This window comes from Rhinichthys klamathensis, unplaced genomic scaffold (genome assembly GCF_029890125.1).
Source record: "Rhinichthys klamathensis goyatoka isolate OS25496 unplaced genomic scaffold, OSU_Roscu_1.1 h1tg000133l_1, whole genome shotgun sequence".
In the NCBI taxonomy this organism is placed as follows: domain Eukaryota; kingdom Metazoa; phylum Chordata; class Actinopteri; order Cypriniformes; family Leuciscidae; genus Rhinichthys; species Rhinichthys klamathensis.
This window is the reverse complement of record NW_026606668.1, coordinates 1,374,312-1,518,490: the sequence shown is the minus strand read 5'-3', so window position 1 is coordinate 1,518,490 and position 144,179 is coordinate 1,374,312. Positions and strand designations below refer to the sequence as shown.

Below are 144,179 nucleotides of genomic sequence, written 5' to 3'. Positions count from 1 at the left end.
GTCTAACTTTGACATGCTTTATGTGTCAGCTTACAGCAGGTGGCTGTCTTGGTTTTCACTCTGTTCTATGTATTCAGTTTTTCATTGTGTGCTATGTATGTTGTTTCCCATTTAAAGTCAACATGCATGCGCAATGTGACGTTTTAAATTGAAACAGAATGTAAAAAGTGTAGGGTGGATTTTATCCATCTGGAATTGAAAAGTGGGAGTCCATGGTAGAATGAAATTAGTTATTAATATGAACAAAAACCTATTACTGCTGTACTATTGATTTTTTTTATTCTAATTTGCATTTATTTAATGTGAAATATTACAATATCAAATATTACATTTGTATTAAAGATTACAAACTTTTTTTTTTTGAGTAATGTGCACTGATTAATTGTCCAGGGATGTGTATTAAGAAAGTTTAAGGTTCATATGATGACCTCTGATTCTCCATGTGACCTTTCATGACGTTTGTTTGATTAACATAATTCTCGTCTTTATATTGTCACCGTTGACTGAAGACTCGAACATCAATGGATTATGATTGTATAATGGAGCTATATTCCAGTGTTGTTAACACTCTTTTTTACATAAATTGTCCTGCACTCATTATCTACTAAAGGTTGTTTTAATGTTGGTTTGTTGTCATGTGGTCTAACAGTTTTTAAGTTACCTTTATATTTGTCGTCCATCATTTCTCTCATGTTACTACAGAAGCACCAACATCTGACCACAACCTTTGTCTTTTTTATAACAGCATTTTCCCCATTAATGACATCTCTCAAATACATTTGTTATACAGTATGTAATATTTTAACATTTGTCTTTTGAAGTGTGTACTCTAAAGTCTTGCATTTCTCATTTGTCTAACTACTTATTGTCTCATAGCTTTCACCCACTCATACTTGTTTGACTTAAAGTGACTCTATAAATGACATTACCCACAGTTCCATCTCTTATGTTCCCCAGGGTCAGATGGCAGTGAATGGAAGATCTCAGTCTCAGAGGCCGTTCTCTCCACCTGTGTACCCCCCTCCACCCCCAAACCTCAGTCCAGGCCTGGTAAAGATTCTGCAGGGTCGTTGTTCAGGTGAGTGTACCTCCGGCTAGTATCGCAGGGCAGAGTTTTGACTATCGGCAAAATGTTGCTTATTTAGGCAAGAACCGTCCACTTAGACTGGAATAGGATGTCTGAAGCACATGTAAAACGTCTCAGGTTACGACTGTAACCATGGTTTCCTGAGAAAGGGAACGAGACGATGCGTCAACGACGCTTTGGGAACGCCCCCAGCGTGAATGCGTCTGAGCATCAATGTCAACTAGTCCAATGGAAAGAATGAGCGTCACGGGCGGGTGACGTCATGACCAGGAAGGGATAAAAGCACATACGGTGCAAACCGGCATTAGGTTCGAAATCGCCGAAGCAAGCCGATCACAGGGATGCAGGAAGTATGGCAGAGTGACGCATCGTCTCATTCCCTTTCTCAGGGAACTATGGTTACAGTCGTAATCTGAGACGTTCCCTTTCGAGGGAACTCGCGATGCGTCAACGACGCTTTGGGAACGAGAATACCCAAAACACCAGAATTCCAAGTACCTGAGTGTTAGTCTGTTGTAACTAAGCACTAAGCACCTGAGAACCTGGGGCAGCATCCAGGTCTAAGCTGTAAAACCTAACAAATGTGAGCGGTGAGGACCAGCCTGCCGCATCACAAACGTCTTGAAGAGAAACCCCAAATAGTAAGGCTTTAGAGGCCGCCATACCCCTCGTAGAATGAGCTCTGACCACCAAAGGACACGGCTGGTCAGAGTACTCGTATGCAAGTGTAATAGCCTCAACTATCCACTTACTAACCGTCTGTTTAGAAGCAGGAAGACCTTTCTTAGGTGATCCAAAGCAAATAAATAACTGATCGGACTTCCTCCATGAAGATGTCCGATGAACATAAGTATCCAGTGCTCGCACTGGACACAAGAGTTTCAGCCTTTCCTGGTCCGCAGATGTAAAAGGAGGAGGACAGAAAGCCTGCAGCACAATAGGCCTCGGAATCAAGGTCGGCACCTTAGGGACGTATCCCTGTTTTGGATATAAGAATGCCTTGACCATCCCCGGTGCAAACTCAAGGCAAGTGGGGGAAACCGAAAGGGCCTGAAGGTCTCCAACTCTCTTAAGGGACGAAATAGCTAGCAGAAAGATAGTCTTAAGGGTAAGAAATTTCTCTGAAACCAAATCTAAGGGCTCGAACGGAGCCCTGGAAAGGCCTTCTAGTACTATAACAAGATCCCAAGCCGGCACCCTAGTACGAGTTGCAGGCCTCAGCCTCAATGTGCCACGAAGGAAACGTGTAATCAGGGGGTCTCGACCCAACGATGTACCCCCCACCAGGGCGTGGTAAGCCGCAATGGCCGCCACGTAGACCTTGAGCGTGGAAGGACATAGACCTGACATAAAGCGCTCCTGCAGGAACTCAAGTACTGTGTTCACAGAACAGTTAAGCGGATCCCACTGATGTCGGTGACACCATACAGAAAAAACTCTCCATTTAAGCGCATATAATTTCCTAGTAGCTGGAGCTCTGGAGCTTAGAATGGTCTCAACAACCTCAGTTGAGAGACCACTCTCTATGAGTTGGGCCCCCTCAGAAGCCAAACCCACAGGTTCCAAATCTCTGGTCGGGGGTGAAATATTGTGCCCCCGGCCTGAGACAGAAGGTCTCTCCTGATCGGGATCTCCAAGGGAGGACCGTCTAAGAGATGGATCAGGTCCGCAAACCAGATCCGACTTGGCCAGCGTGGTGCTACTAGCAGTAGGCTTATTCCGTACTGGCGGACTCGCTCCAGAACTCCTTGGAGCAGAGCAACAGTCTGCACCATAGCATCCAGCCCCAGGGGGGCTGGGTGAGTAAGGGAGAACCAAAGTGGACAGTGCGTCGTATGCTGAGACGCAAACAGATCCACCTCTGCTTGGCCGTAAAACTCCCAAATTTTCTCCACCGCCTCGGGGTGGAGTCTCCAGTCCCCTGGCCTCAGCTCCTGCCTCGACAGGATGTCTGCTCCAATATTCTGGTCCCCAGTAATATACACTGCCCTCAGGGAGAGTACCTTCCCCAGAGACAACAGGAGGATCTGGTGCGCCAGCTTGCACAGCGGACGCGAACGCAGACCCCCCTGACGGTTCAGATAAGAGACCACCGATGTGTTGTCTGTACGGACGAGCACATGATGGCCCCTCAGGTCTGGGAGGAATTGCCTCAACGCATTGAAGACAGCCATCATCTCCAGGCAATTTATGTGCCAAGAAAGATGATGACTCCTCCACAGACCCTGAACCGAGCGGCCTTCCATTACCGCTCCCCAGCCGGTGAGGGAAGCATCTGTCGAGATTGCAACTCGATGGCAAAGAGCTCCCAACACCGGACCCTGGGTTAAGAACCAGTGTTTCCTCCATATAACCAAGGCGCGGAGGCGTGATGATCTTGATTACACGAAGTGGGTTTCCCCTCGGGGAGAACCCTCTGGTCCTGAGCCACCACTGTAAAGGTCTCATGTACAGCAGGCCAAAAGGAATCACGTTGGACGCTGCTGCCAAGAGACCCAACAGTCTCTCGAACTGTTTTACAGTGCGTGACTGGCCTAGCCTCAGCTCTTCTGTGGCTGTCAGGATAGCAGCTACACGAAGGGGCGATAGAGCGGCCCGCATCGTCACTGAATCCTATACCACACCAAGGAAAGTGGTTCTCTGTACTGGAGAAAGCACACTCTTCTTGGCATTGAGCCTCAACCCCAACATCTGCATATGAGCGAGAACGACACCTCGGTGCCGAACCGCCAACTCCTCTGATTCCGCTAGAATCAGCCAGTCGTCGATGTAGTTCAGAATATGTATGCCCTGCAGCCTGAGCGGGGCTAGAGGTGCATCTACCCATTTCGTGAACGTGTGGGGTGATAGAGCTAGGCCGAAAGGAAGTACCCGATACTGGTATTCTTTGCCCCCGAAAGAAAACCTTAGGAACTTCCTGTGCTGAGGGAGGATGGAGACATGGAAGTAAGCGTCCTTCAGATCTATTGTGACAAACCAGTCCTCGGATCTGATTTGAGTCACGATCTGTTTGAGTGTCAGCATCTTGAACTTGAGTTTCTGTACTGAACGATTTAACAGACGAAGATCTAAAATGGGACGCAATCCTCCATCCTTTTTCGGAACAATGAAATAACGGCTGTAAAAACCCGACTCTCTGTCGGGTGAGTACACCTGTTCTATAGCTTCCTTTGCTAACAGGGCCTTTACCTCTTGCTCCATTACCAGAGCCTGCTCGGGATGCACTACTGTGAGCAACACCCCGTTGTAGCGAGGAGGACGAGAACCGAACTGGATTCTGTATCCTTTCTCTACAATCCGCAGGACCCAACGAGAAATATTTGGCAGAAGCTTCCACGCTGCCAGAAAATCTACTAAGGGAACCAGCCTCTCGAGGCTGGTCTCTGGTGTTAACTCTAAAACCCCCCTCAGAGGGCGCGAAACCGATGCAGTGCCGCAGCATAGCATCAGCGACTCGCTGGAGACCGCTGCGCCCCGAAGCACCAAGGGTGGCGGGGTTGGCAGAACGGTCCCTTGAGGACCCCGAAGTGGAACGGACACCGTATTCTGAGGTGTACACCGCTCCACTTCGGTCGGGGCTGTCCTCACAGGTCTGACGCCAGTGACGTGAGGACCTCTTTTTTTGAGCCGAAGTCTCCTTCGCCTGAAGAACGGTCCTCAGATCCGGCTTCGACTTAGAAGACTTTGACTGAGAGTGTTGCGCCTGTTTCCAGTGTTTATGTGGAGGTGCACGAGACGAAACACTCTCTTTTTGTTGTGCACGAAATGAGGAGCTTGACGGCTGGGGCTGCTCACGCCCAGCAGCCCCAGGGGGCTGGACACGGCGAGGGAGAAACTTTTTAAACGCCTCCGCTTGCTTCTTCGACTCTTGAAATCTCTCGACGACCGCGTTGACTGCGTCGCCGAAGAGACCAGAAGGCTCAAGCGGAGCATCCAATAAAAAAGCCCGGTCTTTTTCTCTTATTTCGGCCAGATTTAACCAAAGGTGCCTCTCAGTAGCTACAAGGGCTGCCATAGACCACCCAATTGCTCTGGCGGTCTCCTTCGTTGCTCTGAGAGACAGATCGGTGGCCCGGCGAAGTTCTCGAACCTCGTCAGGACCAACTCCCTCACTCCTATCCAGATCCCCCAGCAGGTCAGCTTGGTAAGCCTGGAGCACTGCCATAGTGTGCAGACATGCTCCAGCTTGACCTGCTGCCGTATACGCTTTACCCACTAAACCCGAAGTTGCTTTAAGAGGTCTAGTGGGCAAAGCTGAGGCCTTCAGAGACGATGCTGGGCCAGGTGACAGATAGCTCGCGAGCGTCTGTTCAGCCTGGGGCATCGCCTCATATCCGGCTCTTTCAGCCCTCTTATACCTGCATATATATTAACCTGAGGGCTGAAAAGACGTGACGAGTACGGCTTATTCCATGATCTAGATAACTCATTATGAAGATCGGGAAAAAAGGGAAGGCCTCGTGGTGGAGATAATGTAGCTGAAGAAAGGAAGCGCTCATCTAGTTTACTTTTAGGACGAGCGCCCCTTTTCTCAGCTGGCCATTCAATATTTAATTTTTCTACAGCCCTAGACATCACCTCCACCAGCTCCTCATATGCTGGGGAAACAGTTGGCGAATCTCTTTCCCCAGTGTGTGTGCTTTCACTCTCCATACTCATCACATCAACCTCCTCAGAGGAAGAGCAACGAAGTAATGGAGGGCTCTCTCCCCGGGTGGAAGAAGCCGCAGAGCGGGCTTCCGACACCGGGGGGAGAGCACTGGATCCTCCGGGTAGGGAAGGAGAAAAGGCCCTCGGACCCGTCTCCAACCCCTCCGAAAGATCCTTTTGCGATCCCCAGGAATGCATTCTCCGTGCTGTCTCGGCAACAGCGGGTCTTGCACCCTGAGGATCGCGAGCCTGACCACTCTCGTCAAAGAGTGACAGGCGAGAGCGGAGCATGCGAAGCAGAAGCATCTCGCAATCCTGGCACTCAGCCCCCTCGAAGGCTGAGACTGCATGCTCCACTCCCAAACAAACAACACAAAGCTCGTGTGTTTCCCCACCCGTTAAATAACGCGGGCAGGGAGAAGCACACTGTTTGTACATTTGTTTCGCCATAACTCTTTCCAAATATATACAACAGACAACAATAAATAGACAGAGACAGAGTAACACAGATCGCTTGCTGAGGCACAGAAGCTAATGCCGTTTTGCACCGGATGTTCTTTTATCCCTTCCTGGTCATGACGTCACCCGCCCGTGACGCTCATTCTTTCCATTGGACTAGTTGACATTGATGCTCAGACGCATTCACGCTGGGGGCGTTCCCAAAGCGTCGTTGACACATCGCGAGTTCCTTCGAAAGGGAACAAGTTTTTGTATGTGATGTAAAAAAAACATAAAAAGAGAGACTATCTGCATCTATCTGCAAAATCTGAATTTAAAAACAGCTGTGTCACAAATTACATAGTCTAGCAGGTACTACTTTTTGTTGAAACTTTGTGGCCATTAAAAGGTATGTTGCATTCAGTATGAATATGGGTGGTATTAAGCTTGGATGTACTGCGTTTGCCATGTTGTCACTGTTATGTGACCAACCGGCAACAGTTGCATCGCCTCACTGCCATATAGTACATTAGTGCCTGCCCACACTTTTTTAGTTGCATTGGTTCCAAGTATTTTTGAATTCATTTTCCCATAAGGATTTTTTTTTAAAAAGGCTTGTTAAAGTGTTAGAAGATATAAACCAAGCCAACCAGCTATGAGGTGAATCACAACATTAAATACTTTTATTTGATGTAAAAAAGTATAAGGTACAAGACTGTGTAGTAAACGGCTTTAGTGTGGGAAAGAACTACTATCCCATGAAGCAATGCAAATGACATAGTCAAATTAAAAACAACAGATACATATAAAACTATTGATTTAAAGCTGTTGATAATATCTATACAAACAACATATATCAAGTTTCCATATATATATATATATATATATAAGTATTTTGACAGCATAACTCGATTACATCATTTGTGGTTCTTCATGAGAGAGGGCATTCCCTGCAAGCTCCTTTGCTATTGGCTCATTATGACTCTATGATTGGTGGAATTTTCCATATGGAGAAAATGAATGGAGTTTTTAATTTCAGAATCCAATTATTGCACTCTATACACAACTCCTCTCCCGTGGCTTCATATGATAGTAAAGTGACCACTGAATGTGTACTCTAGAATGTCGGCAGAAGCAGTAGGTCATCTGGGTACTTTTTACCTACTATTTTTCAAATACTGTATACATTTTTTTTTCCAGAATACTATGCAGTATGGAAGTAGGCATATTCATACACAGCTAAACTTTTAAGCTTTCCTCAATTGTCTTTTTGTCCTTTTATTGATTGATTCCTAGTTTTGGCATTCTAAAATAATGGATTTGTAACGCACAGTTCTTGTTAGTGGATGCCGGTTTTGGCAGTTAACAGTGCAATCCAGTCCTCAGGATATGATGCATTTGCATCCATTAGACCAGACCAGAGCAATCAATACCTGAACAAAGGGAAACTGAGGAGAGGAAAAGCTCTGACTCTTTGGAGGGGATTTGCTTAGGATGGCAAATTCATACAATTGTTGTAGTAGTTTAAAGAAAGATGCTGACAAAAAGTTTGCTGTAGTATTTCCTCATGCCATTGCCTTTTTGCTACTGCAAACCTATAGATGTGAAGGAATAAATGTAGCTGTCTCATTTATGCTGTATCATACAAATTTCATAGTTCAGGGTGCTGTTACGGGAAGTGAACAGAGGAGACAAGTGCAAGTAAAACTGGGCTTTATTGAACAAACAGATAAGCCAGCCTCAGAACGTGGAGAAATAAGACAGGAACAAAGTCTCAGTCCGATGAAGTCGATCTCACGAACTCACAGACCCAAAAGGATTCAGTGCAGGAACAGATGCGTTGGCAGCGCAGGCTTGCGTGGACAACTCAGCGAAGCACGGTCAGTGTGTGTGGCAAATCCTCCGTGAAGACGAGACATGAGACGATGAGACGAACCGGACATCCACGAAGAACAGACTGGGACCCAAGGAACAGGAACAGGCAATACACATCCACAAAACAACGATCTGACAAACACAAGACGCATGAGGTGAGTATAAATAGGCACTGGAAATGAGTATCACCTGTCGCTGATCTCCAGGAGGATAATCAGCGACCACGCCCACACACGTGCACACACACAAACATAAACACAGCGCAAGGAACAGTCAGTGAATTCCTCAACCGTGACAGTACCCCTCCCCCTAGGAGCGCCTCCTGGAGCTCCCAGGAGAACCTACCCGTTGATTGTAATCATCAATAAGGGACTGATCCAGGATGTCCCTAGCAGGGACCCAACTTCTCTCCTCCGGACCGTAACCTTCCCAGTCCACCAGATACTGAAATCCGCGTCCCCTCCGCCTTGAGTCCAGAATACGATTTACCGAATAAGTAGGTTCCCCATCTACGAGTCGCGGCGGTGGGGGAACCGGGACCGGCGGATTAATGGGAGAATAAAATACGGGCTTTAATTTGGACACATGGAACACGGGATGAATTCTCCTGTACGCAGGATGCAGTTTGAGTCGAACTGTCACCGGACTAATGACTTTGGTGACAGGAAACGGGCCAATGAATTTAGGAGCTAATTTATTCGACACGGAACGGAGAGGAATATTCTTAGTAGAAAGCCACACTTTGGAACCGACGACGTAGACGGGAGGTCTTGACCGGTGGCGATCGGCCTTAACCTTGGTGCGCGCCCTTACCTGGAGCAGAGTCTCACGGGCTCTGTTCCATGTACGGTGACACCTCTGGACGAAGGCGTGAGCGGAGGGGACCGCGACTTCGGATTCCAGGCTGGGAAAAATAGGTGGCTGGTACCCTAAACTACACTCAAACGGTGATAGGCCCGTAGATGACACTGGTAACGAGTTGTGTGCGTACTCCACCATGGAAAGCTGTTGACCCCAGGAGGAAGGATTCTTGGATACCACACATCGCAACATTCTCTCCAAATCTTGGTTGGCTCTCTCGGTCTGACCATTGCTCTGGGGGTGGTAACCCGAGGACAGACTAACAGTGGCCCCCAGTAATTTACAAAATTCTTGCCAGAATTTGGACACAAATTGAGACCCCCTGTCAGAGACCACGTCCGTCGGGAGGCCATGTAGACGAAAGACGTGATCAATGACAGTCACCGCTGTCTCCTTGGCAGAAGGTAATTTGGCCAAGGGAATGAAATGAGCCGCCTTCGAGAACCGGTCCACTACGGTCAAAACAACCGTCTTACCTTGAGAGGGCGGGAGGGCGGTGATAAAATCTAGCGAAATGTGGGACCAGGGTCTCGAAGGGACAGACAGCGGTTGGAGTAACCCATCTGGGGGTCGATTGGAAGTCTTACCAATGGCACAGATCGAACAAGCCAAAACAAAATCTCGAATGTCGCGAGCCATCAATGGCCACCAAAATCGTTGCTTGACCAAAAAACTAGTGCGGTTTACTCCTGGGTGGCATGCCACGTTGGAACAATGACCCCACTGGATAACGTCGGACCGCAACCCCTCCGGCACAAATAAACGATTCGGTGGACCTCCGGGCGGAGGCGTTACCCCTTCTAAGGCCGTCTTGACCTTCGATTCGACCTCCCATGTGAGTGTGGAGATGAATAGAGTCTCGGGTAAAATGCACTCGGGAGTAGACGGGCGTGCGGATGGGTCAAAAATACGAGATAAAGAGTCGGGTTTGATGTTTTTGGAACCCGGGCGGTACGAGAGAGTAAAATCAAAACGACCGAAAAAAAGGGCCCACCGAGCCTGCCTGGAGTTGAGTCTTTTAGCAGATTGAATGTATTCCAGATTCTTGTGGTCAGTCCAGACTATAAAAGGTACCCCCGACCCTTCTAACCAATGTCGCCATTCCTCCAACGCTAGCTTGACCGCCAACAACTCCCTGTTACCAATGTCATAGTTGCGTTCGGAAGGCGATAAGCGATGAGAAAAAAACGCGCAAGGGTGCATCTTGTCGTCTGAGGAAGAGCGTTGGGAGAGTACCGCACCTACCCCCACCTCTGACGCATCGACCTCCACCACGAACTGACGTGAAGGATCAGGGGCTATCAAAATGGGAGCGGAAACAAAGCGGCTCTTGAGGTTAGCGAATGCAGTCTCGGCTACATCGGACCACCTGAACGTCGTTCTGGAGGAGGTCAAGGCTGTCAGAGGCGCGGCTAGTTGGCCGAAATTACGAATGAAACGTCGGTAAAAATTGGCAAACCCCAGAAACCTCAGTAGGGCCTTACGGGAATCTGGACTTGGCCAATCCACCACGGCCTTAATCTTGTCGGGATCCATACGCATTCCCTCAGACGAGACGATGTGACCTAAGAAAGGAACAGACTGTGCATGAAACGCGCATTTCTCCGCCTTGACAAAAAGCCCATTCTCTAACAGCCTCTGAAGCACTCGTCTGACGTGCTGAACGTGTTCCTGGAGAGACGAAGAAAAAATCAATATGTCATCCAGGTAGACATATATGAACTGGTCTACCATGTCTCTCAGCACATCATTGACGAGTGCCTGAAAAACCGCTGGGGAGTTGGACAGCCCGAACGGCATGACCAAATATTCAAAATGCCCCCTGGGGGTGTTAAAAGCGGTTTTCCATTCATCTCCCTTCCTGATGCGGACCAAATGATAAGCATTACGTAGATCCAATTTAGTGAAGACCGAGGCTCCCTGCAACCGCTCGAAGGCTGAAGACATCAACGGCAAAGGATAGGTATTCTTTACCGTGATGTTGTTCAGCCCCCGGTAATCAATACACGGTCGCAGGGAACCGTCCTTCTTCCCCACAAAAAAGAACCCCGCCCCCGCAGGAGAAGAGGAAGGTCGAATGAACCTGGATGTCAGAGAATCAGAAATGTATTTCTCCATGGCCTCCCTCTCGGGAATGGAAAGAGAGTATAACTTGCCCTTAGGCGGAGACGTACCTGGCAGAAGATCTATAGCACAGTCATAGGGACGATGCGGAGGAAGAGAAGCAGCTCTGGACTTACTGAACACTTCCTTCAGGTCGAGGTACTCAGCGGGCACGTTTGACAAATTCACCGGCTCCTCCTGCAAGACAGAACTGGACAGAGACGAACCAGCAGACATTAAACAAGACGCATAACATTCAGTACTCCAGGCGGAAATGGAGTTATGTCCCCAGTTAACCCTGGGGTTATGCTGCACGAGCCAGGGATGACCGAGGACAATAGGGATGGTAGGGGAGTCAAGAAGCAGAAAAGATAGATCTTCGGAATGATTGCCAGAAGTGATGAGTGTTATCTGAACCGTGGAGTGAGATATAGTGGGTAATTCTTGTCCATTGAGTGCGTTGACAGAAATCTTATTGGTGAGGGGTATGGTGGGTATCTGAAGTCTGTGTGCTAAGGTGTAGTCCATAAAGTTACCTTCCGCTCCGGAGTCGATAAGGGCTTGGCAGTGATGAGTCTGAGTTGCCCACTGCAATCTCACCGGAAGGAGGGTGGAAGAGGGTTTCTGGATGGAGACCCCGCCCGACAGAATCCTCTTCTCTACTGCCGGGCTCGCTCTTTTACGGGGCAGTTATTGATGAAGTGCCCAGAACCTCCGCAATAGAGGCATAATCCCCGGGATCTCCTTCTCTCCCTCTCCTCCCGGGAGAGCCGGGCTCGACCCACCTGCATGGGCTCCGGATCGTTGGCGGGGCTGACCGCATCACGACCACTAGTTTGGTGGAAACCATAATCTCTGGGAATCGGAATGGAACGATTGCGCTGCTCCAGACGATGCAGGCGAGCGTCCACTTGCAGGGCCAAGTCAATCAATCCGTTGAGACTTACGGGAAGATCCAGGGAGTAAATCTCGCGTTGGATGCGGTCAGCCAGCCCATGCAGGAAGACATCCCACTGCGCCTCCTCGTTCCAGCGGCACTCTGCGGCAAGGGTACGAAACTGGATGGAATAATCAGCAACAGATCCTTCTCCCTGAGTGAGGTCCACGAGCCGACGAGACGCTTCTCTCCCTGTGACAGCTCGGTCGAATACCCTCCTCATCTCTTCCGAGAGTGCCGCGAACGAGGAACAGCATGTTCGTTGGTTCTCCCACACCGCCGTCCCCCACAAAGCCGCACGTCCAGACAGCAGAGTGAGTACGAACGCCACTCTAGACTGTTCTGTACTAAATGTCTGAGGCTGTAGGGCAAAAAACATGGAGCATTTAGTCAAAAAGGCTCTGCAGTGGTTAGGCTCACCCGAATAATTCTCCGGCGTCGGTAAACGGGGCTCGTGTGGACGGTTAGGTGCGGGAGGAGCGGGGGGTGGGGGCGGCGGTGGGTTGGGCGCAGTGGGTATGGCCAGTTGTTGAATTTGCTGGGTGAGCCCAGACACCTGCGCTACCAACGCCTGGACAGCCCGGCTTGTGGTGGTGAGATTCTCCTCCTGCCGATCCATCCGGGCCGTGTTGTGAGCGAGATAATCCGTGAGTTCGGACGTACCTGCTGCCTCCATAGCGGTCAGATCGTTCTGTTACGGGAAGTGAACAGAGGAGACAAGTGCAAGTAAAACTGGGCTTTATTGAACAAACAGATAAGCCAGCCTCAGAACGTGGAGAAATAAGACAGGAACAAAGTCTCAGTCCGATGAAGTCGATCTCACGAACTCACAGACCCAAAAGGATTCAGTGCAGGAACAGATGCGTTGGCAGCGCAGGCTTGCGTGGACAACTCAGCGAAGCACGGTCAGTGTGTGTGGCAAATCCTCCGTGAAGACGAGACATGAGACGATGAGACGAACCGGACATCCACGAAGAACAGACTGGGACCCAAGGAACAGGAACAGGCAATACACATCCACAAAACAACGATCTGACAAACACAAGACGCATGAGGTGAGTATAAATAGGCACTGGAAATGAGTATCACCTGTCGCTGATCTCCAGGAGGATAATCAGCGACCACGCCCACACACGTGCACACACACAAACATAAACACAGCGCAAGGAACAGTCAGTGAATTCCTCAACCGTGACAGGTGCTTAGTCAGAGTGAGAGCTTGTGCCATGTCAGTGTTCCTGCTCAATTAGATTAGATTTGACTGACAGTCAAGCTCAGCCACGCCATTTAGTTTCTATTCCCAATTTCTGTCACGGTAGTGTAGTGTTTTTTGTGGGGTTTTTTGGGCGGACTCGGTGTGATATTTGGCATGATTTTGCCATCTGAGACACATTTTTGGGGAATATTCCAGATTTATTTTGCCCAAGGCAGTCTTTGTTCGCTTAGTGTGACATGCTCATGGACAACCAATTAATTGCCTCTGACAAAGTCCTGACAGTTACAAATTTTGAGTCCTGCACTGTGACCGTATCTATGGAAGCAGTTTAATGAAGAGCCAATAGCAGCACAGAAATCAATGATGTGTGTGTGAGAGAGAGTGACAGAGAGGGAGAGACGTTCCGTTAAAAAGGTTGATTCTAGGTTGTTGCACTGTCTGCATTGCTGTTACCCAGGATCTCACTGGGGTCATATACAATTTGACAAGAAACAATTGTCAATGACAGAAAAAATTGCACAGCAGTTCTAATCTGTATCCAAACTCTCTCTCTCTCTCTCTCTCTCTCTCTCTCTCTCTCAGAGGGTTCAGAGACGGTGAAGAGAGAGACCATTGTCTCTGGTCAGACAGTGGTCAGTAGCTCTGTGCCGATCGCTCGTTTCTCGGAGGAAGAGAAGAAGGTGTCTGTGATAAAAGCACCCCATTACGAAGGCATTGGACCAGTGGATGAGTCAGGCATTCCCATCGCCATCCGTACGGTAAGTGATATGCAGGCATTTTTAAGGGAACTGACAAAAATGACAATGGTAATTCATTGGTTAATTGATTCACCTCACCTGTTCCTTCTGTTCACTTAAGCCTCTTTCAGACTGTCAGTTCAAATCTGATTTTTGTGCATATCCGATTGGAATCCGATCATATTTACCTAGGGTGAACGGCAAAAAAATCATGAAATGTAATTTTTACAAATCTTTTTTGAGCTACATTCATGTGTGGTTTTAGCCTGGTAATACCAAACTCTGCTACTTCGCTTTGCTTCATAGACAGAGTCTGGCATGTCATCATTGAAAAGTGTTTTCTTTATCGCGGGGCAGGGGGGCTTGTCTGAAGTATAAAATCATTGGTTACCCGTATGCCAATCACATAAAGTTTGGTTATGAAACTTTGGTTATGAAATGTATGATGCGAAAACGAAACCATCGAGCGAAATACCGGAGTGAACATGGCTGACCGAGTTTTGCTGCCTCCTTAACCTGATCCTCCATGAGTGCAACCAAGGGGGACACAATCACAACTATCGCCTTGCCGGCCTTTGGCCTGCCCAGTTTCTCGCTGACGATCGGTAATATTTGATAAATTAAACTTTTACCAAAAACCTATCGGGAGTAGGGCCACGACATCACCTCCATTCAAAATGTTTAACAAACACTCTTCTTGTTCAGGCTTCAGTTTGGAAATGCCAGGAATATTCTCCATAGCAGAGCGAATTGCATCCCGTGTCTCCATATCCGCGGTCGTTTTCGATTTCCCCAATCGGCGCTTAGCGTCTACGTCACGGCTCTCAGCCCGCCCTCTGTTCGTTGATTGGCCGGCTGTTTTCAGGCCGGAGGAAAACTGAGAGACATGTCGATGTCTCAGACTAAGTACAGAAGCGAAATGAAATTGAGCGGAAGTACGAAGTCTGACGTAGTCAGGCTAGTGTGGTTTGAAATCCTATTCAAATTGCATTTCTGTAAATCCATTTCAGTCTGACCACTCTAATCACATTTTGCGTTGTTTACGTCACTTTCTCACGTGACGTAAAATGTAAACATATCAGACGTTGTTACAGTATAGGAAATAATGCTGAAAGTCACTATCAAACAAGGTTGTGTTGTTGAGCAGTCAAGCAGAAAATTACATTACAATGAAGACATGTTTTGAGACCGGCAGAGACGACAGCACAGACTAAAGCTGTGCATACCAGCCTCCTACGTTTCTGCATCTGCCTCTGAAGACGTAGTAGTCCAGTGCGGCTACATATTGTCATGTTGTAAATAAGACAACATCTGGATTGCAAAATCCTCCAATTGCACATTGTTGTTTTTGCCTTATGCCTACCAACGCAACATCATTGCCATAGAAACCAATGCAGATATTTCGGAAAAACAAATCAGATCTGAACAGTTGCGATACACAGTGTGGACAGTCAATAATTTATATCAAATTCCAATCATATACACAAATAATCGGATTTGAACTGACAGGGTGAACATAGCCTTAATCTGTGTATAAATAGCCCTCAGTTTTAGTTGATATTTGTCCGTTCTCGTCTATGTTATGTTGGTTGCTGTTCTCTTGAGTTTCTCTGATTCGCTTGTCCTCCTGCTTGTTTGTTGTTTTGATTATATTGTTAATAAATGTGACTTATGCAAGTAGATCCTTAATGTCCACAATGAACTGCAGCATGTGATATGATCAGGACTCTCTTGAGGAGCGAGTCATTGAACCATTTATTGAACCAATTCATTCAAAACACTGATTCGTTCCAGAGAGAAGCAACTGTTGCTCGGAGATGCGAGTGGTTGAGTCTGTTTTGAATTTCTTTAGTACTATTTTTGATGGCAAAATACACAAAGTAACTGCCAATATTTTCTAAAATGCAAGTTACTCCATATTAATTGTGTTTCTTGAACTGTTTATATAAATATAGTGTTATGAAGCAGGTTTTTGAACCAGTTTAGAGTACACGGTGCTAAATAACCTAAATAATACACCAATAATCAACAGAATGTTCTTGTCACGGTTGTGGTTGGTTAGTAAAAAACTGAGATTTATGATCTTTTATTATTTGTTGCAATATCACAGTGCATATTGTTAGTAACAGAACAAAAACAAACACTCATCCTCTTTTTCAAGTCGCATGAAACGGAAGTTGCAATAGTCTTTTCTTCCCTATTGTAACATTTATCCGAGTGAAACGTCTTCTTGAACAAGAAAAAATGTAGTGCTGGTCATGATTTTGTCCATCAGGAATTGATAGGATCATTGGATCATTGTCGTTTGCTGTTGCTATAATCTTATGTGAGTAGGTTGCCCCTACTATACCAGTAAACACATCATCACAGAAGAGAAGAGATGTTGCTGCAAGAGAGAGAAGTTATTTTGATTAAAGATTATGAAGGCACAAGAATTTCGAAGTAAGTAAGTAAGAAAAAGAAAGACGTGCACGGATAAATCATTTATAATAAATACTGCAATATTCCATAAAAAATAAGAATTGTCCATTTTGATTTGATGGAGAGTTTAAACAGTATGACATCTGCTTACTGTCACTGATTGTTTAAAACAACGAATAGCTGTTAATGATCTGTTTTGAGGGCATTTTTCTTGATTTGTGTCCGAGTTGTTTTGACATTTGATCCTCTTATTGTGGTTAGAGGAATGCTTTTGAGCTCACAGCAGTTCAGACTGTCTATGAATGTGTGTGTTTGTGAGCAGAAGAGAACATTCCTGGCTCTTTGCTGGCAGGTTACTATGATACTCCCTGTCTGTTTCTCTCTCTGTGCTCTGGTGATTTTGTTGGTTGTCAGGTAATGACAAATGCTGTTAGCTTTTTGTGCGCTTAACCAACAAACTGACAAGGCTGCTCGTTTCTGTGTGTGTATGTGTGTGCTTCTGTTTAGACTGTGGACAGACCCAAGGACTGGTACAAGACCATGTTCAAACAGATTCACATGGTTCATAAAGCAGGTGTGTATGATGGAGTGAGTGGGAGGATAATAGAACATATCCTGGAGTATTCATTTAAACTGACAAACACATACTGTATTTTTAGACTTTTTTTGCTTAACTGTGTAATTCTGTTTTAACAGACGATGACTATGCAGACACATATAATGCAACATATACTGTCATAAACAATGGTAAGATCTGAAATCTGAAGAGCTGATGTAAACTTCCATCTTCCATCTGCTTGCTTAAAATCTAACAGTGTAATAGTGTGATAAAAGTCTCAATCATCTCTCTGTGTTTCTGCGTTGCATATACGAAGTGTTTTTTAGTTTTTAGGGTATTAAATTGTACAATATAACTATTTAGATGTAATTCTTTTTTTATATGCATATACAGTACATACCTACCACATTAACAAAAATGGAAATTCAATTTGAGTTACAATCGTGTTAAAAATAGAATAAAGAGTTGGCATCTAGAAAGTGCCAAATTGTATTGTTTGTGAACAATAAATATATTATTTTATAATATTATATATTTAGTTTTTTTTAAAACCTAAAAAGCTATTTTGTGATATTTGCTGATATTTCTTTAAAATAAACCCCTTTTTATTTTTATTTTTTTATAATTTATCATATAACATACACTACCTTTTAAAGGTTTGAGGTCAGTAAGATTTGTTTTTTGAAATAAATTATTACTTTTATTCAGCCAAGAATGCATTGATCAAATTGATCAAATTTGTCAGTAGAAACGTTTCAAATGTTTCAAAATATTTTTCAAATAAACGCAGTTCTTTTGAACTTTCAATTCATCAAAGAATCCTGAAAAAAAATGTATTGCTGTTTCCACAAAATATTAAGCAGCACAACCTTTTTCAACATTGATAATAAGTAATGTTTCTTGAGCACCAAATCATAATATTACAATGATTTCTTCAGGATCATGTGACTGGAGACTGGAGTAATGGCTGATGAAAATTCAGCTTTACTATCATAGGAATAAATTACATTTTGAAATATATTCAAATAGAAAATAGGTATTTTGAATTGTAGTCATATTTCACAATACTACTGTTTTTACTGTATTTTTGATCATGTAACTGGCGTTGGCATAATATACTTCTTTTAAAAAATCTACCCCCAAACTTTTGAATAGTAGTGTACGTTCATATATTTTATGTTTTGCTCTAATTTAGCCACTTTACATTTGTTTTGTTGATCTGTCATATCACTGTGATATTCGTGCCTCTTTCTTAGACAACTACCCTCCTGTCCATGCACACCCACCCCCTCGAACACACACGTACCGGCCTCTCTCTAGAAATACCTCAGACACGCCAGGCGGTGCCACCCATCGGGAGCTCTCACAGTCACCTGTGCCCCCACCACCCCCTCCCATGCCTTCACTCCTTCAGCTCCGCTCGCGGGACATGGACAGAGAGAGGGAGTTTTCACACGACCCGTAAGACACCCAAACTCATGCAATGAGCTCCGTTTCAAAGGTGCCCGACCACTCTGATTGGTTCTTATTGCCATTATTATCTGCAGAAATGAGTGGGGTCCTCCAGATCGTAAAGTGGACACTCGTAAATATCGGGCGGAACCACGGAGCATCTTTGAGTATGAGCCTGGAAAATCCTCCATCCTCGAGCAAGAAAGGCCTGTGAGTGATCATACTTATTGTTGTTCATTTAATTTAAACTGGCATAAACATCCCCACATAACATGGACTCATGGTTTCAAAGGTCTAAAGGAAATTCTGTTCTTGGGTTCTCCTTCATTTTAGAGTAATTCAGTGCTGTTCCAGTCTATTTAATCACAAAATCAAATAGACAGGGTCAGTCTCCTACACGGATTAGGCCTTGTCCTGGATTAAATTGCTCTGTCAGCAGAGACTGAATAACGAAAAAAATTGTGGTCTGTTCCTCAAAGTTATCATAACCTCAGTGCACACATCATATGGACCACTTTTATGGTGCTTTTTGTGTCAACTTTTTTGTTAAGTGTGTAAAACTAACACCCTAAACATTTTTCTACAATATGTTGTTTGAAATAAATTAAATTATATTTAGATTTAAGTATAAGTGAGTGAACTAATCATTTGGGACAATTTAGTTTTCAGTTAACTTTTCCTTTGATTTCTGTATGTTGAATTGTTTTTAATAATTTAATAATTTAATTATTTTTTAATCAGATTTTTTTTTCCTATTCTTTGCCCAAATGACATTTTATAATATATTAAAATAGATACCAGTTATTTTAAATTGTAATAATATTTCATGTAAAAAAAAAAAAAATATATATATATATATATATATATATATATATATATATAATTTATTTATTTATTTATTATTTTATTTATTTATTTTAAAATAAATGCAGCCTTGGTGAGCATAAAAGACTTCTTTCAAAAACATAATAAAAAATAAATCACAAAGCAAACATTGAGGAAAATCTCAATTTCATTGATTTTTTCATTGTTTGTGCTTGAATTCACCTTTATAAAATTGACGCTCACAGGCCTATCTGACAATGTCGAACTGCAGTTTTCCAGCCAGATGATTGGACATGTGTTAAGGCTGGGTTTTCATGGATTATTTGACCAAATATTGGACCATCAGCCATGAGTTTGCTTATCAAGAGCAATGTGGTGCTATAGCAAGCTTTTTTTTGCTTTGTCTATTAGTTCATGTAGTAGGTAAAATATTGGTAAAGGTTTGCAATAAAAACAATCAATTGGAGCTATATTGTGCTGTGGTTAACATTAAGTCGGTATTCATGTGAACGATGCAGGTTTGAATTTTGCCAGCAATGTAGCATGTCCTAATTCCATTCTTCCCTTAATAATGTCTCTTTCTTTCTACTGTATTTGTCAACAGTGAAAAAAGGCACAAACAAAATGGCTCAGTTGAGGATTTTCCTCAGTTGTTATATGTCTCATTTGAGAGCAGTTGAACTTTTGTTTAGCATTGCAGATGTAAAAAGCTGGAAGGGTGTCAGACAAAGCGGCGCAGATGTAGCCAGCGGCTCGGTTCACACGGAACAATGGGATAGAAATGTCAGGAGGTTGAATCACAGCACTGCCCTCAGCACAAATGCTGTGGATGTGGCAGTGGGAGATGTCCCAGGTGGCAAAATGAGTGGGCAGCTTTCTCAGCATGGTCTGACATAGCTCGAGGATGAGAGAAAAAGACTTTAGAGAGAGAGACGAGAGGAAAAAGCATGATGTCTCCCCCTTCTGGACAGTACTGAGAGGCACAATTCCAACCGATAATGAAAAGTCTGTCATCATTTACTCACCCTAATGTTGTTCCAAATGAAATACTTTTTTTTGTGGAATGTTGACAACTAAACACTTTTGGTTCCCATTGACTTCCGTTGTTAGTTTGTTTTTTGCCCATATGGAAGTCGAGGGGAACCAAAACTGTTTGGTTATCAACATTCATCAAATTATATTATTTTGTGTTGCACAGAAGAAAGTATGTCATACAGGTTTGGAATGACATGAGGGTGAGTAAATGATGGCAGAATTTTCTTTTTTGTGGTGGACTATACCTTTACGTCCTAAGTATTGTTATGATTTGATGTTGCATATTTTATGTGTGAAAGAAAATGTGTTGATGACCCACAACATCATCCTCTTCTGTTCTTTACCCAACATGCCTTGCAGCATATTTTGGTCCTAATGCTGATTGCATCTCTCTTTTCCTCTCATTGTTTTCCTCTCTGTTTACCTCTATTCTTCCATGTTGCTTCTTGCTCCAGACGTTTGATTTAAACCCAGATGACATAGATTTAGAGAACGAGCCTTGGTTTAAATTCTTTTCCGAATTGGAGTTTGGACGGCCGGTAAGTTGAATGAGGGTGCGGCAGGTTGGCATGCTGTAGGCTTTAATCCGGCACAAATGCTGTTGTGTCATGACAAGCGTCTGTGTGTGTGTGTGTGTGTGTGTGTGTGTGTGTGTGTGTGTGTTGTAGTTAAATTTCTGACTTGTGGCTTTAAAAACACTTATTTGACCAATGAATCTGTGTTTGCACACTGAAAACAGTCAAATGGCATTTAACATCACCACAATAACAATTAGCACAATAACATGCTAGAGGCAGCAGGTCAGACATCATATGTCTGATGTTAAACCCCAAGGCTAGTGTCCCAAGACAAGTAAATAATCATGCTCTGTTCTCAAAACACTCACAGAAAGAGCAACATTGTCTGTACTTGTGCTCTGTTTATGGGGTACCGTGTTGTTTTAAGAGGAATTTGATTAGTTTTTAATCACTTTTAACTTTTAGTGTGAAACACTGTGTTTTTGCTTTGGCTCTGTTTGCTGTATCACACACATGCTCTTATTATACAGCTTACAGCTCTTATAGCTGCAGAACCTGTGCAGAAAACACTCTTGACATGTCTAACTCTTTTCATGAGAAAGATGAACAGATACAGTGGCCCTAAAAATGATTTTTACACTTAATCCACATATAAACGTTGTACTTTTCAAGCTGAACAATATCACATCAAGAAGTTCTAAATGTTAAAACAATAGATACACTGTACAAAATTGTAAAACGTATTCAGACACTCAAAACCTGGCGTTCTCTAATATACTTGACCATGCACTATACTAGGATGTAACCAAATTAACCTTTTTTTAAGTATAATGGTAGTGCACATCCACTAGTTGCAAATGCCATTGCAAAAATAATGTCATTAGGTATTGTCATTATTATATGTTATCTAATGCAATGAAATGCATAAAAATGTGTGATGTGTGGCTCAAGTGTCCATATATCTTGGAGGCCACTGTATGGTAATAAATGAGATATTATGCACAGTTCCTCCAGCTTCTAGAACACAATTTCTGGCGTGAAAAAATATGTGTGAAGCCTTTTGTAGTTTCATCGTTGCGTGTATTATATGTGTACACACAATCGTCAGTGTGTGTAAGGTACTGTAGGTGGAGCATGTGTGGGCACTGTAGTCGATTTTCGAAAGAAAAACACTAGTATTCACCCTTTGTTTGTTTACGTGTTTTGTGTGATCTCTGTTCTCTTACGAGAGGTTCTCTCGTACTGTGTAATATCTTACGCTTAGGGGAAAACCTCTTTTCCACGAGATATTGAAGCCAAAAATGATCCTTAATTTTGAATTAATGTAAAACGCATTGCGGCAGCATGCAGACATAGGCAAGACGGCTCACGTGCCTATTGGCTGTCCTGCGGCAACTGCAGCAGCCTATCGAGAGAGGCCCTTGGTGACGTCAGATCCAATGGGGGCGCTTCGCGTCACCACTACGCGAAGTAGTGTCACCACTACGTCACCATTACGTCACCTCCCGCCAAAGCGGGGGTGGCCTGGGCCTATAAATATAGCTCGATGGGCTGATATAATCTGATTTTTCATCTCTTCAGCGAAGCTCACGCATCGCTGGATCCGGAGTGAAGAAGCCGCGCCGTCTGAGAAAAGCTTTCTGCGGCATCTTTTCTTTTTAAAGATGCCTCGTTCCCGTGGCTTGTGCCGAGCCGCACTCAGCGACGGGGACCGCCATTTCACCTGCCTGGGTAAGGATCATGCAGCTCTCGTGCTCGCTGATGGCGGCTGCCATCATTGCAAGCTATTGCCCATGGTGACTCTGGGGACTCGCCTGGCATTTTTTCTCAGAGTCTGCTCTTCCGCCCTCTATAGTGCCGCGCCGTAAAAAGCGCCGTACTCAGCGGGTTCCCAAGCCTTCTCCAGCCCGTGAAAGCTCACCGGTTCGCCCGCCAGCTTCACCAGCTTCACTCAAGTCGCTCACCAACGGACAAACGGCCGCCGTCCGCCGCCGCTTCCGCCATTAATGATGACGAGATAGCTGCATCTGTAGAGGAGGCCAGCTGCTCTATCCTGGCGTCGGACAGTGAGGATTGGGCGAGCTCTGTGGACCTTCCCCCCTCTGCCCGCGAGTCGTCAGGGAAACGGGCCAGCATCGAATCCGAGCTGATGCGTCTGCTCTCAAAGGCCGTGGCGAGCCGACTGGATGGATGTTTTCCTGCAAAGGGACCGCGTACCTCTGTCTCAGCAGCATTCTCCGTGGTGGACGGTGCTAAAGAGAAGAAGTTGAAGAAGCTGGCCATGGGGCAGTGCTTGTCAGCTGCATCAGAACTGGGAACCAAGCCTGGTTTTTCCAGAGCGGAGCCACAAGTAGCACTGAGCATCCGTTTTCCCTGATTCGAGAAAGACCTCCTCTCTCAGGCCAAGGGCTCTATTTGGCATCCTCGCCCGGAGCTGTGGTCCCTGCACGCATGGGCCATCAACGGGTACCCGCAAACCTTCCGGAGGGAGTGTTAAACACGATCACGCAGGCCAGAGCGCCGTCTACAAGACGACTCTATTTTTCAAAATGGTCTGTGTTTTCTGGCTGGTGCAAAGCTCGAGGCTTTTCACCACTAGACTGCAGGGTTACGGAAGTTCTCTCCTTCCTTCAAGAGCTACTGGATAAGGGCAGAACCCCATCCACGCTCAAAGTTTATGTGGCGGCCATAGCAGCGTTTACAAAACCCTCGACTGGCCAGTCACTGGGGAAGAACGATCTGGTCAGCCGCTCCCTTAAGGGAGCTAAGAGGCTGAATCCTCCCAGACCCCCTTCAGTCCCCATGTGGGACCGTTCGACGGTTTTGGAAGCCATGAAAGGTGCCCCGTTCTAGGCAATCCATTTGTCAGACATGAAACATCTGTCGTTCAAGACAGTGTTTCTTATGGCTCTTGCTTCAGTGAAGCGCATAGGGGATTTACAAGCGCTCTCAGTAAGCGTGACGTGTCTGGAATTTGGGCCAAATGACTCGAAAGTCATACTCAAAGCAAGACACGGATAGGTGCCTAAATCCCTCAACACACCGTTCAGGGCTCCGGTTATTTACCTGTCTGCCCTGCCGGTTTACAACGAGGAAAAGGACGCAAGCTTCCTTTGCCCAGTCAGGGCATTAAGAGCTTATGTGTCTCGCTCGTCTGTTTTCAGACAGACTGAGCAGCTCTTCGTTTCATTCAGCGGACGTGCTAAGGGACTAGCCGCATTGAAACAGAGCCTATCCAGATGTATAGTTGATGCCATAGCGCTGGCATACACGTCTAAAGGCTTGAAGTGTCCTTTAGGTGTTAGAGCGCACTCCACAAGAGGCATGGCCTCATCGTGGGCTTGGTCTAGCTTGATTACCTTGCAGGATATCTGTATGGCGGCAGGCTGGGCCTCCCCGTCTACATTTATAAGGTTTTATAACCTAGAGGTTCCCGCCTTACAGGCTAAACTACTTTCGGTCTAAAAATCAGTATTGTCTGCCCCGTTGCTTCGGTTCAGAATACTACAACCACTTGAGCACCGCTCGCTGATCGATAAAATAACTCCATGGGCAAAAGTAAGACCCATACCGTTACCCAGTTCAGGCCGAACATTTTCACCCTGACTGTGTGGAACACTGTTGATGTGATTAGCTCCCTTAGGACGCTAACTTATTGGGAATGACGCTTCTAGCCTCTCTTCTCAGACTCTTTGTGAGTCCCTGGTGATTTTGCACTATATGAGCCCCGGGCACCTGCCCTTGGGACTTTGGTGTTGGATCCCAGCACGCACGGCGTTTTACACTGTGTTCCCCTAGCGTAAGATATTACGCAGTACGAGAGAACCTCTCGTAAGAGAACATACTCGATTACTAACGTAACCTCGGTTCTCTCTAGAAGAGGGAACGAGGCATCTTTAAAAAGACGCTGCTCTTTTAGATAGAGAGAGCGTGAGTCGCAGCGGCGAACACACACTCCTCAGAGTAAAAGGATATAAACGCCGGAAAGCGTAGCAGGTACGGCGACTGAAGGTGGCAAGATGAAGGCCAGCGGCTTCAGATGCAAAGGCTCGTCCCGCAGAAAGCTTTTCTCAGACGGTGCGGCTTCTTCACTCCTGATCCAGCGATGGGTGAGCTTCGCTTCGGCGATGAAAAATCAGATTATATCAGCCCATCGAGCTATATTTTTAGGCCCAGGCCACGCCCGCTTTGGCGGGAGGTGACGTAGTGGGCGGGAAGCACCCCCATTGGATCTGACGTCACCAAGGGCCTCTCTCGATAGGCTGCTGCAGTTGCCGCAGGACAGCCAATAGGCACGCAAGCCGTCTTGCCTATGTCTGCATGCTGCCGCAACGCGTTTTACATTAATTCAAAATTAAGGATAATTTTTGGCTTCAATATCTTGTGGAAAAGAGGTTTTCCCCCTAGCGTAAGATATTACGCAGTACTCGTTCCCTCTTCTAGAGAGAACCGAGGTTACGTCAGTAACCGAGTACGTTTCTCCATGTCCTAATGTTCTCACTCTCTCCACATGTGTCTTTTTCCCATGATGCACCTGGTTCTCCACCTCATCTTCACCTCTTCACCTCTGTGCTGTGCTGTTCGTTCGTTCGTTTGGGTGGCGGGGTATTCAGCCTCCTAAAAAGAGGTTGGATTATAATCCTGACTACTCCACACATGCTGTGGCACAGGTAAATCTACCTTCCTGTCCATCCATTCATCCTTCCTTTGCTGGTTTCTTTGCTCGTCCTACAATTTGCTGTTCTGCTTTTCACTTTGTCATCTATTATCTATATCTTCATCTTTCTCATTTCCTTTCACTTTTACTCCTGCCCCATCATTTATTTTCCAGATGGCAACTGAAAATCAGTTTGACCCACATATGTGGATTCTTATGTAAACTATACAAATAAAACAAATGTAAAATTAAATGTGAAATAATTAGTTAACATGATAAAGGTCACTTTAATTGAGGCTATCTCAGATGAAAACACTACTGAAAAATATGAGAAAATATGCCGAAACTTTAACACTCACATATGCATTTTGTGGTTTAAAATGTTTTTTCATAACTTTTTTTATTAGAATGTCCTTTTGTATTATTTTGTTACTTGCTGTCAGGTTTACTTCCTCTTCCCCCAGTTTTAAGATTTTAGTCTTAAAGGGATAGTTCACCCAAAAAGAAGATATTTAGAAAAAATGTTGGTAACCAAACAGTTTTGGTGATGATTGACTGCCATTGTATGAACAATAGTTCTCAAAGTATCTTAATTTATATTCTACAGAAGAAAGTAAATCACAGGTTTAGACCAACATGAGGGTGAGTAAATGATGACAGAATTTTAATTTTTGGGTGAACTATCCCCATAATTTCTTTGGAAATTTGCGGGGTCTTCTTAGAATTTCCTCTGATAAATGAATGTGTTCATGTGCATGAGGTAATGTTTGTGTTGTAAGGTTTTTCTTTCTTTCTTTCTTTCTTTCTTTCTTTCAAAATATGTTGTTTGAGAAGAGTTACATGCTCACAAGTGAAATGCGCCTTTGGTTTGGCTTTTTATTTATTTTCCTATCTGGCTTGGATCAGCATTGGTGTAAAAAAGCGGTGTTATGATTTGCTTTCCTTTCTTTTCTCTGATCCAAGTCGCATGGCTAAGCCAGAATGAACAGCAGAGACTGCTGTATTGTGCTCAGATTTGTTGTAATTCACCCCAGGCTGTGTCAAAGGAAAGGAGGCGTGGCGATCTTGGATAACATAATAGACTGGGCTTCTTGTGACCTGGTGCCACGTGCAGCCTCTAGATCTGTACTGCTTTTTTAGCTGGCTTTTGTTGGGCTCTGGTTTCTGTGGGGCCCTGTCCCCTTTTTTATTCTTACAGGAGGTCACAGTTCATTTACACAGTCCTTCAAGGTGGGATAGAGAGATGTGGAACCCTTGTCAGTCTTCGTTTTCTTTGCGCATGCGGGGGGAAGGTTGTGAGCGAGGCACAGGACGGGTGCGTTACACTTCTTTGTTCCCATGGATCTCACTCTTCCCTTTTATTGTCTGCTCTCTTTCAGTCATCCCTCTATCTCTCGCCTTCCGAACAGCCTGATGGGCCTTCAAGGTAAGCTCCCCTTTCATTCATATATCTTATTTTCTCACTCAGGTTCTTTCATTTCGCAGAGAGATGCTTATTGGATATCCATTGGAGGATAGAAACTGAGCATCCTCTGTCTAATTTTATTTGTTCATCATGTTTTAAAAGCTCTGCCACTCTTTATTTTAGTCACTTTAGTGTGTACAGTATATATGAATGCGACATACAATAATGGTATGTGCATTGGAGTGTTAAGCATTCTTTATACCTCCTACTGCTCTCAGATGATCTCTAGCTCAGTGACACATGCTGTTGTTCATATGGCGCATCTATAGAGTACATGATATGAGAACCCTGTTTTAGAATTGTTTAATGCATAGAAAACCCTGTAATCAGACTGTCATCGTCAATATTTGTACTAGAGTATGTTGTCCACTTTCTGACTAATTCTGGGTGGTGTTTACATTTTTCAAAATAGCATAAACAGTTTATTCATTTGGTTTATGCACTGTTTTTTAAGAATCATTGCAATTACACAGTTATTCCCTTAATTGTGAGTTTTTTAGGCATAAGAATAAATTATTTCTCTGTAATCTTGTTTACATACTATGTAACAAGTTTAGTGTCATTTTTGATCTTTGAATTTTAGTTTTGCAAGTGACTACAGGAAAAGGCGAAAGTCAGAACCATCTGTCACTCAAGCCAACACAGGAAGTGAGCAGAATGCCAGTCAAGTATCTTCCCGCCCTCTGGATTCCCATAAAGCACAGACATTGAAGAAGCCTACCATACGTTCCTCCCCCTCCTCACCATCCAGAGCCAAAGGTAATTTCCGACACTCTCACACAACTACACATGTGAATAGAAGGTGTTAGACTAAACGAATCTTGTTGATCATGCATCAATGCCTTAAGCCCAAAGTATACTTTAGCCGTCTATGTTCTGCGACGGTCCGCACACTGTCCGTGTGACGTATTTACCATCATCAGGAGGGTCTGCGGATGTCTGCGCACACCGTCCTAATTTGTGTGACTGTGCGAACAGTGCGTGTACAACAGCACATATGCAAGTGACTTGAGCACTTGAAAACAAAGTACACTAGATAGTGTGCACGCGCCATATAGTGTCTTTCCACACACACGGTCAAAGGAGTCTACTTTGAAAGGCTCTTGCTCTCGACTGTGCACGAGACAGAGCGGAACGCTGAAAATGAATTATACCTGGGCCTTCATGGGATATTAAATTATTGCAACATTTTTTTCGGCAGAATAACTGTTTAATGGATTTGTTCTATTACAATTTCTTGGTTGAATAGTTTATAAACAATTCCTAATGTATTTTTTGTTTGATTTATGTTAAAAATCCAAAAATACTCCTTTCTCTTGTTCTGTCATCATTAGATGGTCACATTTGTGGTTAGATAGACCTATTCTGTAAAATGTTTGAATCTTTGTAGAAAATCATAATTACGTGAGACTGCATGTTGTCCTCTTTCTCATATAACTATACTGACACTTTCTCACTGATACCTGTTTTATCTCGCTTTATCAATCTCTGTCTGCTGAGCTAACTAACCAGCTTTCCTGTCTCCTCTTTGTCATGCTGCGTTGGATGTTATTTTAATTCACAGCTGGAGACGCTAGTGAGTCACTCTCCTCCTGTATGAGCTCTCCAGGTATGGAGCATCCTTCCTCTCATCTCTCCTCAGACTCCCTCACTATCTCCACACCAACCTGGCGTGGCTCCAAGCGCTCCATCTGCTTCAAGAACGGTTGGCAGACAGGCCAACATGAAGCTGCAGAGACTTGGAGTAGCGTTGATGATGAATCTGCCATGACCCCTACATCACCACGGCTCAAATCACGCAGCTGTGATGACTTGTTGTCTGATGGACATGGTGCTAGTGATGACGGGAGAGCATCCACTTCTGTGACTACCACTCGCTCGGAAAGTGCTGGTTCGTTGCTCGATGAAGACGCTCCACAGAAGCCTCAAGTAAAAAGTCTTACCTCATCTCCCAGGGGGCGCCGACATCACCGCCGTAAGATGGCACATGATGCTCCAGGTTTCCTTCAGCTCTACAAGAAGATGCACCACATAGACCGTGAGCAACTGTTGCCGTCAGAGGTGATTCGTTCTGTACGTGCACGAATCCTCGAGTTGGAACGACTACAGCAACAACAGAGGCACAACCTCCACGGTTGGGCACCTTTTGGTCATGAGGTGCCGCAACACATGGTCCCAAACCGTATATCGGAATATGAACAGCTGATCCAGAAATCAAAGTCCATGCCAGACCTTGGTGACGAAAATGCCCCTTCGGGCACCACCACACCAGGGTCTTCAAGGGCCAGCAGCTGTCCCAAACGACGCTTTTCTGTTGAATCACTTTTGGAGGAGGAAGATCCTCCAGTAAGAGCTCGAAGTCCCCCTGAGGGACAACCAAGACCGGGACCAGAAATCAATAGCCTGGTGCCAATCCATGGGAAAACCCAGAGGCAGCATCAAGACTACTCGGACAGTGAACAGGACGCCTGTGCCTCCGAAATGAGCGACATCCACATAGAAGGGTCTTCACTATGTAGCGAGAGCGACCTGGATCATTGCTCGCTCACGTCATCGGAGAGCTTCTATGGTTCTGGGCAACATCACCATCATGGACACCATCACCATGGACACCATCACCACCGCCACCATCACATGCACCAGAGTGTGGGTCAGAGTCAAGGTTACCAACACCGCCACCTCATCAGCTCCTGTAAGGGTCGCTGTCCGGCGTCCTATACGCGTTTCACCACCATGCTAAAACATGAGCGACAACAGGAAAGGGCTCGGCAGGAATCCCACCCTGCTGTTACATCTCCACAAGCCCAACAGTCACCCAGTGAGTCAGGCCTTTCCAAACTGGCCTTCCTGGTCAGCCCTGTGCCTTTCCGCCGGAAACGAGGCTCCCCGCCGACCCAACGACGACATTGCAGAAGCGGACGACCGAAATCCAAAACTGCGATTTATGAGGCCTTAGATGCTGCTTTGCAGGACATTTATGACCACATAAGAGCGGAAAAGGGACAAGGACCAGCAAGGATGCCAGATGATAGCATATTACGGCGGTTATTGGAAGAGTTGCTACCAGACGTGCCCAAGCGTAGCTCCTCCTTGCGGGCTCAAAGAGGGTCCGGCTCACCCTCCTCGCCCCACGTCCACCAGCCTTACCATGGAGCCCACCAATGTGCCTCCTACCAGCAGCAACATCATGCAGACGCCTCCAACAACAACCAGCATAATGTTAATGCTAATGTGCACTGCTACTCAGGTGCAGCTAGTTCTTTATCCTTAGTTTTTATCCTTCCGTATCATTATTGCAGAATCCAACCGAAAACATGCAAACGCTTTCACTTCTTTTCTACATAATCAGCATGCTTCTTCAGCATGGCACCTAGTGTCGGATGTGAATGTATTAGGTAACTCGGTTGCCAGTGGTTTACTTTTAGGAGGAGGGACATTCTCATTCTAAAACATATTTTATTAGACAATAGTCAATATTTTGTACTTTTTTAGTACATTAGCTAATAGTTAGATTTAATGCTAACACATAAACTCCCATTATGAATGCATGGAGAATTTAACAGTGTTGTTTTTAAGCCTGTCTCATCCCTGCAGTTCATACTGTTTGTGCAATTATACAAGTGGAAAAGAAGTATTGGCAGTTCATGGTGCAATTCGTGTCTGGCTAGCTATATGCATGGTGTGTTTACTGAGTTTAATTTTATGATTTGATTTTGTGCCCTTGCCCGTCATTGATTTTTTATTTATTTTTATTTGCTGATGTATGGAATACCGTTGTTAAGCCGCTTTTTTATTTCCTATTTTATGTACTTTCTATGTTAAGTTTTGGTTAAATACAGTGTTCTGTGATGATTGTAGTATTTAGGCCCTTTTTATGTCAAGCGCATGCCATTTTATGTCATACTGTGCTGTTCTAGATCATCCCTTACTTTTTGTTCGACCCCAAATGTGAAATAAATATTTGTACATTTTTAAATTGTCTCATTTTCCTTTTGACAGCACTAGAATGCATGTGGTGCCACCATGGACACTACACAAGTGTGTTTTCTTTCGTTTGACTTTTTCTCTGTGCTTCCACAGATCAGGGCTCTGATACAGGACGTATCACACCACAAAGCAGAAGACCCACTCCAGAAAGAGAGGTAGATATGTTGCTATCCCTCATATCTATTTTTACATGAACTAGTTTTTATTTAATTAGAACCATGATTTGAAACCTGCAGGGAAAACATAATTGATTAAAGAGTAAATGTATGGTGATGGGAACCAATCAGAGCAAATCCTGAATCCTTATTGTGCAATGCCATAAATCCCATCATCTTGTAACCTTTATTTTGGTTAAGGTCTCAGAAAATATGGTTTAGGCGTACATATGTTGGATAGCTGATGGTCTTTTTGCTTGCCTCGTAGGTCTCCTCTAAGCAGATGACCTATCTTATATTGTCTTCTCTTCTCCATCAGAAACAGTCTGCCAGGGCTATTTATGATTTTAATGCTCAGTCTGCCAAGTGAGTATATATATAAAACTATGAGACTATAACATCACAGCATCTCACTGAATTTGAATCTGCAAAATTGGCTGTGCCAGCTTTTTTGTGAAAATTCATTTAATTTTACTCCCGCCATTCAAAACTTGTTCTTTCTTTTGTTTTGCATTTTGTAATGTGGCACTTTTTTGCTCTCTGGCTTCTGCATACTAAAGTGAAATTGGTCTCTGCATCGCAATTGAGCTCTGAGCTGTCAGTCATTGCATGAAAGTGTCAGCTTGCATGAAAATCCATGCTAATAAAATCATTAGAGAATTTCAAGGCCCATGAATTTCAGCCTGAAATTTGCATGTCACCAAAATACATTGTATAACAAAAAAGATAAGTACCACAGCTTGCAAATAACACATATACTATACAGTATATATATATATATATCATTTTACTAAATATGTATGTATATATATATATATATATATATATATATATATATATATATCATTTTACTAAATATGTATGTCCTGCACCTGCCTGTGATCACCCAGGGGTATCTGTCATTGTGCACCACAGAAAGGTTTTTGTTATTTGTTGTATCAGTAAGTTGAGATTTAACTGACCGATACAAGGTAGATTCAGTGTCAAATATGTATGAATAAATAGGTATAAATATATTATCCTTACAAAGTAAGTAATGCATATTTTGCCTGCACATGTGTGTGCATTTACAGGGAACTTTCCTTTAAGAAAGGGGATGCAGTCAACATCATCAGACAGATCGACAGTAACTGGTATGAGGGGGAAAACAGAGGTCGGATTGGGATTTTCCCTATCTCTTATGTTGAGGTCAGTGTCTATATAACCTATTGAGTTAAACTAACCCCTGACACACACTTAATCGTATTCTCTCTTGCTTTCTATCTTTTATTCTCTCCTTCAGAAGGTGGCATCTCCAGAGCGGAGGCAGCCTGTCAGGCCGCCTCCTCCAGCTCAGGTTCGAGATATGGGAGAGGCCATAGCACGATACAACTTCAATGCTGACACTAACGTAGAGCTTTCTCTTAGAAAGGCAAGTGTAAACACCTATAACACACCCTACAATCTCTCAAGCTCTAAAATATGCACTTACTAACTCACCCTAGCCTTAATTTTAAGCATGCATATTTGCTGTTTTAGGGGGACCGAGTGATCCTCCTAAGGAAGGTGGATCAGAATTGGTATGAGGGAAAGATTCCTGGCTCAAACAAACAGGGCATTTTCCCTGTGTCCTATGTCGATGCGATCAAGGGCTCTCCTTCCAAGAGCCCCAGTCACCAAGGAGAAACACACACACATAGGGCACAGAAGGTAAGTCTTGGACCAGTTTTGGACCATCACACCCACAAAGTCTGACCTTATTTAAGCCAATAAGTTTATAAACCAGTCTTTCTGATTTCTTTCTTCCTTGCTCAAGCACGATACAGACTCCCATTTCCTGTGGCTTGATTCTGCCACTAGGACACACCTTCAAACGGTCACTAGCGAATGGCTGTCCCTCACATTGGGTGTGTCCACCACTTCATGTGGCAGTCCAGTGCCACCCACCCCTCCTCCCTTACCCAACCACCTACAATACATAGGCCTCAAATCCCCTGCTCCACTTGTGAAAAGGGTTACCCCACCACAAAACCCTTCCTCCCCTTTTTTCAGCCATGGACCAATCACTTCAGAGTCCTCAAATGTTTCCCATGAACTTATCTACAGAGATAAACCAACAGACATAGATGTAAAAGAAACTTTCAGTTTACCCATGAAATGGATCACAGACTATAATCAACAGCTGTTAAGAACTAAACGAAAGGAGCATAATGGCAAAAAGCTCTTAGAAGATATGTATGTAAAGGAGCACAGCTTGAAACAAAACTATGACCCATTTAGGCCAAAAAGCGAACTTGATCCATATGGTGAGCTTATGTCGACGTTTCTAAAAAATCAACTCCATAATGAACTTCAATGCAGATTGGCCAATCGATCGAAAAACATAGCTATTCAAGATGTATTACCTGATAGGCCTATGTCCATCAGTTCAAGCCACAAATCAGAAAATAAATTGGATAAACATCATGATATCTGTGAGAAAAAGGCTGAGGAGCTGCTGTCAGTCATTTTGAATGAGAAAACAGAGTTTTACAGTCCAGTAGCTGCACTAAAATGGGAGGAGCTTTCGGAGTTGTACATACAGGAAGAGGATGATGAAACAATCAGCAGATCAGCCTTGGAGGCTGTTTCAAAAAAAGAGGTGCAACATGCAGTGTGACAGAAGCATGATAGTCTGGTTGTGTGTCGAGAGTAAAAAACTCTTAAACCTTAAGTTCAATGGTATTTTTTTGTCAATTCTGAATTTTTTTGCATGTTCTTTGACTAAATTAAAGGGGCCATATCCAACATATTTGTAAAAAATAATAATAATTCTCCGAAGTCCATATGTATAGTGTTTTTCAGTGTTTCTTAAACAGACTGGTTTTGCATCTGAACCTTAATAGCCTCTTCACACCAAGAACCATAACTATAACGTTAACTAGCATCCACACACCCACAGACGATAACTTTCTGTAATAATATATAAGTGTGCGCTGTAGTTATTGTTGTCTGCCACTTTAAATGCTCATTTTAAAGTGAAGGGGATTCTGATTGGCAGTCAAAATTTGTATTGTTCATCAGTTAAAAAAAAAACATTCTGAAAGTGATTCCAATGTTATCGTTCACCTGAGCCATTAGTTGTGGTGTGGACTTCCCTTTTCTCATAGAATTAGAATGATTATAGTTGTTATAGGTATTTATCATTTATGGGTTGTGGCTTTTCTGTCAGGGTCCGTTGGAAAAAGATTTATGAAGATATGCCCAGTTTCCTGAGTGGTATCATCAGATTCACCAATCCTGCGTTATCCTTATTACTTTGCCATTACTGGACGTGCTAAACTTCTGGATACTGAATAGTTGTAGATAAGTAAACATTGAAGGTTATATGGCAAGATTTCTGAATAGAAATATATAGTCTACTTTAATTCCATTTCAAAAGATCAAGGAAAGTCCTGTTTTCCATGATATGGCCCCTTTAAATAGTCTTTGTCACACTAGTTGTGTGTGAAATTTTGACAGTCAGGCTTACAGTTGTAAAAAGTAGTTCACTTCAGTAGTTTCAGCTTTGTCCTTCTCTTTGCCAGGCTGACTCCTCCTCCATCACTCCATCTCTACCCTTCTCCTCCTCCCCCACCCCTAATTCCTCCCTTACTCTGTCCTCCATTAGCTTTTCTCCTCCACACATTGAATCATCTGCCTCTGGTGTTCACTGTTCTCCACCGTCTTTTTCCAAACCTTTTCAATGTTCTATTTCTTCACCTCTTCCTTTGGTGCCCTATTCCTCATCTATCCTCCAATCCTCAGTTGTTTCTTCCCCTTCAGACTCTCCTCTCCCTCCCTCTCTCTCCACTCCTACTTCTCCTCCTCTGTCTCCTCCAAACTCCCCAATCCCTCTTCCTCTTCCTCCTTCAGCGACTCTTAACGTTTATCCTTCTTCGGCCTCTTCTTTGCCTTCTAATTATCAATACATTTCATCTCCTCCTCCTCCCTCATTTCCGCAACCACTTCTTTCTTCTGTTGTTCCTCAGCTATCCTCTCCTACTTCCACTCCTATTTTCTCAAATATCCCCTCCTCCCACTCTCCTTCTCCTCCCTCCTCTCCTCGTTTCTCGCCAATCCCACCATCTCCTCCTTTATCCCCTATTCCATCTTTCCATCCACCTCTTTATTCCTCCTGCCAGCCTCTTCTTACAACTATTCCAGCCTCGCCACCCTCCACTCCTTCTCCTCCTCCATCTTCTTCAAACCGCATCCCATCTCCTGAAATTCCACTTTCTCCTCCCAGTTCTCCTACACTCCTTTCCTCATATCCTCCCTCCTCTGTACCTGTAGTCTCCACTCAGCCCTCACCATCCATCCCCCCATCCTCTACATCTATTTCTCCTCTCTCCCCACGTTCACAGCCTCGGTCTCCTAAGATTAAGGTAAAAAGAATGTACAAAACAGTGGTTTCAGGGGTGATGTGTGGTGCATGCACGTGTGTATTGATGTGCGACATGTAGAATTATTTTGACATTAAGCAAACATTAATAGTCATTTCATTTGTGGAAATTAACCCCGAACCTTCAGAAAAAAAACCATAAAGGCTATGTAAATATGTGAGCAATAGAAACATATTAATTTAATACAAATGACAAGACTTTATGATGGTCTTTTCTTCCCTATTGTAGTATATCTAATTGAAATGGCTTCTCAAACAAGAAAAAATGTAGGACGGGACTTGAATTTTTCCATCAGAAACTGATTGGATCGTTGTTGTTCGCTCTTGTTGTGATCTCATGTGAGTGACAGGTTGTCCAGCCCATCAGAGAAGAGATGTTGTTGTGAGAGGGAGGGGAAGTTATTTTGATTTAAAATTACGAGGGAATTAAAAATTAAATATAGATGTGCACAGATAAATCATTTATAATAAATACATCATCATATTGTTCCAAACCTGCAATAGAAATATTGCAAGCTGCAAGCTGCTCTTGCCACACACACAGTTCATTGTGACCGATGAACATAATATGGACCACTTTTGTGCCTTTATGCTGTTTTCTGTAGGTATTTAAAATATATCACTATTTCGGTTATCAACTGTTTTTAGAGACTTATTTTTTTAGTGGATCTTTTTTTAGTATTGACCGATATTGAATATTTAATTAAATGTGCATGTCCCTATTTTTACATTTATATTACAAATTAAACAAATTAATTTAATCTTATATTAAATTAATTCATAAAATCTCAAAATGAACATCCATTTTAATGCCTAAATTCAGCATTTAAAATGATTGTCTTAGTGTTTCTTTTTAAATAAAAAAAAGTATATAATTTTAATTATCAGCATTTTATCAATAATCAGCAATAACGTGAATATTATCAATGTCAGACAGATTTTTAATATACCTGTCCTTATTTTTAGCTTAACAGCCAGTAGTTACCAAGACCTGTTTTTATTGCAAGAGCTGCATAAAACTTTATTCTGTCTACATCAGAAAATAACATATGGGTTTTTTTTTATGACATGGGGTCCTATCCATTCTTTCTCTATTTTTTGTTCACTGAAAATTTGTTTTCAATAATTTTGTTGGTTGAATGATCGACAAACTGAATGAACAGTCCTTATATTCCTCATTCGTTATTTTAAATACGGTGTCAAGGGTCCATAGTGCAAGTGAGACAGGTGTGTTTTTGCATGTCTGTGTATCTTACTTGCCCAAAGTTGGACTGTACTTATCAAATCCCTAATAATTCAAGATTTTGGAATCACTACTAAAACTGAAATGGAATTAACACAGCATTATTTATAACCTCATACATAGTCTTAATCTCAATGCCAGCAATGGATTTTGTTTGAGAATGCTGATCTCTGATTGGTTGCCTTGCATTTGATTCTTGCAGACAGTTTATAGGCAGGAAGTGGTGGTTGGGGGTAAACCACCACGTAGCCCCATTTCCACCAGGAGGCGCTGTTTATCTCCCTGTTTATCACCCAGTAGAGCACGAAGGGTAGGATGGAGTGTGCTGTGACACTAGCACCAGTGCAGACTGGGAAATGAAGTCCTTTCTAATCTCTTTTATAGTCCTCTGGTCGCATCATGGGTGGATTTCCTCTATGTGTGTATTGTAACAACAGGTTCTGTGATGTCGATGAAGACTCATAGAATGACATCATGTGCCTGGATTTGGCATGATATTCTGACGCGTTAAAGTGTTACATACACACTATAGTGACGCTTTCCACTCTTTTTCTCTGTCTCTCAGAAAATGATGCAGGATTCCCAGAATGCAGGCGGTGACCCGTAAGTACATTTTACAGTTGTTGACACTGTCTGTGTTGTTTTGTTTATTCACTGTCCAACCGTAAACAGCACATTTTAAAAACATTATTTTAATGTTGCTCAAGCTTCCAAGCTGTCTACAACTATGTGCCTCGTAATGAGGATGAGCTGGAGCTGAAGGAGGGGGACATTGTTGATGTCATAGAGAAATGTGACGATGGCTGGTTTGTGGGTATGTCTTTTATAAAGCTACTATAGCACCTCTGCAAATGGTATATAATTTTCATTAACAAGACTTGCTTGAATGCTATTCTTTTGAACTTCATATTCATGAAAGAATCCCGAAAAAGATGTATCAAGGATTTCACAAAAAATATTAAGCCACTCAACTGTTTTCAGCTTTACTATCACAGGAATAAATAATTTTTAAAATAGTTATTTTAAATTGTAATAATATTTCACAATATTACTGTTTTTACTGGGGGGTTTTTAATCATATAAGTGCAACCTTGGTGAGCATAAGAGTTCTTTTTAAAAATATCTTATTGACCCCAAACATTTGATCTGTAGTTGATATACTAAAGGATTTTATGTGCTAAAGACTGGCAGGCTGTACTTTATGTCAGGGTTCGTATAAGGTGCTTAATTAAAGTACTTGAAGAACTTGAATTTGACTTTTTGTAAATTTAAGTCCTGGAAAACCCTTGAAAACGTCTCTGGTTACTTGCGTAACCTATGTTCTCTGAATAGGGAATGAGACGCTGCGGAAAGCACAGTGGGATATCCTCTGGATGTGCCGATTGCCTGAAGCCCTATAGAATCACGCCAATTCATTGGCTGATGGCGCTCGCGCAAAGCTGGCTCCGCCCCGACGGTCTTACGTCGTAGCATGATGAATGCGCGCGCGCCATCCTCTCCTCAGATTTCTCTGCCGAAAAGAAAAACTATCGGCAGCGCGAGGAGCTTGGCAGCGAACGCAGCGTCTCGTTCCCTATTCAGAGAACATAGGTTACGCAAGTAACCAGAGACGTTCTCTTTCATAGGTTCACTCAACGCTGCGGAAAGCGCAGTGGGAACGAAATACCAAACTCGCCAAGCTAAGCGCTGCCATAACTGGTACCAGACCAAATAATAATGACCATGAGGCCATGCTTAAAAATATTCTTGTTTGCCGTAACCCGACCGACCCTGTCAAATTAGGACCGACCCAATTATTTATTTTTTTCCCCTTTTAGTCCGACCGACTTGCCGGTTGTAAACTTGCATTAAGACCGACCGATTTTTTTTTTACTCTTCAAACAACTAATACAAATGCAATAAAATAATATACATTTATTATAGTAAGTATTGTGAATATAAATTGCGTAGGCTACGTTCTTTCTTTTAAATAAAAACCCGTGGCGTCATCTATTATGATTATGTTTACACCATTGGTTTACGCATGTCACACTATGGCCTGTGCGTTCGCTTCGTTTCATTCACTGTCAATGGTTCGCGCTCGGTGATGATGGCTGCGGCGCGGCTGCTTGTGAAATACGTCTGTATGAGCCTACATTTAGTCGCTCATTATTCGAAATTCTTAATGGTCAAATAGGGAATCGATGTTAACGGCCTTTTCTCGGAGCCCGTCCAGCTCGTCATGACATGCCCACCGCGAACGCGCGTCACACAGCAACTGCAGGCTCTGACAAACAAACACACATAAGTGTGGGAAGCCAAACACACCGAAAGGGGGACGAAACGGCGCGGTGTGTTACAGAGTTCGCGCTGCGCTGACTTGTAATCTGCGTGGCTCAATGGACCGAGACGCGCGAGCGCGACAGACGCGACAGCGCAGGAGAAGTGTTTGCTTGCGCCAGCCAATGGTCAGAGCGGCGCGAATTAATCTCACCAGCGCCGCGCTGACCAATAAAACAGCACATCCCATACCGAAATGTACTAAATTGCACAAAAGAAAATCGACCATTCCATAATATGTCAGGACTACTTAATCGGCCTATAGTTTCCTACAATGCGCCTAGCTATTTGACCACACTGATTTCCGTTAATAATAGCAGATGTTTATGGGTCAAATCTCTCACTCTCTCCCTGCAACTTTTTGTTACCCTCCTTTCCTGCCCCTAGACCAGAAAGGGGGCTTGTAACAGTATGGGTCAAATGTAAACGAATGGTGCCAAACGCGCTGTTTTATTGGTCGGCGCGGCGCTGGTGAGATTAGTCATTTTAATTTATTTGTTTCCCTCTGAAAATCCACTTTCATTGAAATCTAGTGGCTCCTTTTTTTCTTTTGATTCTGCCTATTTTTTTCCAAATGAATGCAGCTGGAATTAATGCAATAAATATGTTTGTTTTTTTACAAAGATTTCAAATTGTTTGTGGTCTATAACCTGTATCAGAATGAGGTTCGCAATGGTGCGCCCGAAGGCATGGGGGTTGAAGACCCAGTCAGTGACGTCACGATATGCAAATTTGTTTAAATTCATACCGACCTAATCACCATGACCAAAATTATCCTTTTTTTTTACATTGAATCTTGAAAAAAAAATATATAGACCTACCTACCGACCCTTTTTTTTTTTTTTTTTGCTGTTACTGCAAACCAAAATATTTTTAAGGATGGCCTGATCGGTTCAAGCATATAGAACCTGGGAACCTGGAGTCATGTCAAGATCTAAATTATAGAACCTCACAAAGGTGTGCGGAGAGGACCAACCTGCCGCCACACAAATGTCTTCCAAGAGGGACCCTCTAAAGAGAACTTGAGAGGAAGCCACACTTCTGGTGGAATGTGCTCTGATGCTAAGAGGTGAAGGCAAACCACACACCTCGTAAGCCAGCGAAACAGCGTCCGTTACCCAGTGGGAAATCCTCTGCTTTGATGCTGCAAGCCCGCGGCGGCCAGCACCAAAACATACCAAGAGCTGGTTAGATTTCATCCAACCGCCTGAGTGATCTACATACAACTTCAAAGAACGGACCGGGCAGAGCAAGTTAAGTTTCCTGTCTTCCTCAGAGGCAAAAGGAGGAGGGTGGAAAGCGTTAAGGTCAACAACCTAAGAGCGGAATGCCGTGGAAAGAACCTTGGGTACATACCCCGACCTCGGCCTCAAGGTAACCCTAACCAGGCCTGGGGCGAAGTCCAAGGATGACTCACTAATAGAGAGAGCCTGCAAATCCCCCATCCGCTTTAGTGAATATAAAGCCAACAAAAGAGCAACCTTAAGAGTCAGAATCCGCTCAGGGGCTGACTCCAAGGGCTCGAAGGGAGCCTCTGTCAAACCCTCCAGGACTACTGACAGGTCCCACGAGGGGGGCGAGCCAGTTTCAGGCGCCTAACCCCACACATGAAGGCAAAAACTAACCTCAGTTTCCCCAAGGGAATCTCATCTGATTCTCTATGAGCGGCAATAGCTGCGACATATACTCTGAGAGTGGTAGCAGCCGCTCCGGAAGCAAACTTTTCCTGCAGAAATTCCAGCACTGAGCCTACTGGGCAGCTAACTGGGTTCCTATCATGTGTTAAGCACCATGCCTCGAACACCCTCCACTTGGAGGAATACAGCCTCCTTGTAGAAGGGGCTCTAGCACTCGCAATGGTCTCCTGAATGTCGGTTGGGAGATCAAAGCTTAAAGCTAACGGCCTCTGATAGGCCAAACGTACAGCTTCCAAATGTCGGGGCGAGGATGCCATATTCTGCCCTGAAGCTGGGAAAGCAGGTCCTCCCTGACCAGGATCTCCCAGGGGGAGGATTCCAACAGAGGGATCAGCTCCAAAAACCATGGCTGGGACGGTCCAGAATGGGGCTACCAGAAGGAGGCGGACTCCGCTCTCCCTCACTCTGGACAGAATCGCCTGGATCAGCTTGATGGGCGGGAAAGCATAGAGTTTCTGCATCGGCCAAAGGTGGGCGAATGCATCTATCCCCAACGGAGCTGGAGGGCTCAGGTAGAACCAAAGCGGGCATTGGGACGACTCCTGAGATGCAAAGAGGTCCACTTCCGCCTTCCCGATCATCTCCCAGATCAGGGCCACCGTCTGGCTGTTCAACATCCATTCCCCAGACCTGAGATTCTGCCTCGACAGGAAATCTGCTGCGAGGTTCAGAATCCCTGATACATGAACTGCTCTCAGAAAGAGGAACTTGTCCTGGGACCACAGGAGAAGGTGACGCGCATGCCTGTCTAGGGTGCGCGATCGTGAACCCCCCTGTCTGTTTACATGGGACACTACTGCCATATTGTCCGTTCTGACAATGACATGGTGTCCTTCGAGGAAAGGGAGAAAGTGGCAAAGAGCCAGCAAGACAGCCCTCAGTTCCAAGCTGTTTATGTGCCTCGAGAGGGTCTCACCAGTCCAAACCCCACACGCTGGCCTGCCCTCGAAAACCGCTCCCCAGCCGGTCAGAGAGGCATCCGTCGTAACCATCTGGCGACGGAATACCGCACCCATACCGACTCCTTTCTGAAGGAAGAGGGGGTCCCGCCAGATTGACAGGGCGCGAAAGCAACTGCGTGACACCTTCAATAGGCGAAGGGCTGGCCCCGTGGGCCGAGCCCCTGAGAGCTTTATCCACCACAGAAAAGGTCTCATGTGGAGTAGCCCTAGAGGTAGCACAGGGGAGGCCGCGGCCCAGAAGTCTGCGGCAGGTGCTCACGGAAACATGCTGGCCTAGCTCAAAGCGGGACAGACATGTCACCAGACTGGAAATCCGTGCAGGAGCCAAACGGGCCTGCATAAGAATGGAGTCCATGCGTACCCCCAAGAAAACCGTGCTCTGAGCTGGAGTAAGAACGCTCTTCTCCGTATTCAACCTCAAACCGAGAGACTGAATATGACGGAGGACAATGTCCCTGTGGTGAGTCACCAACTCTCTGGAGTGGGCTAAAAGGAGCCAATCATCCAGGTAGTTGAGTATATGGATGCCCTGGAGCCGCAGCGGGGCCAGAGCAGCATCCATACACTTTGTGAACGTCCTTGGCGCTAGAGCGAGGCCAAAGGCGAGGACCCTGTACTGGTACGCTTTTTCTCCAAAGGCGAACCTGAGAAACTTCCTGTGTCACCGTACGACCTGGATGTGGAAATAAGCATCCTTGAGGTCTACTGTCACGAACCAGTCCCCCAGCCGGATATGAGATATGATGGCCTTCAGCGTCAACATTTTGAATTTCCCTTTGTAAAGAGGGAAATTCAACCGGCGAAGATCCAGTATCGGACGCAGGCCGCCTCCCTTCTTCGGGACCAGGAAGTAACGGCTGTTGAAGCCCTGTTCGACTTCCCCCGAAGGAATCTCTTCTATCGCCCCCTTCAGCAGAAGGGATGAAATCTCCTGCTGTAGTACAGAAGCCTGAGCGGCGCTGTCGACTACAGTAGGAAAGACCCCGTTGAAGCAGGGGGGGTTGCGACAAAACTGAAGCGCGTAGCCGAGCCGAACTGTGCGAATGATCCAAGGTCGATACCCCTGGTAAACGCTCCCATTCTTGAACGAAATGTGATAGAGGGAGAGGAGTGTTGCAGTGCAAGGGACATACCTGAGGTAGGGTGTCGCGCTGGTTCCCATGGGGAGGCGTGGTTGACCGTGGAGGAGAGCGCTTGGCGTCCTGACACGTACTGGGGGGTACCACCCAGAAGTAAGAAGATAGAAGTAACTGGGTCCGCCTGCTCCAGAGGAAATCGAACTGTGCCTCCGAGGAAGCGTTTGGCGGGTGTAATGTGCACCGGGAGCGAGGGGAGAAAGCAAGACGCGTCTCCTTCCTCCTGCGCCGGACTGGGTGAAGAGAGTGAAACAGGACCTGCACTTCGAAACACACTGGCCCTCATTTATCAAAAGTGCGTACACCAAATTTCCAGCGTACACCTGGCGTACACCCAAAACCACGGTGACTTTGAGATTTATCAATATGGACGTTGGCGTACGGCACGCTCAAATCCTACGCCAGCTCAGGAGGTGGTGTACGCACGTTTTGAGTTAGTGGGGAAATGCCCAGAAAAACAATTCCTAACACCACAAAATGCACTGACAAACTAAAAGATATGATATATTACGACCCACTGTAAAACAAAAAAACAACAACATAGTAATTATTAACTTCAGTGTTTATTTTTGTGCAACATGGACTTCAATGTTTAATTTGTGTGACTTTACCAAAGCATTTGATTTGTAAGCATATGTATTCCTTCAGTTGCGAGCCTGTGCGCTTTACCCTGACGTTTCAGGGTTTGGCCCGGCAGGTGCTCACGGACTGGGTTCGGTAACGAAAGCTTTCAATGACCAAAAAATAATTCAGACTGACAAAATAATAAAAAATACATTCTTCTTCTTTTATATAATAATAATAATGACATTCTTCTTCTAAATAACAATAAGCGTCATTAATAATACAAATCATACTAATAAAAAGAAGAATATTACAAATTGTCATGCAATTATTAATGTGAATGAATGGTACTCCACATCACATCATCATCATCACTATTGTACACCCCAATACATGTAACGTGATTCGAAATTGAATGCTAATTCAAAAGACGTGCTGTAAAATATTGCATTGTGATAGGTCATTTCGGCTCCACGTCAGAGAAGTTTCTCTTCTTTGCCGTCTTCCGTGTGTCCATGGCGTAAAATGAGGGCGTGGGGGAAGCGGAGACTTGAATATATTGGGGCATGTTATTCTAATGACGATCGTTTTCAGCCGCGGGATTTATCAAGGGTAGGTATTGCGTACACCTGGATTTCAAAGGTACGCACAGCTTCATAAATCAGGCGGTGAGAGGAGTGTAAGCATAATCTTACGCCAACATATACGCCCGTTTCTACGCAAGAATGATAAATAGGGCCACTGGGTGGCAAAGGTGACAGGGTTGGAGGAGGAGAGTCGGTTGGAGGAGGGCAGAAACGCTTGCGCGGTCTGTCCTAACCTCGTAGATCTGGTGAGGCTCTCCTCCTTCTGACCTGCGGGTCAGGAACGGCTTGAGGAGGCTGGAGCGGCCGATTTGTTGGACCGCTTCAGCTGAAGGGCGCTTGTGAGGGCGCTGGCGGGGAAACGGACGACCTCGGGCTCCCCAGACCGTAGTTGGTGGGGGGTGAGCCGGGTCACTCCTTCTAGTAGAGAATTCAGCCCTATGAGCAGAGCGTTCTCGGGTTTGAGAAGGGGGAGGGTTGGAGTCTCTTTGCTCTCTAACCCTCCTGGGCATAAACTGCCTGAACGCGGCCGACTGAGACTTAGCGGCACGGAACTTCTCAACCACCGTGTTGACCGCCTCCCCGAAAAGACCTGAGTGGGAGATAGGGGCGTCCAGGAGAAAACTCTTATCCTTGTCTCGGATCTCCGTGAGATTCAACCAGAGGTGGCGCTCTGCGACAACCGAGTCCGCCATAGAACGACCAACAGCCCGAGCAGTGTGTTTGGTGGCTCTTAGGGCTAGATCTGTGGCTTTGCGAAGCTCTTTGACAGCTTTGGGCATCTGTCCCTCTCCTTCATCCATGTCCTTTAAGACGTCCGCTTGGTAGGCTTGAAGGATGGCCATGGTATGCAGGGCCATGCCTGCTTGACCAGCCGCCATGTATGACTTCCCTATAAGGGAGGAAGTAGTCCTACAAGCCTTGGAAGGAAGGAGGGACGCGACTTCCAGGACGGTGCAGACGACGGGGCGAGGTGGTTAGCCAGCGTGTCCTCGACCGCTGGAATAGCGGAATAACCCTGCTCCACAAAACCCACAAGGTTGGTGAGATCAGCGGCTGCCGCATTTGTTAAGTGTGCGGAGAAAGGCTGCTTCCAGGATCTGGAGATCTCGTGATGCAGATCGCTGAAAAAGGGCAACTTTCTTCGCTCTGGCCTAGAATTAGGGCCACGTAGGAACCTCTCGTCGAGTTTGGACGATAGAGACTCGCGGGGCTCATCAGGCCAGTCTATAGAGAGCTTCTCTGTAGCGCCCGACAGCACGTCAATAAGCTCAGTGTAGGCCGGAGTAGGCCGCGCGTCCTGGCCGCTAGACGGGATAACGTCATCAGTCAAAGCAGGCCCGAAATCCTCGGAGTCGGAAGCTGCAGTGTAAATCACGTCATCCAGACCGAAAGAAACCGATTCGTGGGCTCCCGGGCTGGGGCATAAATAATCATGCGCGAATTCAACCGCGCCACGTGCGTGCTCGGGAGAGAAAGGGCGAGGCCAGTCTGCTCGTACTCAATATCCTCGAGCTCATAGGTTAAATTGGGGCGGAGCGCACCGGAGCGCAGCTCCGCCTCCTCGGGTCCACAACACACCCTGCCGGAGCTCAGCTCCGTCTCCTTCAGCACCAAATATATAAAATTTGTTGAGTGTACATAATGAAAGTTATGAAATAATTGGCTAATATTAACTCGAATTTGGTGCTGCAATGATTCGCCCATCGCAACGATAACTAACCTTCTCATCTGATCTGCTTCAGCACTCACCCGCTCGTCAATGTCAAAATGTTTGAGTCCAATCAAAGTAAGTGGGATTTATGTTCACAGAAGCGCGAGCCGAGCGCGAATCCCAATGCGACGCTTCACTTCAGTTAACGAGCATACCGTGCGAGATCAGATGCTAATCTAAACAGCTGTTTGTCGATAGAAGTTTTAAATGATCGACACAGAAATACTCAGTTTGATCAACGACAGTGGATACTATAAGCTCAATTTAACAACACAAGCACCCTATTAAATATATTGCCATTATTATTGTAATATATTTGTATAACGTTACCTCGAATGTGTTCGACTTTTCACTGTTTGTATCACTCCGCTTGTTCGTGTTTGCGCAACTTCATCATTAAGCCAGAAGGCGCGACAAGTGACTGTCTTTATGAGTGAGCAATTGAACCATTGATTAAATGAACAGATTAGCTAGTCCAAAAAATATTGATTAACTTAGTAAAGAAAAGTAGCTGAATCTGATCTTTGATGCTCATACTAATTGCTCATATGCCTCTGGGCACAGAATGATTGCATTGGCGTTTGTTTGAAATGTAACATCTACAAAATAATCCTTGAATCATTTCTTATTTAAGGACATTCCCGTTTCGAATATGTGATTGTGTATTGTCAACAATATGCATAAACATTCTGCATTTCCATTTTATAGTGTGGATCACTCATTGCAACATTTAAACTGATTCTCATGTTAAAGAATCTGTAATCTGATAAAATAGGCCTACTTCATGCTGACCACTGACATGCTTTTAAAGCTACTGTTGTCCTTTTTTTATTTATTTTTTTGGCCTTCAAAACACCTTAAAATTGACATGTTGAGATCAGGAAAACCAAAATTTTCTTGGTGGGCCATGCCCCCAAACCCCCCTAGCAAGATCATTTTTTTGGAACTTTTATTTATAAAAACCCCCGTACGGCCCTGCGTGTCGGTGTGATTAAATCAAACAACAAACTGCCAAAGAAATTGGCCCTGATTCTTTTAAATCAACATTTTTTCTTGTTTTAAAAGATATTTGCCAACCAATATTTTCAAACATGTTAAATTTCATACATTTCCCGAGGGTGAAATCCGTTGCTGTCTGTTAACATTAAAGGTAAAAAAAAAAGAGTGAATTGTAAAGTATTTCTCTTTGTTTAAATATGTACTCAACCCTACCTTACACATTAATACTGGAAAAAAAAAAGCCTCTTTGGTGTAAAAGCACATTAAGTCATTTTACGGCACGATTTTGAATGATGACCATTCACCGTAAATACGGGCTCCCCCTCCCTATAAAAGCCAATTTAACCACTGCTCGAGCTCAACATCCGAGCCCCAGGCCGCGGATCCACGAGAGGCCTCAGCAGTCTCGGGAGCGCAACGGGGGGGAACGAATGCCTCCTTCTCAAAAAACGCGAGTCTAGAGCGGAGGGTTTTGAGAAGGAGATTGTCACAAAATTTACATTTTGACAATCCTAATACAGCCTCACGCGCATGCGAAAAACCCATACATTTAACACACTTACTGTGAGGGTCGTCGTTCGAAATGAAACGAACGCATGGCAGAGAGCAGCGTCGATAATCCATGACACTTCACTGTTACCCCTTTTCCACCAACAAGAACCGGGTGCTGGTTCAGAGCCAGAGCCAGAGCTGGTTCGGAGTTGGTTCGACTGACAAGCTTACTAAGAACCGGTTTGCCTTTCCACCGGCTAGAGAGCCACAACAGAGCCAGATCTTACGTCACTGCATACGTCTCATGTTGCCCAGCAACGCTAGTGCGGTAGCGCCAAACACAAACACGCCAGGCTTGTTCGAGATGCATCGGCTTCTCGCAGATCGATCGCCGCATGACATCAAAGCACTCAAGCGATTAAAAAGCACAAGGAGTCGTATGATCTCCAAACACTACCGCAGCTCCGATCGGTCCGCGCCGCTCCGATGCATCTCGAACAAGCCATCAACAATAACGGACGTTGCGTTACTATGGATGCTCATGGGTTTGCAAAAATACATCGGAATCCAACGCGTTTGTGCAGCTCGCCGTAACTTACATAGACGGATATTATAATCAAGCTGCTATTAGCTCGACTAGCTGCTATTTAAAAATGGCGGTCACAAGTTTCTATTCGTCTTGTTGGTCACGGTAACCCCGCCCCCAGCCCCTGACGCAAGCGGTTCTTACTTGGCTCTGTTCTAGACCAGCAATGATTTGGTGCTACTTAAGAACCACTTTTCCTGGTTCGGAGCTGGTGCTTTGCGTGTGGAAAAACAAAGAACCGAATTGAAACTAGGCTCTGGCTCCGAACCAGCACCAGCTCTGCCTTGGTGGAAAAGGGGTATGTAAGGAGAACAGAGTTCCACTTATACCAGTCGCTGAAGTGTCGAGACGAAAGCTGTAGTTGAATTTAGAAATTCGGGCTCAGAAAAACCGAACGAAGGGCAAGATGTGACCGCTTCGTGAAGGCAGAGACATCTGAGGAGAGGATGGCGTGCGCGCATTCATCATGCTACGACGTAAGAGCGTCGGGCGGAGCCAGCTTTGCGCGAGCGCCATCAGCCAATGAATTGGCGTGATTCTATAGGGCTTCAGGCAATCGGCACATCCAGAGGATATCCCACTGCGCTTTCCGCAGCGTTGAGTGAACCTATGAAAGGGAACAGCAATTTTTATGAAGAAGTACTTGAAAAGCTTGAATTATTGAAAGACAATGGGAATTTGTTTTTAAATTTTATTGATAAAACAATCTTTTCACACAAAATTAACGCTGCGGCCCGTCTTATATAGATATAGAGGCATTTTGCATGGCTATGAGCGTGATATTGCTCATTTAAATATCCAAGTGCAGCTTTTTATTCTCCAAGTCAATAATATATTCATGGGAGAAAAAATCAGTCCTTGGAAAAAAAAAAGTAGTGCTTGAACACTCCTTGAAAGTCTTGGAATTAGATTTTACAGTATCTGTACGAACCCTGTTATTTCAGAGCTAGTGCTATTACTAAATAAATAAACGAATGAATGATTTGAGTTGAAGTTATTTTATTTTACCTGCACTGCTAGTTATAAGAAAACTTTGCAATTTACTTTGAGTTAAAGTTACTTTGGCCAGTTGTCAGTTAGTTATACAATCATTATACAAAAATATTTGACCAAATAATGTGATTGACCAATCAGAATCAAGAATTCCAGAGTAAATGTAATCATGAAAACAAGTTTAATTACATGTTTTGACTATATGTAATCATGTTGGTTAAAACTATTCATGACAGTTTTTGTATTGTATTGCTGATAATCGTCTTGTCTGTGTCTTTGTTTTCAGGTACCTCTCGTAGAACCAGTTTATTCGGAACGTTCCCAGGAAACTATGTTAAAACGCTTTAACAAAGAGGAAACAATGGCACAAATACAGCCACTCCAGTGCCTACTGTGTAGGGCCAATGAGGCACCTCACCTTTGAGAAAGTGTGTGTGTGTGTGTGTCTTTATGTGTGAGTGTGTTCACAAACACAACATTTTTAGCTCTGCCATTTCTGCACAGACAAACCACTGAAATTCATTTCACTTTGAGCACTTTTTTGTGCCATCACACAGTCTCCTCACTGTTCCTTTATCTGCTATTTTGACATTTTGTTATTTTCCAGGATGTGGTAAAGTTAGTACGGTGAGGATTCAGGTAGCATGGTATTGAGTGAGGTCAGTAGAACAGTATGAATGGTACTGAGGGGAAGCCCCATGGCATCAGTGTTAAACTGAGTCTGTGTAGTGTAATAAACAGTGCACGGTTAATAGCAATATAGAGACCACTGGTTATAGATGACGATGTATAGTTTCATTAAAATGAGCTACAGGTGGTGTCATGGACAATTATACAATTGTTCATTCCCCTTGTGTGGCCAAAATAAGAAAGTGATAGAAACAGATGTGTTTTTAACCATTAATTGTATAGTTAACTATGGGGTGAATTAACTTTTTCCAAGTCTTCTCAATGGCAAAAAAATGTCCCAATCATCCTGAATTCACCCCTACTTTTGCCATACAGAATTACAAAATAACTCTCATGGAGAAATGTTGCTATTGTTTAAGTGGCAATCATTCATATAGGATAATGTTTGTATAATTATCAGTGCATTGTGGGTATTTGTATAAGTTTTCTTTAAAAAGAAAATGCATTGACATTATGGAAAGGAAAGATGCTTTTATGAAATTTGGTAACAAATATTTGATTAATGAACATGTTTTCTAATGTTTACTTGAGAATTTTTTGAATGGACTGAGTTTTAGAATTGTAAACCAGGTGTCAGTGAACCACCTGACTTTCATACAGTAAAAAACAAACATGTAAATCATGATTAAATCATTGCTGGTTTTAGTAATGAATGGCAACAATGTTACAAGAACAAGTAGAGCCTGTTATAATATTTAATTTTTCATTTTCTTTTTTCATTTGTTAACCTAAATTAACTAATTTATCTAAAAGGTAATTTCTCAATTTTCACTTTGTTTGAAAGTTTGATCTCTGGTATAAAACTTAAATTATGTAATATATCTGCCACATTTCTCATGAGATTGACTCATATAGAGATTTCATCATATAACGCAATAGAGAGAGTTGTTGGTCTTTGATGAATGTTGTTCACGTTTCGTTTTTGAATGATTTGTATATCAGTATTTTCTGCACTAAGTGTAACACTTGTGTTCTCATGTGAAAACATAGCTTGTGTTGCATCGGCTTTTACAAGTACGTATATTCAGTATATGGAAAAGTGTGTCTATGAATTTCACAGACAGCAGAGCAATCTTAAAGCACCTTAAACATTTATTAGTTCTATTATTTTTGTTTTCTTTAAAGTTGAAGTGCGTAAGAATGTTAATAATGAAATATTGTCTCTTTATGTAGCATAATATGCAGGGACAACTATAAGAAATCCATAGGTTGATTCAACCAAGTGTAAACACTGTGGCACTGGAGCACAACCAATAGTTTGAGTTTGGGGCGGGGTTATCTGTTTAGCTGTCCAATGGCTGATGGGAAGGGTTTTGGAAAGCTGTTTGAAAACATTTTCAATTACATTTGTTGAGGCAGACATTACACACTTCAGCTTTAAATATTTTAATCCCACTGTTTGCATTTTCCAGCTTCACAGCTGTGTTTGCTGATACTTTATATGTCCTTTTGTATTGTACTGTACATGAGTTTCACTTCCATTATAAAGCCTTCCTTTCTCACGTTTGGTTTCTTTCATCTGTTTTTTTAATCATTTATACTTCATCCCATGTGCCAAATTTGTTCTACACACCCAACTTCTGTGGTGCAAAAAAAAAAACGAAAGAAAATGTATGCAAAAAAAGAAATAAGCAAAGAACATTTGTGGTACTAATAAAGGACTTTCTTCGGCACAGGATGGATACGGATGCACACTGTAGTAAAACTGCAGTCACTGTTTGCCTTTGCTACAGACACAAACTACTCTCCTCTACTAAAGACAGTGGATTTTTTGGAGGATATTCTTTTGCCTTTTTCTTTATAGGCATATAGTGTTTGTGTTAACACTATATAACATATGGTGTTATTTGATTTGTGTGTGTGTGCTTGATGAACTGCTGAGCTTAAGAGGATCTTTAACCTGCTCACTTTCAAATAAAGCTTTCTCTCTCCTGTATTATTTTCTTTCTCTATCTCTCTCCCTCTGTCTCTGCTCTTTTGTTTTGTTCTATATCCAATAAACTTCTGCTCAGTTGTTTAAGATTCTGTTTATCCACTGCCTCCAGGTCAGATATAATAATGGGATTGTAATTTTTGTATTCATTCCAAGTATTTTGCAACCTTTTTATATTTCTCTTTTCACAGCTAAAAGTGCATATGTCAAATCAAACAACAAAGCAATTGTTATTTACTGTAAAAATAGGCAAACTTGTCAAGAAAGGAATTTCACTATATAGAAGAAGTGATGTATGATAAAATATATACTAACCATTCAAAAGTTTGGGTACAGTAAGATTTTTTATATTTTTGGAAAGAAGTCCCTCCTTACCAAGGCTTGATCAAAATACAGTATACACATAAATATTGTCAAGTATTATTATAAATAAGTTTTTCCTATTATTAATGTATTTTTAAACATTTAATTTATTACTTTAGCTGAATTTTCATCATCCATTACTCCAGTCTTCAGTTTCACTGTTTCTAATGTGCTGATTTGATGCTCAAGAAACATTTTTTATTATTATTATCAATTATTATCATTACAATGATGTTTTGTCCACACACACACACAAAAACATTACTAAAACATAACACACAGGTCAAGGCTTTAAAGCTGTAGCCAGAGAAATATGAGCATCTGACTTATTATCATTGACTTTTATTTTGTTTGGCCATATCCCCAAAAACCTTTTATGGAATAAATCAATCAGGCCTGTTGAAGTCCAATTCCTGTCAATGTCTTTGGGGTTACATTGTTACTCTGTTGTTAAAGAGCTAGAAACTTGTACTATAATCGAGTTATGTCATTTATTTTTATATATGTAAAACTGACTGAACTATTCCAACTAAGATGGAGGAATTGATAAGACGAGAGATGGAGGAAGCCCAACTGTTTGTGCCAGAAAAAAAAGGAATGCAAGGAAACAGAAGAGTTTACGTGTCCACTGCCATATTTATGTTTATTATTACTATATCAACAAAGTAGGAGTATAAAATCAGGCCACATGAGAGAAGAAGATATAAAAATGAGAGAAACTGAACAGGGCTCTTCTTAACTTGTGATATACAGCGAAATCCAGATTGGTAATAAAAGAATGTGCCTGTGAGACCTCACAAGCCTCCACTTCGTACACTCACCAAATAAGGGCAGAAGCAGTGAGCCCTGTCTACAGGCCCATATACAAGCACCCGTCCCGGGCCCATGAGGACCAGAGAGTCCTGCCTCTATCTCTGCTGGATGCATGACAGTGTGGTCAATGTTTCTGTGTAGCTCTGATCTAAGATCAGTCTCCCTTACTAGAAATATGGTAGAAGATTCTTATATTAACAGAAAAGGACTACTAACCTTGAACTAATGCTTAACCATTATAGGCTGGACAAAAATGGGCACACCTTGGCTATTTTAACCTTAAATTGCTTAAATTGCCAAGGAATGACTGGATGAACTTGATTTTACCTAGTAGAACATGTTCCTGGATCAATATCCTTGTTGATTCTGGAACAACATTCCAATCAAGACCCTTTATATGACCACTTAGACTTATTGAATAAAGTCAATTTTTTTGGATCAGATTGAATTCCTTAAAAAGTTACCAAGTAAGTCACTTAGATTGAGGAAACCATTTGTATGAAATTAACAAAAAAATGTTTAAAAATGACAGAACACCCTCGCGTTGTCCAAAATATTTTCTTTCTTACAATGTAAATTAATTATATAAAAAGTATCCAGGCTAATATGTAAACTAACCAGCAAACTAGCAATCAATCAATCAATCAATCAATCACTCAGTCAATCAATCAATCATTTCAAGGTAAAAACAAATATATGCGTCTATTTCGTAAAACAAATGAAGACCATTTTTGATATTGTCATTGTGAAGAAGGGATAGTTATGAAAATGAAATGAAAAAATTCAAATTCTGTCACAATTTACTCACCTTTGTAAGGATTCAGGGCGGATCTAATCCGTGGGGAATTTGCATATCATAATTAATAATTGGTAATTAATAATTATTCATACATGTTTGGAGTAGATCAGTCTTACATGTTAATAAATCTCCCGATAAGGGAGGATCTGTCATTTTACCTGCATGCATGCATGTGAATCCCTGAAATTAACCACAAGTTGATTGCAATTAATTACACGGACCACGTTTCACAAAACAGGTAAAATGAATTAGCTCAATTGTCAGGATAATATTTGTGGGGATCCACCATATCATCTTACTTTATAGGATTTCAGGAAACGCAATTCTCTGGCCAGAAGAATTGGGTTTCCCGCCCTATAAACACAACACATACTCTTTAAGGTATTTTTAATTTTAGTAAGCTTGTAGCATAAGATCTTTGGCACTTAAGGGACTTGAAACTGAGCAAAGAGACAGTACATCAATCAAATGAATATATAATTAATTTAATAGAGGCATGACTACTTATGTATTTACTACGGTTACACGGGATATATGTATTTACAGACACATAGACATCGATGAACAATACAATAAGACATCAATGAACGAGAAATGCGTAAAGTTTGGACAATGGATATCTTACACGCGTGAGCGAGTAAGAGAGAGAGAGAAGGGGATGGGGAGAGAGAGAGAACACAACAGTGGCAGAATTTTACCTAAGACATTCACCTCTCCGATTACAACACGAAACATCATCTTAAAGCTCCTTAGAAGCTCTATAAAGAGATTATACTTGCACAAGTTATGTTATGGTCTCTCAGTGTGTCGAGGCATTCCCGTACGGCCCTGTCTGGCCGCGTGAGCTGAGTCCTTTGTGTGCGAGGAAGCGTCACGTGGGCTGCTTGGCGCGCGTGTTGAACGGAGGTTCACAGTCTTTGGGGTAACATTACCAAAGGGAAATAGTTCGGCTAAGTTCGTTTCACTTCGTGGAAGTGAACTGAGTCAACTACGGAAAACAAAACTTTGACTAACAAAAAAGAAATAAAGATCTCTACGGGGAAATCACGCGGAGTTAACGTTACATCTTTGCATGGCTGGTGAAGAAGCGCGTGCGTCGCTCGGTCCGGCGCGTCACGCGGTCACGTGCGCGTGTTTCTCCTTCAAAGCGAGTGCGCGCTCGTTTAAAGGTCCCTTGTAGATGGATTTGCTGAAGAGATATGTCACGGGGTTTTCTTTTCAATCGTCGATTGGAATTAAACACAGAGACTTATCTACAACTGAAAAACACAAACTAAACTAGAAACAAATAAAAGAAAGGCGAAGAGCTCGCCCGGAGGCGAGACGTTACATTATGACACGAGGACAAGGGAGGAAGAGAGCGAGCGGAGGGGGGAAGCGTCATTTATCACTTTTGGAGAAATCCAGCCTCTTCCTGTCGGCTTGGCCAATTGGAGGGTTGGAATTCACAGGCGGGACTTTGGGTTTTATGGCTCTTTGTCTCAGAGAGAGACATTTGAAACCCTAATTTCGTCGGGTGTTTAAGAGCAGAATCTTCACACTTATTATGGTCCTATGTGTCACAAAGTTTTAGCAAGATGTGATATAAATGGCTAAATGGGAAACGAAGATTGGAGCTCAGAGAATCCAAACTTGCCTCACATGGAGTTGGTTACTCACAGTTTGCAAAGTTTGAAACCTTATCCCATTAGAGTTTACCAACAACATAGATCAAACACATAAGACAAATCGTAAGATGAGATTGGATACATTGTTCGTACAATTCTCAAGGGGATATATAATAGAATATATCCATGAATGCAGAATTAATTTCTCCTTCTTAGTTAAATCCAGAGAGAGTGAGACACAACAATTCTGGGAATCGACAGTTATAGGTAAAATGCATAATGATAAAGTCACAGTTATTCCAATGTAACTTGGATAAATAAACACACATAAAACACATTGAATATATCTGGTTAAATGTCTTTTAAGGAAAAGGAGTTTCTTTTCGCTTTGGAATCACATTCAAGTCAGCCATAAAAATGTCTCGTAACTGGACACCAAGCTCTGTCCTGAGCGTGGTCTTCACTGGTGGGGGATGCGTGTGTGTGTGTGTGTGTGTGTGTGTAAATTTACATTCCAGGCTTTTTGGGTCTTTAGCAGGATGTATTTAGTCCTTTCAGATTCACCCTCGCCCAGTCCTTACAGTCCCCCTTTTTGTCTGATGAAGTCCCTGTGTGGACTTAATCGGACAACAATCATCACAATGGACGGATGACAGGTGAATCATGATGATCGGGTAGCAGGTGCTCTCAGGCTGAGGCTGAGGGCTCAGCTTGATTAAGTTCGACGCAGCCTCCAGCGTGGTACCCTCTTCCTGAGGGTCCCGTGGGCTTGGCTGTAGGTGTTCGCATCTCGTTGAGCCTCCTGTGCAGGATGACTGTCGAGTGTCGCGGTGTGTTTGATAGAGTTACCCAGCGTAGGATCGGCCGCAGTCCAGGATTGGACAGCAGGTGCGGCAGTTAAAGCGGGCAGTTGAGACAAAGCTTGGAGGGCTGTGTCGATAGGATAAATGTCAATTCGCTGGGACCCCCCCCCCCCCCCCCCCCCCCTCGCAAACCACAACTCCCTATCTGGAGTTAGGGTGAAAGTGTGGTTCCTGGAGAAGGATGGGGTTTCCAGTTTTAATTTGTACTCTTTGCATGGAAGATGGTACCATGCCAGGTCGTCAAGGTGAAGGATGGCACTTTTCGGTGTTTGGATTCACAGGATCTAGTGGAGCGAGGTGACACAGGTGTCAGTGTCATTCTGGTCGTAAGTGAGTGCAGCTGTGCGCACAGGAGTGTTAGCGAGCCGCCTGTCACTTACACTCTCTGCTTGGGTCTTGATGCCTTGAGTGCGCGGCTTGGCTTCGGCAGGGCAGCGGGTGTCGCTGATCTGCAGCCCGCAGATTCCGTCAGTGTTGTCTCTGAGGAAAGGTTTGTTAGGGCAGAGATAGTGAATTCCTTTGGCCAATGTGCACACGTACGGGTTCGGAGCTTAGGACGGCTTTGTGTTGCTGTCGTTGCAGTCAACCCCGTCCGGCGTGTGGATCTTGATGTGAATGTTACTTTTCAAAATCTGACCTTGACAATGACTACGTTTACATGCAGCCAATAACCCGTTCAAAACCGGGATATTAGCAATAACCCGGTCGCGAACGGCCATGTAAACACCGGCAAAAACCCGAATATGCTCATATCCCGGATTTTAAAAACCGGGATATTATACCTGGGGTACCCCTTTTCTAACCCGAATTTTTGGTCATGTAAACGCGCATCGGCATATCCCCATAGTGATTTGTGTTCTGCGCATGTTCTATTCGCAAGGAATCTTGGACTTTTGAGTAGAGAAACTTCTCGGCGCATACAAAAACCCGCGTGCAGTATACCGGAAGTAAACATGGCGAGACGCAGCACAGCATACTTTTGGAGCGAGGTCAGTACCAGCACCAAAGCGCAAACAAAGGCGATCGCTATCTGTCCCGAATTATTCATTATCCGCGTGCTGCTGCTATTGTTGTTGTCTTTGGATACAGGAAGAAGAATCGGAAATGACGCATAGTGCGTCTTAAGGTTGTCCGTACGTCTTGACGCTAACCGTGCGTCGCCGTTTACATCGGGATATTGCAATTCCATGTATACAGGAGAAACTCTCTCTGCTCACGCATGTAAACGGGTTATTCCTAATGTTTCAGAAACCCGAATAGTCACCTTAACCCGACCATAACCCGGAAATTGGCTGCATGTAAACGTAGTCAATGTTCTTGAGCCGGTAGATTCGGCTTGACTCTATGATGGGCAAGTTCAGGAGAAAGCCCCCCCCTTCTCTGCTTGTAGTCGACGCAGAGAGGGATGGCACTACCCAGAGAGTAGGAAAGGTGTATTTGTAAAGAGTCAGTTGGCGTGGTGATGGCGGACGCCAGCACGGTTTTCACGATATAGAAATAAAGCCATAAAACCATTCCCAACAGGAACGGAGACTTAATTCCAATTAATCTTGAAATTTGTTTGTTTCAAACCAAATTTGAATGAGTGTAGGAAATTAAAGGTTGGCATTATATTTGATGATGCTTACGACTATGGTGAGGTATCAACGATAATAACCAAAATAAAACCAACTGGGAGAAAGCCACTTCAGAACAGAATGATGTTAGGAACTAAGAGATGAGCTGACTTAGCAGGGGAAGGCCACAAGGGGGGCCGCCCTCCTCCTAAGTAGTCATCAGAAACTGCTAATACCTACTTTTGAATTTTAAATTCAAACGTGGTTTGAACTAAATTCAAAATAAATGTACACAGTCAGTAGTGAAATCATGTTAGTAACACTGGAACTTGCACATGCATTGAAAGTTAGAAACACAATTTCAGGAATTCACTGGAACAATCTGAAATGGTGCTGAGAGAAAATTATTTAGGAAAGGATGACCTTGTTACCATTGTCCACACGATGGCGACACTTCGTTCATGGAGGGTAAAGTCAGGACGTGGAGGCCGTCTGATACCGGGAAGCTCAAGGGCGCGCCCTAGCGTTTGGCAGTAGCATTGCAACCCGCCTGCTTTCACATGTGACTGTCTCAGAGGACGTGCAAAGAATTACACGCCTCAATTGCTGCATAAATCACAAATAGTGCGGAATTTAAATCTCGACGGATTTCTTTCCGGTTCTATATTTCACAAAACGGCGTGGCAGGATTTTTCCTACACACACACATAGGGACAACAGGAATTACACGTCTGTCGTTCGGGTCCAAATACATTTATCAAATAGCATTTTATGATTAAAATGTTTTTAGGTTTTGGATTTTTCGATGCTATATTTCACACAACGGCGTGGCAGGATTTTTTTTCTCTACACACACGCATAGGGACAACAGGAATTACACGTCTGTCGTTCGGATCCAAATACATTTATCAAATAGCATTTTATGATTAAAATGTTTTTAGGTTTTGGATTTTTCGATGCTATATTTCACACAACGGCGTGGCAGGATTTTTTCTCTACACACACGCATAGGGACAACAGGAATTACACGTCTGTCGTTCGGATCCAAATACATTTATCAAATAGCATTTTATGATTAAAATGTTCTGGTTTAACATTTGGTTAGCTACATCAAAGTTGAAACCAGGAGTTTTCGTTAGTCTAATGACTATAATATCAGGCCTTTTAGGTTGAATACAGGAGCATCGCTGTATTCAGATCCTCTCTCGCTCTGCTCAAAAGATTCTCGTTTTGAAAACAGGCTGATCAAAAGAAAATATATTAACATGTAAACGTCTTTACAGAGGTAATATCTCTTTTGTTACGAACTAGCCTACAGTTTACATTCAATACTTTAACCGTGAATATCAGTATTACGAACTGCAATTCATTTTAGCAATTACAACGACTAAAGCGTTTAGGCGAATTTAGCAGTTTGTAATGTGCTCCGCTGACATGGATTGGCTTTTGTGCCTTTTCAGTCAGCCGGTGAGTTCGCATTGCGTTCACTCACCCGAGGCGCGCGTACAATATTAAATCACAATATAGACATAGATTGAAAACTGATTTTTGCTCAAAAACAAGTTTAAAGTGTGCCCGCATTCTCCACCATAATAATGTAAGGATTCAGGGCGGATCTAATCCGTGGGGAATTTGCATATCATAATTAATAATTGGTAATTAATAATTATTCATACATGTTTGGAGTAGATCAGTCTTACATGTTAATAAATCTCCAGATAAGGGAGGATCTGTCATTTTACCTGCATGCATGCATGTGAATCCCTGAAATTAACCGCAAGTTGATTGCAATTAATTACACTGACCACGTTTCACAAAACAGGTAAAATGAATTAGCTCAATTGTCAGGATAATATTTGTGGGGATCCACCATATCATCTTACTTTATAGGATTTCAGGAAACGCAATTCTCTGGCCAGAAGAATTGGGTTTCCCGCCCTATAAACACAACACATACTCTTTAAGGTATTTTTAATTTTAGTAAGCTTGTAGCATAAGATCTTTGGCACTTAAGGGACTTGAAACTGAGCAAAGAGACAGTACATCAATCAAATGAATATATAATTAATTTAATAGAGGCATGACTACTTATGTATTTACTACGGTTACACGGGATATATGTATTTACAGACACATAGACATCGATGAACAATACAATAAGACATCAATGAACGAGAAATGCGTAAAGTTTGGACAATGGATATCTTACACGCGTGAGCGAGTAAGAGAGAGAAGGGGATGGGGAGAGAGAGAGAGAACATTCACCTCTCCGATTACAACACGAAACATCATCTTAAAGCTCCTTAGAAGCTCTATAAAGAGATTATACTTGCACAAGTTATGTTATGGTCTCTCGGTGTGTCGAGGCATTCCCGTACGGCCCTGTCTGGCCGCGTGAGCTGAGTCCTTTGTGTGCGAGGAAGCGTCACGTGGGCTGCTTGGCGCGCGTGTTGAACGGAGGTTCACAGTCTTTGGGGTAACATTACCAAAGGGAAATAGTTCGGCTAAGTTCGTTTCACTTCGTGGAAGTGAACTGAGTCAACTACGGAAAACAAAACTTTGACTAACAAAAAAGAAATAAAGATCTCTACGGGGAAATCACGCGGAGTTAACGTTACATCTTTGCATGGCTGGTGAAGAAGCGCGTGCGCCGCTCGGTCCGGCGCGTCACGCGGTCACGTGCGCGTGTTTCTCCTTCAAAGCGAGCGCGCGCTCGTTTAAAGGTCCCTTGTAGATGGATTTGCTGAAGAGATATGTCACGGGGTTTTCTTTTCAATCGTCGATTGGAATTAAACACAGAGACTTATCTACAACTGAAAAACACAAACTAAACTAGAAACAAATAAAAGAAAGGCGAAGAGCTCGCCCGGAGGCGAGACGTTACATTATGACACGAGGACAAGGGAGGAAGAGAGCGAGCGGAGGGGGGAAGCGTCATTTATCACTTTTGGCGAAATCCAGCCTCTTCCTGTCGGCTTGGCCAATTAGAGGGTTGGAATTCACAGGCGGGACTTTGGGTTTTATGGCTCTTTGTCTCAGAGAGAGACATTTGAAACCCTAATTTCGTCGGGTGTTTAAGAGCAGAATCTTCACATTTATTATGGTCCTATGTGTCACAAAGTTTTAGCAAGATGTGATATAAATGGCTAAATGGGAAACGAAGATTGGAGCTCAGAGAATCCAAACTTGCCTCACATGGAGTTTGTTACTCACAGTTTGCAAAGTTTGAAACCTTATCCCATTAGAGTTTCCCAACAACATAGATCAAACACATAAGACAAATCGTAAGATGAGATTGGATACAGTGTTCGTACAATTCTCAAGGGGATATATAATAGAATATATCCATGAATGCAGAATTCATTTCTCCTTCTTAGTTAAATCCAGAGAGAGAGTGAGACACAACAATTCTGGGAATCGACAGTTATAGGTAAAATGCATAATGATAAAGTCACAGTTATTCCAATGTAACTTGGATAAATAAACACACATAAAACACATTGAATATATCTGGTTAAATGTCTTTTAAGGAAATGGAGTTTCTTTTCGCTTTGGAATCACATTCAAGTCAGCCATAAAAATGTCTCGTAACTGGACACCAAGCTCTGTCCTGAACGTGGTCTTCACTGGTGGGGGATGCGTGTGTGTGTGTGGGTGTGTGTGTGTGTGTGTGTGTGTGTGTGTGTGTAAATTTACATTCCAGGCTTTTTGGGTCTTTAGCAGGATGTATTTAGTCCTTTCAGATTCACCCTCGCCCAGTCCTTACACCTTCAAGTAGTTCCAAATGTGAATTTCTGGCAACACTTTATTTCGATAGTCCACTTTAGACATTCTACTAACTAACTAAGTGAGTTTGCAACTATCTATCAACTAACTGTCATTAGAGTATTAGTAGACTGTTTGCTTAATATTTGCTAACACTTTATTTTGTTGGTCCCCCAACAGACAAGTCAACTTATTCTACTAACCCGAACCCTAACACCTAACCATAACGTACCAGTCCACTGACAGTCTACAATAGTCTATACGCTAATGAGAGTTAGTTGACATGTAGTTGAAAAGTTAGCTTATAGTTAGTAGAATGTCTAAAGTGGACTATTTAAATAAAGTGTAACCAAATTTCTTTATTCTATTAAACACACAGGAAGATATTTTGAAGAATGTCGGTAACCAAACAGGGACAGTTGATGGGGACCCATTGACTTCCATGGTATTTTTCTTTTCCATATGGAAGTCAATGGGTCCCCATCAACTGTTTGGTTACTGACATTTTTCAAAATGTCTTCTTTTATAGCAATTCAAACAGGTTTGTAACAACTTGAGGGTGAGTAAATGATGACAGAGTTTTCATTTTTGGGTGACCTATCCCAATCCCACTGAAAAAAAAAAAAGATCGTTCTGAAAACAAAAGAGTAGACATGGCTTGGCATACCTAACATTACTGTATTGTTCTGATATAGAATTGATGTGGTTAAGATTAGTTGTGATAAGACAGATTAAGATGTAAATGGATATAGAGAGAAAACAAATAACACTGTTATTTGTTTTTTGGCACAGAAATGTAGAAAGTAAATGAGAACTTAGTGGAAGGGAGCAGAGGGACATGAGATGGAAACAGTGATGAATAGAGAGATAGAGAGGGAAGAGCATTATTCAAAAAAAGTGAGAGAGAAAGATAGAAAGAGAGAGATAGCCCTCACTCTGGAGGAGTGGTCTTCCCTCTGCTCAAAAGGATTCAGAGCTGAACACACCATCACACTCGACACACACACACACACACACACCTGCTGTGGATATGCCGTTCACTGTTGTGCTGGATGGACCCGCACCGTGGGGCTTTCGACTTATTGGAGGACAAGACTTCAGCCAACCATTCACCGTCGCCAAAGTGAGTGTGTGTGTGTGCATTTACCTGTTTAGGATTTTGTTATAATTCAGTGAAAAACAAAAGGTCATTGTTTGTTATAAATAACTTTTTCATGTTCAAAAGGGCAGCTGACCGATTTATAGAAATAGCGTCTTACATCACCCATATAGACCTAGAAAATACACTTAATCTGATGGCAGACTTGACTGCTGAATCACTGATCTGTTTCAGGAAGTGTGTTCATATGCCCTATAAAAATTATGTTTCTCATTGATTCATTCCCACATATTCTATAATAATAATTACAACAAAAATATAAATGATAATAATAATAATAATTATAATTATAGTATATACATGTAAAAATATATATGCAATATAATATAAAACAATATAATTAAATTAGAACATTATATTATTATTATTATTATTATTATATAAATATCAAATTTGAAATGTTTAAAATATATTCTGTATTTATGTTGCTCAATAAGAAAAGGACCCTTCACAATGCATGACAATAAAGTGAATAGTGAATAGAGAAGGAATAGTAAAATACGTAAAACACAAGGTTGGGTAAAAGAAAAGAAATATGACTTGATTGTGTAAAACAAAATCTGGCATGACTCGAGGATTGCAGTATAAGATGCCTTATAAAGAGAATGTTTTATGGGGAAGAACAATGGCTGTCCTCCTGCTCTATTTATGTTGCACTGACTGTGTGCATGTGTGTAGCTAAAATTGTTGATGAATCATTCATGCTGGAACTAACATTTGGATCCTCACACCTGTTGTGGCAGTGGATTTGTGTATTCTACATCTAAACAAATGTCAGAGAGAGTCAAAAAGAAAAAGAAAGAGAGATAGGAGCACATACCTATTCAAACAGCTCTATCTTTTCGGCCCTTAAAGGGATAGTTCGTCCATAAATTAAGTCATCATGTCATTCCAAACCTGTGTGATTTTCTGTGTCTTCCATGGAACTCAAAAGGTGACTTTTTGTGGAATATCCTGGCTGCTCTTATCCAAACAGGACTGGGGCTTTTGTGTTCCAAGGAAGAAAGAAAGGTTTGGAACAACAAAGCAATAATGATAGTTTAATATATGTGTGAACTCATTTTAAGGATAAGTCTTTCAAAACAGCGGCTTAAAATTCACTTGATGTCTTCACACAATGATCAACTTATTCTTCATCCTTTCCAAAAAAAATGAATTGTTTCAATAACTTTTGCCATGTTTAAAAGGTTACAACCTATTACATGATCAAAGATCCAGTATTGAAATACACAATGAAGTTATTGTGCTGATCTGTTTGCACAGAGGTTTTATGCTTTTGTTCTCGGTGCAGCTCTAGTTTTGGATTTCTACTTGGCTTTAATGAGATTTCACACTTGGAACATTATCGGCTCACTCTGCGGGTTCAGCATGACACTGTTACCTAATCTTAACATCGCGCAGCCATTTTTGGTCAAACACTCTCCTGTCCTCTCTCTCTAGGCCTTGAGAATTGTTTTTTTTTTTACTTACAGCTGGACTGTAACCTGGACTTTATTAATCAAAGCATGTTTTACCAGCAGCGGGTTGTTGGAATGTGCTCAAAATGTAAGAGTGAGATTTGTTGGCCTTCAGACTGTGTGGAACAGATGCAGGAGAGGGATATTAAGTTTAAAACTGATTTAGTCTATTTGCACTATTTGTGGAGCAAATGACTTTTGCAGCATTTTGCCTCGATTTTTTAATAAACCTCACTAAATGTTGTTTTAAGGATGCTGATATATGTTTTAGTAGAAAAGGGACCAAAAAAAAGCGTTTACTGAAAATCAACATGATTTTAGTCTATTATGTTCTATTATATTTTCTAGTTAACATTATTTGGGGTCTGAGCATGGTTGCATTCATTTAAAATGTTGTGTATTAGATTTTGTATTTATTTTTTCATATTTATTTATTTTATTTTTAATATAATTTTCTATTTGTTTTTTGGTTTTTATTTAGATAGGATAGCTGGTCTGCATTATTGAAAGTACATCTGGGATGAGTGGATACGAGACTATAAGAAACACATTGAGTTCTTGATCCTTCTTTCTGCTTGCTGATAAAGAGCTCATCTCGGAGTCAGGACCTGATCCAAAGCCAAACCCGTGCAGTTCCACATAAAGCGCACTACATCCAGAATGCCTTGTTGTATGACTGATATGATGGATGCAACTTTACATTTGGTTCTTATACCAGTATACATGCCATTCTGCTCATGTAATGCAAGTGAAATAATGTGATGCATGTGTAGTTTAATATAATTCATCTCTAGAGCTCCAGCAGGACTGCAGAACTGCTCTGGAGACTGTTATTTCCTCCAGCATGTTTACTGTAGAGTAGTTTACACGGGTACATACCAATGATGACAAGGACTTACATATAAACACACACCTACACATGTGTATTTTTTGTTGAGTATCATATTTGATACATCAGGCTTCTAATGGCTCATTTAGTATGATATGAAATAAATGGCGCATGCTCAAGGAGGGAAAAAAACAAACTGAGCAAAACTATTCGATTTGGTGCAGTTGCTGATATTTATATGGCCAACATTTAAGATCAAATTCTGAGAGTCTGCAATGTAAAACAATGAGATCTTGATAATAGTATAGCAGACTACTTACATAAAATGCACATAATTATAAGTTGTCACTCTCCCAATAATATGTTTTAGTAAGATGATATTTAAATGCTTAGTTTTAGGATTTAAAGCTCTGTAGTTTTTTATTGTGGGGGCAAAACACATAATGCAATGCAATAAAATGATTCAACTTTCCTCAAAGGCCTGATTGTACAGTATGTATGGATAGTCAAGTAAACCGAAGTGGCTTCGGTCCAGTAAGAGTTCATCTTGAAAAATTACTAACATATGGTTACACTTTATTTTAAGGTGACGTTGCTACAGTGTAATTACACAAAATAAGTACTGAGTAATATGAATTAGCTACATTATAGGGTTAAGGTCAGGGTTAAGATTTGGTTTAGGTTTAGTTGCTTGTAATTATGCATCATTTACTTTTATTAGTAGCCTATAGTAAGTGCATATAACTTCAGTAACTATGTCACATTAAAATAAAATGTTACCAGTTATTCTTATGTTTACTTTATAAAAATAAGTAAAGATTTCACAGCAAGACATGTGACACCAAAACCTCAGGGTAGACATTCTTAAAATTATACTAAAAAAGTATACCATACATCTGAGATCAGAATGTACTGTAGTAGAATTTACAACAGGTTTTTCAGCAATTTAGAGGCTTTAGAAAATTGTTTGTCAAATATGATATAGTATGCTTTATATGGTTAATAAGCGAAGTCTTTATTATTATTATTATTATTAATAAAGACAAAACAAATTATATTAACCATATGAACCAATGTTGCAGCTTTGCCATTTGCTAACACTAATTAGCTTCTGTTGAAGTTGTCTACTATTATGTGTTTTCAGATATCACCAGGAAGTAAAGCTTCCAGTGTCAACCTCTCTCCTGGAGACATAATTTTAGCGATAGATGGAGTTTCTACAGAAAAAATGATGCACTCTGAGGCTCAGAATCTAATCAAGGATGCCGCCTATCAGCTCACACTTACTGTTGAAAGGTCAGAGGTCAACTAAAGGTCCATGTGAATGTGCTTGAGTACAACTTGACTAACTGCTGCACACTGCATCAACATTGTCCTTTACATGCAACAACACCAATACCACATGGCACAAGCTGGTTCTGCGGCCAATGAGATCGCTTCCTCAACATTTAAATAGTCTCGTTCAGTGTTTGCTATAAGCTAGTCCTGCAGAGTGCTATCAGAGTTCCTCTAAACCCTCCACCACCCCCAGCTCCACCTGTCTAGATCTGCATGTGGGATTTATGTATGTTTATTTTTGCAGCACCATATCTTACATGCTCACAGCACGGTGTCTGTGTCTCTGTGTCTAGCTCGTCCATATGCACTGCAGCAGAAGATCTAGTCCGCCAAAACCAAATATATTAACAATTTTTATTAACATGCCAATACTTCAAGAGTTATCATGATTAAAATGTATTCAGAGCAAATAAGAAAAACAAGAAATAATTAAAAATGTGATCCCATTATTGTTTTGCAGACCAGAGACTAAGTTGTGGTCACCAAATATCACTGAAGACAACAAAACCAACCCATTTAAAATGAGTCTAGAGGCAGAGAGACAAGTATGTGTCTTCATAGCTTACATGTGACGTATATCTGCACAGTCTTATATTATCTTTGATGCTTATAATTTTGGCTGACAGGAGTACAGACCAATAGGAACAGGCCATAATCGAAGGGCTTCACCCTTTGTGGCTGCAGCCAACATCGATGAATCGCGTCAGGTGGTGAGCCCAACCTACAACTCCCCTATCGGCCTTTACTCTTCAGGCAATATCCAGGATGCCTTACAAGGACAACTCAAGGGCCTCATCCATAACAAACCAGACAGGTGACTGTTACAGTCCTTCATACCTGTCTAACTACTTCATCTAAAAACTATCCTTCTAGTAGAGTAAAACATGGTTATGGTTCTTATCATTATTTGAAATATAACATCTACCCTGCTAACAGGGAATGTTCTCGGAACTTTGGCTAACATTTTGCCAAGGTTCTCTCAGTCATAACAAACATTAATAGATTTATTGTTCATTATTGTCTTTAATAATGTTCTCAAAATGTTAGCACAGTTTACATCGTTCATGGAATGTTTTTTTTTTTATGTTACAATGTACAGAGAACATTCCTATAATGTTAGCAAAATTATTAAATAAATGTAATGTTCCCTTTAAAAAAAAACATTAAAAAAAATAAATAAAAAAACAGGCAGTTTTGAACGTTCATGGAACATTAAGAAATAACATTTTCATAACTTAATGGGAAAGTTAGCAAAAGGTTTTTAGAAAACATTTTGGTTAGCGGGGTAGTTTGATTCTATGGACGGGAATACAGTGGAATTATGTGTGTCTAGTCCCAGGAAGCTTAGCAATATAGAGGATTCAGATGTATATCGGATGCTGCTGAGAAATCAAGATGAGGACGAACCCCACGAACCGCGACAGTCTGGATCCTTTAAAGCCTTACAGAGCTTCATCAACAGTGAAGGTATGACACACATGTACACACAAAAAACCTCAACAGTATCAACAGTAATGGATAAAGAGACACAAAAAAGTTTAATCATTCTTTAAATATACCAATTTTAGCCATATAAATCTTGGATTGTTTGCTAAAAAAAAAAGATTTCTGACATATTTTAGATAAAAGGCATAATGTTTGTGTTTAGTTACATGCTGTTCTGAATAGATGTAATACACATGTCAGTGGCGGATTTAGGCATGGGCGACATCTTGCCGGGGTCGGCATTAGGTGCCCGCACACAAAAAGCAAACAAACAAAAAAACGTAATGGGGAAACCGATTAACGGTCACTGGAAGCAGTATCGGCCAATACCGATCACTGAAATAAATAAATAGAAGGCTTCAAACAGACCCACAGCTATTCTTAACAACAATGTACTATATATTACATATTAAAATTAAGAGATGAGAAAGTATCATGAGTAGACAACTTTATTTATTGGCACACAACATGCAACATTTTCCATTCCCTCTCTTAGAGGTGACTAGGAACAAATATAGCATACCTGTGAAATAGATCATTTAAAACAAGAAAGACAGAACAAGTCTATCAACAACAAGATATCAAATAAAACAAAACTGCATAGTTGTCACTGTATAAATTAGAAATAGATTATTATAATAAATTTAAATATACTAAAGAGCAGTGGGTAAATTTCTCTTTGTTTTTTGTTGTTTGTACATTAATGACACAGACAGCAGCAGGAATATTAGGCTGCTGTCACTTTAAGACCGAATGCACGGATCCAATATACTGAAACACATTCATTTTCTGTAAACAAATAATAGAATCAGATTGCAACGTTTGGGGTACATATAAACAGTACTTTGGAAATCGAGATAACAAACATGGTATACTGGAATTCAGATCTTTTTGATCTTTGACAGGTACACGTCCATTAGTGACAAGGAAAGTCTGTGCCCCCACGACCAGGCCATCTGCTCCTGCGGGGAACTTGCACAAGTTACCAATGTGTGATAAGTGTGGGAACGGCATAGTGTAAGTCAGTTCACCGGAGCCATTGCATTGTCAAAACACTTATTTAAATACAACATTAGTAAGACGAGCCACCAGGTGTTTCTTTTATAGATGCACCGAAAATTCAGTACGATATTAAAATTCATGTTATGGCTGATAATGATATCTATCATAAATGTACACTACCGTTCAAAAGTTGTAAGTTTGGGATCAGTACGATTTTGTTTTTTCTGATAGAAGTTAATACTTTTGACAGTTAATGACAATAAAGACATTTGTTACAAAATATTTACCTTTCAAATAAATGTTGTTCTTTTGAATTTCATCGAAGAATCCTGAGAAAAAATATGAATATTAAAATATAAAGCAGCCCAACTGTTTTCAACATTGATAAGAAATGTTTCTTGAGCATCAAATCATGTGACACTGAAGACTGGAGTAATGACTACTGAAAATTCAGCTTTGCAATCATAGGAATACATGACATTTTAAAATAAAATAGAAACCAGTTCTTTTCAATTCTAATATTATTTCACAATATTAGTTTTTACTGTATTTTTGATCAATCTTATTTCATAAACAAAAACATCTTAACAATCCCAAACTTGTGAACGGTCAGCCATACGCTAAGATGAAGATGAATCCAGGTTAACATTCTTGTCTCTCTCTCTGATCGGCTCTGTTTTCTCAGTGGGACGGTTGTGAAGGTTCAGGATAAGCTTCGTCACCCGGACTGTTTTGTGTGTACAGAATGTGAGGAAAACCTAAAGCAGAAAGGATACTACTTCATAGATGATGAGCTGTACTGTGAAACCCACGCTCATGCCCGGGCAAAACCTCCTGAGAGTCCAGACCTCTGACCTTCTCACTAACTCTAAGTCTAGGCACTAACTACAAGTCAACTACTCAGTGCATGAACATCTTGTTTTAACCACAGACACAAACATTTTGCCACAAATCATGATGGACACAGGTTTATGGATAGTGCATTGTCGTGTTGTGTGCTGAGATGCAGTATTTTACACTTACTTTGTAGGAACGTGTGTTGCCTGAAGTTTATGAATAAAGCATTTTGTTTTTTGAGAATCATAATTCTCTTGTGTTTAAAGCAGGACAGGGGAGAGCTTTCCTGACACATGAAACATAATGTCCATCAAGACTCACAACAAGTGGTTTTGTGTATTTACATCATTGCCATGTTTCATTTGCTTGCAGGTCACAGAAGAATTTCTAAATGAGTGATGGATAGAGTTACTAGAAAGCATTTCTTAATTTCGATTCTGAATCCTTTGTTCTACTTATGACATAAAGAGAAGTCTGCTTTGGAATTTTACTGTCACCTGGAGTAATGTACACAAGTGAAATGTAGCTTATTGTTATTGTGTTTTCTGCACACATCACATTTAATGTCTTTTCATCTCAAGCATGCCCTTCACTGACACTATTGCCTCTTAAAGGTTTCTTTTGATTCAACTTTATTAGTGGCAAAATTGTTCAGTTTGGTGAAAATAAAACAACTGATATAAATAAAATTGTATTAAAAGTCTGGGTCTGGCACAAGTTGTATTTTCAGGGGATTTTATGGTACTAATATTTACTCTGTATTTATAATCCATTTATTCACTTTTTAAGCATAGACCTGAAAATGTAATTTCCAACTTAAACTGTCGTAAATCTTGAATCTTTAGAGCACAGACTTAAGTTTGATCTCTTTACAAAGACGACACTTGGCAGATTATTGCTGAAGTGTAAAAAGTTTTAAAATGTGAACTTAAAAAAAGTTACAGATCTTTTATGTTTATTGTTATGAAAAAATACTATTTTCATATATATATATATATATTTTTTTTTCAAAAACAAGTTTTACTCTAAAACTGTAAGAAAATCAAACCCATAAATCTAAACAAGTTTGAGCCTGATATATATTAAAAAAAAATGCTTTCAGTAAGATTTTGTTTGGCCGCAGTACCAAAAGTTTTCACTAGATGGAGTTCGTCTCCCATTCATTTCCAATGCGGAATAAATGAGTGTGACTATTTTTACTATTTTACTGGGCCATTTAAACTTTTCGAATCATGTCCATTATTTTTATGTGCGTGTGTTCACAGCAAGTGCCAAAACCTTTACCAAGTTTCTCCAAATCACAATTGCGAGTTTACATCTCGCAATTTTGATGTAAACTCGCAAAAAAATACGATCTATGAGAATAAAAAGTCGCAAGAACGAGGTGACGTAGTGACGCGAACCACACTAAATCTAACATCGCCTTGGTTACCAGATACACTCATCAAACTACTGGAAATGTGAGTCGAAGCAAGAAGAAGTATAATCAAATTATCAGTCCTTCTCTTCGCGGTATGTACTTTTTCATCCACAAACAGACGTAGGTCTAGAGAATGTCCTAAAATGGTACCATGTAGCCTATGCTATGATACAAAATAGGCCCTGTTAGCCTAAATAAATCAATATTTACTCTTGCCCTGTTAATTTTAAAGTAAAATTTCCCGGTTTTGGTCATTAAAATGATATTAGAATATTAAAACACGTTAACCTGTTAACTGGCACCCCCCTTTTTTTTGCATAGACATAAAAATCACTATCCAAACTTAAATGGTTGTAATTCAGGAATGCTTTGGAATATAGACCTATGGCTGGTCTTGTTTTAAAGAAGACATTTTCCAGATTATTGTAGAAGTCCAGAAATTGTAAAAAATGAAATAGAAAAAAAGTTATATAAGTTTGAGTTTATGAAATTGTGTAATGTAAAAATATAATGATTAATATTTTATATAAAATATATATATTACAAAATATATTTTCCTCTAAAACTGCAAGAAAATTAAAGTCAAATATCTGAACAAGTTGTATTCCAAATTTTAGGTTGATATCTCAAAAAATGAGCTTTCAGTAAGATTTTATTCGGGCGCAGTACCCAACTTTTTCACTAGGTGAACACCAGACTCCATTACTGCCCATATAAGGGCGCCTCCATTTTCATATGTTTTGAGTGATCTGAACCATGTATTTCCATAATTTTCATACAATTTATGAAGTAGACATCCTATTCAGAAGTAGTAGGGGTGGTTTGGCAGTATTTGATTTGAATTAAACCTCTAATAAATGCATAAAGACTACGTTATAGCGTTATAGCTCGCAGCCGCATTACAAATCGAGAATCCATACATTTTTCTTTATATTTAAAACATTTTCAGACCTTTTTTTCTCATAAAATGGAATTGGTGTTATCTTTTGAACTCATGGCATGAAAACAAACTGAGGTTTCTACCAATCTTTCATGATTTTTCATGTTTATTGTTATTTCAAAATAAAGGCCTAAATACTCCTAATGAATATGAAATATTCTTGTTGCAAATTGATAAATTTCTGCTCCTCTGTAATATATTTTAGATAACAGCCACCAAATATGAAAACTAGAGATTTTAAGCTTTCAAATGATATATAGTTTGGCAATATTACTTTAGGTTTTTACTAAGATATTATTGTTTTAAACATGCAATGGCAAATGGGCCCGCCGGCGGGCCCATGCAGGGTTAAGAGGTTAAGCCTTGTAATTAAAATATATATTTGAACTCGTTTTAATGTAAAACGAAGTTTACCATTGAAATTAGCATGAAAGTGGACTATGTTCTGTGCACTTGTGCAGTGCATTCTTTGACAAGTGCAACAACTTTGTATGAGTGTGTTGACGCCACTAAACTTTTATACATTTCTAAAATAGTAATTCATTGCATTGGGTTGCTACATTAAATAGCCTGCATTTGAGATAATAACTAGATTATCCTTTTCAGGATTCACACACACAAGAAAAGAAGTTGCTTAGTGATATAGCAACAACTGGCATCAGTGAACAGGTTGAAGGAGAAAGCGAAAAGCTTTAAGTAGTCCAGATAAAGGAGACACAGCCGATATCATGGAGAAGTGCAGATTTTCAGACAGTAGTTTCCCATGTGGGTTAAATTCTGACCCTGCCATGCAAGCAGGTGAAGGAGGAGACCGTTCCAATGTTATAGACAGCAAGTCCAAAGCAACAGACCATAAAGACACTGTGCGGAAACTAAGCAATGCAATGCTGCCTCTTGAGGAGGACAACTTAGTACTGAGTATGAAAGAAAATAAAGCCATGAAACCTGAATCAGGCTGTAATGATTACAGTCTTGCAGCTAAGCCAACTCGTCAATGTCCATTTGAGGTTTATTTACAAAAGTGCACACAATTAGAGAAGGAAAACCTAGAGGTTAAGAAGAAGCTTAGAAAGACAGAGAAGTATTCCAAGGAATGCAAAACAGAGCTGCAGAGATTTGTGAATAGGTTTAAAGAGTTTAAGAACATAAACAAAGACCTGGATTCGAAGAACACGCACCTTCTCATTAAAAACCAGCAAATGAGGCAAAGAATTACAGAGGTCTTAAAGCAGAACAAACCTCAGTACAAAGATCTAGTGAGAGTCACCAAATGCTGTGAACACCACTGTCAGGAGAAGCAGCAACTAAGAGAAACAGTCGTTTTACTCCAAGAGGGGGTAAAGAACTTGACAGAACCAGTTGAAACTCAAAGAATGAATCAGGATTCAGAAATCAAGATTGTAACTCAGCTACAACAGGAAAACCAAAGTCTAAGAGAGAGACTGGACCGCAACAGTCAGGTCATAAAAGATGCTGAAAGTAGAGCCGAGAGAGTTCAGCAGGAGCTGGGTGAGCTTGAGTGTTGTCTGCTCACTGTACAGACTGAGAGGAATCTACTGAGACATGAAGTGAAGAGGCTCCATAAGGATTATATCAGCCTTACTAACAGCATCTCACTGCAGCTCAAAGGAAACAACAAAGCTGCTGGTCTCAGGGGGTTTTCAGGGAAACCCACAGAGAGCAATGCTTTACAGTCACCAGGACAACATCTACCAGTTCAGGATCCTTTAGGTATATGAAAAGCCGTTTTAACATTTGACCCTTAAAACGTACTATACTACTACCACATTTTAGGTACTACTTATTTTTTTAGAATGTATTATTAGATAGATACTAGTAGTACTTATTTATCAGATAGTATTTATGTATAACATACTAGTATTTATCTATTAGATACTAGTTCTATTTTAGGTAGCCTACTCATTCATACCCATTAAATACGTATTCATTAGTTAAGACTAATTGAAACGTGTCAATAAAAAAATGTCACATGATTTACATTTTGATGATGATCATTATTTACAAGTTAACTTTATTTTGTACTGTTTTCTTACTGATAGGAGGAGACACAACATATCAGATAAAGGTGGAATTTGAAGACAACTAAGGAGAATGAGGAAATAGAAAAGTGTTTATATGTACTTAATATGTACTTATATTTCCATGTTTTTTGTTATTTTAAATTGTATTACATTCTTATTATTATTCATTCTAAAATAAATCTCTACTGGTGAAAAAGTTTATTAACAACATTCTGTCATTAATGCTGTTTGTTTATTGGTATGTTTTTCCCTCTCTGTCCCCCCAAAATTATGTCTCTCTTTACTGTTAAAGGCTGAAAAAAAGAAAAAAACTCAAACAATATGACTTGTTCTTAAAGTCTAGAAAACAACAATACTTTTTTACATACAATTCACAATTACGATCACTTGAAAAACAGCAAAGTAGGATTGTTTACACATTGAGCAGTCACTTTTAGGTCAGCAGGGGGCAGTAAAAGACTTTTCCCTGTGATACGACTTCAAGTACACGAGGAAGATGTGGACATGTTTTATGATACGTCATCAAACATGTCAGCCTGCTGGTGACAGCCTTGATCGAGGGGATTAAAATGGTAATATGCTTCTCTTTTTTTAAACAAATATGTATTCCGTGAAACGATATTTGCACATTATGGTAATATAATAAGAACTAGCCTTTTGTCAACATGCTTCAGAGAGAAGTACATACATAATGAACTGCAAGACCTATGAACTCAAATATTTATATCTTAAGTAGTTAATGGTGTGTATTTTGATTCCCTAAGGTTTATTCAGAGGAGTGCGCGATTATTTTTCGGTTGAAAGGAATCTTGGAGTTTGCTTGCCAGCTTGACAATCCAAATGGTAAGTCTCAAATTAGAAAAGGATGAGCTGGATTTGTATTGGATACAACTTTTAACTGTCTTTTAGGCATTACATCTAAAATATGCTGAATATGGAAAAAAGTGCTCTGTGTTTTCTTTTTTTTAGCAGGTTCACAAAGTCAAAGCACCATATCAAAAGGTTTTCAGGGCCTCCGATCCAAAGTATCATCAAAAAATATTGTTTTCACTGTCTGTAACAGTCCAATATTAATATGGCCCAACACTGGTTTCCGGTCAAGCATGGAAAGCTTGACAGAAGCATCAGCATGTGGAGACATTCTGCAGTATTTAGAGTAAGTGATCTATATTGGTATCTGCATACACTTAAACACTTTCTAGTTTTTCTCAAAACTAATACACTTTATTGTTGCTTTTCACAGATCAGATGATGAAAGGAGCAAGAAGACATTAAAAAAGAAAGATAAGAAAAGATCTGGACATGTGAGAGCCTCTCTCTAGATCAGGGGTTTGCCCTTTATCCCTAAATATGATGTTCCCTTTTAAAAGAGGAAACCCTTTCTTAACTAACTATGTATACCGTATATATGAACAGAATGTAACAAAGTAACTGTGATTAATCTTATGATTACAGACTAGTCTTTAGAAAACTAAACTATTTGAAGGGTGGTGACTGTTGACAGTCACTCTAACAGAAACTCTCTTTTTCTAGACTGTAGTGAATCTGAAGCTGTTGTTTGAGGTCACAGACCCTGCTGGGAATGAAGCTCCTAGTCTCATCCGAGTGGACACACAGCAGCACTGTGTGAAGATGCCATTGCATTTAGACTGTGTTTTGTCTGTGACCACTGATGAGAGCCTGGCATCGTGAGTGCATTTTTTTTGTCTCAAGTTGTCTTAAAACTGTAAGGTAGTGCTGTTTTTATTGCAGTGATTTTAATGCTAATATCTGGATATGTGTGTGTGATTGTCCAGTGTGTGTACAGGGCTGGTGGAGACATTAAGGAAGCAGTTAGCAGAAATGGAAGAGGTGGTGCAGCGGTACAGGAAGGGCTCCTCGTTTCTGGTGCCACAGCCATTTCACTTTCAACTGCCTGAACCAGCTGGACTCACCACAGTAATCTACCCAGCAGGAGTGCCAGACAGCCAGTTACAGGCGATCAGAGAGGCAAGACAAGCACAGATTCACTACCATACAATTTTTTTTTTAAAGAAAATGAATAGTTGTTCAGCAAGGATGCATTGAATTGACAGAGTTTTACTGATTGTCACAAAAGATTTCTATTTCAAATCATTTCTGTTCTTTTGAACTTTCTATTCAGCAAATAATCCTGAAAACATTTTATCTCCGTTTCCACAAAAATATAGAGCCGCACAACTGTTTTTATCATTGATAATGATCATAAGAAATGTTTCTTGAGCACCGAATCAGAATATTATTATGGTTTCTGATGGATCATATGACACTGAAGAGTGAATGTCTATTAAGAAAAATGGCTGTTGATTCAGCTTTGCAATCAGTAATAAATTACATTTTAAAATATATTAAAATAGTTATTTTAAATTGTGAAATATTATTACAATGTTACTGTTTTTTTACTATATATTTGATCAAATAAATCTCATGATGCTTTGGTGAGCATAAGATACATTTTTTCAAAAACATTACCGACCCCAGCCCATTGTTATTAATGAGAAATCCACGGTAACGCTTCCTTTTACAGTACAGTTCTTACGTGTACTTACAGTGTACTTGCATAGAAAGTACTGGCTAATATAAGGTAAGTACATGGGTTAGGGGTAGGTTCAGGGTTAGTACCTAGTTATTACCCAGTAATTGTAAGTACTATAATAAGTACATAGTAAGTACATGGGTAACAGGACTGTAAAAGGAAGCGTTACCAAATCCACATAGTGTTCTCTATATTAAGTCAGCTTCTTTTGTATGCAGGATCTGCACAGGAAGTTTGAGTTGCCAAGTGACAGGCCATACCTGAGACGTGCCAATGCCTTTCATTTCCCTGATGCAGCCTATAAAGATGGTTATCTCCGCAATCCCCACATACACCTGAACCCACCCAACATTGAGGATGCTAAGGTGAGACTGTGCTTTAAATGAATAGTTCACCCACAAATTAAATTCATTTTCTCACCCTCATGTCATTCCAAACTTGTTATCCAAGTGTTTTTTTTTTACCTGTGGAACACAAAAAAAGAATTTTGAAAACTTTTCACACTGCTCTTTTCCATAAACAGTCTATTCAAGCTTCAAATAGGACAGAAATTCACCAGTATGCATCTTTGATTTAAAAAATAAACTTTTTATTTCCAAGCCTTCTGAAGTCATATGAGCATTTTGTGTGAGAAACAGATGGCAATTTAAGCTGTTAATCAGTGCACTTTCTGTAAAGCTGCTTTGAAACAATATGTATTGTGAAAAGCGCTATACAAATAAAATTTAATTTAATTTAATTTAATTGATTCTTCCCTCTACACTTATTTTAAAAAGGCACTTTTAGTTCGTTCACTTTAAAAATGGGAACTTTAGACATCTCAGATTGATGTGATTGATGACAAACACCAAAGAAAAATGCCTGCATCCAAAATCGCATTCTCTCTATGAGTAGGTACTTACTTTGACAAAGTAATTTGCAATCGCTAAAAAACATGTTCTATATAGAATGAATGTGTGTAGTATGAATGTACATTACTCGCCATATCACTGTCACATGACCTACCAGCGTCACTTGCGTTACTTCACTGCCATTCACAAATCCTCTCCCATGGCCTCATGGGATATTAAAGTGTCCAGTGTATGCACACTTCAAAATCTTGCCAGAATTACTAGGTCCCCTGGGTATTTTTTCCCTAGTCTTTCATGAGTACTTTGAATTCGGACTTCTCTTGTGAGTAGTGACTTTGGTAACTACCGGTAAGTAGGTAAATAATGGCAAGATTTTCATTTGTGCATGAACGGGGGTTGGATATGTTCATGAGCACTTTTTAAAGTGTCAAATCTCTTGATACCAATACTAGTAAGTTTAACAAATCAAACTGTCTTTTTCTTCTCTATCTCTCTAGCTGTATCTGGTACAGGGTGTGTACATTTATCATCACTACATGCAGGATCGTGTGGATGATGATGGCTGGGGATGTGCATATCGTTCCCTTCAGACTATCTGCTCCTGGTTCCAGCAGCAAGGATATGTGGAGACAGCTGTTCCCACACACACGCAGATCCAGCAGGTAAACAAAACTGTCACTGTATATGGCAACTCTGGCCCTCGAATTTCCTGCAGTTTATCTTCAACCTCGATTAAACGCACCTGCCTGTAACTTTCTAGTAATCCTGAAGACCTTGATTAGCTTATTCAGGTGTGTTTGATTTGTGTTGGAGCAAAACTCTGCAGGAAAGTGGACCTCGAGGGCCAGAGTTGACAACCCCTGTTATATGGGATGGTATTAAAGTTATGCTGTCTTGTTATATGGATTAACTGCCATTATAATCTGTACATTTGTTGGTTTGTCAGGCTCTTGTAGATGTTGGGGATAAAGAGCCACGTTTTGTGGGTTCACGTCAGTGGATCGGCTCCATTGAAGTTCAGGTTGTCCTTAATCAACTGCTGGGGGTCACCTCAAAGATCTTGTTTGTCAGGTAGATAGAGGTTTTGTATGTTTATTATTTAGGGTGATTATGCATTTTTCCTTTATAATGGGCAGGTTATGTTGGGGTGGATTCTGAAAAATTTTATAGAATTGAGCTATGCATTTTGGTTAAAAGCTGGAATAATATACAGTTGGTCAATCTGACCAAACCAACACTAGTCTAGCCCCCTGTTTCACAGACAAAGCTTAAAGCTGCAGTAGGGAGTTTTGAGAAAACGTTGATTTAGCCTGAAAATTTGAACAAGCACAACTTACAGGTCCCACCCCCTTGCTCTCTGCTGCGCTACAGCCCTCCCTCCACAGCTCGTCCTCCACAGCGGAGCCTGTCGTGAACGCGCAGGCTAGTAAACACAGGGCCACCCATAACGGCGGATAAAAAGTTATATGGCACATTCACTAATAGAGACTAAACGTCAATAATATGCTTTACATTGACTATGGCCTGCCCATACTTTGACTATAAACTTGGTCCTCAAATCATTATGTATTTTCCAATAGCCTACATGTAACTTTATAACGTTGCACTCTTTCTATAAGTTATAAATAGCTAGTAAGATAACGTTAATGTAACGGTAACTAACGTTACAGTATGTAAGTAATTATTCTAGCGATATATAATGCTAGATAAGGTGTGCTAGTACATTATTTCAGCAACATGACAAGCCAGTGAATTAGCAGGTTTCAATTGTTGCTTAGCAGAGTGCGTGACATTTTATCTACATGTTATTATCGTCATCAGTCTTTTTCCTTTTACCTCTTTGTTTTATGAGCAGGTGTCACTCGAGAATTGGCAGTTTAGGTTGTTTCTCCGTCATAAGCACAGCTGCAGCACGTCGGCAATCTTAAGTTTGAACCGGTTTGAACGACGGCTCGCGCTCCGGCGCTCGCGCTGTGCAAGAGAGGGGTGTGATCAGCGCGTACACAAGCGTGACTGACACTGCTAAGACACTCCTCTCGGCTCTGATTGGTTGTTTCTGACCGGGAGCGTGTATTTCTTGCAAATGGCAATAGGACCACTGGGAGGAGCCAGAGGAGCTTGATTTTTAAACAGATTATCTGTCTCATATTCTACTGTCAGGACATAATGACAGTTTTAGCAAATACATGTTTTCAAAAGTTACCTACAGGAGCTTTAAGCCTAGTCCCAGACAAAAATGCATGTTGAGCTGTTTTAACTGAAAGCAACTTGCACTGACATATCTTAAAATATGTCGCTGCCATTGTTTTGAATCAAGATACACACCAGTAATGTTTTTTTTCTAAGGCATGTTTATAAAAGCTTCTTAAATGTCCTAACTGAACTAAAGCCTAATACTGGCTTAATCTAAGCCCTGTCTGTGAAACCTGAACTTCAGAGGATCACATTACCAGATTTTTCAAGTCTTTTAAAACTCAACAAAAACTAATGCAGAAACATATAAAAAAGACAACAATATGTGTTCTAAAATCAGCAGATAATAATAAATACGTTTGATATCCTGCAACTGGTTGGAATCATAGTATAAAGTTAATAAATTTTAGTCTTCATTGCCCATAGTATAATACGTGATTTCCTGTGAAATCGGTTAACCCCGACTGCTCAAAGTTTGGCTCTGAATTTCTGTAACTAGCTTCAACTTTTCTAGACTGTAAATCGGGGCAAAAATCTAGGCAAAAGTCGTGTGATGTATTCCAGCCTTAAGCTTAACTAAAGCTGATGCTAGATTAACAATGAAAGTTTCTGAATGGCTTGATTTGTAAAAATGGTTGTCTTTCTGTTAAAGTCAGGGATCTGAGTTGGCAACCAAGGGCAGAGAGCTGGCCAACCACTTCCAGACTGAAGGAACTCCTGTCATGATTGGTGCGTTAAAATGATCTTCAGCGCCTTCCTTCAACTTGTGATTGAATGGGAGCAAGGTTTTTCCCCAAAAAAATTATATTATCATAATCAACTTCTGATCTGGTATAATAAGAAATGTTTCTTGAGCACCAAATCCGCATTAGAATGATTTCTGAAGGATCATGTGAGTAATGGCTGCAGAAAATTCAGCTTTGCCTTTACAGGAAAAAAAATACATTTTAGATACTACTTTAAAAAATGTGAAGAAATAAAACATTGTTTTTTTTTCTATGCAATTTACTGTTTTGCTTTTTTACTTTTTTAGATGTTAAAGCTTGGAAATTCTTTCTCACCAGGTGGGGGGGTACTTGCACACACTATTCTAGGCGTAGCGTGGAGTGAGAACTCTGGACAAATACGCTTTCTTATCCTGGACCCTCACTATACTGGTGGAGAGGACTTGCAAACCATCACTGACAAGGTACATTTGACAACATCACATCTGTCTGGCCTGTCCTAATACATAATAATTCGTTCTTTCTTCCATTATATCCAGACACAGATGGGATTTAAAGTGTAACGTGGTTTAAAACATCACTTACTTGTTTCATGTATTAGCAACTGTTTAAATGGTGTCTGATGAAACTGACAGATTTAGCTGCACCTAGAGTTTCCCCTAATATCCTATTTACGTTGGCTCCCACGTTAGTGTATTATGAGTTATATCATTTGTCAATCGATAGCTCAGTGATTTTTTAAAGTAGGTCATTTGTTAATGTGTGTGTTTCCTTCAGGGCTGGTGTGGATGGAAGGGGCCAGAGTTCTGGGATCAAAATGCCTATTACAACCTCTGCCTTCCCCAGAGACCAAAGACCATCTGAGTCACGTGCATGACACTTATTCCTTCATACTCCTCCTGCGAGTCCATGGATTCACAGGAAGTCTCATTGTTTTTAATGAGTACAAAGCAATATGTCACAGTAAAAAGTGATTTATCATTTATTACCCATTGTCCTCCTTACAATGTTCTAAACGTTAATGCCTTTTTTAACATCCGTTTTCAGTCACGCTAAAGATCACATTGATACAGTCTCATGTGATTTTACAATCAGGTTGTAAATGGGTGATCATTTTTTTAAAAATAGAAAACTGTCAAATGCCAAAACTCTTAACAGTTTTCTTTACCAACTTCCAGTTTGGCACAGCATTTACTTTCACATCCAAAATGCACTAATACCAAAACACTTCATATATGCCTCAAATCAACTCAGTCTTCGATGACACTAGCAAAGGTTTCACCCAACAAACACACTTTGTCACGGTAGCATTTTAGTTTTCTTTTAAACATTCCTTTACAGAACAATAATTATATCTCTACTGTTTAAAATTCACTGCGTTTCATGGTCCATGTTTTCATTTCAGTACAAAATTATTTCCCCCTTTTCTATAAATGGTAACAAAGTCTAACACCTTTGTAGATGTTCAGCTAGACCTAATTGTTTTGAAATATTTAATTAATTTATGTTAATATTGTTAATTCAAATTAATATTAAATTGCAATAATATATTTTTTTTTTACATTTGTAATATATTTCAATATGGTATAACTGTAGTAAAATGTAATACCTTATTCAGTTTTGCATTATGTTAGGTTTTGAAAAAAGTATTTAAACGTGCAAATTGTCCCGTAGGTACGGGGTTTTGGCTGTGCTTGTGTCTAAGTGAGAGAAAAAAGTAATTTGAAAGTAGTAGTCATTGAATTTTGTGCCAAAGCAATGGAAAATTATCAACAGTTTAGCCCACATAGACTGCTGTCATACTCACTGTATGAAGAGTTTTGAGAATTGGGTACTTGCGATTGTAAAAAAAAAAAAAACGTATGACATATTGTAATATCCTTCAAACTACCAGAGTTTGAGTTCCTCATACATCAAATTCACAAGATATCTTTGAACCGTCTTGAACAGCAGCTAATATCTCTTTCAGATCATGGAATAAACTCCTAAAACATTTCAAAAACTGTTTTTGTCAAAGCATGTGACATATTCCCTTAACATTTGCCACAACATTAAGTCATGTTTTATCTTAGTTGTTTATATGGACCAAAAATGTCACATACTTTAACAACTAATCTAGCCTTATGAAGAATATCTTGATTAGCCAAGCTTGGCAGCAAGTCAGTTGCCTTCTGTTTTGCTCATTTATATCCACTTATTTCTACAGTCCCCAACTGAATGTCATAAAACCCAGAAAGGGTTTATATGATTGATTCACAAGACGTATGTGATCCAAGTTAAATGTTGCACCTTTTCCAGTGAGAACCCCAGAAGTTTCAATCTCCACCTTTAAAGAAAATGCTCTGCTTTTGCCTTGATTGCCATCTGCTCTGTGTTGGCAGGTATATGTGTGTGAAGCACACTCCACTCTGAGCAGATCTACAGTGTCAGTGATTCCGCTTGAACTTAAGACCCCAAATCACTGACCCCAGAACAGGATCAATTTATCTTCACTGTTGAGGCTGCAGTAAGCTCAATACCAAATGTCCACAGGTAGTTCAGACTCTGAGGGCGTACTGAAACATCATCCGTTTACCATTCACTCCGGTAATGGCTAAACAGCCTATATATCACTTGAAATTCTCTCTCTTTGTGAGAGCATTGATCACCAGTCCCGTGCTTTCTTCCCGTCTTGAGCACTGGAGCCTTCGCGGCCTCTCTTCTGTCCCGCGAGAGTGCTGCTCAGCACATGGCGTTCAGCGAGAGTTGATGATGAAGTGTTCTTCAGGTCCTGAGTTCTGCGATGCATGTTTAAAAACCTCCCGCATTCCTCGAACCCACAAGACCATGCAATTTCTTCAGCGGTCTGTCCAGCTTTGTTACAAATGCTGAACAGAAGGGGGGGGGAAAATATAATTGGAAAAGTGTTCATATTCATAAGAATACTGTTGTTGAGGATGATGTTTGCATTAACAGGTAAATAATGGAGCATTCCTGTTATGTTGAAGCTTTTTTGAACTTCTTAAAATCAATATGCATGTGTATGTCTATAATATATGGTGTTCCAGACTTGTAAGATATGCACTGGGACAATCTCAAGCACATAAACTATTAACTGGACATGTGGCTTGGTTATTTAAACAATGGTAGCAACAGGAAAAGAAAAGTTAGTCATTTTTCAGTGAGGAATTGAGAGTTCGCTTTTTTTATTTTTATCCAGCAAGGATGCATTGAATTGATCAAAAGTGACTTACACGGTTTAAAAAATCTATTTTAAATAAATGCTGCTCTTTTGAACATTTATATTCATCAAATAATCTGAAATGTTTCCACAAAAATACTAACTAGCACAACTGTTTTCAACACTGACAGACTGAAGTAATTTAGCTCTGCTATCACAGGAATTAAAAAATATTTTCAAATAAAACATTTAAATTGTTATATATCACAATATTAAGATTTCTTTTTAATCAAATAAATTCTTGGTAATCATAAGAGACTTCTTTCAAAATCATAAATAAAACTTATGAACGGTAAACCCAAACTTTATGAACGGTATAGCAGTCTATAAAAGAAATACTATAGGCTACAACATTTTCCAATGTCTTTTCTTTGAAATGTTTTTTTTTTTATTGCAAATTGTGGTATACCTTTTTACCAGAATGAAATATGTAAAAGTGAGACAACCCTAATACCATAAAGCGGCCGTAAACAAACGTTAACAAAAATAAAAAGGTTCAGTTATTTGAAGTTCACTCCTATGTTCACGTACTCTATAAGCTCATTGTGATAGGTCAACTGATGGCCAACCATTATATGACTATAGTATAGAGACATTACCGCATTGCAAGAACGACATTATAATACTAATTTGAAATATAAAAATAGGCTACTGTGGTTATCTTTCTCTCTGTCAAACAAACGCTAGGAGGAGGAACAATCCAACCTGCCACATGCACTTACTCGAAATGTGCATCACTCGCCATCAGCACACTGATGCACTCCAAACTGCCCGCTCTGGCTGCTTTATGAATGGGTGTTTCTCCACTTGCGTCCTTAAAAACACAGAGAAGATTGGCATGATAAACAGCAGGAACCCAACTACCGCTGGGTTAAGGTGTGTTAATACGTTTTAGGGCGACGTACCTGCTGGTTTGCATCAGCACCGGTTTGCAGGAGCCAAAGCAAGCAGAAAGCCTGACCTCCGCATGCCGCAAGATGCGCAGGAGACTGTCCGTGCCCCGGACCATTCAAACCATTCACAGCAAACCCGCTTTCAAAAAGATTACTCGGACAGTCCTGCTGAATGGAGATTAATGAATTTCAACCAAAATACTTATGATTTTCTTAAAGCGCGTTATGAAATGATTTTGACAAATATAGCTTTCGTTATGGTTTCTTAAATCTCCGAGATAGCATTTTTAGCGACTTGGTTAAACATAGCGCTTTCCTTTTAAACTCATAATAGTATTTGAATTACATTGACTTACCGACTCTGTCTCAAGCAAAAACATAGCTGTTGTCTGGATAATTCAACAAAGAATAATGCCGTACGTGCAGGCTATAAAAGTTGTGTTAGGCGTGACAGCTATTCCGCTGCTAAACATCAGTGTTCTGCAATCTAACAAGCACACATGCATCGCATTTTCAATAAAAAGCAGAAGTATAAAAGCTATTTACACGACATGGTTCTTTGATGCAGACCAATCAGAATCAAGAATGGGCAATCATTGTCACGTGACTATGTATCAATCCGCCCACAGCTCGCGAACAAGCTGTGTGCAGTTCAGCACGTAGGCACTTTGTTCATCAATTCACAGCATACTTTGAGACATTGCTTTTAATAAGTAGATTTAATAATGCCACTGTTTACATTGTGGTGTTCCGAAAAATATATATTTATCTTATTTGAGAATAAAAAAATAAATAAAAAAAAACTACCAACGAAGTGGGTTTTGGACAGAGACAAATTACAACAAAGATTTTTGTTGGGTTGTTCTCAGAAATAATGGGGGCTGGTTAATGCTTTCGAGTTTATGATTATTTGTCTGCTGCTTTTCCAAATTATGTCAACACTCTTTTCTTTGCTGCAGAATTACAATAAATTGCATCACAAATGAGGTTGAACAAAACTAAAATGGTAAAAGATTACAGCTTGCATAATAAAAAATCTTAATAAATGTAAACCCGTTGTTGCAGTGTGGCACTGTTCTTCGGCACTGCCCTTCACCTGGTCATGTAGTACACGTGTAAATATTTTGCCAAATCTATTATAGCTAATGGCAAATGGTGGCAATCTGGATAGGGATTGTGGGCTTGCAAGTCTGGCCTTGCATGGTGTGAGTGAGGATGATGGATCATCTGTCATGCCACTTGTGCCAAGTAAACATGAAAGGGTCTTTGAGGGAATGTTATGCCCACAATTTAGCGCAATGCCCTACTTTAAGAATGAGCATCATTAAACATGTACAGTTGTCACGTACTATAATATCCCAGACAAATGCAAGCTTAATTGTTTAACAGCTTAATTAATATTATGAAACAGATAATGCAGCTGGTTAATGTGGAGATGGTTGATTTGTCATTGACATCACAAGTAGGATAAATTAATGCATATACATACAGATGTGATTTAGTCCAAAAAAACAATTTGGACAATGAAAATTAGTTAATGAAAGTATATAATTCGACTTACATTTAATTGTTGCTCTTAATTTTCTTTTCTATTTTAAATTTATTGATATATTAATTTAATAATGTTGTTCAGTCATTCATGACAGTTGATGGTAGGCATTGACTTCCATAGTTTTGTTTCCCTAACTGCAGAGCCGGCCCTAGACCTTTGGGGGCCCTAAGCAAAATTTGGTTGGAGGCCCCTTTGACCGTTTTAAGGCCTAAAGAAAAGCAATGACTACCTTATAACTACACCATACTATATAACTATATTATACTGTATATACTATGTATGATGTCTAACAGGAAAATTATGATACCACTGAGCTGAATGGCAGTGCAAGACACACACACACACACACACTGATTAACTTGATTATAAAAAGACAGATAAAGTGATTATCACTGAACAAAGATACATTTTTATTGACACCAGAGTTTAAGAGTCACAAACTACAGCACATATATATATATATATATATATATATATATATATATATATATATAAATAAAATTTAAATTAAATAGAGCAAATAGAATAACATTTAAATATAATATTATATAAAATAATAAATAGATTTTTCAAATAAACAAAATTAAAAATAACATCTAAAACCCCACAAAGAAGATCAATAGTAACAATATTAAGAATAAGGTAACATTTCAATATAACTATTAAAATCCAATCCAAATAAAGAAAATAATTATACATAAAGTTAGACTTAATTTTTAAAATGCAGAAGGTTATCATTTTACAGCCCCTTTATACTCACCAACAGCTGGAGCTTTGCTTACTGGCAGCATATAACGTTACTTTAATAGTGCTCCTAAGGAGACATAAGGAGTAAACTAATGTTAGCCCTTTAGTGTAGAATCCAAACTGGGTTTATATTGTTCTGTTAAATGCTTTAACAGTAACACCACAGCAAATGGTATAGGCCTAATAATAAACCAATTTTATGCAGCATGTTATTAGCATGTAAGTTAAACAACTGTAAAAAAATTAATACAAGCACGATGCAGGCTAATGTTAATATAAGACTTTTAGTGCAGATTATCCATATTACAGAAATCGGAAAATTAAAGGTGCTCTAAGCGATGTCACGCGTTTTTTAGGGCAAAAATTTTTTTGGCACATACAGCAAACATCTCCTCACTAACCGCTGGCTGCCTGTCCCCTGAACACACTGTAAAGAAACGCGATCTCTGTAGACAGCCCAGGCTCCACAAACAGCAACAAAAGCAAACTGCAGCGACCTGCTCCCTGAAACATAATAAACTATTCCAGCCAATGACCGACAAGAAGGGTTTGGGGGTGTGGTTTGGGGGGTTAGTGTGCGGATGAGGAGGAGGGAGGGTCTAGCTAGCCTCCGTTTTGTTTGACAATAGTTCGAACGTCAACACGAAGTGACGTCACCCAGGATCGCTTAGAGAACCTTTAAGCCTACAGGCTTACGTATCTTCTTGCTTCTTCTCTTCTTCCAGGCTCTTTATTGTCGTTTTTCTTGGCCAGAAAGATGTCAGACATCGTCGATTCGTCGGAGTCGCTAACTGACTGACCAAGTGAGAACGAGTGACATCATAGGGGCAGTCGGGATCAAGACGCCTTCGCGGGGAGCTCCCGGTTGATTTGCCATAATACAGAACTAAATAAATAACAACTCTGTGCTTATCATGATGCCTGATAAAGAGCGCTGTAGGTCCATTTCTTTTTATTTATTTATTTTATGTTACTTTCGTTGTGCGATTCCCCATCCCCCCCCCCCCCACTAGCTAGCAGTGACTCTAGGGGGCCCTCTGCTGGCCACGGGGCCCTTTGCAATTGCAACGGTCGCTTAGTGGCTCGGCCGGCTCTGCCTAACTGTGAAAGTCAATGGCTACCGTCAACTGTCTGGTTACCAACATTCTTCAAAATATCTTATTTTGTGTTCAAGAAAGAAACTCATACAGGTTTAAAACAACTTGAGGGTGAGTAAATGGTGACAAATTTGAACTATCCCTTTAAGTTTGATATCTTTTTAAAGATGCCACTTGACAGATTATTGCTAAAGTGAAAAATGTTATTAAAGTTATAGAATTTTTAGTTTATTGTTATGAGGCCTAATACTATTTGCAATTTTTATATGAAATAGGCTATATATTTTTCAAAACAAGTTTTACTCTAAAATTGCGAGGAAATCAAAGCCATAAATCTATACAAGTTGTGTTCCAAATTTGAGTTCGATATCTCAAAAAATGAGCTTTCAGTAAGATTTTGTTTAGGCGCAATACCAAACATTTCCACTTGATGAAATTCCTTTCCCATTAATTTCCAATGCACGCGGAGTCGCGGACTGACTATTTCTTTCAGGACCATTTAACCTTTTCGAATCATGTTCATGTTTTATGATCTCATACAGTATACTGTTTGATGGATAGTATGGACATTGAGACGCAGGGCAAGTTTCGTACGATTCCGTATGAAGAAGAAAAACAAAAAAAACCTAGATTAATTAAATGAACTGCTTGCATTGCCATATATCAGCAAGTGTTAGCCAGAGTATACATAAGCGAAAATTCATAGCTGCCAATGGAGTGACAGAAAGCTCTTCACAAAAGAAAGAGCTAAACATCAAAAAAAGAGATTTCATCAAAAAGATCTTCATTTGTGTTCCGAAGAAGAACGAAAGTCTTACGGGGTTGGAACGATATGAAGGTGAGAAAATAATGTCAGAATGTTCATTTTGGGGTGAACTATCCCTTTAAACGCAAACTCGTTCTTCTGATGTGGCGCCAAAATATTTAAGGAAATGACGTCACTTAGTTACCGTATCTATCGAGCCCACACACTCATCTGTGCAGCGAGCTGAACAGTTGAAAGAGTCTGTTTTAACTCTTATCCTCAACCTTTATCTTTCTGAACAGCATTTGGAGATTTAAAGCGAATTAAAATGAAGTACGTCAGCTCTGTGGTTTGGAGACTTCGCCTGACAGTGTCGCGGTCCCGCATGTTTTTGTTGTAATAAATGTCAAAAGGTAGGCACTGCTTGCTAACTGCATTAGCTGTATGAGTTTGCTTTGGTGTGCTCGAGTCATGCATATGTACACAATTTTATGGTCTTGTTTATAAAATAACATAACGTTACACATTAAACGTAGTCTGCTGAACGTGAATGTCTGTGGCAGCATTGCTAAACCAACTGCTGCTTGGTTCTCTTGTCATAGAAACATTTCCCCTGTGTGTGTGTGTGTGTGTGTGTTATGAGCACCTCTGCTTTAAGAGTGTTAATTGAGTTTTTTCCTGGTAACGTTACCTTAACAGCTTTGCAAGGTCTCAAGCGTATTGATGTTTTGATTAATGCTAGAAAGCACTAGAGATAAACCGATGATCGGTTTGATATTGACACATTTCTACTCGGTTATTAGTCCTCTTAATATGAGTGTACGTACCGATAAATGATCAAATATTTTTCCGTAATTATTTTCGGAAGCATTCCACTTTGTAATCATTGTCTTTGTCCGTTGTTGTCATTATTATTAGCTATATAAGTATTCCTGGTGCCTGTTTCAGAAAGGAGGTTAAGTGAAAACTCTGAGTATGTTAACCCTGAAATGAGGGAAACTCTGGGTTTTCTGTTTCAGAATGGGAGGTAAGTCAAACCTGAGAAAGCAGGGTAAGTCAAGCCCGTTTCTGAAAGAGAGGTAACTTATTCTCAGAGTCAGTTACCATGGTAACTTACTCTGTGAACCTAACCTGGTCGGGAGCAGGTTTACTTCCGTAAACCCAGAGTTTATTTCGGTCTCCTCCCCTTTTTTAAAGAGGAAGCGGTGTTTAAACACCTCATTCATTCTGTCGGTACATTTATTCATTGCTGTTTTTCCCCCCCAATTTTTTAAATAAGATGAAGTCTATATAACTTCTTAACTGGCAACTGAAAATACAGTAGATTAGAGTTACATCATGTAGTTCTAAACACTTTCTACAGAATTAAACTGTGGCATTCACTGAAAATCACTGAACTGTGTTTATGTGTGCACCAGAAGTTGATGGACCTTCCTCCTGCTGTTCTTCCACACTCTGGGGACAGGGGGAGAGATAAGAATATCCGTTTATACTAGAAATAAACTTAGATTCTATAGGCTACTCTACATAAATAATGTGAAGAAATTTGAATGTGTAGATTGTTTGATGTGTAGACACATAATATTAACATTTCCTAGTAGGCCTCTCTGTGGCAGCAGAAACTGTTTCTTCATCCCCATCGTCCTGTGAAGATGAGCATTTGATTGAGCACATTTTATAATACTATTTGTCATAATTTCTGGTGTATTGAGTAGGCTACTTACAACTGCCTGGGGTTCTGTTGGGACAGGAGGCTCCAAAAGACAGATATTACCATCAGAATCGGGTGGGAGCAACCAAAAACCCAACCCAAAGTAAAATATATGGAAATATCAAAAACAGGCTATATAAAAAATAGCACATATGTAGACCTCTTATACATTTTATGAAGGCACTTGAATCTTCGGGAGTGACTGGCTCTGATGAAGTCCCTCCAGGAATTCCCTCAGCCTGATTGTCCTTCCAGCATTCAGGCTCAGGGTCATCTCCTTCTGCATCTCCATCTCCTCTGCATCTTCATCTCCATCTCCTGCATCTTCATCTCCATCTCCTCTGCATCTCCATCTCCATCTCCTCTGCATCTTCATCTCCATCTTCTCTGCATCTCCATCTTCTCTGCATCTCCATCTCCTCTGCATCTTCATCTCCATCTCCTCTGCATCTTCATCTCCATCTCCTCTGCATCTTCATCTCCATCTCCTCTGCATCTCCATCTCCATCTCCTCTGCATCTTCATCTCCATCTTCTCTGCATCTCCATCTTCTCTGCATCTCCATCTCCTCTGCATCTTCATCTCCATCTCCTCTGCATCTTCATCTCCATCTCCTCTGCATCTTCATCTCCATCTCCTCTGCATCTCCATCTCCATCTCCTTCTGCATCTGCATCTCCTCTGCATCTTCATCTCCATCTCCTCTGCATCTCCATCTCCTTCTGCATCTCCATCTCCTTCTGCATCTCCATCTCCTCTGCATCTTCATCTCCATCTCCTCTGCATCTTCATCTCCATCTCCTCTGCATCTTCATCTCCATCTTCTCTGCATCTCCATCTCCTCTGCATCTTCATCTCCATCTCCTGCATCTTCATCTCCATCTCCTCTGCATCTCCATCTCCTCTGCATCTTCATCTCCATCTCCATCTTTGTGAGCCTCTTCCTTCTTTCTCTTGGCTGAGTAGAAGTCAAATGAGAATGAACATTTAATTGTGTTAATTAGACCTATGTAAAAAATGCTGCTGCACTGCTAAACACTGGATGCTATTTAGTTATTTAATATGTCAAATGTTTGTAAAGTCAGGTAGACTACATCCATGATATGCTCAAGCCTTACCTGATTGAATTATGTTTTTATATGTAATTTTCAGCTGCTGCCATGTTCTTTTAATGCCTGCAGGATTGCACCTACATGAAAATTAAAATTAGGTTGAATAACATAATGTTATTCCAGTTTCACCTCTGATATTATAACAGTTGGGTAAGTTACTCTAAAATAGTTATTAATTACGAACTACAAATGACATCTTCAACAGTGTAATTAGATTAATGTAATAATTACTATCTCCAGAAAGTATTGGTCTACTTATTACTAATTACTTTCTAAAACCTATATCAACCTCAACCACTTGAACAATACAAAAAGAGAGAATAAACTGCACTTTTAATGCTTTCAAATTAACAATATACAATTGCATGAATTATTCTTGAATTGACCAAAGTGTGTAGAGAGAGAAGGTTACATTAAAAATATACCTTTTAAAAATGTTATGTTAAATCCACTATTGTTTTATAGAATTGTTCTATAGTCTATGCAGTATTTAATGCAATGACATCATATTTTACTTAATATTACAGCAGAATTAAGAGTAATCCCTTTAACTAATTTACAGTATTTAGATTACTTGGTAATTACACCCAACACTGTATAACAGTAATTAAAATGTAAACTTACGCATTGACTCGAGCAACTATTTTCTCCCAAACTAACTCTCGATCGCCGCTGCTGCCGTGTTGCTTAAAAAAATTTTTTTTGCGTACTGCTGGTGAGAAATATACAGACCTCTTTTTGTCTGGCGCTGTTACCATGGTGACTCATAATATCTGCGCTCCATTGATAATGGCTTTTTATAGTTGTGGTGCACGCGCTTTGTCAGTCAACTTAGAGTTGATTGAACTTACTAATTTCAGCTGTTCTGTAACCGAAAACCCAGAGTTTCCCATCTCAGGGTAAGTCAACTCAGAGTTCAAGTTTTAACTCAGAGTTGGTTGAACCTCCGGTCCCACTTTATATTAAGTGGCTTTAAGTACTGTGTACTTACATTGAAATTAATTCATTTGATACAATGGACTTATTGTGTACATACATGTTTTTACATTGTACTTATATTTTGAAAATACCTGCATGTAATTACAGCTGTAATTCATTTATGTAATTACATTTGTAATTACACAGTTGACCCTTCTCTTACACCTTAACCTACCCTTAAACCTACCCATACCACCCACCTGACCCTAACCTTACCAGTATCACATCTAAATAGCAGCAAAAGTATTTTACAATACAATCTGAACACAATAAGTACATTGTACTTATTTTTCGATGTAAGTACATAGTACTTAAAGCCACTTAATATAAAGTGGGACCGAACCTCCTTATTGAAACGGGCCCCAGGTGATTGTGGTAATTGTTGATTAATGATTTACTTAAATCATTAGACAATAACAAATATTTCAACAAACTGAAACAAAACAATAGTTAACTAACTATATAGTATGTCGGTTTTGCATCAATCTATATTTTAGCGCTCATTAAAAAAAGAGCAATCTCTAAAACAGTGGTTCTCTACATTTTCCACGATAATATTTGAAGACACTGTGCCTTTTCTTGTTTGTCATTACATTGACAAGGATTAAGGATAAAATCTATTTTTTAAATACGTTTTTACTAAATTTCTACCTAATAAAATGTTGTAAAATCTTTAAAATCATAACTAGAAAAAAAAAAGAAATAATTACGTAGAATCTATATGCATTTTTTCTAGGAAGTAGGAACCCTTCTACCGTTCTACAACCGTAGTTGTTGAGGGGGTGCATTGAAGTAAGAAATATTGTATTTTTTAGGCTTAATTTTTAATGATTGTTTTTTTTTTCTTATTTTAAATCATTTTAAGTTACCGTATGTGGCCCCCTTGTTAGTTTGCTGAGGCCCTGTAGTAGGCCCTGCCCCCCTGGTTTGAGAACCACTACTCTAGAAAACATTGAAATAGTTCAGACAACTAATTTTTTCCACATGTTAAGCCTAATAACAGTTGCTGGTATATAAAAAAATGTTTTGCTTTTTCCTTTTTCATCCAGGTTCCACTTACTGAGGGCACATTTGGAAGACACACTACAGACATGTACAGCCCCAAAGAGTTAGAGGGAGAAGTTGACCACTCGTTCTTTGACAGTGACTGTGAAGCTAATGGACTTAATGCTTCTGAGAATGGGCGGCTCAATAAACAGAAGGCCTCAGAACGACATGATGAGAGAACAGGAAAAGAGACCCATGTTTCAATGGATCAGATAGGGAGTGAAGTTCAAAGTGGGAGGAACAGTAAAGATAAAGCCAGATTGGAGAATGGTTCAAACCAGCAGGGCAGACTGGGACGGAGTAAAGAGACAGAAAATGAAAGAGAGCAACAAAGTAGTGATGTACTTCTCAAAGGCTCCTCAACACTCCCAAGTGCCACGAGCACAGGGACTATGAACAACAGCCGATCTAGTGTGCATTCATACTCGTCTGATGAGGAAAGAGAGCTGGATGAGAAGCATGCTGTTTTTAAACCCAGGAAATCCAATGGTAATGCTAACCGTGATGATGATGATGGATATCATCGTAGTGACGATGAAAGTGAGGACGATGTGAGATCAACAAAACATAAGAGATTGTCCCATGGAACACCTAAAAAATCTGCTGGTAAATTCCACAAGCTGAGCCGCAGCCTCTCGTCATCATCCGACCCGGAGTCCTCACACAGCAGTGACGAGAAAAGCTCAATTCGCTCGCAGAAACATCATCGGGTAGGTTCAGCTAACCAGAAAGAGCGACACAAAGAAGTGGCAGAATCTGATGACACAGTCACTGATGTTACCCCTCTCTCGACACCAAATGTTAGTCCTTCCCAGTCCATTGATGTTGTTCTGCCCTCTGAACACTTGGCAGCAGATGCTCAACAACAGCAGCCCAGAGTTGCTGAGGAGATGGTTGTGAATGATGATTCGGACGGTCAGGGCAGTATAAGTTCTGAAGGAGAGAACGGATCAGGTTTGTGCAATGAATCGAGATGGTTTTTGTTGTTGTTGTGGCTGTTTCTCAAGAATCTCTGTCTGTCTGTCTGTCTCCCTTGCAGTGTTTTTAAAAGCAGAGAAACAATTTGACAGAGTACTTGTGGTCTCCAGCTCTGGCAGTGTTGGCAGCATTCGTAAGAACTATTCCTTCTCAAATGAAGAGGTACGAGAGATCGACCGGGAGAATCAGCGGCTCTTACGTGAACTATCCCATTCCACTGCTAGTTCGCGCAGCGGCAGCTCCGCGTGCTCCAAAACCAGCAGTCGGAGGAGCAGTGCACCAGCTATACGCCTTTACCACAGCACCCTCAACAGACAACGAGAGCAAGAGCGAATCCAGAGGGAAAACCTGGTCAGTTCAGAGTCTTCACAAGAAAATATTTTCTCTCATTCCACTAGAGGGAGTTATTCCCTATCTTTTTAGGTATGCAGTGAACTCCCGTTCAACATTAGATTAGATTTGAATTTGAATCACACTGAGAGCAACTCCTATTATAAGAGAGAAGCTTTCATTAATTGTTGGCCTCAGTCAAGGAAGAAATTGTGTGTTTAGGTGTACACATGAGGAGCATATGCATGTACCGTTCAAAAGTTTAGGGTCAGTATTTTTTTTTTTAAAGAAAATAATTTCTTTTAAAATCCTATTTAGCAAGGATGCATTAATTTGATCAGAAGTGACCGTAGAGATTGACATGTTACAAAAAAATACAAATGCAGTTCTTTTGAAATTTCTATTTATCAATGAATGCTGTACCATGGTTTCCACAAAAACATATTAAACAGCACAACTGTTTTCAACATTGATAAAAATAATAATAAATGTTTCTTGAGCGCCAAATCAGCATATTAGAATGATTTCTGAGGAATCATGTGACACTGAAGACTGGAGTAATGATGCTGAAAATTCAGCTTTGCCATCACAAGAATAAATTACATTTTAAAATATATAAAAATAGAAAATGGCCATTTTGAATTGTATTTTGCTGTATTTTTGATCAAATAAATGCAGCCTTGGTGAGCATAAGACATTTCTTTCAAAAATATAAGAAATCTTCCTAACCCCAGACGATGTGTTTCGATTCTGTCATTTACTGTGCTCTTGTACTCAGATGCCCCAGTATGTATCACCAGATGTTCTTTGGTGATATTATTCATTAATGTAATGGTGTTCTGTGTGAGTGTTAATTTAAGTGTTCTGTGAAAGCGCATGGGTTAGGTGGCGCTGTCAGCCACAGGCAGTGAAAGCAGAGAGTCAGTGACCGCCTGACTGAGACGAGAAGAGACAGGTGGAAGCAGTTTTGCGCACATGCTGGTCTTGACATTATACTGAATTCACCCACGTGCTTTCCTCATCTAAGCTTCAGTGAGAGAGAGAGAGTATTATGCAACTCTTCAAATTACATTATAATTACAAATTCCTTGCTTTTGGAAGCAACATAATGTGTGTTTGTGTTTTGTGCTCTCTTAACCTTGCTTGTTTACTGTTACGTATGCATATTCTCTCGCGCTCTCTTTCTCTTTTGGTCATCCTCACAGAGCCTTACAGAGTCAGATCCTCTTTGTCAGTTTTTATTGCAGAAAACAGGAAAATGAAAATAAAACACTTCTTAATCAATAGAAGCAGGGACTATGAGCTGTGACTCAGACTTCATGTTCCTCCAGGTCTTGTTAGCATTTTACTACCTAGCAACTAATGCTGGAACACAAGACAGTCACTCTCTTTCTTTAAGAGCTCTGAGCGAGCTGACCTCTATCTTCACCTTTACTCTATTTCCAGTCCCAGCTCTTTTCATGGGCTTTGCTTACTGAGTGGTTTCCAAAGGGGTGTTTGTACCAACATACGGAGGCATAACAGCCTGTGACATTCTGATCCTTGTGCACAGGTTATTTTTATTCTCAATGGTTCACTGTGGCTTTTCAGAGTTCATAGTTGTAGTCAGTCACGCTACTCTCTTGGTCATCTTGTTTGAGGCAAGTTAGTGAGTTCATGGATGTCTGAAAGCTTTTAGCTTTAGGGTGAATCACACAAAATCTGTCAAGAGAATTTTCATCTGTCATATTTCATCCCAAATAAAAAGAAATATGTTTTTAAGGGCCATTGTGGTATTTTTGTGAAAATTTGTGCACAATTTTTTTATTATTATTATTGTAGTATATTGTAAACCTTTTTTTACGGCATGGTAGTATTCATTAGTAATGATTAAATAATTTGATTTTATGTGAATTGTGGAATTTTAATTTAATTTACATTAACATGGTTGTGTAGAAAAAACAATTAAATCAATTATGTTAAACAATGAATGAATAAGTATTATTATACTATTAATGCTGTTAATATCGTTGTTTTTTGTTTTATATATTCCTTAATTTGTTTTAATGTTTTATATAATGAAAAATCTATGTAAATCATTATTTAGTGTCTTATGTTATTTTTTTCAACAATTATTTGTATCCATTATTTATTATTAACTATTATTAATAGATTATTAATTATTTATTGTGTATTAATTTTTCTGTAAGGATTTTGGCCAATCTATATAACTGGCATTCTTGGCCATCATTTTAATAATAATACATGTTAATAATTCATGTTGTAATCCAGCAAGCGGAAGAGGGAAGATAATTAAATTTCTAACCTAAATATTTGTGCTTTCAGGCATTCCTGAAGCGTCTAGAATCTGTGAAGCCCACTCCTGGTATGACCCGAGATGGGCAGCTAGCTGATTATCAACAGCAGTGCCGATACATGGGAACAAGCGTTACAGCTCTTCCACCGGTCAAACTCAAGTCCACCAAGACATCTGGTACATGCACACACACACCACACAAACTTAAGCCGAAGTTTGCATGAGGCACTTTGAATGAAACATGTTCAGTTGTCTGCATGTCATCACCATTACATCAGCTCATATTCAGCTCATATATTTAGTGTTGCAGATTCCAGAAATAATAAACAAATTATTTCGGCTGTTCATAATATCATATATACTTTTTGTTTCTTCAAAATAGTGCATTCAGTTTGCATCCAACTCCTCTGAGATAAAAAAAAAAAAAAAAAATTTTTTTTAGTTTTTTTTAACTGATTCTAGTAAAACCTTTTGACCTTAAGTACCATTTGTGATGTGGTTCGCTTGTATGAGTTTTTTTTTTTACTTGTTTAGTTTCAGTGATAATTAAAATCTGCCATTGCAACTGACTTTACTTTTAATTGAAGTCCCATCTGATTTTATTTTTTTATTAACTGTTGGGTAGGTCTTTCCCCATTATTTATGATAAACAAGAGTATAGCCACTGTATTTGAAAACAGACAACAGTTGTTATGTTGATTAGCTGCGTGCATAACATTTAATGCAAAATTAATGAACAGCTCTAACAATAGTGCAACTCCTGTCTTTCTATGAACACAGGGAAGACTTCTAGACCTGTCAGTAGTCCTCACAAAGCTAGACCGGGAACCGCTAAACTCAACAGGGCATCACCACGGCCAGCATGGTCCTCCTGATCCTCAAAATCCCTTTCACTTACATGCTCTGCTCTAACTGTAAGTACAAGATATGACTGTAGGTCACAACATGAAACATTCTTGACGAACTGCTTGAGCTCACATTTATTTGTCTGGATATGGAGTGATATAAAAATGAAATATTTGTCAGATAATATACACAGCTAAATGTTTAATGACATTATTTGAAAATGTGTGGCTTATTTACATTTTAGATTTTGTTGGAGACAATATAAACTGTTTGGGAACAATAAAGTGTGACATTGCATTTTCTGAGACGTTCAGAAGTAAACCAGTTCCTATATTTTACAGACAAAAAAAAAAATGATATAAGCTCGCTGTGTAGAAATGTAAAGTCAATGTTGCTGTTATCAGAATAATTAATTACACGACACATCTGTTGGAAACTGTAAATTTCGTGTGAAATAAATGCTTTATTAGTTATGGTAATATCCAGTGTTGTTCCATTATTTGGAAAGTAAAAGTGGTTTATTGACCCAGCTGAATGACACTTGAATAGCTGGCATGCTGATATGAAGTGCCACACATCCTCAGACAGTGTTCCATCTGTTACAATCAGTGTAACAATGCCAGGCATTCACCTGTCACTCTTAAAATGCTTTTGAAAAGGCTGACTGACACTTGTTGACACAGCAGACTAACAAGGTTATCATGCAAACACAGAGACTGGCACAGTTGTCATTGTTGCGGAAGACACTGCTATGTTGTTTGACTCGCATTACTGTAACTGGTTACTGTTACTAGCCTTTACTGGGCTTTTACTATTTATACTAGTATTATAAACCAAAATTACATTATATATTTATTTACAGATCAGTATTTAATATGCATTCAACATCAAGTAATGTTTTTATACTTTTTAAAAGGGTCATATAATGCCCTTTTCATACAAGTTAATTTGATTCTTTAGGGTCTAAATTAAAAGTTTGTAATATAGGCTACTTTAATTAAACATTCTCATGAGTATTGCAGGAAAACACTAATTTTACAGGGTCAAAAACAGCTGTGTTCAGCACACCGATTATGTGCGTGTTTCTTTAAATGATAATGACTCGGTTCTGTGGGGCGTTTTGACACAACACATGTGGAGTGTTGCCTTGACAACAGTTGACAACATATTTTGGAGAAAGAATGGCAGCGGGAGTCTCTGAGGACACATCTGTGCAACCGTATCAGTTTGAATTTGAACCGGAGTCGGACCCGGAACAAGATGACGGCCTTGAAGAAGTTCGACAATTAAGGCTGAACAGGACGTTTCTGAATGGTTGGTTAACGTAATGTCACTTTGATCTATCTTTGTATGTACTGGCAGAGTAATGTAGTGATGTACGAACGCTATGTGTTTACTGATGTATAATATGTATAGCAGTTCCGCATCACAATCCGTACAGCGGCGCTTCCGTAACATGAATCCGAACAGTCACCCTTCCAGGTCAAATAAAGTTATATATACCTTTGGAAACTGTGTTTTGTCATCTTTGATCTTCTTCACGCATTGTCGAAGTCCACGCCCTTTGAAGACGACATTTCAGCGGAAAGTACAATGACACCCGAGTGATATTTAAAAATGGCGGTGTGCAGGGATCTCGCGTAGACTCCGGTGAAGGAGGGAAAAGAGTCAGCAAATGAAATGAATGAAGTTTTGGTCATGTGGTCTATTGTATTGAAGTTAAACGTAATGGTTATTGGTGTTGAACATTTTTAACCTAAAATGTGTGTTATAATGTTAATAAAACCCCATTTTAAACGGCGGTTTAAAAACTATGTTCACGAGGTCTTGGAAACGACCTGCGGTGACTGAACGCGACATTTTTCGTAATGAACAATATTTTGCAGATCAGCGATGTAAGGACTTTAAAGTCAACCAAAGAGTCAAATGTGAAGTAAATTGTGTCATAATGAAATCTAACTACTATAAGACACCCTGCACAATGAGGCAATCATGATGCCCCGTTGTACGGTTTCATGTTACGCTCCCAACAATGACTGTACGGAATCTTGTGACGCGTAACATAGTTCCCCACCCAGCACAGCCTCAAGCAAATCACCATTTATGAGCATTTCATAGGCCAAAAATAAACCAATCAAAGCTAAGAAACGAAGATAAGACCCTCCCCCAGTAAATGACACATCAAAAGTTTATTGGTCTAATCCGGTAAGGATCGCACTGACGTTTTACGTGCCCGGTGTTGTGCCGAATTTCGACTCCCTGCCAAATTATTACCCCCTCGTTGAAATCAGTACCTGATTGCCTAATCCTAACCCCACCCCTAATCCTAACCCCTCCCCCACAACTAATCCTAAACCTACCATACTAGGGGGGTAATAATTTGGCGGGGGTCAGAATTCGGCACCACACCGGAAGCGAGTTATCGTGTACGGATTGTGATGCGGAACTGCTAAAGTTTGTAACACAAAAACCATAACGCGTTGTTCATTTTAAACGTGGGATTATGAATTATATTGAGAACGTCGTACATAGAAAACATGCAGTAATGTACCCTGAGTGTAAACCTTAGCCACATTCATCGTGAAGCGTGAAAGTCATTTGGAAAGATTAATATAGGCTAACGTTAAAGGTTAATAAAACTTTACACTCACTTCTTCTGGAGCTGCAGCAGGAACACGAATAGTTGGTACCGATTCTTTTTTTCAGGAGCAGCTTCTTAGCAAAACCAGCTTTACACTGACCCTTGTTTATAAAGCAGTCTGGTGAGAAATGATTCGCGCAAACATGAACGCAATGACGTTGATCGTGGGGGATATTCCCTTCGAAAACAAAACTCAGCCACTGAGTCTTCAGCGGTTCGGATTGAGGAACATCAAAATGACTGTTGTGTTCCTTATTACACCCAAGAACAGAACACCACAATCGCTTAGACGCCATTCTGCTCCAGTGTATCAACAATGGCGGACTATGATGACAGCTCGCTCAGGGCGGGTCTGTGTTGAAACGCTGCTGTCAATGAATAATCGTGGGAGGGGCGTCCGATTTAGTGACGTCACGCGGTCGAACGGCTCGATTTGAGACGGGAAAACATATAAGGAGATAAAAAATAAACACTGGATGGATTTTTATCATTATATGATGGTTGTGTACAGGCACTGCCAACACACATTTCAGTACAATGAACTTGGAAAAAGTGCATGTACCATTATATGACCCCTTTAAAGTGATTTATAATTTATAATATATTAGCCATGAAATATGTAATATAATTTTATAATCGCTTGTATTATAATATTATATTATGAAATTTAAATATTTATATATTTACGTAAAAAAAAGATTTGGGGTTGGTCAGTTTTTTTTTTTTTTTTTTTTTTTTTTTTTTTTTTATGAAAGATGTATTCTATGCTCACCAAGGCTTCATTAATCATATTTATATGATTTAAAATAGCTATTTTCTGTTTTAATATATTTTAAAATGCAAATTAACTCTTTGATGGGAAAGCTGAAATTTTTAGCAGTCTTCAGTGTCACATGATAATATGCTGTTTTTGGTTCTCAAGAAACATTTCTTATTAATGTTGAAAAGAGTTGTGCTTCTTGTGGAAACTGTGATAAAAAAAAAATCAGGATTGTTTCATAAATAGAAAGTTCAAAAGAACACGATTTATTTTTATATTGAAATCTTGTTGTGACATTATAAATGCCTTTACTGTCACTATTGACTTTAATCCATCCTTGCTGAATTAAAGTACTGATTTCTTTACAAAATGTCTTAAAAACATCTTACTGACCCCAAACACTGTATATTCTGTATTTAGTTTAAAATAGGAATGATACAATTTGAACAGTTTTTATTCATTAATTCTGTTCATTTAAAATATCCGTGAAACAATTTGAACTATGAAAGCCAATATGAGTCCACTTCCTTTACTCAGCTGTAAGACAACTTTTGCTGTCATAAAATCTGGCAGTAAGAAATAATGTAATTATAAAAAAGAAACCACAAGCACCGATCAGGAGTTGTATTGTCAGCTTTATTCTTATTAAAAGAACACATAAGGTGGAATAAACCACAAGAACAGTCAGCTTTCCAGTGTACAGCCACTTGCTTCAGTCTGAGAGTGTTCAGCTAGCTACAGAAGAGAAGAGCCACCGTAGAACATGTAGACTCTCAGAGTTATGAGGGATTGATTCAAATAAATAAATGAGAAAAAAAGATAACTTTCAATCTGACCAGACTGAACGTCATCTAAAAGTGGGGGGCAGTAGGTAGAGTTAAATATATTTACAAGTGTAGAGGTGGAGGGTGATGTGACCACCTAAGATCACATGATTAAAATCCACCCCTGGGCCAGCATGGCTAAGTACACTTCCCCCACTTCACCCTGTTTGTTAACACTCTACACAATTAAGACATACACAGTGCTCAGGGGTTCCTTTGATGGGATCGACGTGATGGATGGAGAATGTTTATGTGTACTTCTTGATCTCGTCATACAGAACCAGCACAAAGGCGCCGCCCATGCCTCTGAGCACATTGGACCAGGCACCCTTGAAGAAAGCTTTGCCACCCTCATCCTTAGTGATCTTTTTCCAACAGTCGATTGTGCCCGTGTACATAATGTCAGCTTTTGGAAAGAAAATGATCCGTTAGACTGATCACAAAATGCATGGAACAATAGTTTGTGCCAAAATTGCATGATGCTTCGGCTTACCTCCTTTGCGTCCTGACTGCATCATCATACGACGTCTGACGGTGTCGAAAGGATATGAAATGATACCGGCTGCAGCTGTGACAGTCTGGGCAATCATCCAGCTAATGACAATGTGTGTGTTCTTGGGGTCTGGCAGCATACCTGAGTGATAGAGTTCGACCATGTCACCGAGTTGTATTTAACAAGCAATTTATTTGATCCATGTCAGATGTTCCCCAATAGCCACTTACCTTTTGCTGTATCATAGACACCGAAGTAAGCAGCTCTGTAGATAATAATGCCCTGGACGGACACATTGAAGCCAAGGTAGAGACCCTTAATACCATCAGACTTGAAGATCTTGGTAAGGCAGTTCCCAAGACCACTGAACTCTCTCTCCGCTGTGCCTTTACCGATATCAGCAGCAAGCCTTGTTCTGGCGAAGTCAAGAGGGTAGACAAAGCACAAAGAGGTGGCACCGGCGGCACCGCCAGAGGCCAGATTACCAGCAAAGTAACGCCAGAACTGGGTCTTCTGGTCCACTCCTCCAAGGAAGATCTTCTTGTACTTGTCTTTGAAGGCAAAGTTGAGGGCTTGTGTGGGGAAGTATCTGATGACGTTGGCGAGATTGCCTCTCCAGAAAGACACAAATCCCTGCTCTTTGGGAATTCTTACTACGCAGTCGACGATGCCTTTGTACTGCATCTCAGCTGTGATCTGTTTGCTGGCATGCTGGACCTGTGAAGCAGCACAGTTTGAATTGGTAAGTGGAAGAGTGCACCTTTGATATCATTGTGGCCACACGTCGGATGTGAATTATGGGATATGGATTTTTGAGCTGTAATTTCAATTATTTCCATGTATCAGTGTTGCATGATCATCCTGTATAAGGGAGCCACAAAAAAGTGTGATTATTACACTTAGGGATCAGTCTGTCCACGAGCGTGAGCTGCACTTGGCGTCACACCCCACTTGCGCGCGGGGTTTAAGTATTGGGTTGCAGCCTCCAGACTATTTTTAACTTTAAACTTACACCAAATATCGCTGCTCTTCACAGTCACTATCTTAACCCACATGATTGACCTTTATAAACTCTGGCACCGATGGAAAGAGTGATGGAAGTCGTCAAGGTCAAATGTTTAAACTTTAATTCATTAATTAGTAAAGCACTAGTTAAATAACCAAATAAAATCTATCAAACATTAATTAAACTCTATGGTGAAAGTGCACTTTTTTTTTGTCAGTGACGCTTGTCTTAGTAACGCTTTATAAAGTAGCACCATGGACAGCGCCATAATTAATTGTCGGCAAAAACTTTCCTGTTTAGTCTATTCTGTTTTATTAAATTATTTTGAATTTTACCGAAACATTTTTAAACTAAACAAACTTGCCATTCAAATTCACTGCACCCTCTTTCTAATGTTTGCAATTGTTACTTACTTGCAACTTTTATTTCAAGCTATTTACGGGGATATTCAATAGCCTGCACTCTAAAAATCGTGGGTTGTTTCAGGGTCAAATATGGACAAACCCAACAGTTGGTTTAAATGTTTTAATTAAATTTTAAACCCAACATATTTGACCCAAACGTTGAAATGGCCCAGCATTTTTATATATAATTCTAAAATGATTGATTCTGACTTCAAAACGTACCTGCAGTAACAGTTTGACTCTTTCAATGGGGGCCACGGCTGTCTTGGAGATGGCAGCGGCCACACCACCGGCCAAGAAATCCTTCAAGAAGCTGATCACTGCGTCAGACATGATGTCCTATCTCCTGGAAGACAATCTCACCACTAACTAAAGGACCCTATAAGAACCCCAGCGACGCCCCTTCGAATGGACGAGTGCTCGTGTTTGCTCTCAATATATCCAGACTCATTATCGCGAGAGGAGCAGATGATGGATCCACGAGGGACCGAACAGAATCTCAAAGCTGAATAAATATACCGGGTCACAGGTCATGAGTCTTGCGCAGGTCTATAATGACCTGTTTCATGGAATTGGGGACGTTTAAAGGACACTTTTCCCCCCCTCACATTATTAAGGAGCCATTTTACTACAGAAGCTTGTCAACCTTGCACCAAAAGTATTACATGAATATTTGGCATATGGAATAAAGTATGCCTAAATAATAATAATAAAAAAATACAATTTGGCTTTCTAGAATATGTAATCAAAATGTATTTATTCTTCCATTAAACTGATATGCGTAAATGTTTAGTAACCAAATGTATGGCATATGTCCTTTGAATTTGCATTGTGAATTTTAATTATTTTGATTGTACCTTAAAGTAGGCTACCTGTTAATAGAGTTAGATTTCGATTAGGATTCTAAGGTAAGTAGTCCTAAAATGAAAGCTGTAGCTGTACTCTCCACGAAGACTTGTTGTAATCCCCACAACCGTTAATTAATGTCAATGCCATAATGTTAGACTTCTGAACAATGTTAGTCATTGCATTTCACGCAAACTTATTGACAACAATTATCGAGTTTTGCATTTCATTGCCTCCAAAATTGATCAAGCAACTTTTTGAAGAACTAGACTACTATTGCTCATTCTGCACTCGCACCTGTGTCACGTGACAGACGCTAAAATACGCAGGGTGTTTCCTGCAGCTATTTATAATGCTACACTGATTTATTGCATAATGACAAATAAGCTTAGTTTATTATTTATTTGTATAGTTTAGGCATAGTGTTGAAATGCTTACTTGTTACTGCCTGGTACTCAATATGCTTCAACTTCAAAGTGTGGATGGTAATTGTATGTGTTACACTTAAGTTTAATTACATAAGTTCGTTCTAAGTAATTTTGTGGAAACTTGAGTAATATTACTGTTTAATTATTGTATATGTATAACATATTGTTGTAGAGTGTTAGACCCCTGCGCATTCTAATAGCAGTTTTAGATATTGGAAACCACTACCCCATTTGTTCACCTCTCAGTCTGTTAGTTAGGGCTGTTGCCGGGCTACAATACAGCCGTATTCTTCTTGAGTGGGATTTGAATGTTACTAAAAACAATGTGGGAGACTCTTCTTTACAACACAATGAGAGTTTGACTGGGTGCCAGGACTGTGATGACACATCAGATTCAGCTCAAATTTCCTCAGTCACAGCAGGAACACATTATTTGATTCACTTTCTCTCTCCCTTGAAGCTGCAATATTATGCTCAGAAATTAATAAACATGCCAAATAGAGATTGCCAAGTGTTTATTTATGTTACTGAGGATGTTTGCAAACTGACTATAAGTAGGCCTATGTGTAGGTGGGTTACTTTAGGTTGGAGACTAAATCTGAAAAAACCTCTCTTTGGAAAATTATTAATGTAGGAAAATAAATAATTAAAACGTTTTCTTTTACGAATTGGGTTAGGATTCATTACATTTACATAAAAAATGCATTGTATGTCTTTACTTAAATACCAAACGATTGATCTTCTCGATTGATCTCCTGTATGAACATCACGCGCATTTAAAATTTGCTCGCGTAATCTGCAACCCTACGCACGAGCGCTTGCTGTTGCTAAGGGCAACTTGGCTTTTCTTCTGTAATAAAACAGTAGGCAGACAGTATCTCCTCTCATAAAAGTTCTTCAACATTGTTCTACACGGAACTTTTGACATTTAAGCCATTATAAAGCGACTGAGTTCGATGCGTAATTTATCTCATTTAATCTATTTTCTTCTCAGTGCGTAACGCACTTTGGAAAAGGGCTTCCCGGGAGAGTTGTAGCCTATTAAAAAGTAAACTTGTCAGTCAGGATGTCCACGGTGGCTTCTGTGCGGCTCCCGGCCATTCAACACCCTTCATCAAGACTCGGAGATCCAGATTTCATCTCACTCCGGGGTTTTTCCACAGACTGCGGCAGAGAACAGAGATACTGGATGCCTCAAAGAGGAACCAGACCTCAGTCTCCTGGGACGGAGAGCATGGATTCCGCTTTTCGCAGTGAGAGCAGCAGAAGTGATAGAAGTTCTCTGATGGGAAAAGGAAGAGGATTAGATATTCCAGAGCTAATCCCCGAAGGAGACGAGGTCATCCACGACCAGGATAAAGCCAGATTACCTGCCTTCCGTGAGTCAATAGCCTACCCTGACATTTATGCAGTTTGATATGAAGGGGCTGCACACTGCCTACAACTGGTGATAATGTAGGCCTAATGGCTTTGTGAATTTATGGAGGTCTGACTGTAAATTAACAATTCAGCACCCGAAACAGCGCTAGAGGACAAATAAATTGCTGACTGAAACTTCAAATGTTTGTAAAATAAAAAAATAAAATAAAAATAAACAGTGAGCCACCGAGCACATAAAGCACATATGAGACAGTTTGCATAGCCTAATTAGCTATATTTGATGGAAATTTGTAGTAACCAGTTCGGTTAACGATTTTGCTTTTGAGGGGGATTTCAACACAACAAATAGCCTAACAAAAATACTTTCAATCTATAGCAAATTAATTGAATGCAGTACACTGATCTTCCCATTTATGAAATAAAATACTAAAATTATTTTCAGTCAGAGATGACGAAATTAATCAGCTAGCCTATACGGTCAAAAGTGAGTGTTTTTGCATTTTATAGTAGAAATTTAAATAAAACACTGCTGGCTTTATGTTGTAAAATAATGCACGTTCGAGAACCTTTAACGGAACTTTTTTGTCATGGAAATTTGACTAAGGTATTAAAAAAAAAAAGGTTTGCCCGTTCTTGCTTCTCAAGAGCCATACTTAGTACATTTCATAATTATTCAGGCTGTCACGTAGTCGACCACACGAGGGCGCTGTCTCATCAGAGGAATGAATTGTCTAGTCAGTGGTCAGTGAAACTTTAGTCTCTCTTCTTAGTTTCAGAGACTTGTGCATTTAGAGCAACTGTATCCTGCAGGAACATGTATGGGTCAAGAAATTTTTATATTAAAATATTTTTAATTTACATAATTAGTTTGGAAACTTTTTGCTATTTGCCTTGGTCCTCCATTCAAGTAACGTTAAATAGCCTATTGGATGTATTAACACATTTGTATGCATGTTTGTCTGGTTTGTGTGTTTGGTATAGGTCACAGGGCGGCATCAGAGAACCGATCCATTAGTATGCTTTCTCATATAACATACTCCAGCACTGGTCCGTGGATGACAGATCAAACTGATCAGGTATTACACGCATTTAAATGTAAGTACATAGGCTAGTAGTTAAAAGACACCTAATATAAAGTGGGGCGTACTGTGTAATGATATGTTTATGATTATTGGATTAAAAGACACAGCGGCTTTCTATTACAGTAGTACAGTATTTATGAAGTAGCTTATTTAAACACTTAATATATTAATATTATTACATTTGATAATAAAATATAAAAAATATATAATTTAATTTAAATAGTTGGTTAGCTTTTACATTATACAATATAAAATAAATGTACTGTTTATTAATACCGTTTACTGTAAATAAAGACAAATACACTACTGGTCAAAATTTTTATTTATTTTGTTATTAAAAAAAAACTTAAAGTCTCTAAATGCAGTTAAAGATTTAATATTGTGAAATATTATTAATTTGAAATTATTTGAAATGTCTGCTCATCAAAGAATGTCACAAAATGTTGCCAAAACATATAACTTTTTCCACAAAAATAATTAATGATGATAACAATGATGATGATAATAATTTTTTAGCATTGATAATAATTGAACACCAAATCAGCATATTAGCATGAATTCTGAAGGATCATGTGACACTGAAGACTAAAGTAATTCCTGCTGAAAATTCAGCTTTACCATCACAGGAACAAATTAAAATATTTTAAAATAGAAAACGGTTATTTTAAATTGTATATTCAACAATATTAATGTTTTACTGTATGTTTGATCAAATAAATGCAGTATTGGTGAGCATAATGACTTCCATAAAAAGCATTAAAAATATTAATGTAATAATGTAAATAATTAATTATCACAAACTTTTGAAAATGTCTGTTATTAATGTGATGAACTCCACCTTTGCTTACTATATTAGGAAAACTGTGTGATGTTAGGGCTATCTGACTTCATACATCCACTCCATCTGTGGACCAGTTCAAAATTATGGCAAAAACAAACAAAAAACAAACTGAGAGCTGAGAAAAAGCGGTTGCAGATGCAACCTGGTTTAATATTTTATTTAATGCAATTCATTTTTTTTTTTTTTTTTACATGTTTTGGAGCCACTGTGCAGGTCTCATGCACAATGTGATTCTACAGAGATTAATACAGGCATATTCTCAAGAATCCCCATGTGCTTTCCTCTCAATGACAGTGTTGCTGGCCTGTGTTCCTCCTTTTGACATCAAAGCCTGGCATTATCCCATTGAGAAAGAAAGCTACTGCTCGTGTAGAATAAAACACAAGAACTGATAAAATCTCAGCTGCAGCTCAGTGGTTAACACCAATGTATAGCCGAGTTTACTCAGGAGAGATATTAGCAAAGAGCGATAAAGAGAAGGAGAAGAGGGGGGAGTTTATGTGCAAATGGGCGTGTGAGAGAGAAAGTCCTGCAAATCTGCAGGTGTCTGTCTTCTGGAGGGGGTGTTGTGTGTGATTAACCCTGCCAGTCTTATCCCTGGGGTCCTGTCTGTCTGACCGACTGAACCCAGCACACAGGCCCCCTCGACTCCGCCTGGTCACGAGAGCTGCCTTAGTCACACAGTGGGGGTACACACACACACACACCCGTCACAAGAGTCAGAGTGGGTGTGTGGATGAACACTCAACCCCTCTATCCCATCTTGTCACAAAAGAAGCTTAAAATGCTGTCACTCATTATATTTAATACAATCAGTAGGCCTACTTATAAAAGTCTTTCAGTTAGTGCAGTTTTCAAATGAATCTGCATGCTATCCGAATAGGCTTATATTAATTTTACGGAAATATGATCTCTGATATATTTCACAGAGTTTCTGTGATCTGTTTATGCAGAAATATTAATGATATCCAGATAGAAAAAAAGAGAGTACTAAAGTGTTATAGGTCTATATTTAAAAAAATTATAAATATTTTGACAAAACATTTGAAAAACACTGGTCTGTTTGTCTTTTATTCTCTAAAAGAACTGGGTTGTTAGAATCATTTTGTCATGATCATGTTCTGTTTAGTCTTGTCTAGTTGTCTTAGATGCCGTATACACAACACTGTTTTCAACTCAAAATGGAAAACCTTTTATGCGTTTTGGCCATTAATTTACACGACAATGGATTTTTGGGGGCCTGAAAATGCAAACTTTTGAAAACGGGTGCAAGTTTTGAAAATTATACAGTTATTATCCCTGTGTAAACAACCAAAACGTGAATTTGTGAAAACGTCATGCACATGCGTATTATGTGTTCACTCTATAGGTGCATAGTGTTTCTTTACAAAGTACAACTACTGGCCTGGCATGCATAATACAGTGTTTTAATCGTGTTCATGGATCCATGTGAACTGGGATAGTTTGATAACATTGTCATCTGTGTGTGAAAAACTCAAAGGAAAAACTTTTTTGTCGTGTAGACACCTACCCTTAGTTCCATTGTTACTGTTTTGCCGTAGTTCTAGTCATTATTAGTTGTCATAGTCCCTGATTAGTGTCACACCTGTTCCCTGTTCCGTTGTTCACCTTCCTCGGTGTATTTAAGCCTTCAGTTCTTTGTTCTTTGTCTTGCATCAATAATATGTCCATTTTTGGTTTGTGCAGCAGTGTGTTAGGGTTGCAGTGGAAGGTTTTATTCCACTATAAATTACACTTAACCAATAAACTGATTTCATCCTTTTATTTAAAGCTGGAAGATGAGCTAAAAGAGCGCATTCAAACTACTGGAGCTCTGACACTCAAAATCCTGTTCAAGAACAACCACCCTGATGGCAAACCTCTGGTCAACAGGTAAAAACACAGGCACACACATGTTAATATAGAAAATGTTTCCATGTTCTAATGGTTTGTTCTTTTCCTAGACCTGTTTTACTTGAAATCCTTACAAAGTTCCTGAGACGGCCTGTCACAGCTAAACAGCTGAAAGGCCTTCTATTCCGGTAATTAATGACGCTCTTACAACTCTCAAAGCAAACATTATGTTGTTATGCTATTAAACATTGTCTAACATCGTTGACCATATAAAAAAATACCCTGTCTTGCTCTTCCTGTTTAGTCTGCACCTCTCTGACCGAGTGCTTATCAGTTTTGAGGAGTTTTATGGTGCCTTAAAAGACCCAGACTTCAATAAAAGTAACGCTGCAGGTCCTCTTACAATTCCCCAGACACTGGCCCTGCTGAGAGGACCTGCACGCAGCAGGTGAGATCTCTGAGGTCGTGACACACTGCAGTATTTTTGCTGAAGTTAACGGTCCAGTTAACTGTCATATTAAATATATTCTTTGTTGTCATCTGGGGGAAAGTGGGAATTAAAATATAAAAATTCTGTATTCTCAAAATCAAAGTAAAAAGCAATATCAATAAACAGTTCAGATAATTGAATCAACAAAAGTATCATTAATATTAAAGCAAAGTAGTATAAGCATACTTTTCAAGCTAAACATTTCACAAACATATATTTTTTAAATATATAGTAGTGCATGGTGCAAAAAATATGGTAAAATAGGAAAGAACACATCTAAAATAGTGTGTCTTAAGTTAAAGCTGCAGTCCGTATCTTTTCCTCTTTGTCGCCATCTCTCTGTTCGAAATCTGTAACTGCAGTGATTCGTGGAATTATCATCTTTACGTGGGTTGTAAATCGGCATGAAACAGCGCGGATGAACACAGTGCTTTGAGGCGAGTGCTGCTGTCAGTCACCGCGCTGTGTGGATACTGTCATACAGAACCACAGATTCACTTTTTGAAAGTTTGACCAACATAAGAATTTTCATAAGAAAATGTCTTCTGAACAAGTAAGTAAAATCCATTTTTGTTCTGACCAACTAAGGGGGAAAAAGCATTCGACATGATAAGCTTCGTTAGATTTAATCAACGCGATTTACAGCAACCGTGCAAATTATAGCCTACTTTGTTCTCAAATGGTTCATGTTAACAACATCAGCATTGCGTGACTGATGTTAAATTTAATGTGTTTTATGGTTATTTATGGTTATTGAAATGTCTTACTTGTTCAGCAGAAAAAAGCCGTCTCTTCTTCCGTTTTGAACCCCTTCAAAACACGGAGTTCACGCACTTTTCAAAAGCCCCGCCGATGTTTAAATCCTTGTGTTCGCATGAGACGGTTTCTTTCTCTTTCTCTAGCCACCTTAAATCCGAAGTACGAAGTCTTTTGGGTTTTATAACTGCTGAATCTCCAGTTGACACTGATGATTGTTGTTTGGATCTTCCTGGATGCCATAAGTTTAATTATGTAAAGTGCTGCGAGAAAAGCCTATACATCTAAACATCTTGTCACGCGCAGTATAGCCGGCTAGCCGAAACTCCTTCTTTATGTGTACGGGTGTGACGTAATGACGCAAAGACATGCTCGAATTTCCCGCGGAAACCCACCAGTACCACTGGAATTAAAATCATTATTACAAGCTAACCGTTTTGAATCTAGCTATGGCAAGCAGATAGTTTTGACCACTGGCAGAATACGTTTTTTTTTTTATATAATTATTTTTTATTATTTTTAACTTAAAGTTACGGACTGGAGCTTTAACTTCTTGTTTATTGAGGGGTTGTATAGAAGCATTGTCATACAGTTTCTCATTTGATTTGTGATGTTGGTCTGAATGCTTTGTGTGCTGTGTTTACTTCTGCTGGTATTAAGAACAACAGCAAGAATGCAATATTGCTTTTATATCTATATTAGGCTACTTTATTGTTGTCAAACACGTTCAGTTATGAACTACATCTGTGGTTATTCTGATAGGCCACTGTGATTGACATGAGTAATGAAATCTTTAGAATCGACTGCTGGGCGGAGTTTGCGCCAAACAGGTTTGAGAAATAAAAACCATGAGTCCACTATACATATTTGATTCAATGCAGTAGGCTACGTCATCGTGCTACATGCCACACTGAGGACGGTCTAAAAAAAAAGCCTTCCGTGAACGATGTATAAATAATGTTTTTTATGTTAGCCAAACATTTTGAGAATGTTCCCTGTTAGATGGGCAGTCAGTCTCAGGCCCCTGGTTGAGAACCATCATTAATAAATGCCATTTGGTTTAATATTTTGTATCTAATGTGACTTTCAGACAGCTTAAAGGAGAACTCCGGCGCAAAATGAACCTTTGGTCTAATTACACATTGTTACCTAGTCAACCGTTATCTGAGATTTGTTTTCATGATTATCGAATGTAAAGAGTTTTATCTCTAAAAACAGTTTAGCCTATAAAGCTAGTATAACGCTAGTATATTGGGCATAGTGTAATGACAAATAAAAATCGCTTGTTAATACCACTAACAAGGCTGAAAATAGCCCCACACTAACACGGTAGCATAATGAGGGTCCCTACCTTCAAACCGAAGCATTGAGAACTTTGTCAGTGTCCAGACAGTTTAATAAGAAGATATTTTAAACATACAGTCAACTTCGCGTATACAGGCAGAAGCCATCTTTGAAATACAGTCTTTACCAGTCGATCTACGAACGCCGATCTAAGTGCGCTGGTGAGATGTGAACGAGCTATAAGTTGTGATAAGGTGAGCGCGAACAGCAGGCTTGGATCGGCGTTCGTAGATCGACTGGTAAAGACTGTATTTCAAAGATGGCTTCTGCCTGTATACGCGAAGTTGACTGTATGTTTAAAATATCTTCTTATTAAACTGTCTGGACACTGACAAAGTTCTCAATGCTTCGGTTTGAAGGTAGGGACCCTCATTATGCTACCGTGTTAGTGTGGGGCTATTTTCAGCCTTGTTAGTGGTATTAACAAGCGATTTTTATTTGTCATTACACTATGCCCAATATACTAGCGTTATACTAGCTTTATAGGCTAAACTGTTTGTAGAGATAAAACTATTTACATTCGATAATCATGAAAACAAATCTCAGATAACGGTTGACTAGGTAACAATGTGTAATTAGACCAAAGGTTCATTTTGCGCCGGAGTTCTCCTTTAAGTCTACGAATACATTTTGGGGTCACTGTATGATGATTATTGAATCTAAACTGTAAAAAAAACAAAAAACAGAAGTAATCACTCAAACAATACTCTAAGACATGACAATTCAGAAAGAACGTGAACTGCTCAAGCTCAAAGTTCACCAGCAGGGAGTGAGAGAGCAGCTCAGAGAAGGCAAAAGATGATCAGCAAAGCTCCATTTCTCCCTCTCTGTATACTGCTACAGTATCTGACTGTGTTTAACCAATGCAATACAATGAGGTTGTAGAGGGAGTGTGCAAGAGTGCAAAAGTTTGGTTGGTATGTGTGGGTGTGTGTGTTGTACTGATTGCGTAAGACCTGGTCAGACCAAGACACACTCCAGCCGTGAGCAAAAAAAAAGAAATCTCTGTGACTAATCTCACACATTTTCCCTCTCTTTCTTACAGACACATTGATTATGAGACTACAAGTGAAAGATGGTAAAGATAGGATGAGGGAAAGAAAAAAAGACGAGAGGGATAAAGATGAAAGAGCAACAGGGAAAGAAGAGAAATGTGGCACACATAAAAAGTGCCCAAAAGGCAGATTTATGGGTCCAAAAAGGTTGAAAATAGAAAGAAAGGATAAGTGGAAGAGATGAAGGGACATAATAAAGAGAAGCGTTTAATCCAGGGGTCTCAAACTCAACTTAACTGGGGGCCGCTGCAGGTAGAGTCTGGGTCAGGCGGGGCCGCATCAAGTATTCCACAAAAAAATAGTATTCAAGTATTCCAAAAAAGGAGCACAACTGATCCAATCTTCTCAATCTTTATTATTAACGTTTCTTCTGAACTGTTCCTCTGAATTTGAACATTCCTTTCTGTATGATTGGTTCTTCATGAGCTGTCCTTCTGACAGTTGAAGTTCATTTTACAAACTTTCTGTCTTTTCCTTATACACAACATATTTGTGATTCTTATATTTGCTCATGTCCTTTTTATTTTCAATATGATATTGAATGTTTTTTTGGAAGGCACATTTCCTTTTATTATAGTTAGAAAAACAATTGCTGCTTTTGAAATACAAATATTTGCAGTCATGTCTGCCCGTCTTATTGAGTTCTTTCTACACATGTATAGTGTCAAATTACTGACCTTGCACAAATCAAAGCAAACCTTCTTATCAACCTGTTGGACACATATTACAAGCTCAAAATGATTATTCTCACATTGTTTGCAGGGAGTGAGCTACCAGTAGCTCGTGGCCTGATTGGTGGTAGCTCGCCAAGGGGCCGTTCACATATCGCGCTCACATATTTTGCGCGCTCAAGTTCGTTATTTCAAATGTAGGCGCGGCAAGCGCGCTCATAATTGAAGCGACGCGCTCATTTTTTCCAGGCGCAGTACGTATGTTTGTACTTCGCGGTTGTCTATGACAACTATTGACAACAAACCCACCCGTAAGCTGTCACGAGACCATCTATGGTAGCCCATAAGGGATTAAAAAAAAAAAAAAAAAAAAAACGCGGCACACGCAACGACGGGCCGCACTAACATTAAACTTTAAAGTCAAGTAGGGGGCCACAAAATATCACCCGCGGGCCGCGAGTTTGAGACCACTGGTTTAATCTCTTGCTCTCTTCCTCCTCATATGTATGATTGACAGTGTATGTGTGTGTGTGTGTGTGTGTGTGTGTTTGTGAGAGAGAGAGTGTGAGATGGGACCAAGAGAGGAGAAACAAAAAAAAACTGAAAACAATCTGCAAAAAAATGTATAAAAAGTAAAGAAATAAGAGTTTTTTAATGTGTTAATAATTTGAATGTTTACTGATACCACTGTCAGCATACACCATTACAAATAATTAGGTCAATCATTTTAGGTGTTTTAAAAAAAAGAAAATAATACTCGTATTTAGCAAGGATGCATACAATTGATCAGTGACATTTAAATGTATTTACAAAAGATTTATATTTCAAATAAATGCAGTTCTTTTGAACTTTCTATTCAACAAAGAATCCTGCAAAAAATAATTATCATGGTTTCCTGAGAACAAAATAAGCATATTAGAATGATTTCTGAAAATTAAGCTTTGCTATCACAGAAATAAATTACATTTTAAAATATATTAAATATTTTGCAACATTAATATAGTATAATGTGAAAACAGTAGTGATTTTACTGTATTTTTGGACAAATAAATGCAGACATGGTGAGCATAAAAGGCTTCTTTCAAAAACATAAGATTTAAAAAATCTTACCAATCCCAAACTGTCGAACAATAGTGCATAAACATAAAAAATGAGCTTCTGAGTTGCTATTTGCCCTGATTGTGAATCCATTTCTCCCACTGTAGGTTTCTGGAGTGTGTAGAGGTGTTGTGCAAGTCAGACAGTCTTACTGAAAACTGGATTTCTGCCCCAGAGTTCAGAAATATTCTCAACAAGCTCAAACTTCACCTGAAAGATCCAGATTTTGAAAAATTATGGAAAAGGTTTGAATTTATTATTTTGTGCATTTATTTCTTGATGCATTCATATATAGGCCTACCATTAAATAACTACAGAGGTTTTTTTAGAATAGAATTTTCTATTTAAAAAAAAAAAATCAATAAAAAAGCACCTTTTTTTTAAACAGGCTAGATGTGGATGGACTTGGAGCAGCCAAACAGACTATTTTTCTGAAGAAATTGGGATTGAGCAGAAGGATTGAACCAAACAATGAGAAAAACTACCACACTTCCGTTAACGCTAAAGCTGAGGACACAAAAGGTAAAGTTGCCTGTTAGCTAATAATATAGAATTCGTACAGTTTCAAGTAATGTTTCATGAGCTTTCTGCTTTATAAAGTGTCTTTATCTGTTAATTTACAAAATAATCAGTAAACAATGTATCAAAAAAGTAGTTCAATCACAGTCATAAGTGAAAGTAAACCGAAGTTTATTGCACTAAAATGATTAATTGTAATGATTATAGATCAATAGTATTTATTTTCTCAGAAACAGAGGGACGAACTTTGGATAAACTAGCCGTTTCAGTTTGCTTTAGATGTGTACTTGAGCAACAGTCGACCTATAGAGGGTGCTGTGGTCCTGTTTCATTAGTACTAATGTTTTAGCTTTCGCTTGGTCTAATTTGAACTAATCAGAAGATTAAGTTAACCCTGACCTGTCATTAGAGAATTCAAATGTTCATAATTTCCTGTCACCTTCCTCTTCACTGCAGCTCCTGCTAGGGCACTCTCTAAGGCAGAAGAGGAGCGTCACACATCTATCGCCATTGAGACGTGGCTGAAGGACAGATTCAGAGAAGGAGCTCAGAAGATGAAAACAGAGTTTGATCAACTGGATCCTGAGAACAGCGGGAAGGTAACAAACAGCATTGGGCTTCATAAACAGACTGGTTTATCATATTGATTGATGTCAATGTTGTCTGTGTTCTGTTTGCAGGTGAGGGGTGCAGACTTTCTGCAGGTGTTAGGGAAGTTTGGCCTGCATCTGCAGATAAAGCACCTGGGCCTGTTTCTGTCTCGGTGTGGTCTAAAGCTTAAAAAGGGCTGCGTGCAGTACTTGAACTTCCTGCGCTCCTTCCAGGACAGAAGTTCAGACGGCATCACTCACAAGATCATCTCCAACCCAAAACACCGGTCAGATTTACAACATAGCAATATCCTAATAATATTTATTCATTTGGAGCTTTTGATTTCTCTTACCACATGTCAAGTCAAGTCATCTTCATTTATATAGCGCTTTTAACAATGGATTGTTTCAAAGCAGCTTTACAGAGATAAACATATAATTTAAGGTAACAGACATCTGCAATTATGCTCTTTTTTTGTGTGTGGCGAAGAGGCAACACATTTTACATACTAAGATTTTAAAAGCATAAAAAAAAGAAACATCCTGGCCTATATTTATAGGAGTCTCATGACCTATATTTGACCTAAATATTCACACCCTTGGGTTTTATTCTTAAGAACATGAATGAGAATTTATTTTTTGTAATTTTTAGAGTATATTCTTTTTATTTTATTTTTTTATTTTACCTTTATTTTACCAGGAAGTCTCATTGAGATGAAAATCTCTTTTACAAGAGAGACCTGGCCAAGGTAGCAGCCATACATAAATACAACATAGTAAAAAAAAAATGCTATACATACATACATACATACATACAATCTTGCAAAAAAAATCATTCAAACACAATGGCCTTTCAAGAAAAACAAGCACATGTCTCCTTTACCACATTCTTTATGATACTCGTAAATTTATCAATTGATATACACGTTTCTAGTTTAAGATCTTTTTGCAAATTATTCCATGCCCAGGGTGCATAGTATGAAAATGCAGATTTTCCCAGATCTGTCAAAACCCTGGGTACATTAAAAAGCAACCACTTGGAGGAGCGTAGCTGATAACTAGCAGAATTGAGACAGAGGAGGGTACAGAGGTAAGCTGGAAGTTTACCTAGTATGGCTTTATATATAAAAATATACCAGTGTTGTTTTCTGCGGGTGGTCAGTGCTGTCCAACCCACCAGATCATAAAGAATGCAATGGTGAGTGAGGGACTTTGCATTTGTAATAAAGCGTAGACGCATGATACACTGAATCAAGCCTCCGTAAGATGGAGGAGGCTGCGTGCATATATAATATGTCACCATAATCGATCACAGATAGAAAAGTAGCTTCCACAAGTTTTTTTTTTGGCATTGAAAGTAAAGCTAGATTTATTTCTAAAATAAAAGCCAATCTTCACTTTGAGCTTCCTAACTAGATTAGCAATACATTAAATAAAAGTTTGTCGTCTATCCATATACCCAAGTACTTGTATGTTGGTACCCTTTCAATGGATTTACCATCAGACGTAAAAATGCTAAGATCATCAAGCAACTGTAGGCGAGCTTTTGAAAAGACCATAAACTTCGTTTTCTGAGGATTTAAAATCAATTTTAAATTGAACAGGGCAGTTTGTAATGACTGAAATGCAGTCTGAAGCTCTTGCACAGCCTGTGCTATGGAAGGAGCATGTGTATAAATGACAGTGTCATCAGCATAGAAGTGTACTTTTGCTTGAACGTCCTTACCTAAATCATTTATAAAAATAGAGAACAGAATAGGTCCCAAAATAGACCCCTGGGGGACCCCTTTTGATATCTCAAGAAACTCAGATTTGTGGCCCTTTGCATGGACACACTGAGTCCGATCTACAAAATAGTTTCTAAACCATTTAACAGCATTAGGACAGAAACCAGCATCCCTAAGTTTGTTCAGCAACAATTCATGATCTACAGAATCAAACGCCTTGGATAGATCTACAAATAAAGCAGCGCAATGCTGTTTTCTGTCCAAGGCACAAATAAGATCATTTATTACCACCATAGCAGCAGTAATGGTACTGTGGCCAGTTCTAAAACCAGATTGAAAATTGTTTAAAATATTATTATCAAATAAGAACTGTTTTACCTGTAAATTTAAATGTGAGTAATAGATTCAGCAATAACATCTGCCGCCACCTTTATATTCTGTTACTCTTTTCTGTAAAATGTGAATAATAAAAATAAGACAACTCCAATATTTTCAAGAAATGATGTGCATGTCTTAAGCTGCATTCACACTGACAGTGATTAATTCGCATAGATGCAATGAAATGAAATAAAATATACTTTATTGTCCCTGAGAAGGAAATTTGTAGTGGACTCAATAGCCAGCATTTCGACAGAACCTCATACATTAAAAAATTACACAAAATATTCATACACACCATACATGTACACATAAGAAGGTAGACGTCGCAGTGACACTTTATTTTGAGTCCACTTTAGACATTCTACTAACTATAAGTAACTTTGCAACTACATGTCAACTAACTGTCATTAGAGTATTAGTAGACTGTATGCTTAATATCTGCTAACACTTTATTTTGATGGTCCCCCAACAGACTATAAGTAACTTGGCAACTGCAAGTCAACTTATTCTACTAACCAGAATCCTAACACCTAACCATAACCTAAGTCTACTGCAGTCTACTAATAGTCTAATGAGAGTTAGTTGACATGTAGTTGCAAAGTCACTTATAGTTAGTAGAATGTCTAAAGTGGACTATCGAAAATAGTGGAACCGACGTCGCTAATCCATGTTCAACAGTCTAATTGATACTGGCACAAAATAGTTTTTAAACCTGTTCCGTTTATAACGGAGAGTTCTATACCTTCTTCCAGACGGTAAGAGTTCATAACAGGGATAGGGTACATGAGACGGGCCAATCAAAATCATTTTAGCCTCATTCAATGCACATTGCTCATACAGATACATAGATATAAATAAATATTCCATTGTCAAGAGGATTAATACGGACATATGCTAGTAGCCAGAATTAATTGGGATCTGACAATCACATCACTAGATATACATGATACAGACACCTGAATATGAACCAAAATCTGTTTAAATCTGTCTAATATCAGAATATTTATCAGAATTTGTCATGTAAACGAAGTCAATGCTGAACAAACAAAACCTTTGATGAAATCTTTGTACACAGTACCATTTCAAAGTTTGATGTCAGTTCGTTTATTTATATATAGTAATATGTATGTATTTACTCAGCAATGATGCATTAAATTAATCAAATTTACATTTTACAATGTTACAAAATATTCATATTTCTAATAAATGCTGTTCTTTTGAACTTCATTTTTATCAAATAATCCTGGAAAACATTTATCACGGTTTCCACAAAAATATCACACAGCTAGATATATTAAGAAGTTCAACTGTTTTCAACATCGATAATAATAATAAATGTTACTTGAGCTCCAAATCAGCATATTAAAAGTATTTCTAAAGGATCACGTGACACTGAAGACGGGAGTAATGAGGCTTAAATAACTTTCCCATCACAGGAAAAAAATACATTTTAATATATTAAAATAGAATTGTTTTAATTGTATCAGAATTTTACAATATTACAGTTTTTACTATATTTTTGGTCAAATTACTTTATTGGACTTTAAAAAAAATCTTACCGATACCAAACTTTTAAATTGTGCATATGGTGGGATTTTATCTAAACATGACCACATACAATATTGATTCTGATAAGTGTTGATAATTCCGTTCTGTCACCAGTAACAGAGCAGTGTGGAAACAGAAACTCTGAGTCTTTTCTCTGCTTACACAGAGCCCAAATTACACAGAAGCATCCAGAGAAAGTGATCTTTAAGCCTTGTAGTCAAACTCTTTCCATTCCTAACAAGCTTACGGCCCATAGTTCCTCCCTGCCCTGGGTCACCCAGCACACAGGGTTCAGTAAACAGCAGCTGAACATTAGGCCTAGACTGACTGTGTTTGGTTTGATTAGGGTGGTCCACAGCTTAAAGGATTGGCGGATGAATAAAATGGGCCAGGCAAACAGTTACAATATATAGAACCTTTCACCATGGTGACAATATACAGTGGCCCCAAAAAGTATTTAAGCACTTAAGCCACATTTTACGATCTATGAATTTTATTGCAATAGATAACAAAATATTAGATCTAATGCAGTCTGTAAACAAAATATGATATATATTTTCTCTGAATAACATTGTTATATATATATATATATATTATACTGTATATATACAAGTATTTTAAAAATGATTTTAATCAAATACTTCTAGGGTCATTTGTAGTGGATATTTGAACCTTAAATGTTTTTTTTATAATCTAAATAAAAACTTTTTTTTTTTTTCTGTAGGTTTCATTCTGATGAGAATCTCAGATGTGCTTCCTCCTTAAGTGCCATAGAGGCCAAATTAACTCGCCTGTTTCAGTCAGAATACCTCTCCCTCCTCCAGACCTTTCAGTGAGTACAATCCCATACTCTTTCTCCTCTTTTCTCCTTGTGAACAAGACCCCATTAACACCCTCTAAATTGAGAACAGGTATGTTTTATCTCTCTTTTAACACAAGATGTTTTACTACCTTTTGGGTCAAAGGTTGACACGTTTTTTTTGGTCTCTTTAATTATTGTTACCAAGAACCTCATCATAGAAACACTTCTGCTCAAATGAGTTTCCTTTAGAACGCCCTCAACTCCAAATCCTCTAACTAGACGTATCTCTCTTGAGTTTCAAAAGACCATTCTCTTACTTACCTACAGCTAATGCATTTAGCAAATGCTCTATTGTACTTGTTGAAAAGAGAATATAATTTTTTATTTTTCAAAATCTCTGTGTGTTTCTCTGTGTGTATGTATTTGTATAGGAACATTGACAAGCTTAATAAGGGGACCATAAGTAAAGAAGAATTTAGAGCTGCAATGGAGAGCAGGTACATTTTTCATCTTTCTTATCTTTCATAAAATCATTTTCTCTTCAATGTCTCTCATGTAACACCTCAGATTAGCGGAGTTTGAATGCAGCTTCTAAAATAAATCTATTTAAGCTGCATGATTATGATTATTGTAGGCAGAAAATGTGGTAACGCTTCCTTTTACAGTACAGTACTTACGTGTACTTACGTACGTAAATGCGTCTCTATAGCACGCATTGTGTATTATCGTGCAATTTATACGCGAAAATGAGTTTTTACGTGCATATGATACGCAGTTTTCGCGTGCATTTGATACGCAGTTCATTTGCGTGTAATACACACGCACCCCACACCACTAATTCTACCCAAACGTATAATACACACGTACCCCACACCACTACTAAACCTACCCTAACCAACCCATGCGTATCCTATGCACGTAAAAACTCATTTTCACGTATAAATTACACGATAAACACACTGCGTGCTATAGAGACACATTTAGTGTGATCGGGTTGAGTGTACTTACCTAGAAATACTGGCTAATAAAAGGGTTACATGGGTTAGGGGTAGGTTTAGGGGTAGGTTCAGGGTTAGTACCTAGTTATTACCCAGTAATTGTAATTACTATAATAAGTACATATATGTACATGGGTAACAGGACTGTAAAAGGAAGCGTTACCGAAAATGTTTGTCTAAAATGTTGTGGCAGAAATCACACACATATTCACATGGACTGATCGAGTCTCACTTTCAGCATTTTTACTTTAAAAATACGGTCGTCATCATCAGTACTCTCATTTGGTGACACAAAACGCGACAAAATGACACAAAAAGGCATTTATCATTGGATTAGAAGAACACTAGACCAGTCGTTTTCAACCTTTTTGACTCCAAGGCCTCCTAATATATTTCTGGTACTTCTGTTGTGTTGTTATGACAAAGCTGCTCATTTTCAAAAAAACATTTTTGACAGAAACTAGGAGTGACGATACATTAAAATAATGAAATAAAATAATTATAAAGTATAAAATTCCATAACTTTCAGTAACAATGTTCTTTAGCGTTTGTTTGTTTTTTTCTAGTTGTTTGTGATTACGGTTTATTTTTTCTCACAAATTGCAATTTCTCAGCAATGTCTACCCAATAAAATATTTTGGAGAATGACATAAATAGAAATTCTTTTAAAATGTATACTCATTATAAAATGTTTATTTGAATTGTCATGACTTTTCCAGGTAGAAATTACATTAAAATTCCATCATATAACAAGGTTTTCCAATACTGTAAGCGTCCTGGTCCATAAATAAAAATGACAGTTAAATTAAATTAAGAAATACAATGTCAGCTTACATTTATTTATTTATTTATTTATTTGTGCTGTTTTAAAGTTTGTCTTTAATTTAAGCCATCTTGTGGCCCCTTTGAAGTGTTGTGAGGCTCCTTAGTGGGCTCTGGCCCCCTGGTTGGAAACCACTGTACTAGACTGGCATGTGTATATGATGACTAGTTGGATGACTAGGGTTAAAAAGTTTTTTTTTTTTTTTTGGTCATGTGTTATCTTGCCTACGGGACTAAGTAAGCCATTACTGACACTGCTGCCCCCTCAAAAAAGACCCTGTCTTATTAGCGTCTGAACTAAGTGAGAACCTAATTTACTCATATCATTGAAGTTTGAAAAACCCCTGTCTTTTCTCTCTGTCCTTTAAAACACATTTACCTCACCATAATCCTCTTTATTTGAGTATGTAGTATTGTAGTCAGTGTGGAGCATGTCTGTCAAATCTGAAGGACAATCTCACATTTTTATTCATAATCTTTGATAAGTTCATTTGTCTTTATCTGTGTTTTCTGGAGCGAGTGAAGGTTGTAGTTTGTGCGAGTGAATATTTGAGGGTGTGCATACGTGTATGTGAAGTCTAATCCCTTGATTGACTGGCCAGTGTGTGTCCAGCTCTGTGCGATGCCCGGGTGAAGAGGGCAGTTGACCTTATGACCTCTTGACTCTGCAGTGTGCGAGAGGGTCAATGAGTGGCGTATGCTTAAGACCTGCTGGACTGGCCGGTCCTGATGAGTGGACTCTCTGCCTGTGGTGACATCAGTGATCTGGTGCTGACCTTCCCCTGACCTTCTCCACAGGTTTGGCCTGGAGATTTCCGACCCTCAGTTTGAGCAGCTGTTGGACAGGCTCCCTCTTGACCGCCACGGAAATGTGCAATACCCGATCTTCATGGCAGCCTTTGACACCAGGTACAGAGCCTTTAAACCAGTCAGCTTAACATTTGCTATATCAATGTTAACTGTGCACTAGTTTTGGATTTCTTTTTTTTTTATGTTGGCATCATGTTGCAGGACTGCATACATAGAAATGTAATAAGAGGGAATTAGTAAGCTTTTAAGCTAAACAAAAAAAGTGGTCTATATTGTTTTGGGATTTTGATCAGCATTGGATTCAAGGATCCTTAATAGACAATTAATAATAGATTAAATTATTTGATTACAGTGAAATTACAAGTCATGTTCGCAGCTTATTGTCGTTTTTGATCTCAGCAACGAGTAACACAACCTTTCCTTTACAAATCGCTTTGCATATATGCTCTGTGTTTATCTAAGTTTTTGGCAGTTTTCATTAAGTTTAAAAATGTAATGAAATTTTAAATATAAGAAAATACAAGCCATAATTTAAATGAAAAGTATTTGATATTGTGTAGTAGTTATTTGTGTTTTTTTTTTTTTTTTGTGGCTACAACAGTTTGCATGATTTGTATTCAGAAAGAGGGAAGAGATTAGGTCTCTAGTGACGTCATGCTTCAGGGTGGCTCCCTCCTTTGCTTTTGTATTTTTGTCATTGTGCTTGTCCGGATGCCTACGCTAGCCTAAAAAAATATACAGGTCTATAAAACAACTTCATATATTTATACTTACAAGTGTATGCATAACATTGGCTAACTGATTCAAGCTAATTTGCAAAAACAATCATCCTAGAATTTAGCATGTGAGTCAGAAATGCATCAGAATGGCATTATATACCATTAAAGTTGTGATGGCATAAAGAATTTTGTGTGTTTTATAGCTAACAAACAATTGTGAAATCAAATTAACTTGAAAGATATTGTAAGATCAGAATTCAGAACTCAGAATTCTTTGAACTCAAACACTGGTTAAGCTTCATTTCGATTGTCAACAAGATATTCCACTAACAAGTAACTTTGCAACTACATGTCAACTAACTCATTACTTTGCAATACATGTCAACTGACTCAGTATTACTGGGTTTGGGTTAGTAGAATAAGTATGACATGGTTGCAAAGTTACTTATAGTCAGTGGAATTTCTGTTGAAGGACCATCAAAATAAAGTGTTAGCAGATATTAAGCAGACCATTTGATAAAAATCTAATGACTGGTAGTTGACATGTAGTTGCAAAGTTATTTATAGTTTGTAGAATGTCTAAAGTAGACTATCGAAATAAAGTGTTACCAAAATATGTATCCAGCTGAAAGCACAGTGGTGAACCAGTGATGAAATAAATGCAACACATGCATTGTTGGGGAACAAATAAACAGAGGAATATGATAATAACGATATATGGTACGTGTTTCTTGCAATGAGCCCTCACATTTTGTGTTTATGCGAAGATGCTTTAAAATGGTTGGATATGAGGATTAGGTTCTGACCACCCTGGGGGACCCATGTGAACTCCCCTAACCACCTAATGAATGACCAACAATAACCAACGCAATGTAAACGTTTCTTAAATAGAACAGGGTAATGAATTTTAATCTGCTAGAGTAGCAGCTCTGAGACATGCAGTTTTAGTGTGTGCGTGCGTGTGTGTGTGTGTGTGTGTAGGGTGTGTGCACGCATCAAATGGGGGCAGGGTTTAAGCTTAGCTGCTCATTTCATTTTCTCTCTCAGTGTGTGTAGGGGATAAAGACCTAGAAAACCAGCCTGGCTTAGTTGACAGGTGACAAGGGTTATACTGAATGGGGATTTTGTAATACTAACAGTGGGGAAAAAGCCCATGGTCCAAGGGACCTCCTGAATAGAGAGAAAGAAAACTTTAGAACTTCTATACTCGCAGAGAACAGTGAGAAAGGCCGACCATGCCCTGCCAATGACAGCTACAAACCGTCGCTCTTTCCCTTTCGCTTTCCCTCTGTCCCATGAGAAATGCTAAATCATTCATGCTAAAGCGGCCTGATCCCAGTGTCAGTAGTTCCTGTGTGGCATTTCCTCTGTTTGGGTGAAACTTTGACATGTTAGTCAAACAGAGCTTTAGCTGTCATCATTCAGACCTCACCAGATTAACATCGCTCACATCCCGCTCTAGCTTTCTTCTGAGTTTAATCACATTATTGAACCTTATATTGGACATTTAATAGCAACAATACAAAATAAAGGTACATGTGAGTAGTAACAAATAAACTGTAACCATATTATTTCCATCAGATTTTGCTATACAAAATCAGCCACCTCAAGTTAAAGCTTCTATCAGCAAGATATTGGGAAGAGCAGGAGCAAAATGATGAAGTGGTGTTTGAAATTAGCTGAATTTATGGAATATGTTTAGCTGCATCTTTGTTAAAGCTTGGACAAGAAACAAATTCAACAAGTGTTGTTACAACAAACAAAGGAAATGGAAATGCACTCTCTTAATATCTCCTAAAGGGGCCATGAACTGCATTGTTTTATTGTTTTATAATGTTTCCTGGGGTGCACTTATAATGTTAGTATGATTTTTACATAAAACAAAATTGTCATAATTTAGAAATAAAAGGCATTTTTCCTACCCTGATTTATTCCTCTGTTTGAATGGGCGTGTCTGCTGTGAGACTTCAGTGTAAACGCCCACTGCTGTGATTGGCTAACATCTTTGCATATGAAATTGCGCCGGAATTGCGACTGATTTACCAAAGAATCCACAGTGAAATGTACCGAATACAAATAAATAATGCTCAACTGAGACATTCACATTGTTGAACAATTCCTAGCATTAGGATCCTTTTGGAAGGTAACGTTATTTTTTAGTCCAGTGATCCTGTATCACACTTCTCTTTACGTCATCAAACTAACACACTAGTGGGCGGGGCCAAAGTTGTGATGATGAAGTAGGCGTTGATTTTCTTCTGCAGAAGGGGGTCTTTCACCTATAGATAGACACATTCCACAATGAGTTGTTCGCTGGGCTTGGTTACAATAAAAACTGGTTTTGGACTAACAAGAAAGTTTTCAGTTCTGAAACTATAAAGACCTCTTATATGTCGAAAATTTGATTTCTCAGTTCATGACCCCTTTAATATCATCTAATAATATAATATAATATAATATAATATAATATAATATAATATAATATAATATAATAACGAGGTATAGTCCTATCCATGAAGATGAATTTCATGTTACTCTATACCCTCTGCAGATTTGAAGGCTCTGCTTCAGTAATAGTCGTTTATACTGCTCAGAGTATGAAAATCCGATCTATCATAAGTTATTTACTTTTTGATGGCTCTAGCATTAACGATTAAAAAAAAAATATATATATATATATATATATTTTTTTTTTTATTTTTTTTTACTGTAAACATCTGGTAATACTTGTAGTGTTAAGAGAGTTTCATCAGAATCAATTTAGCTTGATTTGTCTACCTCTCTCTATGGTGGTAAACTGGCCTAAGGGTTGTTGGGCCCCTCACAGTTTGTGTGGTCCCTATGGTGAGACCAAGAAACCAAGCAGTCATAGGATGTGTAGATGTCAGATCTTCGTGTGGGAACCTCAGACGTCAAAATCCCAGATATCCCACCCTAATCTCCAGCAAAACATTTTGTTTTTCCTCTTTCTCTCTCTTCGGTCCCTCTCTCTTTTTCCTTTCCTCCCTCCACCCATTTAGGGCTTTAATTTTTATTCATGGGGTGTGAAGGGGTTGAGACGGGGGTGTGGGGACAGGATCGGGATGGAAGGGGATAACTCCTTGAGCTGGGTCCAGGGCTCAGACCAGCGCTGGTGACAATGGCCTCAGTGTTGTGCTGGGTGTTGTGAGCAGGCCGTTTGGACATTCTTCCCCTGTCAGTGGAAGCAGATCTGGGAGGTAGCGGTGCCCGGGATTACCATCTCATTAATAGCAGCCATGACTTTTGTTCAAAGAACGACTTGTGTAATGTTGCCGTGTGGATGATGGGTAATCCGCTGAAGCTGCAGCTGTAGGGGAAACTGGCCACAAACACACACACTAACACACACACATTGTGGCTATACAATGTGAATCCTTTTATGAAAGAGGCATTGAAAACATCAAATTATAGAAGTCGATATCGACAGACAAACTGACCATCAACCGCAAACCAATCTAAACACATTATCTATCTATCTATCTATCTATCTATCTATCTATCTATCTATCTATCTATCTATCTATCTATCTATCTATCTATCTATCTATCTATCTATCTATCTATCTATCTATCTATCTATCTATCTATCTATCTATCTATCTATCTATCTATCTATCTATCTATCTATCTATCTATCTATCTATCTATCTATCTATCTATCTATCTATCTATCTATCTATCTATCTATCTATCTATCTATCTATCTATACAGGTCTTCTGAACTTTATATTCATCAAAATTAACTTGTTAAATCGTGGTATCCACCAAATTATAAGTCAGCACAACTGTTTTCAACATTAATAATAAGACAAAAAGTTTCTTGAGCACCAAATCAGCATATTAGAATGATTAAACCAATTGTAATTATATTTCACAACATTCCTGTTTTTACCATATTTGTATTATTTATTCATTTAAAATGTTTTTAAAACATAAACAATCTTACCCAACTTTTGAACTGTAGTGCATTTATTGGAAGTCAAATCACAAGACTGATTGCTTGTAAAAGTAATAGTACACCTCTTTTCAACAAGCCTTCTGATTTGATGTATCATTCATATCCAAAGCAGAACACAAAAGAAATGAAAGTCAGTGGGGTTCAAAACAACATTCTTCAAAATATCTTTTGTATTGTAGAAACAAATGCTATCAGGTTTGGAATGACATGAGAGTGAGTAAATAATGACATCATTTTTATTTTGGGGTAAATTGTCCCTTTAAAGATTTTTAATAATAATTGCACAAACACACACACACACACACACACACACATTTTCAGTCTGAGCCCCTGCAGCTCATTCATGTGGCTCTTGTAGTCTCTTTCACACATTCCTCTCTCCACACACACGTCTCCTGCTCTCAGATGGTGGCCCAGATTAAACAGAACAATACAGTCCAAACGTGATAAATGTGCATCTACTTATTCCTCTCTTTCTCTCCCTCACTCAGTCCATCCATCCTCAGACGAGATGATATAAAAGCGAAATAAGCAGCCCATTCATTCACCAGTTATCTCTGTGGGCGTCTCGTCTCTGCGAGTGATGGGACTCCTTCCTCCTTCAAGTTCCCTCTTCTTTAAATTTCAAATCCCTCTATCTCCTCTTGTGGAGAACAGTGGGTCCACAAGGAGTTCAACCGACCCCTCGTCTGTTAAAACAACATGCTGTCTATCCTCTGAAGATCAGTTGTCTTAGGCAGAGAGGGGTTCTGCCAATGATTCTGAATTAGATCTGAACTTGGGTGGCAATCTAAAATACATGCATGTTAATCTAAATAGTATCTAGCATGTAAAAAGTTTTAATTCAAGAGCCATCATTACATTATCATACTTGAAGTTGCAGAGCTAAGTGGATGGGGGAGGAGGGCAATTTATAAAGCCAAACGAAACTCAGGGCCCTATCATACACTCGGTACAATGCGGCACCAGGTGCGATGCAAGTGTTTTTTGCTAGTTTCAGCCCGACACAGTTATCATTTTCACGTCCTGTGCCACGTTGTTTAAATAGCAAATGCTTTTGCGCCGATCTGTTCGCCCATGGGCGTGCTGGTTTGAAAACGAGGCGTGTTCATGCTTATTGTTGGTGCGTTGCTATTTTGAGGCAACTGAAATAGACTGCGCTATTGACCAACAAAAACCTGGTCTAAAGTCAATGGTGCAGTATTCTTTGTTATTTAAAGGGCACATTAGTAATATGAGCCTATAGGCGGGCCCAAAATGCGCGTACACTCTGCGTATTACACACACAGGGATGCGCAGCACACAAACATGCCAAATATCAAAAATAAAAGGATTACAATGTAAAAGATCATCATTGTGCACATAAAGATATGGTGGAATCCGGCTTGTCCCGTAGATGGTCTGCCCTGGAGAAGCGTTCAGTCTTTCCGCTTGAAAATTCCGCCATGTAAATCGCAATCCGCCATGGCTTGAGCGCAACTGGCTTTTAAAGAGAGTTGGAGATGAGACTCTGATTGGTATATTGCATGTTATGCCCAAAATACACCCATTACTCATTAAAAGAATAGGGACAACCCTTTTAGACGATGAGCCGGGCGCCAAACATTTTTCCCGTTGTTAAACTCGCAAAAGTGGATTCGGACACGCCCTTATTGCACTTGCGCTGTTTAAAGGGATACTCCACCAGTTTTTCTTATTAAACTATGTTATTCCCTTAACTAAGACGAGTTGATACATACCTCTCTCGTCTCAGTGCGTGCACTATATCGCTCTGTATTGCCGCAAAACTTTGTTAGCACTTAGCTTAGCCCATGCATTAAATATGGGCCAAGCAGAGAAGCGACCAAACACTTCCACGTTTTCCCTATGTAAACACAGTTACTCGAGTAGTGTAACTTGACCTGGGCTGGTGACACAAAATAAACCGTTGCGCTTTTCTAAGCGTTTAAAATTGATGACTATATTGTATGGCGGAATACCATAACAAGTGCTTTTGAGCACTTCGACTTGGCGCAATAATATCTTCACTCGTGAAAAGTCCCGGCTCCCGCTTCCTCTCCCCCTCCCTCTGACATTTCCGTCAATACAACCAACGTGACTTTTACTACCTGTGCTGTGCTATTAGCAAACTGCAGATCATTTGCAATGGCGGACTTTGTAGATGATTATGACTTCTTTGTAGAAGACCCAGAGCCATATCTGTTTGAACCCGAGTACACGGAGGAGGAATTAGCTCTTATGGACCGTGAGAGGCAAGAAAGATATGATCCAGAACAGACCGGAGCTGGCGAAAGACCACGGGCAAACAGCAATTGGTGGTGCAAGTGTGACTGTTGCGAACAGATGCCGACCGAAATTGAGAGCCTGTGCTGTTTAGAATGCTAACTAAGCTAACTAGCTTCCAACAACCTGTTACTTCGTCAACTCCGCTCGAACTACTACTACCGGCGCATGTCACGTTGGTTGTATTGACGGAAATGTCAGAGGGAGGGGGAGAGGAAGCGGGAGCCGGGACTTTTCACGAGTGAAGATATTATTGCGCCAAGTCGAAGTGCTCAAAAGCACTTGTTATGGTATTCCGCCATACAATATAGTCATCAATTTTAAACGCTTAGAAAAGCGCAACGGTTTATTTTGTGTCACCAGGCCAGGTCAAGTTACACTACTCGAGTAACTGTGTTTACATAGGGAAAACGTGGAAGTGTTTGGTCGCTTCTCTGCTTGGCCCATATTTAATGCATGGGCTAAGCTAAGTGCTAACATAGTTTTGCGGCAATACAGAGCGATATAGTGCACGCACTGAGACGAGAGAGGTATGTATCAACTCGTCTTAGTTAAGGGAATAACATAGTTTAATAAGAAAAACTGGTGGAGTATCCCTTTAATAAAATGTTTTCTGAACTACTGTTTTGCTTTTTTTTGTAGAATACACTAATTGCACCCTGAAAACTTTTCATTAAACTGGACTTGGGAGCATTGTGAGCGCTGCACATTCCGACATCATTGGTGGGTCCGCAACCTATGATGCCGGAATCAATTGCCACTAGGGATGTCCCGATCCGATCACGCGATCGGAAATCGGGCCCGATCACGTGGTTTCAGACTCGATCGGAATCGGACGTTAGCTCCCGATCAGGACTCGGATATATGTAAATTAAGTCTGTAATGGTACATCTATTCGTAATTATTGAACCGTTTCGGTAAGGCTTCCGGTTCGGTACGCATACAAACCGAACGATTCCTAGGACCATTTTTTCCTGCAGACAAAATCCGCGCTGGCGCGATCACCACAACGTTGCGCAACATCAAATGGCAAACGTAATGAAAGCGGAACGAAACTGCGCTTCTCATTATATTGTGCTTCACGGACCGTTTATCAGTTCGGACCAGCAACATCTGTGCAGCGCGAGATCAAGCGACACTGTGCTAAGAGATCCAGTGAAGAAAACATTTGAATTCACCACTGAAGTAATAACATTGCTGCGAGATCTAGTGAGAAGCATTAAAATTTCTCCGTTATTAACCGTAGATCTCTATTAGATCAAACAGCGCTGACGTGGAAACCAGGAGAAACATTGTGCCGTGAATAAACATGGATTTAATGTTGCACTTCAAAACTCAAATATTATATAAATATATATTTAAATGTTATTTTTAATGTGATTACCAAAACATTATTTGTTCATCCTTCAAAGATTACCCCCATTTATAAACCTGAAAGTTTCAAGATGTAGGAAAACTCAAACTTATTTAAAAATAGTTTTTCTTTTAATAAATAGGACATTTCTCTGGCATTTCTTTCTTTTTGCTGTATCGTATCGAACTGCAAATTTTGTGAACTGTTACACCCCTAATGTATATATATATTCTCATTATTTTTTTATACACTTTTAAAACATTTTTATTTTTTGTTTACATGCCTGCCGGGTATTTTAAGTTGAGGTGCTATTTGTTTTTATATTAGACTTTTTCTATATTTACTGTTGCACTAAAGTCCAAAAGTGAAGATTTTATGTTATTTATTACTTGATTGTTCAAGCTACCTCACAGTGCTCTGTTTGTTAACAGAGTTGTTGAACGTTAAAATAAGGTGAATTAAATAAAAAAATAAGGAACATCCTGGATCTGTTTTTTCTCTCTTCTTTATTCTTTTTTTATGTATTATATAAGTATCGGATCGGGACTCGGTATCGGTAGATACTCAAAATCAAACGACTCGGACTCGGACTCGAGGGCAAAAAAACCTGATCGGGACATCCCTAATTGCCACGGAGGTCCATATAGCGGTGGTGCAAGCTCTTGAACCACCGGAGCTTGTGGTGAATTTCCTTTGGGAGTCCATTTGAGACCACTCTGTGGGCTCATGTTCTGGGTCCGTGGTGTGCGATTGGCTGTCCACATCCTCCTCCATCTCACCCACTTTGAAGGAGGAAACACTCGTCGAGAGCACCAGCTTAACAAAATCCACAAATCTCACTTGAGGACCAGAAATGGAAAAATGGAAAAAACAATCTTGTTTTTTAACTGTTCATTGAGTCCAGCATAAAAAAAGGAAATCAAAGCACTGTCAGGGTAGTGGGTCTGATAAGCAAGGTTAAAAAAATCACTGGTATATGGTCCTCGAGGGAACGGTCATCCTGGGTGAGGAGGAGGAGGAGCGGCGTACTGCTGCTCGATCCATATTTTTTTTCTGGATGGTCGTTCTGTCACAGTTAGCAGGGAAGAGGACAGGCAAGGATCTATTTTATTTTTTTTCTGGATGGTCGTTCTGTCACAGTTAGCAGGGAAGAGGACAGGCAAGGATCTATTTTCAAGCAGTATTCCACAAGCACCCAAAGCAACATAAGAAACATAAATCCAACCAGGAAGACAAAAATCATACTCTGATGGTGGAACAAGAAACGCGACAGCTTTATGTAGGTGCAGACAACGACTGACAAACAAGAACTGAGACACAGTCAGAGGTATATGTATATATATATATATACACTACTGTTCAAAAGTTTGGGGTCAGTGAGAATTTTATTTTTATTTTTTGGAGGAAAGAAATCAATACTTTTATTTATCAAGGAATAATTAATTTGATCGAAAGTGACAGTAAAGACATTTATAATGTTACAAAAGTCTTTTGAACTTCCTATTCATCAAAGAATCCTAAAAAAAAAAAAAAAAACTGTACAACTGACAGACCAACAACTGTTTCAACATTGATAATAATAATAAATGTTTCTTGAGCATCAAATCCTCATATTATACTGATTTGTGAAGGATCATTTGACACTGAAGACACTGACACTGGTGATGCTGAAAATTCAGCTTTGATCACAGGAATAAATTACACTTTACTATATATTCACACAGAAAACAGCTGATTTACACTGGAATAATATTTAATACTATAACTGATTTTTTTTGTATTTTTAATCAAATAAGCGCAGCCATGGTTAGCAGAAGAGAATTCTTTTAAAAGTATTTAAAATCGTACCGACCCCAAACTTTTGAACGGTATAGTGTATATATACACAGGCAAACAAGAGGGTAACAAGGAACAGGTAATTAGTTGTCTTGGAACCAAACAATTCAGCTATGGAAACAAAGGCTAACAGGAACCAGAGATGGTCTTATTATTGGGAGATACGAGGGTCTGTGGCTCTTCTAACTTGGATAATGTGTGCCTTGATAACCAATCACATTACAGCCTTGACTTCATTGAATTTCATTCCGAGTTGTGCGACAGTCAATAACTATACCATATAAATGAATGAGAAGTGTCGTAAACTGAATCACAGCTGTCAGACAAATGTCTGTGACTTCAAAACAGAATTTTCTTCTGTGTAAACTCTGAAAATAGATCAATCCAAAACTAATGTTTAAGAGCAAACATGTTGATTAGCTGGATTAGCTGCCGATTCATTAAATAATAAGCCGTTTTCCCACAAAAGCAGTTTATTCAGTGTACTGAAGCCTCTCTTCCATTGACATCCATTAAAAATAATAATAAATAAAAAAAAACAGCCTCTGCTCTCCTTCCCTGCATACCGCAGGGATAGAATGCATTACGCTTTTTCTTTTTGGCCACCCTTGAAGGCTGGACTTCAAGTGGCTTTGCAATAACTTAACCACAGGAAAATAAACCCAGACACAGCCAGACAAAAGAATATAAAAATAAAAGTCCTAGACCACTAAACACAGTGCAATCGAGACACTAGCAGACTTTTAATAATCAGATCATAAAACATTAGCCATGACAATTAAGACTTTTTTTCAGTCCTATCCTACTTCTAATATGTGTAGAAACTTTTAAATATTTAAAAAAATATCAAATAAATCAATTTTACATAGATAGATAGATAGATAGATAGATAGATAGATAGATAGATAGATAGATAGATAGATAGATAGATAGATAGATAGATAGATAGATAGATAGATAGATAGATAGATAGATAGATAGATAGATAGATAGATAAGAATTGATCAATTTATCAATCAGAAAAGATGGGCCAGTTTACTAAAAGGTTTTGAATTTCTCTTAAGTCAACTTAAGAGTCATGTGCAGGGCCTAAAAGAGACACGCATGCGAATTACCACAAATGGCTTACTCGGAAAACAAATGCAAAAACTGCTAATTTATTTACTCTTTATAGCAAGGTAGATATAAGTAAAATAACTAACTGCTTATTTTTTTTATTTTTTTTACTATATTACTATTTTATTTTTAGTTAATTTTAAGAATGTTCTTCAATTTATATGTATCATCACACCACACACCTAGTTTATTTATAGGGGTAGCTAACATAGAATCAGATAAACATTTTATTTGAGTTTATTTTAAATCGAAAATGTGAGCAAGGGATCAATTTAGATTTCAGAGTTAAAATTTTCTGCAAATCTTGTGACCCGACTCAGTGGATATTTGACTCCTTGCACTTTTCTTTTGAGTGTCTGTTTATGATAAGCTAAGGTGTGTTTATTTGGCTTAACACGGATGTCACGTCCTGCTGTGTTGGTTTTGTGGCAGGGCTGTAGGACATGGGAGTCCTGCTGAGATGTCCGTGGCTGGGTCACAAGGTCTCTTCCCTCAGCATCGAACAGTTCCACTAATATTTAGTTCTATATTTGTCCTGCTGTGTGACAAGCAGTTTGGCAAATTGAGACTCACCCTTTGTTTAGTAGCATTTTCAGGAACTTTTTCTCACAGAGCTTTTTAGTAAACACTTATTTTACTATACAGTCATGGCCTATTGCTATTCCTGGCTCATTCAGGTCAGCTTAACTGTTGAAAAGAGCAGTTTGTCTTGAGAAAATCCCATAGGCACGCTCACGTTGTCATTGACACAATGCACAAACACAAACATAATGCCTCTTGCTGTCAGTGTCACTGCCGTTTGCCTCTTTGAACTGCTATCAACATTATTTGAAGCACCTCTGTCTTTTAAATCTCACCATCTCTCTCTGTCCCTCTCTATTTCTTCCCTTACATAGTGCTTCTAACTCTGCTCTATAGCCCGTGACCTCTCAAGCCAGTGGTCCGCCCACCTCGTTCGGACTGTGGCCCTGAGGTGCCCCAGACCGCTGCCCTAAAGCCTGGGGAGTGGTTGTCCTCTCTGGAGCACAAAAGAGCCACAGCTATCCGCTCAGCCGAGCCCGGCCCCCATGAACTCATCCAAGCGCACAGGGAACACATTAGCTTAGGCTGGGCTTTGTACGTCCGACTTTTCTCATGTGCTTCTTCATAGTTTAGCTAACACTTCAAGACCGTCAGGTGTCTGTATGGTTTGACCACTCCAGTTGCTCTCAAAGCGGTAAGCATTGCAATGCCATCGGTGTCAGGTCTTGTAGCTCTCCCTGTTTGCCACTCAAGCGAGAACGGCACAAAGCGGTTCGCTTATTCTAAGGGTTTCTCTGGGCTTCTCCTACATAGTATGAGGTAATCACAACTAATCAAAAAACCAAAGCCATGGCATCAAAGACTTACCCTTTTTCTTCCTCCCTTAGGAAAGGAGTTCCCAGCCTCTTCCAGGCAGCCGCCCAGCCTGCCTTAAACCATGATACAGGCGAGGAGAAGAGTTCAGAAGAGGATCGGAGTGACCTTGAGGTATGACCTCATGTGGTTTCATAACATATCAATTGTAAATTCAAGACGTACAAAGCTGCTTTTCAACATACTCCACCATTCAAATTTTAGCGGTGGATAAAATTTCTTAATTTATTTGAAAGATGTCCCGTATGCACACTAAGGCTGCATTTATTAAAAAAAATAGCAATATTGTGGAGTTTATGGCAATGTAATTTAACTGGGTTACACTATATTTTAAGGTGTCACTGTTACAGTGTAATTATATAAGTACTGAGTAATATTAATTAACCACATTACTACTTACTATAGGGTTAGGGTAGGATTATGATTGGGTTGAGGGTTAGTTGGATGTAATTATGCATAATTTACTGTTATTACTATGGTAAGTACATGTACCATATGTAGCAAGGACACTAGAATAAAGTGTTACCAATAACGGTTTTCTTTTTTAATCTACTTTACAATGCTATTTATTACGACGATGGCAAAGCCGAGTTAAAGCTGAAGCAAAGCAGCCATTTCTCCAGTCTTCAGTGTCACATGATCCTTCAGAAATCATTCTAATATGCTGATTTGATTCCCAAGAAACATTTAATATTATTTTCAATGATAATAAGTTGTGCTTTTTAATATTTTAAAACCATGATACATTCTTTTCAGGATTCTTTGATGAAATGGCAAGCTCAAAAGGACAGCATTTTAAGTAGTTTTTTTTTTTGCTGAATAAAAGTATTAATTTCTTTTTTTTACAAAAAAATTGAATAGTAGTGTCGATTCTATCAGAAATAACTAGAACTATCAAAATATTAGAAAATCTGAAATATCTCTCAGTTTTCTGTCCATTCTTATGTCCGTAAAATAGTAAAAATCATAATAAACCTAAAAACATACTTTAATCCTTAATGCAATTATTATTGTATAATTATTCGAAATATTATTTGTTTTTATTTTTAAATTCAGTGACTTCTGTAAGACTATTTACTTATTGCAACACAGTCTTGAATGGCTTTTTGCTTTACTACTAAAGGAGAGTTCTTTACATCAAGAAAAAACCTCTCAATGAGCTCTTGATGATATTAATGAACATGTATTGTGTTTCAGCTGTTTAGTCTGGTGAAGAGTGTGGTGGCAAATCGTTACAGAGATGTACTGCGAGAGTTTGAAGAGCTGGATGAGAAAAACACCAGACGTCTCACTCAGGAGGACATGTACCAGTTATTTAAAAGGTGACATACCACATAAGAAAAACATATTCCCTTAAATTTTTTTCTTCCATGTTCTAAAGATTTTATTATGATGTGATTGGTTACAATAAAAACATCAGTATTTAACACTTGAGCATAGTTTAATAGTAACAGCTCATGTACCAGTGAATGAATGCCTGAATATCAAATGAATAATTGATCTGTTTTCAGACATAATGTCTTTATTATTTCTATTAGCATCTCAGTTTGATAGTCAGTACGTCAGAAGATTATCTGGGGAACATTTATATAGTTGTCTCCAACACACACACACACGCACACACACACACACACACACACACACAGACTATATGCTGGAATGTGGAATGCATTCCTCCTCATTGTCTTTAGCACCATGCCGAATCACTGAGTCTTTCTCTGCGGTGTTCAGTCCTGGGTTTCTCCCAGAGTCAGCGGTCGTGACACAAGCATCCCTTGTGTGTCTCACAAGAACTATGCGGTCCACCCGAGTCTCCCAGCTCTGGTTCTTACAGAGCTCTTGCACTCTTTTGTCTTCTAAGACAATGCCAACGGAAAGCAGTCCTTTTCTCTTGGCAAATGATGCCTTAATTGTGCAAGTTAACAACCTGCTCTTTTTTTCCCATGAATAACAATATATTTGGTGTACGGAGCCTGAGAGAGCTGCTGGCACGGTGAAGATCTGAAGCTGTGGGTTTTTCTATGGCCTACTGCACGCTTGTTTAGCTGTTCCCATGCCTGCTTCACTTTCAGCTTCATTGCTGTACTGTGTATCTCTGTTGTTCCTCTAATTAGGGGTGCTTGCAATCATTATTATTATAGAGTGGTGCAAGGATGACGTCAAAACCCGGAAGACTAATTTGCCACTGGTTTCCCTCGAGATTTTGCTATGGAGTTTTATGATGGGAATTTTCAATTTGAGTATAATAAAGCCCTTGGTAAGCATATACGATACTTTGACGTTTTGTTCTACAACGTAAACTGCACACACTCACACCCCAAATGTTCTTATCTAGTTACTTATTAAAAACATAGGTTTTTTAAAATAAAAATGACAGTTTTTTTATTTTTTTATTTTTTTATTCGTTTTGCTTTGTATTGTTTTGTTTAAAAATCTTAAACTTGTAACTCATCCTGCACAATTTTTGCTTCATGAATTATACTTTTTTTGCTTAGTGGACAATAAAACCAACAAAACCCATAGACTTGAAAAAGGGACCCCAGTCATATCTAGAGATCAAAATATCATAGTAATATGGCTTTTTTTTAGATTTCATAAACGCATTAGAGGAACACCCCAACGACAACTTTTCAACCACCCAGAACATCTTGCTAGCAACCACTCATAACTCCTAGCAATGTCCTGGCAACCACTCAAAACACGGCCAGACAGCATATTTTCTTCAGAATATATATATATATATATATATATACATTGTTTGTCTTGATTTTTTAATAAAGTACTATCATTTATATTTTGAATGCATGGGGGTTATTCGTTATTTAAAATAAAACTTTTTCAAACATATATTTTTCAAGGTAACAAGCTGGTTTACACTTTATTTAGATATTTAGTCCACTTTAGACATTTGTAACTTTACAACTACATGTTAACTAATTCTCGTTAATTTGCAACTGTCAACTAGGCTAACTCTCATTAGAGTATTAGTAGAATGTTACGTTCGGATTAGTAGAAAAAGTTAACAAAGTTACTTCTAGTCAGTAGAATGTCACTGTCTGAATGAATTGCATTTTTGCATCATGTAATTAATCTTTTAGTGAATCTGTGATTCATCTATTTTTATATCAACCCTCCACCCTTGTCTCTTTTCCTTTAACTTGTCATTTCCATTCTTTTGCCTCTCTTAGGTATTACTCTCTTTTTTCAGTCTGTTAGCTAGATGCGTTGTTGTGGTGAACCGAGTTAAGTGTCCTGAACTCTTCTGAACTGTTCACCCCATGTGAGAACCTCCATTTCTATAAATTATTTATCTGTTTATTTACTCTCCTCCCTCCCCTCCCTGTGCTGTTTTTCCAGCTCTTCCTTTGACCCTTTTGTGATTTCTCTCCCACCCTTTTTTTATTCTTTTTCTACATCACCCTCTTTTATCTCTCTATTCATTTTTTGGCTGGAATATGGCGGCAGGCCTAAAAGGAGTCGTGGTCTGAATGGGGGGCATCGCGAGTGGATTTGCATAATCTGTGGCGTGGCACTGGTGCACAGACACAGAGAGAGACGGTGCCAACCAGTCGAAGGTGAACTGAACTCTCCTCGCCAGCTCAGAGATTAGTGACACTAACAGGCTTTACAGCAGCCGAGTTCACAGAGGGTTTGGCTGACATATCAGTGCCAACTTCTCTGGCTCCCACAGTGAACATTGTGTATGTGTGCGTGTGTGTCTGGTGAGAAACTGTTGCTTCTTTGATTGATTCCTACAAGGCAGAGACAAACGCATAAGTGTATGTTCACACAAATTCTATGCGCACATACTCAATACAACAAGGCCCAAACTGAACTGACGAAACCTGAGGCACCAGAAAATGTTAATCCTCTAGATTCAAAGTATATGAAACAATTCATTTTTTTTTTTAAATGTCAAAGTGGTTTCAGAATATCCACCAAATACAGTTCTACCACCTTTAAGTCAGACTTTAATAATGCAAACTGTTGGGGAGAACAAGGATGATTGCAACTTCTTGGGTTTTGCTTATTTAAGGTGTGGTCACAATAGAGAAATTTTGAAATTTCTCTGGCAAAAAGGTTAATTGTCAATAGTGTAGCGATGTATGAAGCACAGCTCACACTGAAGTCACTTTCAAACCAAGCATCTTTCAGTTGTTCAGTGTGAGTTTAAATTCATGTGACCTGCTTGAACCAGTTGCGAAATCTACATTGGCAAATTTTGCCCTCACAACAAAATTTCTGATCTCGTAGATTCCAATTGAAATGACTGGAATTCGCCTGCAAAAATTCTATGAACAATGATATGACCACACCTTTACTCTGAAAATGTTTAGTACAAAACTTTCGGTTACACTTTATTTTAAGGTGACGTAGTTACATTGTACTTTCTCAAATAAGTACTGAATAATATTATTATAATATTATATTAAATTAACTACATGTACGTAGAGTTACGATTATGGTTAGTTACTTACAATTATGCATCATTTACTGTTATTACTATAGTAAGTTCATGTAGTAATGTGTAACTACATCACCTTAAAATAAAGTGTGACCAAATTTTCAAACACATTTCATAACACAATATAATTGTAACTATGTCTATATGTCAGTGAATGAAAAAGCTTTATATTAAGGATATATTGTAAATGTATACTAATATTAGTCAATACATAAAATATCCTTAAAAACTATAGGCACATACTCAGCTTATGAAAGGTAGGCTTTATTAAATGACATCAGACAAACAGGAAAACAAAGAAAATATTGGCTGCTGAAAAATCAGTTTTGCCTTCACAGGAATAAAATACATTTTAAAATATATTCAAATTAATATTTTTTTTAAATATAATATTATTTCCACAGCATTGCTATTTTACTGTATTTTTGGTCAAATAGATGCAGCCTTGGAGAGCCTAAAACTTCTTCCAAAACATTATAAAAATCTTACCAATCCCTCACTTTTGAATTGCGTATATTAAACTATATGTACTGTGTAGTATATAAGTAAATATATATCCTTTAAAGCAGCATAAGTATTTAACACAATGAATAATTAGATTTATTGTAAATAAAAGTATGTACTTAAAACCCAAATGTAGCCTACATTTTTCTTAAATATCCATGTTTACCATAACAGACAAAGATCAGGGTTGTATGATATAGACAAGTGTTTGTTTGCTGTCAGATCCCCTCGGTGCGTCTTCTCACAGTACTGTCCTTTCTTTAGGCGTGACACTGTGTTTGTGTATCTGTGTGAGAGAAACTGTTGCTTCTGTGCTGTTGGTTGCCAAGTTTTAGCTTAAATGCTGTTCAAATAAAGGGGATGAGGGGGTCTTTAGGGTGTGGGGGGTTTAAAGGGTACAGTGTTTGTATTCTTCTAAGAAAGCGAGGTGTATTCTTTAGATTCAGATTATCATCTCTCCCTTTCCCTCTTCCCATCATTTATTCCTCTCTCCTTGTTTGCCATTCTTCCTCTCACCATGCTCAGGTTAGCGCTCCATCCTGAGGTAACTCGTGGAGAAGTCCGGAGGTTGTGGTCCTCTTTGTTAACCCAGCAGGATGGAACTGTGGACTTTCAACAGTTTATACGTCATTTTGGCCCATCGCCCAAATCCTGCTGTTACCCCAATGCCAAGCACAATCCCCCCAAACGTGGAGACAATGACTTCATGCGCCTCTCTAAAAGACTCCACTGCGTCTCAGATATACTAGTGGATGCTCTACGGGCCAAGGTGGGGGCGTGCTGTCAAAAAACCTCTGCAGTGGTGTAATGTTCTTTACCTAAAAAGAGCTGAGATATATGATTATGCTATTTAGACAATTTTCTGAACCTTTTTCTCTCTCGCTCTCAACAGGTGGAGTTGTCTGTTTCTGAGCTCTGGACTGAGTTCTCCGAAATGGATTTTTCTGGAACAGGCTTTGTTAGCAGTGATGAATTTAAAGAGATTCTTATGAGTCTCTGTGTTCATCTCAGCCAGTATGAGTGTGATTTACTGGCCAGGAAGTTTGACATCAACCATGATGACAGGTAGATACACTTGCACACAAACAAACATCATTGAGGATCAACCCTGCAATTAGTAGCTTAATAAATAAATCAAGACATTCGTGCATAATACGTTTTATATGAACGGTAACACTTTACTTGAAGCTTTTATATATAATGCGTTATAAAAGTATTTTTTAATGAATTTATTAAGCCTTGCATGAAAATATATAATTGCATTACAATGTTCAGAATATATAATAAATGATATATACATATAATTATATAAAAGGCTTCAAATAAAGTGTTACCAAATCAACAAATGGAGATAATAAGCAAATATATAAACAAACAAATAAATAAAAATAATAACCATTATACAATAATAAATCTAAATGGTTTTGGAAATAAAACATTCATTCATTCATTAGATGCTTCATAAAACTGGGTTTCCAGTCCCTTTTGCTGCTTCAGATATTTGATATATGTACACAATAAGGTTTGTGAAACCGATAAATATAATGTATTTAATGTATATAAACCAAATAAAACCAACAATGTTTTATCAATTGCAAGTAAATTGCCATAAACAATTGTGAAAGAATATGAAAAGAGTTTTTAGGTTTACATAATACCACACCTCATACTTGTTTTGGTAATAATAAATCATAACTGTTTATGACTGGAAACACAAGTATTATATGTTCGTGACGAATTACTTTTTCCAAATTTGGATCAAGCCTATCAAACCCAAATATTTAGAATGCATTTAAAATATATTTTATAGAGAATTCACATTCATCCTGTAAGATGATACATGACTGAGAATTTCATGTCCTCAAGGAATTTGTCATAAATTTGTTTTCTTCTGTCAGTGTATCCTACACAGAATTCCTTAGGCCTTTTCTATCCCAGGGTCAAATATGGAAGCATGGGTCCAATATGGCAGCTGCTCTGCAGACTCCCAGAGAAACTAAAGAAACTGTTACTCTGGAAACATTAAGTCGCAGGATCAGGAAAAAGGTGATGCATTGTTTATAGGTGATTAATATGTGTGAATGCATGTATGAATATTCACATGTTGCTTATGTTTTGTTGTTGCAGCTCCAACGTAAGGCCAGGGCTCTTAGAAAGGCCTGTGCCCGGCTGGATGGCTCCAGCACTGGGCTTCTGTCTGCAGCTGAGCTGGGTGCTGTGCTACAGCTGTGGGGAGTGTGCCAGAGCCAGGAAGAGCTGAAAAGTGTGTTCTCTACCCTTCACACCCACCCCACTGGACGCCTGGATTACCGCCCGCTCCTAATGGACAAACACAGGACATCCAGTCACAACCAGCAAACCAAACACCAGCTCAGCCAAAGGAGTCAATAGGTCAGAGGTTTATAACAAATGATGGCTACATTGGCTTTATAAATTTGTTAGTTGGAGCTGTCACCACTTCTTCACAAAGAGAGATGGAAGTTAATATTTTAACTAATCATATTAACCCTATTGGCTTCATGTAGGCACAATCGAAGTTACAATCATGCTGTAAACATACAGTAAAGTGCGTGCCGTTTTCAGCATACAAAGCAGTGCTTAATAAAAATTAAGTCAAATAAAAGGAATTTGTCAACTGATATGAATGTAAATTAATTCACATTGTAATAACTCTAAACTGAATTTGCATTGAAATACATTTAGGAACTTGACACGTTACATACTATACTACATCTAAAACTTATTTTAAAGAACATTTTGCTTATTTTTATTTAGGATCTTTAGATTTTAACATATTATTTGAACTATACAAATTAATTTGTCACAATGTGCACTAGCCTACCATTAAGAATTAAAGAAAAAAAAAAATTTATTCTGCAAGGAAGCATGAAATTAGCATTAAAAGTGACAGTAAAGA

General features: G+C 39.7%; 7 protein-coding genes across 11 annotated transcripts in view; 5 read left to right on the top strand and 2 right to left on the bottom strand.

The window, feature by feature from the left end:
- sorbs2a (sorbin and SH3 domain containing 2a) overlaps positions 1-49,391 on the top strand; it is a 61,286-nt gene extending 11,895 nt beyond the window's left edge. The window contains exons 6-26 of the mRNA XM_056256749.1: positions 958-1,078; positions 13,750-13,925; positions 16,833-16,899; positions 17,022-17,072; positions 18,141-18,345; positions 18,432-18,546; positions 20,652-20,735; positions 25,328-25,384; positions 26,751-26,797; positions 27,420-27,595; positions 28,401-30,083; positions 30,917-30,978; positions 31,298-31,344; positions 32,052-32,166; positions 32,261-32,389; positions 32,497-32,667; positions 32,774-33,598; positions 34,524-35,363; positions 37,189-37,226; positions 37,331-37,437; positions 48,956-49,391. Of these exons, the coding sequence (XP_056112724.1) occupies positions 958-1,078; positions 13,750-13,925; positions 16,833-16,899; positions 17,022-17,072; positions 18,141-18,345; positions 18,432-18,546; positions 20,652-20,735; positions 25,328-25,384; positions 26,751-26,797; positions 27,420-27,595; positions 28,401-30,083; positions 30,917-30,978; positions 31,298-31,344; positions 32,052-32,166; positions 32,261-32,389; positions 32,497-32,667; positions 32,774-33,598; positions 34,524-35,363; positions 37,189-37,226; positions 37,331-37,437; positions 48,956-49,017 (5,178 nt within the window). The 3' untranslated portion in view covers positions 49,018-49,391. The remainder of the gene's footprint in view (positions 1-957; positions 1,079-13,749; positions 13,926-16,832; positions 16,900-17,021; positions 17,073-18,140; positions 18,346-18,431; positions 18,547-20,651; positions 20,736-25,327; positions 25,385-26,750; positions 26,798-27,419; positions 27,596-28,400; positions 30,084-30,916; positions 30,979-31,297; positions 31,345-32,051; positions 32,167-32,260; positions 32,390-32,496; positions 32,668-32,773; positions 33,599-34,523; positions 35,364-37,188; positions 37,227-37,330; positions 37,438-48,955) is intronic.
- Positions 49,392-62,051: 12,660 nt separating this feature from the next.
- pdlim3a (PDZ and LIM domain 3a) lies at positions 62,052-69,279 on the top strand. 2 transcript variants are annotated; one of them, XM_056256804.1, is made up of 7 exons: positions 62,052-62,181; positions 65,648-65,799; positions 66,302-66,386; positions 66,468-66,655; positions 67,175-67,302; positions 68,232-68,343; positions 69,014-69,279. In XM_056256804.1, the coding sequence occupies exons 1-7, from the start codon at positions 62,089-62,091 to the stop codon at positions 69,180-69,182; spliced, it is 927 nt and encodes a 308-aa protein (XP_056112779.1). In that variant the 5' UTR covers positions 62,052-62,088; the 3' UTR covers positions 69,183-69,279. The 2 variants fall into 2 exon arrangements, with proteins under 2 accessions (XP_056112779.1, XP_056112778.1); XM_056256803.1 differs by having other exon boundaries at positions 67,175-67,308.
- A 4,843-nt stretch (positions 69,280-74,122) lies between these two features.
- ufsp2 (ufm1-specific peptidase 2) lies at positions 74,123-80,875 on the top strand. Of its 2 annotated transcripts, none has more exons than XM_056256802.1 (12): positions 74,123-74,139; positions 74,332-74,410; positions 74,540-74,723; positions 74,811-74,871; positions 75,101-75,255; positions 75,364-75,556; positions 76,340-76,486; positions 77,470-77,634; positions 77,919-78,043; positions 79,818-79,894; positions 80,230-80,354; positions 80,668-80,875. In XM_056256802.1, exons 1-12 carry the CDS (start codon positions 74,137-74,139, stop codon positions 80,752-80,754), a joined length of 1,401 nt encoding a protein of 466 aa, XP_056112777.1. In that variant the 5' UTR covers positions 74,123-74,136; the 3' UTR covers positions 80,755-80,875. The 2 variants fall into 2 exon arrangements, with proteins under 2 accessions (XP_056112777.1, XP_056112776.1); XM_056256801.1 differs by having other exon boundaries at positions 74,537-74,723.
- Positions 80,876-81,770: 895 nt separating this feature from the next.
- ankrd37 (ankyrin repeat domain 37) lies at positions 81,771-84,503 on the bottom strand. Of its 2 annotated transcripts, none has more exons than XM_056256810.1 (4): positions 84,360-84,503; positions 84,016-84,171; positions 83,833-83,924; positions 81,771-82,757 (listed from the first exon to the last, which is right to left on the bottom strand). In XM_056256810.1, exons 1-4 carry the CDS (start codon positions 84,381-84,383, stop codon positions 82,535-82,537), a joined length of 495 nt encoding a protein of 164 aa, XP_056112785.1. In that variant the 5' UTR covers positions 84,384-84,503; the 3' UTR covers positions 81,771-82,534. The 2 variants fall into 2 exon arrangements, with proteins under 2 accessions (XP_056112785.1, XP_056112786.1); XM_056256811.1 differs by having other exon boundaries at positions 84,016-84,168.
- Positions 84,504-92,729: 8,226 nt separating this feature from the next.
- On the top strand, positions 92,730-97,748 carry cfap97 (cilia and flagella associated protein 97). Of its 2 annotated transcripts, XM_056256800.1 has the most exons (6): positions 92,730-92,736; positions 92,994-93,945; positions 94,031-94,320; positions 96,625-96,772; positions 97,376-97,509; positions 97,686-97,748. In XM_056256800.1, exons 2-5 carry the CDS (start codon positions 93,036-93,038, stop codon positions 97,468-97,470), a joined length of 1,443 nt encoding a protein of 480 aa, XP_056112775.1. In that variant the 5' UTR covers positions 92,730-92,736; positions 92,994-93,035; the 3' UTR covers positions 97,471-97,509; positions 97,686-97,748. The 2 variants fall into 2 exon arrangements, with proteins under 2 accessions (XP_056112775.1, XP_056112774.1); XM_056256799.1 differs by having other exon boundaries at positions 97,376-97,748.
- A 3,709-nt stretch (positions 97,749-101,457) lies between these two features.
- slc25a4 (solute carrier family 25 member 4) lies at positions 101,458-103,986 on the bottom strand. The gene is made up of 4 exons (XM_056256806.1): positions 103,792-103,986; positions 102,390-102,876; positions 102,160-102,300; positions 101,458-102,072 (listed from the first exon to the last, which is right to left on the bottom strand). Exons 1-4 carry the CDS (start codon positions 103,900-103,902, stop codon positions 101,915-101,917), a joined length of 897 nt encoding a protein of 298 aa, XP_056112781.1. The 5' UTR covers positions 103,903-103,986; the 3' UTR covers positions 101,458-101,914.
- Positions 103,987-105,663: 1,677 nt separating this feature from the next.
- On the top strand, positions 105,664-143,947 carry si:ch211-197n1.2 (EF-hand calcium-binding domain-containing protein 6). Its single transcript, XM_056256796.1, has 18 exons — positions 105,664-106,222; positions 107,205-107,299; positions 109,939-110,039; positions 110,111-110,188; positions 110,305-110,448; positions 115,522-115,659; positions 115,803-115,936; positions 116,390-116,532; positions 116,614-116,810; positions 120,904-121,011; positions 121,413-121,478; positions 123,600-123,710; positions 136,308-136,407; positions 137,491-137,615; positions 141,788-142,031; positions 142,155-142,327; positions 143,161-143,308; positions 143,390-143,947. The coding sequence occupies exons 1-18, from the start codon at positions 105,910-105,912 to the stop codon at positions 143,651-143,653; spliced, it is 2,682 nt and encodes an 893-aa protein (XP_056112771.1). The 5' UTR covers positions 105,664-105,909; the 3' UTR covers positions 143,654-143,947.
- Positions 143,948-144,179: the final 232 nt, after the last annotated feature.

Coding starts and splice junctions, on each gene's coding strand:
- pdlim3a (XM_056256803.1), top strand. CDS start 62,089: ATGCCGTTCACTGTTGTGCTGGATGGACCCGCACCGTGGGGCTTTCGA. Junction 65,800..66,301: donor CTCACACTTACTGTTGAAAG/GTCAGAGGTCAA, acceptor ATTGTTTTGCAG/ACCAGAGACTAAGTTGTGGT. Junction 66,656..67,174: donor ATCCATAACAAACCAGACAG/GTGACTGTTACA, acceptor ATGTGTGTCTAG/TCCCAGGAAGCTTAGCAATA.
- ufsp2 (XM_056256801.1), top strand. Junction 75,256..75,363: donor ACTGATGAGAGCCTGGCATC/GTGAGTGCATTT, acceptor GTGATTGTCCAG/TGTGTGTACAGGGCTGGTGG. Junction 80,355..80,667: donor TGCAAACCATCACTGACAAG/GTACATTTGACA, acceptor TGTTTCCTTCAG/GGCTGGTGTGGATGGAAGGG.
- ankrd37 (XM_056256810.1), bottom strand. CDS start 84,383: ATGTTTTTGCTTGAGACAGAGTCG. Junction 84,172..84,359: donor TTTTGCTTGAGACAGAGTCG/GTAAGTCAATGT, acceptor ATCTCCATTCAG/CAGGACTGTCCGAGTAATCT. Junction 83,925..84,015: donor GTGCTGATGCAAACCAGCAG/GTACGTCGCCCT, acceptor TGTGTTTTTAAG/GACGCAAGTGGAGAAACACC.
- cfap97 (XM_056256800.1), top strand. CDS start 93,036: ATGTACAGCCCCAAAGAGTTAGAGGGAGAAGTTGACCACTCGTTCTTT. Junction 93,946..94,030: donor TGAAGGAGAGAACGGATCAG/GTTTGTGCAATG, acceptor TCTCCCTTGCAG/TGTTTTTAAAAGCAGAGAAA. Junction 96,773..97,375: donor CAAGTCCACCAAGACATCTG/GTACATGCACAC, acceptor CTATGAACACAG/GGAAGACTTCTAGACCTGTC.
- slc25a4 (XM_056256806.1), bottom strand. CDS start 103,902: ATGTCTGACGCAGTGATCAGCTTCTTGAAGGATTTCTTGGCCGGTGGT. Junction 102,877..103,791: donor GAGTCAAACTGTTACTGCAG/GTACGTTTTGAA, acceptor GCTGCTTCACAG/GTCCAGCATGCCAGCAAACA. Junction 102,301..102,389: donor TGTCTATGATACAGCAAAAG/GTAAGTGGCTAT, acceptor TCTATCACTCAG/GTATGCTGCCAGACCCCAAG.
- si:ch211-197n1.2 (XM_056256796.1), top strand. CDS start 105,910: ATGTCCACGGTGGCTTCTGTGCGGCTCCCGGCCATTCAACACCCTTCA. Junction 115,660..115,802: donor TTTGAAAAATTATGGAAAAG/GTTTGAATTTAT, acceptor TTTTTTAAACAG/GCTAGATGTGGATGGACTTG. Junction 137,616..141,787: donor ATGTACCAGTTATTTAAAAG/GTGACATACCAC, acceptor CACCATGCTCAG/GTTAGCGCTCCATCCTGAGG.